Here is a 144179-nt window from a genome sequence, read left to right as displayed (position 1 = left end):
ATTATAATAAAATATTGGTTCTGGACTTTCCAGAACTTGACATGTGATAATGATCCATCACAATATTCACAAGAACGGTAGCAAATTAGATGTTTTGAAACATAATGTCTTTTCATTTTTTTTGGTGATTCATTTGTTTAGTGTAATCTACTGGGATGGTAGTCGTACTTGAGGAAATTGTAAAGAATAGTTGACATTTAGGGAAATACACTTATTGGCTTTCTTGTTGCTAATGGGATGAGAAGATTAATGCCCACCAGTGGCGGGCCGCTTGATTCTGAAGGCCTAAGGGCAGATTTCGTGGACCCTGGCAACACATCATGGCTGAAATATGATTGGATAAAAGCTCTAACATAAAGGCCAGCCCCCCAAATCTCGATCTGAGGCTGGAAGCAGCGCAACCAAGAGGAAAGCTATGAAATGAAGAGAGTAGACTATGGGGAATAATTTAATACATATTTGTGGAAAAATATATAAAAATTAAATGTATATTCTGATGATGTTTAGGCCAGCAGAGAAGGCCTTACTGGCCCTGACGGCCCGCCACTGGTGCCCACGCTGTACAGTAAATGGTAATGGTAACAAAATCCCCTGTCAGCACCTCTAAAGCTCTCTAATTAACACATTGTATCTTATTTGTTTAATATGTACAATTAAAGTGTAAAATAACTATTTTAAAGAGGACAATATGTATTCATCCAAAGGTAGGGTGCAGCATAACAACTGCAATTCCTGGCACTCAAGTGAATGGTCAAAAAAACAAAAAGCAATTAACGAATAGTCACCTACAAATTCCGTTCCAAATACTTTGATAGTGTCGGGGGCCCCCTGGCATTTACCTACAAAATGTCAAAGAGACACGTACCAACCAGGAAGAGACAAAAAGACCAAAACAACTACAAATAGATCCTAAACATCTTTAAAAAGACACAAAAAACAACTACAGAAAGGGTCAAAACAAACAGACACAAAAAATTACTACAAAAAGACAAAAACAATTACAAAGTTAGAAAAAACAAGCACAAAAAGACACAAAACAACAACAAAAAGAGGCTAAACAGCTATAAAGTCTGTAAGTCTTGCTCCTATGTAGGAGAGATAACCATGTCCGTGCCCAGCGGCCCATTGACTCATAATCTGCATCTGCTAACAGTACGTCTTTGTAATATATTAGCAGTGAACTGGCACTGGGGAAATGGACATAACCAAGTCTTAAAGTGACTAGAAATGGGCGATGATGTGAATGCTGTTAACCTTTATGTGGTCGCAGTTTAAAACTGCGATACAGTGATGCACTCCAAGGTGTCCTGAGAAATGCAGAGTCCAGTATAGATGGATACTGTAAACACATGCACAGATCTTTACACTACTGTGATGCATAATAACAAAAAGCAGAAGGAGCCACATCAAAGTACTGAGCTCCACCTCTTTATCCTCACGTTCCTCTCGCCTGCTATCAAACAATGACCCTTTACCAGCACCCATTATTCAGACTCACCCGCTCTTCCAAAACAGGTCATCGTAGTTCTTCAACTTGACAATCTCCTGCTGGCCTGGCTTATCCACATCCCCATTCCTTTCTCCTTCCCTTGCTCCTAGAAGAAAAGAGACAGAGGCGAGGGGATTTGCCTCACGCTAGGTACCTGTTTTATGTGAAGCATATGAGAGAAGAGAGAAGAAAGGAAAGAGGTTTTTTGGTGAGGCTTGGCAAAGAGAGCCAGGAGCCCACTTGAGGAGCAGTGGGTCTTAGGGCTGGATGATTTGTTTGGAGAAGCCCTCTCCAGCCAAAAGGAGGATTAGCTGCACACAGGTTCCCATGGAACCAAGGCGAGGTGGGGGGGGGGGGGGCTTTAAGAGGTTACCACATGACTGCACATGCATGCATGCACGTAGACAATCATTTACCAAAACATGTACATAACAGACAAACAGCAACACACACATACAAGAACATGCACCTGTACACTACAGTAGGTGGGCCGAGTGATGGGTGCTTCACACAACCAAGGGACATGGTTGGTTTTTTTTCATGTATGGCAAAGCCAAGGTATAAAAAAGATCCTCTCAATACTTTTATATAAAATACTAAGTGTTTCAAAATGAGTACAAACGGTGGACCTTTAACTTAAGACATTTTTACATGTCACAGTCTGAAAAGAGATGTAAATAATAAAATGAAAGATGGCTTTTGGTATTGTGCATGCTGCCTCATTGAGACACTTGAACAGAGCCAGCAGTAATGTTATTAGTAATGCCTTTGCTTTTCCAAAATGTTCCATTTTACTATTCTTTTCTCCATATAACTTACACTTTGTACCCAGCATGAACCACTTCTACAGTACTACAAGATGAGCCGCATCAAAAACTACTTAAAGATTAATTTATTGGTTTCTGTGCGACACAACTTGTTCATAGTGTAAACTCTCTCTTTTAAAAGGAAACACCTAGCTACAACTAATGCAGTCTAATACATTAATACAACAGTCCTGCAGTAAATCCTCCTTTCATGTTGAAACTGTTTTAAGAGATGTGTTGATTCAAATGTATTGTCATTTTCAAGGATGTAGTTTGTGGTGCTGTTGAATTGTATTGTGTTGTACATGCGTTTCTATTATTTTGTCCTGCTCATTAATATAAAAGACGGTAGGTTAAATAGTTGTGTAATGCAACTGAGTTCAAGGCATTAAAATAACCTCTGCTGAATGGCCATGGCTCCTGTCTACATGTCACAGCACGTTCACAGCGAGAGGATGAAGAAGACACTGATGCTGCATGAGATGTGGCTGCTGCCATCTGCTGGACCAGCCAAAGAATTGTATTTTGGTTGAGAGGGAACGGCCCCGAAGGAGAGCGCTCACCATGAGTTGAAGTTCACTATCTCTCACGACTTTATCACTTAACACAATAAATGACATTCTTTGCTGGAATGTATCATATAAGTAGAGATTTCTTAATATGTCAGAACTGTTTTCCTTGATCACAACTTGTATTGACTGCACATGTTGTAGCAGCATTGGCTGACATGCCTCTCTTTGGTCCCTGATCATGTGTCATATTTTCCAATTCATGTTTGACTGTAAGATGTAGTAACTGTAGTTTTGTTTCAAATCACAACGTTAGCCACATGTTTAAAACTGATGTTTGAAACTGGATGGAAGGGTGTAGTATAGGTCGAGGAAGAACACATCAAATATTGAAGGGGATCCAAATCATGGAGCGGATGCACACTTCTTACTGATTAAGGTAAATTCTGTCTTCTTCCATAAACCTCCACATCTTAGTGACGGATAATATATGAGTGAAGACTAAGATGGGACTTGTGTCACACACAAAGCCTCATATTCATATGAGACTGTATTAATGTTGCTTGCCTGTCCTATGCTGGGGGACCCCCATGATGATATCGCCATTGAAACAGCTGCCATGACTACTGCCCCTCCCGCCTTCCACTCACCCAGTTGCTGTGGCTGTCCACAGCAACCTGGGAAATCTATGGTCCCTTTCATGTCCCAGTATCACCCCAGTGGAGGATTGAACAACTGGTAGCACTACTGTCAACACTTCCCTGAGCATGCCACGGTACAGCTCAGCTTAGCCTTGTGGCAAACATAGCACAGATTAGCATGCCAGCAGTTCTCTTCCCAAACATCTCTGACAGCATTAGCACATGCTAAGTCAAGGGCGTACGTGAGAGCCAGCTGTCAAGTGGAGGGAATTCCTAGGGCTTCACTCAAGGTCGCTCCCACCATTCAAAGTAACGGTGCTCTGTCATGGCTCCCACGCTAGGTGTTAACTCGGTATCGCTAACAGTTTAGCTTGGATGTCCTGGCATGTTTGAAAGAGGGTCTTAACTGGTGCTTTACTGTCATACGGCAGGGCTACAGTGTGTGATCGTCACCTGTCACACTACACGGAGTGTCTTATGAGGAGGTCACAGGGAAGGCAACGGGGAGAGGAATATCCAAACTATACAGGACCTATTAGTTCATAAAAAAGGTTGACACAAATGTCAAAGTTTTAAACACTACTTCAGGGTAGTGTTGATAATGTCAGTATAATCAGACCTGATAGGATAAACAGTTCCAGAGTTTTAGGTGTGGATCAGGGAAATATCATCTTACATGCGGATACATGAATAATAACTTTTAAGGGAATGTGCAGGGCTTTAAATACTTAATGAATGAAGCAATCAATGACCCAAATCATTGCCCACGTACATATTTACGTCTCGAGTAGGAATAAACAGGCTTGTGGCCTCAGACAGGGTAGGGAAGGGGAAAAGTATCGATACATTGGTTTTTGTCTTTTTCGAGAATATGTTGATATATATATACATGTACAAATGTAATTAATAACCCTTGTAACCTTGTAATAAGAAAAATATGAACTATCTTGAGCCTCATCCTTCAATCAATCAATTAGTCAGTGAAGATCACAACACTTCATAAGTTATCAAATATATCACATGCCTGTATTTAGGGGGAAATGTGTATAAAATTATGCAGCCATATTGATTTTTGCATATACATCTTATATCAATGTGTGTATGGGGCTGTAGTTAAGACCAACTTAGACCATAATGGGCAATAATGTCTTTCAAATGCTAATCCTCTGCTCTCCTGTACTCCATGTGCACACAACTGGGAGAACAGCTCCTTTTGGTTAATGCAGACAAAATCATAGATAACAGAATAGTTGTAATAAAGGTATGAATATCAAATGTAGAGAAGTTAAAAGTAGATTACTGTCCCATAATACTGACTCATGTGTGTTACTCATCACACCCAAGACCAAGTGCAAGTCTTCCTAAAAGTGTTATCCAGACCAAGACCGTACTAAAGTCGTACAGCCCTGTGTGTATATCTTTATTTATAAAACGGACATGTCAACTCAAGCAATCTGATTGGTTCTTAGCCGTGGTATAATGAGCGTATATCACGGGTAGAATTGTAGTTACTTTTCACGCCAAGTCAGTATCCCTCCGCGTCTGAGAAAAAGCTACACCGTTACAGCTGTTAAATTACGTCCGTTAGTTCATTGATTAAGTACAATTACACACCTAGTACAACCTTACAGAATTGGCACACTGTTCTAAATAAGTCACCACGCGTGTTGATTTACATACCGTCTTGCTTCCATTTTAATTAAATCCGCGGTGTGTGTGTGTGTATTCGCTCAGAACAAAGGCGCTGTTTCGCGGGCTTCCGGGAGGGCCGTAAGTGAAGTTACCGTAATGAATCAATATATGCTGTAAAGCGCAGAGTCTCAGCTTTCAGAAACCGTTGAAATCTTTTCGATTGCGCAAACTATGACATAATTACGGTAATCCAAAACTTTGCTTGCAATCGCCGACACATTCGGTGTTAAAGGGAAACAAATTTACAAAACTTTACTCTGGAGGAGTGGATTGATCAGTGCCTATCTCCAGAGAAGAAAGACGACATGCAGAGCTACATGAAGAGCAGGTAGACCAAATAATCGATCAACGTTGTCTGTCTAATATGTTCACTAGCTGTTAGTGTTGTTGCATAGCAACCACCTCGCACTATGTTTTGTGCAGAATGCAACGGAGGGACTATTTTATTTTGAACATCATTATTTAATAATAAAAACTATTTAAATTGGAGTGTGTATTTTTCTTTCATATTGCCACACTTGGTAACCGTTTTATAAAAGCAATAGCTCATTTCAGACCGTGATATATGCTCATTATATCACAGTTAAGGGGGCCGAACCACGCCCCTTAACTGTGATATAATGAGCATATACCACGGCCTGTCGTGAGCTATTGCTTAAGTATATGATAACATCATTGTGGGAGATTAAAGCTGCTTAAGGGGGGAAGGAGAAAACTGCAAAACCGCACGTTACAGGGTTAAGATATCATTTGGAACTAAGGTTGCGTGAGAGTGTACTGACATACACATGTACAGGTGCACTCATGCTTCCACGTGAGCATACAATACACGCAAAGTCACACATGAAGATTAACGGCTTGTTCTCACTTTTTTCTAAATCCTAATCATTTCCTCTTTACTTTTGTTTTAGCTGCCGATATGAGGATGAGAACGATCCTACCATGAACTAAATCACAATGACAGCTATTTAAATGGTTAAGTTCTGTATTCTCTATGGTGACATTTATCATTCTGCATGCGAGTGGCAACACAGAGCTTGTGCAGTGAGCAGGGCCTGAATAGAGTAGGTTGGCTTTAGACAAATTCAACAATTCATGCTGATTTTAATTACAGCCAACAGGGCCGGGCATGCAACATTAAAGGCAACAAACACACAGGGCTGCGTTTCAGAAAAGTCGTCCTCTCTCTATTTTCCTCCTATGTCACTCTTTCTAGTCCTCCCACCCTCGGTTGCCCCCTCCTTCACTTTAATCCAGTGGTGGAATTTCACTCGACAAGTGATCAAAGACCAGTCGCACGATGCCAGGTGCGGCTGCAGCTTCATTCGTTGACAACCACCTAGCAATTTCCCCCCCTTCCTTTTCTCTTCTGTGAAAAAAGAGGAAACCTAAACAAAGCTGGGCGAACTGCTGTGTGTGTTTGAGTCTGTGAAAAACAGTTTCTTTCCCCACCTCCATTATTTTTTAAGACTTTACTCTTTTTTTTCAGAAGGATGTTTTTTCCTTCTTTTTGACACTGATCTGTGTTACCTAGTCTCCCGTCCCCCTCAGCGCACTGTGTGGTGGCCGGTTTGAGGAGTTCTGTGACAGTAAATTACGGCACTCTTGAGACAGACGACCAGCAGGAGTTGTGGAACAGAGAGAGGATGCACGGCAGGGATTAGGCTTTATTAAGACTCAGGCACCACGGATGGGCACAACAACACAGCGTGCGGGTGTATGTGAGTGGATAAGTGAAGGATACGGCACAAAGTATCTTTCTCAACCTATAGGTGGTCCCCCATTGAAGTAAGATACACATCAGCTCTAATAGGTATCTTATGTCTAAAAGTGTCGCTGTACTTGCTTAGAGAATGTCACCACAATATACTTTTATAGATATAGATATATATGTTACCTTAAACAGACACCTCGGTGCACAACACATCATTCACTTCAAAACAGGCTGACCACACTACAGAAGAATGTACACAAGTAGATATCTTTCTGAGAGAACACAGAATAAAAGGAGTGGAAATAAAAAAGTAGTGATATTGCTATATTTCAGATGGAGTTTAGGATGCTCATTACAGTTATGAACTAGAAGGGCACTTCTACCAAGGCCATGCCCTTTTGCGCAATGTTACCGAAAGTACAGGTTCCTCATTGGCCCATGTTACACATTCTCCACCAAGTTTCATGAAAATCGGTTTTTACTAGTTTTTCTGCAATCCTGCCGACAGACAGACAAACAAACTGAAACAAAAAAACATACATCCTTTTGGTATGGTAAGGTCATTATGCCGTATTCATGTCATATGGATGGGAAAGATTCCCATGTTAACGACTTCTTGCTTTAGTGCTCACGTCATCAAGAAGATTGTATGATTACTGAGTTGATCGTCTGAAGATTCAAATACTGTAACAATATAACACCAACACAGTGAAATATATTTTACTGATGTGAGGCCACATTTGTTTTGTTTTCAGGCACTTGCGTATTACTAAAAGTAAGGCTTTCTGCAAACAGTGTGTGTGTGTGTGTGTGAGTGAGCCAACTTTGCATATATCTTCATATTAAACTTGTGTTTTGTTCATGTGTGTTGGTGGATTCGGGGGGGGGGGTTACTGACAGGTGAGAAAGCAATTGAAGCGCGCTCGGCCTCCAGCTGTCGTCACCCCCTCCCAAGCACAAGGGTCTCCCCCCCCCCCTCCATCACTCTTATTCCTTAACTATCCTCCTCATCTAACCAGAGCTGTGTCCCGCTGGAGGTTTTATACGAGTCTAAACGCACTCATACCGTATACACAGGGTGCAGAATTATTATTCTTTTCCATTTCTAGTACATGTTAAAACTTTACCAGACATTCAATAGATTACCATAGATTACCATCGGTTGGCTGGTGGTATTTTACCAGCAGCTGGTAAATGAGACACATTTTGTGCCTCTCAAATACACACAAATCCCCGGGCTTGAAAGAGCTCAATAAGTCAAAAGAGTAACTAAAAGGAAATGTGATGTGATTAGGAAGTCTTTCACACCCTCTATTCCAGAGTGCTGGAAGTGACTGCCTTTATTCAAGCAGCTGATGAAACATAACGTCTGGAAGACAAAGTGTTTGTGACCATCCATACTGTCTTTTGTGTAAATAAGTGCCGACCAGGAAGACTTTGTGAGGCTGATGTTGGTCCGCAACAATTCGGTTGCAATTTTGCAGTGACACTTTTATGTCAACATCCAAGTCACTATGATTAATAGGAAGCTCAAGGTAGCACATTTTATGGATAAAGTGCTTTATTGACAATCCTCACAGAAGTAACTCTGCAATCAACCATCTTGACTTGTCTGAAAGCGTGAGCGCTTGTAAATAGTGTTCACTAACATCTTCCACATTGCTACCTTCCATTTGTGTGTACCTCCAACCACTATCCCTAATAGTTAAAGATCATGAATTTAAACCTGTTTTAGAATTTGCCTTAACTTTTTTCATTTATCGTCCCTAAACAATTCGATTCTACAAAACTTAAAAAATATCTGCACATAGCAAATGTCTGTTGAAGGTTAGGGAAAGATCATGGTCATGGTGAAGAAAGTGTGCTGAAGGTATGGCAAGATGGAAAACTAGAAGGGCCCTCAGAGAGCACAGACCTCCGCCAAGGCCTTTACCATAAGTGAAAAATAATGTGAGTATCCGCCCCATGATCTGCCACGCAAGTCTCATCCAATATGAACGCACGTAAATCCTACAGCTTACCGGACTGATGCGGGTTTACCACAACACAGACATTGATCCTCACATTGACCTCGTTTTTTTAAATACCTTCTCTGTGACTGACAATTTAATAGAGACCATCGATGCCGTTAGACACAGGAAACACACTCATTTGGTTCTGCAAAACGGTTAAAAGAAACTCCAAAAATGATTTAAAATGCTGTTTGACCCAAGAGTTGAGAGCAGTTAAAGGGGACATGTGACACAAATGAAAGAAAAGGTTAAAACAGCCAGTTTAAAGTGAGAGGAAGGACTGCACAAGTTGTTGTCCTTTGGAAATCGCTTGTTTTCCCCTCTTTTGAAGAATTTGTTATGAGAGTAAATCTGACAGAAAATTACCTTACTAAAAGAATATAACTCCAACACGTTGAGCGACTGAAACAGTGATGATCACATTAAAGAAAATCAAGCAAAAAATATTCAGCCGCTTCCTTTCAAGCTGATACGAAAATGAATGTTGCGAAAAAGAAAAAAGGGGCCAAAGAAGTCTTTTCTGGCTGTTAAATTGGATGTGCATATGACAAATTTCAAAGGCTGTCAAAAAGAAAAAAAAGAAAGGGGGAGAAGAAGAAAGGGTTGAAAAAAATACATTTACATCATAAATGCACAGGTTCCCTTTTCTATAGGCCTCTTCAAAACTCTGTCAGGCTTTTAATGGTAGCCAAGTTCAAAGTGCCACCAGACTCCCACTGCTTCCAGAGATATAAGTAGAACAGTGTGTGTGTGTGTGTGTGCGTGTGCGTGTGCGTGTGCGTGTGTGTGTGTGTTTGTGTGTGCGTGTGCGTGTGTGTGTGTGTGTGACTGCATCTGAATGTGGCAACACACACACACACACACACACACACACAGTAGCATGTGAACTACTACCTTTCTCCTTCTGTCCTAGATCCTCACACCAAACCCCCCTTTTGCTGCTTATGCTATTGTGTGTGTTTGTACATGTATCTGACTGAAGGGTGTATACGGAGAGCTGATAGCAGGCACTTCTTCCTACTAGTTCCCCTCCTCTACCTCTGTGACACTCTTCTTTCAACCCCCCTCTTCCCCCTCCTGATCCACTCTGTACCGCTTTCTCCGGTTCCATCCACTTTTTTTCTTTAAGTGATTTATCCGCTTCTGCTTCTCTTCCGCTTCTCTCCCTCCTTCCTCCCAGTTTGTCCTGGACCGTTGGCGAGGGATTGCTCGAAAATGGTGTCTTGGGGAACGCTGCAACATTCTGAAAGCTCTCCGGATCCCCGTACCAGCCGGCACTAGCCAACCAGCCATGCCCCACGGTGATATCCCTGCATCAAAGCCACAAATCTTCCCCTTTTTCTTTGCCTCCCTCCCCTTTCTCTGTCTCTTTTTCCACGGTGGCACTTCCAGCGGCTCCAAATGTTTAAACTTCATAGATCAGCCTCATTACGGAGCCTCAAAGCCTTCCATCGATTCTAACGGCACTCATTTGAATTTTTAATCACATGTATGTACGAGTGCTGCGCTCAGCAACTATCCGATGCAAGCGAGCACATACACACCCTCGCGCTCTCATCTCCGCTCCTTCAGCTCTTTCAAAGTGCTCTGCCTCTGAAGTTTTAGGAGTTCAAACTTCCACTTAGGAAAAGTCTCAGCTAATATTGCTCCGACGGGTTTAAATTTGAAATGATAAGCGCGGGCGAACAGTTCAGACTCCATTGTGAGCACAGGGGCATTTCTTGTGGGCGACAGAGGGCTTGACTTAAGTTAACAGTAGCATTTGATTGCCTAGCCAAGGTGTTACTTTAGCGTTACTGTTCTCTTTGATGTCAAATATGTAGTTTGAGCGTAGAAAATATTATATATAAAATATAAACTTATACATCACTCAAGCCCCTTGGTGGATATAGTGTAGCTATGTAGGGCCTACTCACGCTCAGTTACCATGTGCATACAAAGTCTTGGCTAAGCTACAGAGAGACTTTGTCACTCAAGCAATAACAGGGAGAGGGAGAAAGAATCCTTTAGATCTTCCTGCAAGAAGTACACCTTTGAATCTGAATTTCCTTGCAGAAAAAAGTGCTTTGAAAATCTAATGCATAAACATTATCTTCTTTCCCCCACCCTTCTACATCTTGCTCCCTCCATTCCCTCCCTTCACCTAAAGCGCACAAGCTTCAGAGCGACTTTGGAAGAACTTCCCTTTTTTAGAGTCCTCAGTAACTTAAATAAGAGGCGGTCGGGGATTTGGATATTGTTATGTCTCATCAAAGGCAGAGATCCTTAGCTATCCTCCCTTGCCTGTTCTATTGCTGTCTGTCAACGCCCAGTCTTCAAGAAAGATGCTTCTCCTCAACACTGATGTACTGTAATTTGATATATCCCCCGCTTCCATCTCCCCTACTCTGGGGTTTTTTGAAAAATCTTTGTTAGGGCACAAGCTAACTCAGGGGAGTGCAGGCGAAGATGTTAGCACCGGTTCACTCAGTTAGTTATCCTATCTTACAGCATAATAAAACACTGTTACCAATGTAAAAGGTTGCTCTTGGTTACTTTACCTGCAGCCTATTCTCCTTTTTTCATAAAAACACAAGAACAGCACTTTTTAAAGCTGGAATTCAACGTTTTCTACACGTGATTTAAAGAGTTCAAGACCAAATCTTCTCCAAAATCATTGAATTCCGTGCTTGCAGAAGTGGGTGTGACAGCCTCAGCCAGCAGAGAGGAGAAAGCAGGCAGAAAGGGGACTGCTCAGGCCACGTGGATCACATATCTCCACCAGCAAGAAAGAAGTACAGCATGTTATTTGAAAATACAATTCAACCTGGTCAAAAGGTATTTCTTGTCTTTGCAATCGACGGCCACTTGTGGCTTTTTACCTTCATGCAGCGGGCAGCAGAGAGTGTTTGCCTTCCTGCTCTTGTCAGTGTTTGCTTTACTGCTTCTCGCAGTCCAGAGCGTCAGCAGAGCGCCGAAGTTCATCATAATTACCGGCCTCATGGCAGCACACAAATCAAACAGGGATTCCATTTATTGGAACCCATGCAGGGTCTCAATCTCATTGGCTTATAGGCACTGAGTTTGTTATCCCCACTCCACTCCCCCCCTCACATGCTCTTTTTCTCCTTTCCACAAAACCGCTCGGACCCCCCTCCACCCCCCCCCCCATTCCCAATTCTCCCTTTGCACCTGCTGCTGTGAACAGCAGGATCCCAGTGTGTGTTTCTGTTCATCTCTCTCTTTTCTCCCTACTCTCCCCACTCTATCCCTCCATCCCTTTCTTTCATGTGTGCTCTGCTGTCAAGCCCAGCTGGATCAGGCCTGCCAGTCTAGTCACATGCAGTCTTTGTTGGTGTGGAAACAAGCATCGCTAAACTACTGATGGCAAACTGGCAAAACTTGTATCTTTTGCGACGCCTTTTATGTTTATGTAGGACATTAGCATTTCTGTTAAAATGATATTGAAAGGGTGCATAGTGACATAGTTTAATGTCTTAGTTTCTTTCATTGTGTTACAGTTACAGTAGTATCCTCACTTTATGGTGGCATGGTTTTTATCAAGAAGAAATCTGATCTTGTTTAGCCTCGCTCTTCCTGGGAAGTACCACACAGGTCTGAACATCTGGGCGTTATCCTTTATCCAGACCTCCAGAGCCACATCATTAACAGAACAACTGCCATTTTTATCTTAAAAATATATTCAGAGGACCTCGCTGGTCCGCCTAGAAAGACTGTAGGTCGACTTCAGCTAATACAATTTAGCTATATATATATATATATATATATATATATATATATAAATATAAATATATAAACTATTTTATAATTGTAATCCATTACATTTCAAAGGAATTATGTGACTTTTCACTCTGCTACATCAATCTGACAGCTGTAAGACAAAGACTGTCCTCAACAAGAGGAACAACAGCATCAGACATATAAACAAGTGTCAGACGGGAGTCTGGGCGAGGTTCCTCATCATGTTACAGATGTCTATGAGCTGGGAGCAGTTCCACTAAAGAGACATTCCTATTACTACACAAAATACAACAAAATACAGCAGAGTTGAGTCCACTTTGAAAGAACTTTGTTTGGAAGCCACTGGTCTAAAATATATATGACAGTATATAAAGTAATCAAAACCTGCTCCACCTCAACCAACTCAACATAAAGCTGATTCAACATTAATGCATCAGTACAAGTACTTTGCTGCTAATACTTCTTTACTTTAGCAGGATTTTTAAATGCAGGACTTCCTTTGCATGAATGTATAGAAACCTTTTCTTAAGTACGGCGCTGGTGGACGAAGTTTTCAAATGTTCCACTTAAACAGCAACACAACAGTTACAAGTAAAAGTCCTGCATTCAAAGTACAAAAGTATTAGTATCAAATATACTTAATGTACAAAAGGTGAAAGTACTCGTTCTGCACAACTGTATTATATTATTGAATTATACATATTGATGCATTAATGTTGCAGCTGGTAAAGCAGGAACTTTGCCTGACAGGAGTCAGCTGCCTCTTTAACACACAGGTCTGTTTATGTTCCCCCACTTCATTCAGGAGCAGCATGCCCATTGATACACACATATCTGTGAAACACACACACACACACACACACACACACACACACAGACAAACAATCCTCCTTCAAATTCCAACTTCTTCCTAATTCTTCTCAAAACATCTGCGACTTTCTTGATGTTTCATTTACATGCACAGAAAAAAAGAGAAAAACATCAAAGATGAACACTTCAACAATCAGCCATCACTCAATTAGCGCTCGACAATTTCTCTCTCATGCACTCCAGAAGGAACGCGTGGAGGGTGTTGAAGAGGAGCGGGCAAAGTCTTTGAAAAAAATCATACTTTTCCCTTTATCACTTCATCTCGTAGCAAAACAATTTCTTCCTATTATCCTCCCAGCAGGGGGTCCACTGTCCTGTAAAGGTGTACCGTAATGCTTGATAGGCAGAGAGGAGCAGACTCTTTCATTCTCTGCACCTTGTACCCCGGATACATTAAAAAGAATCAAAGACGACATTTACATACCATTTGCGTTTCATGTTTGAGGAGTTGAGACAGAAACAGCGCTCATCCAGTGTGAAAGTAGGGATGCTTTGACTTTATGAACTTTTGCCGAAAAAGAGACAGGGGGGAGGGATGATTGGAGGATGGAGGGAGATGAGGAGCGAAATTACTCTCAAAGTTTTTCTTTTGTCATCTTGTCACCACTTCTCCTCCTTCTTATCCAACTTTAACGTGAACATGTCATAAATTAGTGACAAAAGCCTTTGAATGAGATTCCTCTTTCTTCTGTAATCGTTGTCTGTAATCCTTCAGCGCTAAACACTCTTCATGTCTGGAGTACTTCATATACTTGACATGCCACAAGACACATTTCCTGACTAATGTATGAGAAGATCTTAAAGAGAACGGGACCCCCACAAAATGAGATCAACATGCAGAATGTATCACTTTTCTCAGTTGGTGAACATCTCTCTCTCACCTTTACGTCACCTCTGTCTGTCCTGGTGTAAAACATGACCACTTTCTATCAATAACCCTGTAGCAACCATTAATGTAATAACTGCCAAAACTGTAATCATTTGTTTCCTAATATAATAAATGTTGATAATGTAATACATTACCTACAATGTAATAACATTTCTGAACAATTTTCTTGAAAAAGTTATATAAATTCAATTAAAGATGTTTCATGAAAATAAATGTGTCCTTTGTATTCTAGGAAAAAACATCTTGAAAGAGGTAAAGGGTTTTATTTTTAATTATTGTCTAACACTTGATAATGAATTAAACTTAAACATAGTCATATACTAAGTATATTATTACATTACCAAATCCATTCATTACGTGATTTCTTTTTTACACAATAAAATAATTGTGTAATAACCAGTCAATAATACAGTAACTTATTACATTATTTGACAAAAGTTATTACGTTATTGTTTCAAGAATGATATTATATTATAGGTAAGTTATCACCTTTTAGACTTTTTGAAAATAATGGAAAACATCTCAGTTGATACATTATTGGCTGCTCATAAAACACTTTCTAGGAGTCCATGTGATCAAATACACAAATGCATTGGAACTCCTCTTACAGCGGCAGGTGTCCAAGTCTACTCGTAGGTCATGAGTCGTCTGTTGTGATACGATCCCTGCTCCGTGCTGCGATGCTCCCCAGTGGTCTTGGTGTTATTTTAAAGGCTGTCATTCATGAGCTGGTGCTTTACATTCTCCATACGTAGCGTGGCGTTATGTTTACGTCCCTCCAGCTGTTTGTGGATGGACGTTCAACATCAGACTGTTGCACAGGAGTTCCCTTCAGTCCTACATTTACCCTATACAAATACAACATATGAATAGGTGGCGCTGCAATGTCTCTTTAAACTTTCACTGGATAAATGTGGGATGTGTTTCTTAAGATTTAAATGAGGGTGTAATGCAGGACAAACTGTACAGATTCAAAGAAATAGGAGATTATAGAGATTGTTCTTTTGAAACAGCAGCACAGTCAGAAAGCCTTTCTCACTGCAGATATTTTGACTTGTCATAGCATGAAACTAAAAATGTCACTGAAAAGTGAAACTAAATGGAACGCTATCATAATTCATTTGAATAATTGCACCTGTGCTTCTTCCGTGACTAGTCAAAATGTCAGTAGGCCTATAATTCTGCAGTGGAAGAAAATGGAATGAAAACAATGGCTGCCTGGATAATAGCAAAAACGCTTCAAAACACATGTGTGTGTGTGTGTGTGTGTTTTTCCACCAAATGCTCTCGTTTCCTCCCTCATTCCAAACCTGTGCTTGTTAGATTCTCCTAACATTTCCCTTTCAGCCACCCCAACCTTGAGGTGTTTCCTGCCTCTGAATAGTTGAATATAAGTTATTACATTTTATTTCATAGTGACAGATTTCATTTAAGTTAGGCTTGATAATGAAGCAATCTATCTGTCCCACTGTCATTCAACATATCATTAGCCCTGATCCTAATAAGCAAAATTAGCTATCATGCTTACTTGCAGAATGTGAAATTGCACCTGCTGTGCATCCACAGTAACCTTGACTCCTCTGTCCTCAGACATTAGTTTCATTCACCATTTAGCTCACTTTGAGACTCTAACCCTCCACCCTCTGTTTCCTCAGTCCCCCCACTCCTCCTGGTATTTAGCCCCTCTGTCTCTCCCTCCACGTTCCTCTCTCCTTCCCTCCTTCCCTCCCTCTCTCCACGTTCCTGCACCTTTTTATCTCTCCCTCCCCTCCCTCCCTCCATCTCTTCGTCGGCCCCCTCAGGTTTAATGAAGTCTGCTCTTGTGTAATCTTCCTGCGATCGGGCCCTCTCACCTCCCCTCTCTGACTCAGGTGTGTCCTCCAACAGAGAGCCATTGTTCTCCAGATCCTCCGCTGAAGCCTGCCTGGCACAAGCACACACCTGCAACCAACAATGATACCTTTATTCACCTTACACACACATGAGCACACACACACGTGAACTCTCACACGACACGCCGACACACAGGAACAAACATCTGAATACAGAGGGTCTGAAATCACCTCTCGTTATCTCCGGTGGAGGAATGAAAAAAAGAAAAAGTAACACGGTGGGGGAGGAAAAGAAGGGAGTTAGGGGAGGAAAATAGCACAGATAACATGTCCAAGTTGTTTGCTGGTGTCATATGTGATTACAACGGACAGAGGATCAGCTGGGTTGGTGCACAGAGGGGGAGCAGTGGTGCACTCTGGTACAACAAGCTATTACACCGCTGGCGACGCACGGTTAATGTTTACTACGTATCTGTGACAGAGACATAACTCTATTTGCATTCCCTGGCTCATGGTTTGGCTTTATGTGCTCTCAGGCGATGCGTCTCAAAAATCAAAGGCGATCTCCGCTGCACAAAAGCAAGAAAGGGGGATTTCCAATACACCTGCTGCAGTTTATGTTCAGGGAAATGGCCAACTAATCCTCTTTTTCCTCTGTCTACCACTGAAACCTGAAGTCAATGTGTACCTGAGGGCAGTAAAGGTGATGGGACAATGACAACAGGGGCAGAAGGGAGAAAAAAAGAGGAGACAGAATTAAGAATGGGAATTGATAAGATTTTATCAATTTCGATTCCATTTTCCATTCCTCTTATCGATCCGATTCTTTATCGATTAGGATGATATGTAAAGTGTGGATGGAAAAAATAGTACATACAGGGAAGGCTATTTATTATCAACTAAAGCGTGTAGGCTATTAGTACAAAAACACAATTCAAACCATATTTTATTAAATTAGGCTATATGCTTTGATTAACAAAATTCTTGGCATTAGTAGTTTTAACTATGTATTATAAGCTGCTTCGATCTAATTTAAGGAAGTTTAACAGGTCATAATTCCCTCTCTATTATCTATTTTATATTACTGTGAAAACATCTCCTTCAAACAACTGTAGGCTATTTATTCAAGTTTCTCACCAATTGTGAACACATCATAATAATGTTAGAATTTACCTTCACCCAATACTCAATTTTACAGAATAGAGCTTGAACGCATTATAATGTAACTCAATGCAAAATTTGTCAGCTGATAGCTAGTTATTTAGAAAAGCAGGACTGTGCTGCCCAAAGGTTGTACAGTTAACAGCTAGTAGTAAACAGTTAAAAGTTAACAGTTAACAGCTAAAAGCTAACAGCTAACAGTTAACAGTTAACATCTAACAGCTAACAGCTAACAGCTAACAGCTAACAGTTAACTAGCTCTCCTCATACTGATTTCAACACATCGGCATGAGGTAAATCCCCTTAGGTTTATCTGTGCCACGCCTTTGAACATTTGTATCTCTCCGCCATGGCGCCGGTCCCAAACAAACCATAGTCTACGTCACTCTGCATTCGCAACTGTCAGAAAACATCGATTAGAGGAATCGATAGTCACGGAGGCATGTGATTCCAAGGAATAAGACAACTTGGAATCGGTTCTAGATTCCCATCCCTAGACAGAATGAAGGAAAAAACAAAGAAGGAGGGGGGAATGAACAAGGAAGAGGAGCCATGTCAAGATAAAGGGAAAAATAAGGGGTAACAGAAGAAGAGAGCGGAGAGCAAAGGAAGGGTCTCTTGTTGCTGAGATGTCACATCGGCATCACCTGTTAGCGGGTGCAGGCCTGCAGGCAGGTTTTTCAAGGTCTCAGATATCAGCAAATGTGTGTGTGCATGTGTGCGAGAGAAACATGGAGTCAGCTTTCGGTGTGATAGGATTTCACCCCATCGTGTACAGTAAACACACCGTCTCGCCTGAGGATGACAGGCAGACACCAGGTAGAGTCTCTCCACCCATCCCTTAGGTTAGATGGTGAGTGTGTGGGGTGTATTTTTCATTTCATAGCTGCACTGATCGTCACATCTACAATAACGGACTTGAAGGCAGCGGGTGTGTGGCACAGTGTAACTACTGTACATAGGAGTGTTATCGTTTTCTGCACGAGGGAGCGACTGGGGTTAAATTAGGAGATCCGCTTTTTCACTTCAAACTCAAAAGAAGTTCACAACCTCATATTTCCAGTTCCAGCTCTTTGCCTGAACCCCAATTTGTGGTAGGAACACTGTAAAGTTGTGAAGTATTTTGAGAATAATCTAAGTGGGTTATGTGCCTCTCTGACGTTGGAACATGGGGGAAAGGGGTGGGATATGAGTGAAGAGGAGGGGTATGGGTGGGGGGAGGGAGGGTATAGGAGTCCTTTTGTAATTTTACATGTGACAGGAGCGAAGCGAGGGATGGAAATAGAACAATGGAAGAAATGCTGAGCTTCTGAGGAGGCCCTCAAAGACTTCCAACTCAGAGGCTGATAAAAGCCCTTCTACTTCATATCCCGGCACCCCCTCTTCTGTCTCTCAGACACACACATACACACACACACACACACACATCCATACACACAGCTCTCTGAAGAGAATATCTTCAAGCTTTGTGCGCGTGCAGCTGAGCGACAGATCGCCAGGGTGTGACAACGATGATGGTTTCAAGCTGAGGAGACGTCTTGAAACAGAGTCACGGCAGTGTCACATCCTGATCGTGGTGTGATGAAAGTAGAGTAAACATGGTAAACATGCCAGGAAATTTTGGTCAAAACTCTGAAAGTGTGCAATACAATAGGAGGATGCGAGTGTCTGAAAAGTGAAACAGTCTCTATCCACAGTTGGGTTGACAGTGGACTAACTGCACACTGTCTCTAAGGCGCAGCTTGTGGGTGAGTGGGAGTGGGATTCCTTTGGAATGTAATGTTATGTCAAACAAAAAAAATCTGTAATTGATTAAACTGGTAAATTTAAAAAACTTGACTATTCTTTTTCTATATATCTATAGCAAAGAAGAAGAAAAACTGAAGACATTTTTACTTTTTCAGAAATCTCATATGATTTTGTACTTAAATGCAAACATGTAATACTTGGAAAACAAAATCAAGAAAAACATTTTTTATAAACCAAATAAGGGTTACGTGGTAAGCAGTGTTCATTTCATTATTGAAAGCTATCACTAAATATTGCCGTCTTTCCATGACAAAGACAAGGGGATGACGAGACGGCATCAATGTGTGACAATATCAAGATACGATATTGTTGTTAAAAAAATGTAAACTTTATGAAGATCTCCATTGATTTACGTTGACAAAAAAGGAGAAAAAATATTATATGTTCAGCAGTTCTGTTTCCTGTGTTGCACGCGCCATATCAGGACTACAGGCAGTAACCTACTTACTGAAGCTAAAGTTAACATTAAAAAACAAGACTTGGGAGAAAGAAACGAGGGGACAATTTTTGCTTGACTAGATTGACTGAAATGTTTAATATAATCTAATGTCACCAGTTGTATTGACTAAATCTAGATACAAATAGTTAGACCAGACTAAAATCCTTCCATAGACACAACGCGTTACATTAACGCATGTTTTACTTTATCGCACATCTTTGTGACCTTCCTCATACTCCGCACTGTGAACCTTTGCACATTTCTCTGACAATTTTGCACATTTCTGCGAAATACGACCACTTTTAAATCATAGCTCTCCCTGTTTTAATTCAGATATAATGTACATATTTTGTTCACTGTAATTTGTCATATCCTTATTGTATTTCCCTTTAATGTATATTTATGTTTATTGTAAACATTCTTTTTTTTTTTACTAATAGTTTTGTCTTTTTTTCTTATTTTCGATATTGGCTGTTATTTTCCATTTTAATTTCTCTGTCTTGTGTTCATGTATGCAACATTATACACCAAAGCAAATTCCTAGAATGTGAAATTACTAGGCAATTAATCAAATTCTGATTCTGATCAGTTTTCTTCGCCTATATAAAATTATAAAATTAAAATACCAAGACTTTTAGTTAATTAAAACTTAACTCATAATAAACAGGAGGAAGTTGACTAAATATGATCAAATACATTTGACACAGGAATAAAAATAAGAATAAATCAAATAAATATCTGACAAAATGACCACTTTAGTGATTTTTGTTTTTATTCCAAAAAAGGGCTCGATGAAAGATTTTTATTTTTATTTTTATAATATTTATATATATATGGTTTGTTTTTGGTTTTTTTTGGGGGGGCTTTTCTTAGGACCAACATAATACTGTTTTGTTGGATTGAAGTGCATTTGTTACCTTGAGCACAGCTTACATTTGGGAAACCCCTTTAATGCAACAGCCAGCTAAAAGTTGTGCAGAGTTTTGATATTTTAACATTTAATATTGTATCTGTTTAGCCCTGTAGTCTGTCCGAGGTTCATCAAAATGAATGTTGAAATGAATGCCTTTTTTATTTTGTTTCTTAATTAATTTCTCTATTTCCAAATCATGTACAGCACAGTACTGTATTTACCAGAAAGTTACTTAAAATATTACTTTACTAATTTCTCAACAACTACTTGTTACGTGCCTTTAAATAACTCAAGAAATCACACCCTCTGAAATATAAAACAAGTTATTGAATTTAAACAATGAACCAATGTAACTTATTGAAGATGAATCTTTCAATTATCTCTACACCTGACAGAACTGCTCAGCTGGGCTTCACCATCGGCCCCTAATGGGCGCACAAGGTCAGCAACAAAGGATTAGGAGAGTCCTGTCAGTGAAGCTGCAGAACTCACACAGCCTCCACCTGTGATGAGAACCCAAGAGTGGCTAGCTAGAGACCTATGAAGACAAAACATGCAAATAAGACCATTAAGGATTTACCGGGAGGAGCATTTATTCTGTTTTAGCAGAGGCTATCCGTTTCTCCAACATAATATGATCATCAGACTCAACAAAAGATTTTCACAGAGGCTCCCTTTTGTCTGAAAACGCCTGAAAGTGCGATAGTGTGATGTGTTTCATGTGTCTGGTGCCTGCGAGTGTATTTAGAGCCTACACTTCATGCTGTTGCTGAAGAACTTTCTCCCTTAATATCTTTCTTGGTTCCCTCCTTCTGAACCATGTTGAGAGAGGGAAGCTAATTAGAGTTGCGCAGCTTTGAAAGTTGAGGAGTAGGGGGGATAGTTAGCTGGCGGACTCATGGCGGCTCCCTGTGACATGATTGATTTGGACTGTCACAGCGCTCAGCTGGGTGTCATTGCATGGCGACAAATAAAGGATTACACCGTCTCACGGTAACGCCCCCCCGCCAACGCCGCCACCATTGTTCGTCCCACATCAAAGCACAAAGGGAGGAACATTAGCATTTTTAATCAGAGGCGAGGCTGGCTGCTGTGCAGGCACCCAGCGCTGGGTTGTCACTTTAATCTCTGGGCGCCCCCACTTCTCCCTTTAAAATGATCCCACCCAAAACACTGGGCGCACACAGACCATCACTACACACACATTTAGACAAAACACACACATTCAGTCATATAAAGGGGCATGCCGGAGGTTACAGTGTGACCCGGTGGTGGAAAATTAACGAGACCCATCTACAGTCAGACTTCAATTAGCACTTGAGAGTTTGCCCTCATTTCACTAGACAAAAGTCTGCGCTTTTTTCTAAAGCTTTTTTTTTCAGCTCAGCAAACGAGGGCCAGCAGAGGGGCCAGAATGCAATTGTCCTCCTCGGCCTTGTGTATGGCTTCCCTTGGAACATGCAGATGGATAATTAGGGCTATACTCCTGGTGAGAGGATAAAGATGATGCTAATTCCATTCATAAAGGGGTCTTCCGCTAATTACACACGGAGTTGCTCTCTCTACTGAGTGAACAATTGCACAGCTGAGTGGTTAAGGTTAAAGGGAACAGCGTTCATGTTTGGAATCAAACGAGATTATCTCTGATTGGTGTGTCCCTTCAGCCCTCTCAGGAATAATTTACCTAATAACGTACCTGAACTGCCTCTTTCTTTTTGAGTCATCCTGAAAGGGAAAAAAATAGGTAAAAGCCTCTGTTGACAATTTAGATGTTCAGGCAAAATATCCTTTTTTTCCAAACCTAGATTTCAGCAAAATATCACAAAGTGAAGGATTTATTTTTTAATTTGGTGCAAATGAAATGGCTCACAGCTTCTCTTTTGTCAGTGTGTGGGCCTAAATAACGAGTGACTCATTAATGAGGAGTTGGAAGAATGAAAGAGACTAAAAACAGAGCAAAAGAGAGATTGGAGACAAAAGAGAAACTAAGGAGAGAAATGTTCTGAGGCAGTTTGAACAACCATTCTCTTTCTGTGGTTTTACATGTTTAATCCATTACAGTGATTACAAATCATGTACAGTGTGCATTAATGACGACAAGTTTCCTGGACATATCGGGGGTTTGTAGACTGATTTCATACCAACTAGGGGCATCAATCCATCCATTTCACTACGGTGTGAAAATGCAATGCAAAGACAGCTTTCTTAATATAAGTAACATTAAGATAAGTGATGTGTCACATGCTATTGCTGTGTGGTAAGTAAATGTTAATTGCAAAATGTAATGGTTATAGAATAATAACACCATCTGCCTTTAGATTGGTTCCCGATCTGCTGTCAGGATGAATTTTGATGGCTAACATTTTCCCTTTCACAATAAAAGCCTTAGACATACTGTATATTGCCTACCAAAGAGCATTTCGCCCACTACTCAACAACATAGCTACAGTAGCTATCCCCTGGTAGCGGAACTACATTACAGTTAATTTAGCTGACACTTTTGTCCAAAGCAACTTACAATAAGTGCAAACAATCATGAGGATACAACTCCGAGCAACAAGAATCTTGCAAGTACATTAGCTTCAAATAGGTGAAATCCTTTAAGTGCAGAACAATAGCTTCAAATAAGCCAAACCAATATAGGTGCACCATACAAAGAACAGTTTTTTTATTTTTGTTATTCATTCGCCGAGGTGCAGTCGAAACAGGTGAGTTTTCAGTCTGCGACGGAGCTACCAGAGTAATGTTAACTGTGGAAACTACCCGGAAAAAGAGCCTCATTGACAGAGGAGACGAGGTAGGTGAAGAAGGAGAGTTAAAATAAAACTTTTCTTTCTACTGAGCTAGTTCAGTAAAAAAGAACTGCTACTTATTAATACTACTGGGTGTTTTACTCTGCTGCAATCAGAGCACTGAGATCTGGGTTTCTCGTTCTTTGAGATTCTTACGGTTGTTTCTTGCTTTGGATAGTAGCCAGGCTGCTAGCGGTAGTCATGTTAACTATGATGTTGTAGCTCAGTCTCCTTGCTTATATGAAAATGAACGGACAGAAAATAGACTATCATCGTCTCCGTTGTGCAGTTTATATGGAAACAAATAATAGCACTATAATGCTATAACGGAAAGTTATCCAATCCTGCTTTAAGTACATTTAGCTCATGATAATTAATCCTACATATGTTTAGTCTATTTAAATAAAGTGTTTACTGATAATTCTTCTTCCACCACTCCAGGACATCAACCCTTATTATTAAAGAAAACAATACACATATAAATAAATGAGTACGTAAATGAATAAATGAATACATACAACATGGCTACTGTGTGCCAAAATATAGAGACTTCTAAATAAATATATACATCATAGAAAACAAAATGTACTATATGAAAATAATATGGTCACTATAAAGTTGAAACTCACTACACTGCATGATTGGATAGAACTCCCTGTAGGTGTATTACAGTACTGTATTTAATTGATACCATAGAAATGCCCAGAGGTACAGTAAGGTCACTATAATGAACTATTCAGTGCCACAGACTCATTACAAACTCCCTTAAGAAATACTGTAGTTATAGGTTATAAATAAAATGGCACAAAGTACAGTAAGGTCATATTACATTTACTGAGTGTAATATAATATACAAAGGATTACAAAACCGTGCACACAGATTTACACATCAAGATTTATTTCCACCATGTGACCCCAGAGGGGCTCCGTTCGACTGCAAACACTACTTCAAAACTCTTCTTGGTGATGCATTCAAGGACACTCTGACACTCTCCAAAAATTGCTAGTCTGCTAGTACAAGCAATGCATTTATGAGTGATGTTGTCACAAAATCAAAGACAAACAATAAGCAAACATGGAAGCTATCAAAAGTATTTGATCGTTTATTGCCGTATGAAGGTTGCTGTTTGGCAGCTGACTCTCAAATCTTGTCCTTGAAGGCACTGACAAAGAAAATATTCAAAATAGTCCCAGTTTGCAACTGCATTACACAGTATAACAAACAAAGAACATACATGAAATGATCCTTGTATCCAACCTTCATTTAACCAGCTCTCTTAAGATATATCATCTCCTTCAAATGAGAGACTTGGCCACATAAAGTAGGTAACCCACGACACATGGTCAACTTTCAACAACACATTTAGCACAATAACATAGGACCTGGAAGGAATGAAATCAATTATATTCTGGTTTATTTCAAATAATTCACCATGAAAGATTTTTTTTGAATGTGTTGTTTGATTGCGTGATACAAAGGCAGCATTTCCAAATGAAGTTTATCTTTTAGTTTATTCCCAGGGTGCATAAAATAAAAAGGCAGTTTTGCTAAATTCTAAACACACTCTGGGGACGGAGAAGATTATCCATCTGGATCATCTGGACCTGTTAAAAACATGCATGGTTCCTTGGTAAACTGAGAGTGACTACCTATCGCAAGTTTTAAATGCCAGGGACTTTATACCTCAGAACAAGGAACAGAAACCAGTGGCTGCCTGGAAGGAAGGAAGTCTTTGTTTGAAAATTATTATCACTCGTGTAAAATGTGCGATTTGCAGTGGATGGGGGTAAAATGCGCAAATAAATCATATTTAAGATCACACATTAACCAGCAAGCTAATACTTCTATCCGCACAAAGTCATATGTAAAGAGCATGCGGTAACCTCCGGTGCTGAAAAATGAAGCCAAAAACTACATTGAATGGCGACTAAATCTCTATAGACCCCGATGTTAAAATGTCCAACTGAGCGGAAATAAACAGGCGTACAGCCTGGCTCTGCTCTCTATAGCTAATTTCCCTACACTAACTGTATTTTTAATACATTTTTATATAACCCTTTAAGTTATATTAAGGCTTAAAGATATGCATAATTAGGGGCATGGTTACATTGAGTGAGTGAATGGTGGCTGCCCTAACAAGTCGCCAGCTGTCTGATCCACCTCTTTGCCCATTTTTGGATTAGCCGGAATATAGGCAGAGTCGGCACTTCCAAGATGGCGACGGTCGGAGATGTCTACATTGAGCTTCACAACAGCTCACCTGTGGGTAATGCTAGGAGACTACCTCCATGTAAAGTCTATGGTAAAGACTGACAAACACCAATCAGGTGGGCTATTGCCCCGCGACTGCTTACCTTGTGTTTGCAGTTTTACATATGGCCTAAGTTATTGATGTATTGCTACTTAATGACCTACAGTGTCAACCTTCCTTTGGGAACATATCATTCCTGACAAATCACCACATTGGCTCATCACAACACTTGCAAGAGAGGCAAAAATTAAGATCCGAAAACAATAAAAGCAAAGGAGTTTAGTGGGGCGGCTGGAAGAAAAAAGGCCTAATCTGCATGATCATCACTATGGCACGCGCTAGTGATCAAATACGGAGGGGGCTAAATAATAGATCACAATGGGGCTGTCACTGCCTTTTGTTTTGATGTGTGCACTGTGATGAGGCAGAGAATGTGCCTTGCAGTTTAACTTACAGACTACTGTTCATCTACAGTAGTGTGGCACATTTGCCCTGTCACCCACCGCACATGACTCGATTTGGGAAGAGAAAGAAGCGGGATAAGAGAGAGCTGTCACACGGAGAGACGATATGATTGATACTAAAATTAGATAGTGATAACATTTTCTGGAGAGAGACTGAATGAAAGTGAACACACTGAGGCAAAGGTTGTCTCACCCCACCGCAACTGGTAAGACGACTTTGAAACATTTGAAACAGTGACTATGATTTACGCGGAAATGAAAGAGACAAAAATACAGGAGGGAGCAAACGGGTGCTGATTACAATGTTGAGGAAGAAAGAGAGAAGAGGGGAGGGAAGGAAACAAACTCGAGTCATCATCGCTAATCGTGTTATCATACTTTGATGTGTCAGTGGCGTACACAATGTATTTCTATCATTTATGACTTTAAGTGAACACATAATGGCAGAGGATTACATTTGTCAGTGGGGTGGGGGCTTTGAAAGAGATATGCTAATTTAGCCAAGGAGCAAAAGAACAACATCAAATATGTACCAGTGAATAGCCAAGGGACTTTCAAGTCTTAATATCCTTCAGAAGTACTTTATCTTTGCGCCACAACCTGCATTTACAGCACAAACAGGAAAAGAGCCAGTTGTAGCTTCAAAGCAACGCTGGTCCATGAGTTTAATTCCAGATCAGGTTTAATAAAGGTTATCAGCTGGACCGCTAATGAAACAAAGGCGAGTGCACATATGCAAACGTTGTTAGCATGTTTCGCACCGCCCCCTCTCTCTCTTTCTCTTTTCCTCTCTCCTTCTTTCATGGTTGACGTTTGATTTTGTATTTTTTTTTTTTTTGCCAGCATTTTAAGTTCTGCATCAAAGTGACTGGAAACAATACCGACCCGCCTGACTCTGACTCTCTTCTCGCTCTCCCGCAGTCAGCGTTTGGAATCATAGCAGGGTGGTGCTTGTTTGATAGCTTGATAGTCATTTGTTTTGATCTGTGTCTCCTTTGTCTCTGTTTGGGTCTGAAACAATAAAAGATTAGAACCCTACACTGAGGGTGCAAGCGCGAAAAAGAACAAATGCTTTCTTTGTTGTTTTTCTTTATAGTTTTTTTGCCACAAATCTTGCAATCTTTTTTCGCCTCCAAGTGACTTGCTGTGCTCTTAAAGTCCCCTAAAAAGCCTCTCTCTGAGGCTTGTTACGAGCAGGAGCAATAATGATTTGGAGCTCTTGCATTACCAAAAAGGTTGCCTCACAAACTTTCTAGCACATACTGACAACAGGCAAAATCGGTTCCTGTGGTTCAGTGACGGTATCCCAATTATGAATCCATGAACACAGAGAGAAGAGATGCACGATGTGAGCATCACAGTGAGGAGAGTGGTAATCGAATAGGGACCATATTAAAGATCTTTTTCTCCTTCTTCACCATCAAACATCAAGGCAAGAAACAAAGAAGAACAGGAAGAGAGAAAGTGCAGTCTACCAGTAGAGGCCTTGACTGAAGATGAAAGCTTTCTAGGAATCAAAGAAGCCCCATCACTCATTATACCTTGGTGGGATGCCTCAATCCCCATTCGCCACAGTCACAGCGCAGGATGCCACAAGAGGTGGACAGAGGATTCAAAGTGAAGGTCAAAACTTATCTCAATTCTTTCTTAGAATGACAGTCGTCAAACACATCTCAAATATTTTGTATTTCCAGGTTAAAATACCGGGAATTCAAGCTTCACTGGAATAGGAATCGTCAAAATGGGAATTACAATGTCCTAAAGTGAAAAACACATTTGGTCTATAAACAACACAGCCGAGACTGGTGTCTGCCGCAAGGCTGAGGCAGCATCTTCCCCTCATATGAAAGAATTCAGACACAGATATATCTGTCTCTTTACTCAGAAAGCCCAAAGATAAGGCTGTACAGGAAAGACAGAGAGCTACAGTGAAGGGACCAGGAGTTATGGCAGGGTTGGCAGGGAGGTCAGCGATTTTAATAAGCAGGACTCACAATCTGATAAGGATTTGACTCCACATTGACACACTTTGTCTCTCCGGCAATGTGAGGCTCGTCCCGGGCAGTCACCTACCCTGCCTCATTTCCTCCCATCATGCCTTTTCCTCCTTACCCACCTCCCCTCCCTGTCCCCTCCCATCCCTCTGTTGTTTCGTTTTATCTCTGTGAAAAATAATGAAAGCAAGCACTTGCAACCGCGTCTCCATTGATGTTCGAATACACAACCAGCAGATTCAAAAACACATTCTGGGATCAAAGTAAAAAGGGGAGGGAGGGGGTCTTCTTCTTTCCAATGAAATTATGAGCGCAGGAGTCTGGGGTGCAGAGCTCATTTGCTAAGACTGTGAGGCAAATAGTCGTTAAAGAATGGCCTATAAGTAGGCATTAAATGGAAATGCCTGCGATTCCTGTGGATTAGCATAAGAACCTTTTCTTGCCAGGCCAGCTAATAATATTCATTTAAAATAAATACATGGGAAACGAATCTGTTTGAAAAGCGGGGCGATTGCACATATTTACTGAAGGGGCCGTCGAAATGAAAGAATGGAGATTCACGGACTGCTCGGAGGGATGTGGACTTGCGAATCGTCAGTTCTTTGAAGTTCCAGAGACTAGAAAATTAAAGTCTTTACAAAAAATTAGAGGAGGAGAAAGGTTTTATAAATCAGTAGACTCGCGAGGGAACACAAGGCTGAAGATGTCAAGTACTTATAGTAATGGTAAATGAATTTGTTAATGTTGTTTATCATTATCGTGTCACACAGCACATGGTAACCGTTGCTCTTTTACCTATGGCAGCAGTAACTTGCTGTTTCTATGAGGAACTCAACTGTCCTACGAGTTTTCTGTCGCTGATTGTAACGCTACCAAGAGATGTGAAAGTTTTATTTTGTTAGCAAAGTCTTAAATCTGTTACATGAAAAATTAAGTTCTCAGTAGTCCAAACACATCAGGCCTCTTTTGATTATAGGTTCTCTGTTTCCTGTAAGTTCGTAGGCCAAGCCAATTAAAATGACCCCCCTAAAAACAAACACACCCGCATATACACACTTCCACAGGGCCTTGTTTAGATACCCTGTGTCAGCAAATGTGTCAATGTGTGTCCTATGTGCACCGGCTTCTAATGATGCTGGCCCATCATGATGGCCCAGTCAGACACTGACAGCCAAGCGCTAAAGTGGAGGAACTCCAGCCGTTTCTATAGCTACTGTGGAGTTCAAAGGCGGCCATCTTTTTCTGGGCATAACAAGAGAAGAAAGAGGCCATCACAGAGCAAGAGACCAAAGACGACCTCCAGGGTTACACGTCAAGCCTAGCCCCCTCGACGCACGGACCCTTGCAGCCCCCCTTACCCCATGGTGTGAAGGCATGGTCCCAGGATCTGTGGCTGGACTGTCAGAAGCCTCAGACGAGGTCAACAGAGCCAGGTAAAGATTCTCCTATCACTATTATATTAGCCCACTTTCTTAAAGTCAAGGCTTTGAAGTGACACCAAAGTCTGTTGCAAGTATCTCTCATCTTATGTCCTTTTTTCTAAAACACTGCAGTGTCGACATTTCAAGCATCTTTCAGCGTTTAATGTTGAGCCTTTGATTTTTTTTAAGACACTAATTTTAACATCTTCAAGGGAGAAGTGAAGTCTCTGCATTTGGGTTCTTTTGTCTGCTGTCTTCTGCCCTTTCTCTCTCTTTATGATATGAAAAGATCTTAAAAGGAGAACTTGTTCAAAGGCGAATCTCCATCAAAAGTAATGCAGAATGTGCTTTTTGGTGACATTTTTGCTACTTGGCCATTTTAACATGATGCCTGTCATCCTAGGGCTACTTCTTCTGCTCTCAAAAAGAGATTTTACAAAGCACATAGACATACAAAGACTGCGTTTCAAGAGGCAAACAAACGCAGATTGGGAAACCTTTGATATATTTTCATACGAAGTTGAACAGCAACCAACACAGACTAAGGCCAAAAAATGTGTTGTGAAATTTGGGGTATTCAGCTTTGAGTGTTGAGGCATCCGCCACACATCTGGTAGAGAAATCATCTCAGTGTCTGCAGGGTGAAACTGAAGATATAAGGATTTAGAAACGTTGGGATAGAGGAGTTAATGTTGAAATAGGGAAAAGTACATCAAACTTTCATAGTGTTTCCATCACTTTATCCCATTACAATGTGAAGACTGGATACTTCTAAAATTTCAGATTTGTTTCTCATTAGGCCATAACTAACCTGTGTCTATTACAATAGACACATGTCATAAGAGTCTTTGGTAACTGTAATGATTCCTTCTGTCCATGTGAGCTGTAAAAAGATTCTTCCTTATGCATCTATAATGTAAAGGTGTGTTCAGACATTGCATTTAGCACATTTTAGATGTGGCATAATAACATATAAAGACAATGGAAGGATGTCAACAGGTATAAATCAGTCTGAGATCAGTCAGAACTGACACAGACCCATTTGTAACTAGCTAGCTACAGCTAACAGGTGTACAGTTAATTAACACAAATAAAGACTGCACAAGCTGTCCGGCAGTCACATTTATGCAAACTAGGCAAAAATTAGCTTAGCTTTGTGTCTAAACATGAGGGACACAATTCAGTCTTCATTATGCAAAAACTCAATAAAAAGTTCAGCCAAGGCTAATATGATGCTCCAGGAGTCAGAGCAAGGCTGTGCTCAGACCGAATTAAGCTCTGCATGGAAAAATGCAGCCTCTTCAATGGATTGAATGAGACCAGTCCAGTGATGCAGGCGGAATGCCAAGGCAGAGATCTCTGGCAAAAAAAGCATGGTGATCCTACAAAGACGTTAAACCTGGCTCATGTTAAACCATGTCAGAATCAGAATCACAATCAGAAATCCTTTATTTGTCCCACAACGGGGACATTTACATTGTTACAGTAAAGAGCAAGAGAGTAAAGTGGCTGGTACACAGTTGAATATAATAAAATACAGTAACAGTAATATAAGTACAGTCATTGGAAATAAATGTGTAGGAGTGAATATTGCACATGACAGTGGTAATTGCAAAAGTTATAAAAAGTGAATATTGCACAAGGCATTGATAATTGCACACAGTGTTAGAATAGACTTTTCTCGGTGTGGTGGTTTCCTATGTGCAACATCGTCTGGCAAGACACTGCGGTGACCAATCAAATATGTGCAAATGCGCTATATTTCTACTGTTTGCTTCAAGATCTATGCAGCGAAACACAATACAATTGCCAACATGATCATTTTCCAGAGTTGTACAATTCTGTCTCATATTTATTTTCAACTGCTGTGCAGCGTTCTGGCATTTAATAACCTTCAAACTCTGAATAATTTCTAAAAGGCAAATCATAACTTTGGGTATCTTCCTGAGTTATCGCCTTTTAAGTACAAGAATCTCTCTCTGTCTTTACATTACCCTTCCAATGAGGTTATGTTTTCGGTTCGGTTTGTTTGTCTGTCTGTTTGTCAGCAGGATTACAGAAACACAACTGACCCTATTTTCATGACACTTGGTGAAAGGGGGAAGCATGGGCCAAGGAAGAACCCATTACATTTTGGAACAAATCACAGGGCGCATACACAAAATATTTCTCTCTTAACATTTGCATTTGGCCTTGCCGGAGGTCTGTGCTCTCCGAGTGCCCTATCTAGTATTTCTTTGATGACGGATTATTCCTGGTACTATTTTTTTTTACACTCGAGATTATGAAGATATCCGCTGGATTTGTCCAAGTTCGACTGCTGAGGCCATATATTAGCTTCGGCAGTACTTTAGAAAGCAGTTAGAATAGAACAAGGACTGTGAATTTTCTTCCATTCTTTACAGTGTAGAAAATAATCGTTTTCGATAGCGACCAATAACTCTTTTAACATACGCACATCATGTGAGTGTTGTATTACCACACATTTGAGCAAATCTAAACCTTTCCTTTATATCTTGTTTGCCATCCTCTCTTGGCTAAACCTCCACAAACACTCTGTAACAGGTGTGATGCAGCTTTAATGATAATCTTGTCCCTTTACTATCTTCCCTTCACCTCTTTGCTTCTTTTATGCACTCTTTTCCAGCCAAGGATACCAGTTTGTATCTATGTATGGAATCATCAAACAAAAGTGAGCTTCACATCACATCAGGTAAAGAAGGCATGCCCGGGCACTTCTAACAGCCTCCCAAAGATGCCTGTTTCAAGTCCTCACAAGAAGGCTGCCTCTCATTGAAGTTCAAATGGATAGCTCTTGGGCACAAGCTTTCCAGGGGGGAGGGAGGGAAGCTTGCTCACCTCTGTACCAAACTCACACATCCTACCAGGGAGCTACGTGAGGGGGGAAAAACTAAAAGTGCAGCTCATGGGCAAAGCAACTGATTCCTTCTTTTCTGTCTCTCAAGTAGCCCACCATCCCCTTTTATCACCCAACCGCCCCTCATCGCCCCCATCCCCTCAAGCCACTATTGCAATGTCAACAAAACTGGGGCTGGGAATGTGGCCATCTGATGAAAGTCAGCTTGCTCAATGGGATCCTCACATGAAAAGAAAAGCGCCTCAACACAGATTTCTGTATCTATCATTACGAGCCCCATCTACAGTGAAAATTAACTAATCGTCTAGTTATTGGTGCCTTGTTATCCACTGAATGCCCCAGCTGAGTGGTCTTTCACCATGAGGACCTACTATTGAATAAAGACAATTAAACTACAAAGGGCTCGATTACAACTCTGCCACTTTGATGAGGGGACAATAATTCCACCAATACCAATCCTTATGAGTTCCTCAGGGTTAAATATTTGGGGGGAAACAGTGTTAAGCTGTATCAAATTAAGTCAGAAGGGGGGAAGTTCATTTAATAGCTTGGAACTCCCAATCTCAGACTAAATATCTTTTCCCATGAGCCTTTTTCCTGCCGTGCCCCTCCTCCTTGCCTGCAGTGAGGCCTAATTTTCCTGTTTTCACCGAGAAGATTTCACGGTTCACAAGATCAAAAGCTTGCATAAGCTCTGCGTTTGTTTACATCAGCCGACACCCAGGCAAATATAATAATGTTGACTATCTTTCTCTTTTTCTTTCTCTTGCCTGGATTGCATTCGTCCGCCATCACATATGATCTCCCACCTCCACTCACTGCACATTATCTGCTTATTTCCTCCTTCCTACGCTGCCAGGTGCATAGAAGGATCATTCCTGAACCTTACTTGGTCAATATTTATGAAGTGATTTCAAATAGTTTGCAGCTAAGCTAACGCTAAAACTTAGATCCTCTGAAACTGCGTCTCAATCTGTCTTCATCTGTCTCTACGTGGTGCATTTCCACACAGCCCAAATGAGGTCCTTTGACATTTGAAATGTGTGACAAGAAGGACAAAAACAACCACCAAATCAAAACATGAATAAATATTCTGTTTGCTTTTTCACAGTCCCATTTTGACAAACCACAGGCCATCCTTCCTGAAAGATGTCTGTGACTCATTTAGTGCTCAACTGTCTCTTTGATGTTTGGCTGAGTTTTGACATGTCTTTATAGTTCTATTGTTTTATCATTTTCCACTGATTGGAGTCCCTTAAACAATAAAAATGTAATGTCATGCGAGCAAACATCTTCACAGTAAAGATTTGGAGTTTTAGTGGAAGGTTGTGCAGAGGCCACACGTACCAAGTGTGTTGCTTTTGTGAGTAATGTGTTTTAATGCAAGCCAATTGAAAGAAATGAAGTTGCAGAGAAAATTGTGTCAGGCCACCACAGTTGCCAAATTTTATTGTGGAAACGCAACAAATACGAACAATCAAAGAGCAATACGCAATATGCTTACGCAGCCTCCTGCTCGGAAATGACTGAAAATACCAAGTATGGTAAGTGTGCAAATCACATTTTATAGGCCTTGCGACATTTCATTTGTTTCTAAGCCAATATGTTAGTCACAAAATGTTTGCTTCAAAATTCAATATAAAAAATGTAAATAACATAATGAAAATGAAATTGCTCTTTGACATGAATTCTAACACAATCAAACCAATTAAAGGGATTGAGGAGTGTCGTTGAGGTTACATATCATCAGTGGGAAGTAACAAAAAACTGTTGGTATCACATCTGTTCCACATCAGATACGTTCATCTGTCATCATTCACTGTGGTTCTTTCTCCCGGCTAGCATCCCTCCTGTTCCACTTGCTTTGTATTTAGCATTACCAGATGCCGAAAACCAAATATTCATACACAAACTCTAGTCAGTCAAGGGCACATTTCACAAAAGTGATTTGCAAATTGTGGAACCTTTTTCCGTTTGGGCCCCAGGCTGGTTCCAAATCAGCTCCATACCATTTCACTAATAGAGAAGAAACAAAAATAAATGAATATAACATGTCGATACTATTGTACCTTTAGAGGTATTTAGAACTATTGATAGTACGTTGTACAGAGGACTTATTCTATAATGTTTGTAGTATGTATTGCTAATCAGCACTGACCCATTAATGCGACACCAGCAACACCTGGCACATTAATAGATACCAGAAACAGATCATTTGTTGAAACAGCGTTTTGTTCAGATTTTCAAATAAATCTTTACAATAACTTCAAACACTGATACATTTCAGAATAAAAAACAATACCTTTTTAATGTTGCGTAGAGACAAAGCCATACTGCCACATCAGTGAAAGGCTGTCCTTTATTTCAGTACAATGCAAAAGTTGTACGAGACCAATATCGGCTTATGCTTCATTTCAATACGTGAAAATACATGCATATTAAAATGCAAGTGTGCCAGCTTTTTTCAACAGTCTTTACTGACATTACCAACAAGGACAGGTACAACATGTTGAGCCAAGACCAATCTCGGAACCCATCGTCTATCAGTCTGATGACGATTTATCCTCTGGGGGCTACGGCCAATATTTCAGGGGTTTCGGTAGAGCCAGCGGATATCCCGATAACGGATATCTGGGCTAAGACTTCCTCTTACGTGCACCGGTAATGGTTTGTAGTCTGATTAGCAACTTACTTAGACGCAAGGACGGAGTTGGAGTTAAGAGATGTCTATGGCTAGTCTCTTTTAAAGATATCTGCAGATGAATGCAGATGATAAAGGGAATAAAAAGCTTTGCGCCGCCCAAGACAATTGTGATTGGTTTAAAGAAATACAAACAACCTAAAGCGTAATTATTATTATTTGTGATGGGTTCAGAAAGACTTCTCTCCAATGCTGGCACAGCGCTAAATCAAAGTGTGAGGATAGTTCTGGCTAAGCGAGACTAAGCCAGGGCAAACCAATCATTTCCCCAGAGTGCAAGTGAGAAAACACTTTTTTTGCAGCAGTCGAACAATGACACAACTCTGTGTTACTTAATCTACGCGCAACTTAGATAACTGAAAACCTTTCAGACATGAAAACATCTGCAGTAAAATTATTTGGTGTCAATCCCTGAGAAACAAGAACAAGTGTTTTGTTTTGACCTTGTGATTTGTGCTTTGATGTTTAAAAGTCACACTGGGAAAAATCAATGGAAGGAGATAGGGGTATTGATTTTGATACAATAACAAGAAAAACATCCACAAGAGAGGTTACATTTTAAATCTTGAAACCTAAAACATTAGCCAAAGTACAGCAGATGAAGTACAGTAGGTGAAGGGAAAGTGGCTACACCCAAACAAGTAAATCACACAACCTTCAAACTGCTGTTGCATCACAAGATAGCACCTGGAATTACTGATTGGTGGTATTTTACAGTGTAAGAGTATCGAAGGGTGTAGTTCCTGTATAAAACCGGGCCAACAGGTCCAATAAATTTACACAAAACATTTATCTCCCACAATCTGTGGACATTACGAGGATCTCAGACGATAATACTTCCCACAGTGTATGTAAAATCTGGTTTTGAGCAGATTACAAGCCAAAGGTGCGCAAAGGAGAATGGAATGCCCCCCCAACTCCCACTCTCACCCCTACAAGGCAATTGGACAACCAGCGACTCATGTGGGTAAGGGTTGGCACACCTCAGAGACAGAAGAGGAAGAAGGGGGAGCAAAGTACCTGGTTCTGGTTCTCATGAAGGCTTTATAATGGCGAGAGCAGTGCCAGCAGTTGAGGTGCCCAAGGCGTACAGAGTGAAAGAGTTACAGCAGGGGAGTGTGCACCATTGAGCCTCTGCCAGAGAGAGAAACAGAGAATGTGAAAAGAGGGAGAGTTTGAATTACTTTTTAACAAGCAAAGATTTTCACAAAATTTTCAATTAAACCATGTGAATGTCCTTCTGAAGGCCAGAACTACAGCGTTTCTGCTTCAAACGAGAGAAACGGGTTCTTGTTTCCATGTACTGTATATGTGTGTACCTGTGTACATTGTATTGTTTGTTTATGTAAATATCTTATTTCAAGTAAAAGCCTAACCACTGCCTGGGGAGGAGTCAAATTTAAAGATGATTACAAGAACGCATTTCCCTCCACTCATGGCAGGAAACAAACAGTCCGACTCTGAATTTAACTCAACAAACAAGAACCATATGCTTGTCTTTCCTCTCCCGTCATCCCCTTCCACCACTCTCTTTTCCATGAGAAACATGTAAATACAAAGACCCAGAAACACATGTGGTTAGTCATAAAGCTGCAAATGTAATCCCCCCTCCCTCGTTTTTCTTCTTCTCTCTGTTCCGCCCCCACCCTCGACCTCCTAACCCGAGAAACAAACCCACAAGAAGGAGGGAGAGAGGGAGAAAAACTAAGGAACAGGAAAACAACAAAAAACAAGAACAAAGAATGTTGGAGGGGATCACAGTATTGGGAAACTGACTTAATTGCCTGTGTGTGAAAAGCAAAGGAGAAGAGGGACAAGCTGGCGACAGGGAGCCCGTAGAAGTGAAAAAAAGATAGAGCTGCTGTGGGCTCCTGCAGACTGCAAAGCCATTTCCTCACAATGGTGGCCTCTTGTCGTGCCAGGGGGGCATGTTGGCCCATCAGTAAGTGGCATGTGAGATGAAGAACACAAACAAAGAGTGACAGTGCCACTACAGTCCTCATTAAGAGACGGCTTAATTATGCAGTTGTTCATTAGCTTGTTTGGAGACGGACAGAGTACCTCGGAGGCTGCCATTTTGCGCCCGCAACTTTCTACCTTCTCATCCAGCTTAGTTCCTTCCCATCATCAAGGCCGATTAGCCTAATCGTTTGTGCTTCAGGGGTAGTTATCTTCTTGGGTGTTAGATGAAAATGGCTTGCAGCTGGGTTGTGTACAGCTCAATCTCTAACAGGTGCTGGGCTCTGTGGGTAAAGAGTAAACAATGGCGGCTAAGCCCCGAGCTTTGCCAAGCAGAGCGCCTACGATGGGAAACAGTCAGGCTTGAGGGCTCACACACCCACAATCCAGGTGGTTTTCTGAGGTTCATTTAGGCATGTGTAAACTCTTGCTGTGGTTTAACTTGTTTTGGATGTGGAAAACCTGTGAAAAAAATAAAAGGAAGGTTTAGATCATTTTAGTCAATAAATGATGATCTGGTTTCCATCTTAGATGCAAGACAAAACACATGAGATACAAAATGGATTATGGAATCATTAAATAAGACATATGACATACTGGGCCTCGTGTAGGAAGTGATAAACACACTAATTTACTCTTAGTTTTGTTCATATCTACAATGTGTTAATATTTTGTTAATACCCTTTGAGTCACCACATTTTCTTATTTTTATTTTTATTCTCTCAGGTAGGAGAACATTTTGGTAGTGATCAAGAGCACTCTTACCAAGATAAGATTAAAACAATATTGTTTTCACAGTCAACAAGTTTTACATTTGAGGAACCTAAAAAATCTAAAGAATATCATATCATATACATGTATATTATTATATGTTTTAGAGTAATTATTAGCATTGGATTATTACATTTGTGGGCTAAAGAAATGCTATTGGCCCATTGATCAACTCTAATAACACCTGGAGGATGATATTGTGTGCGTTCAGCTTCTAAATGACTTACATATTGCTCGTTGATGCTTTTAGATTTTCCTGTAACGGCACTGCAAAAAAATCACGTTTACTTTGTTCAAGTTTATATAACAATATATGTGATAATCTCGCTTTCACTACTTCTTCTTACAGCCTTTTTTTGGTGGCATCTCTCCAATACCTGCCCTTATATGGAGACTATGTTAATAATAAACAATAGGCCACACACCTCCAATGGATGATAAAGTGGGGTTCATCATTCACCTTGGTAAGAGTTAAGAACGTCTGGTGCATCTGGAGTTGACTTCTCTTATTTTCTTATCTTAACAGAAAATTAAGAGACAATATAAGATAAATTTAAGAGAATGTTGCTGCATGAAGCCCGATGTATGTAAAGCAGATTTTTTATGTATCATTATATTCAGCAAGTTGATGAAAATCCTCTGTTCCCCCTTTGCCTGTCCTCTTCATAGAACTCCAGTTCCACGAGTCACATGACTGCGTCACATGACAGAGGCTAGTTATTATCCCTGTGGTGCCTGGGAGGCCTCCAAACCCAGAGTGGCCTCACCACATTTCCCACAGCCGTCTGGGGAATGGACTGCGGACCTGAAGGTATGTGTGAGGCACAACACTGAGGCACTATGGCTGTCTTAAGATAAAAGCACAGAGAAATTCCCCAGTTTCTAAAAAAGAGCTCAGTTCAATATTGTCTGTGGCAGCCACACCCAAGTAAGACACCACGTATAGATGACAATGTCTGGACACTGCTGCCGGTTCTTTGTGGTTCATGTTGGGGTTTTGGAACATAGACTGGTTATTTTAATCGACTTGAGCTGTAATTTGCGACATGTATTGTGTACATTCAAATGTAACTTTATCAACGCTATATATACTTCACTTTACAAACTGTTTACACCTCTGTGAATATATATGTATTACTTGTCATTACGTAGATACATTTATTACATTCCTGCTTGCATATTAGTTTATCTTCTTCCTGTTTTATACATGTTCAATGAGCATTGTTGGAGGGAGCCTGACATTCCAGATGTTCATTGCCAACAACTGATTCTCTGTAATAACAATAACAAAAGAACTTCAAAGCTAAATGTGTACTCGACATCTTATCGACAGGTGCTGGTCCTCTTAAGTAAACCCAACCCGGACGGGATCGTTTGCTCCACCAGAAGCTGAAGGTGTACATGTGCACAGTGAGAGCAAGTACTGAAACAATTTCATCTTGCACTTTTTCAATTTGGGCAATTTGAGTCGAGCTAAACTGAAGTAATAATATGACAATATTAACCCTAAATCACAGATTGGACAGCCAGACAAAGCCAAACAAAAACAAAGAACTCAATAAAACTATTCTAGCATCAACAATAATTTTCATGGCTGAATGAGAATTGTGCTCTAATCCCAGTTCTCTTAAATTAGCTTGTGCACTACTGACAGTAAATAAATGTTTTTAAAAAAGAACTGCTTATACCATTCGTAACCAAAAAGGCAACCAAAATTGCAGAAGCGGCCTTTATCTGTCCCAAATTTTAGTTTTCCCACTTGTCTATGCCACCAACTCATGACTGGACTTCCAGCGCTTCAGTGTGGTGCTGGTTTATTGGTCTCATCTGTCCCAGATATAACTTCATGACAGGAGTATGTTTAGCTTCAAAGCCTTTTCTGACCCCAAACTCCAAACCAGTTCTCTGTTTGCATACCAAGCTGCCCGCAATGTAATGTGGGCCAACGTGTTAACAAGACTCAAGGTTGCCATATCTTGACACATTAACATACTTTGTGTGTACAACGGCCCGAAGGGAGTTTGGCTCGAGCATTCATGTGAAAAACCACAAAGCCTTAATCATTGTATTTTTAGAAATGCCACTCCCAATATTCAGAATCGCACAAGAAAAGACAGGAGTCTGATGGATTCAGAATACACCACACACCCTCCAGACTCAGGCCACAGGCGAAGCCTTTCGAGGGACTGCATTCCGTTAGGTCACTGAGGAATTTGGACCAAGTTGCTTGCCACGACAAACTCGTGATATCGGATCATTTGGCCGTTCTGAAGTTCTAAACAATGGCGGTCTGAGCAGTGGTCGGCATAGACCAACTTTGGGCCGCATGGCATAATTCTATCTCTATTCCTCCTCTTGAGATCTGAGAAAGATACCGTCCTGCGGTGTTTACTGACGAAAGAACACTGCTAAATGGAGCTGTGGTTCACCGATCTGTAAATATGGGCCTTGCCAGCCAAATTGTTCCCCTTGTTGACAGTGGTTTGGGCCCTCTTTCTTGCCCAAAAAACACAGGCTTCTCTTGGGGGTGGTTTGAGACCTGACAGGGGGTAGTTAGACAAAATAGATAATGCCTATCCACTGCTGACACTGAGTTGTCAGAGGTAGAGATAACGGATCAAATAAATGAGCAAAAGTCTTCCAAAATGAGTCCTCCTAAATCAGACCAGAGAGGTCCAGAAAGCTGCCATATGCTTTTTCTCCTCTGAGTTCGTGTGGACAGTAAATTTTTGATTACTGTAGACATAGAGCTACTATCCATAAGATAATCAGCGTTATCCTCAGATCCGGAGTTCCATACTTAGGCCACGTGATGACAACTGAGACACGTCCATCTGTTGATGAAGAACGTCAGATGTGTTCAAAGCTACAGAACAGGGTGCTAAGTAGGCTATTTTCAAATTGCTCATCGTTTGTTGTTTTCTGGTTGTCTTTGAGCAGCGTTTCATTTTTTAGTTGGTGATTATTTTTCTGAACAAGAATTTGCAACAAAATATTTAGTGATCACCACAGACTGACAGTTTAGAGCAGGTAGAGCAGATTATAAAGATCTGGCATTTCCATCGTGCTGATATCTCCTCAAGTATATATCGAATTTGCAGTAGCATAATTGATAATCATTCAATACCCAGGTGTCATTTGGCTATCAATTTACAATGCTTACATCCTGAAAAATAGTTTCCCATCACATGTAAGGGTTGTTATTGACAGTGAAGACAAAGTCAGTTATCTAGTGCATATAATCTTGCAATGACAGGGTATTTCTTTCCAGGTAAAGTCAGTAAAATTAGCATGTTCTCAAAAGATATGCATGCTAAATCAAGGTTATGTTAAATGTAGATATTCCCTCCAGATAACAGATACCCCCACAACACCCTTACACCCACATACACATCACCCTCACAGCAGAATGACAGAGAAACAAGATAGTTCAGGAGTGCTGGGAAGATAAGTAAAGATGACAACACGAGAGAAGGGGGAGACAGGCAGCCAGACTTAAGGGAGGGAGAGAGAGAGAGAGAGAGAGAGAGAGAGAGAGAGAGAGAGAGAGAGAGAGAGAGAGAGAGAGGGGGGATCAAGGTGGTTTTGGATGAGTTTCAGAGGTAAGCTGCAGTTAAAGCCTCTAGCTTGGACTGTTCACACGCAAATGCCAAGCCTCACCACACACACTGTGAAACACGAGACAACACTCAGGTGTTTGGTGACAGGAGAGAGGACAGCATCTACTGTTTGGGGTTCGTTTCAAGAATGCAAATGTTGTATCATGTGCAGTATCCTTCCATCCTGTGGAGGAAGTACTATCATATTGCATTTTTTTTGTCATTTCCATCTAGTTGACACTGAAACCACAAACTAACTTCTGTGCTTGTTAACGGATGATTTCCACTCCATAAAGCCTGTGAGTTGTCTGTGGTGGAAAAATGTTATTATAATGAACATAATGTTTAGGTGTATCAAGAGATATGGTTAATATGTTTAGGTTAAAATGTTTATTTATCATTAAGTAAAATTGTGTGTATTGAAATGAATACAAAAATGAATGAAAAATACAAAATTTAGTTGAAGGTTGGATTTTAAAAAGAGCATTGACAGCACAATTCGTACTGTAGTGCTGTCGTGGGACTTTTCTTCATCATTTTTCTCTTCACTTTTTAAAACATGAGGCATTTTCGAAACTGTCATCAATGCAAGAGGATCTGTACCGTAGACTGCAACAGGAAATATAGTAACCATTGGATGCATGGAGAGATTAATGTCCAGGTGGAATGTTGTTTAAACTGATCTTTTCTGAATATTTTGTTGAAAATGTATATAAACAGATGACCCTTAAAGCTGCTAAATCAATATGTTTACAATAACAATGGATCAAATAAATTGTGAAATGGGATTACTCGTAATGATTAACCCCCATAGAATTATCCCGCAGCTTACCCTCAGCTCTTTGGAGCATTGCACCATCTTTCAGCTCATCATTTTGGTTTTCCAGCCCACAACTTTACTTTACTCTCACAGCTCTCATCACACTCGTTTCCATTTGCTCTTTTCATTGGAACATTCAGATGAATCAACTGTACAGCTTCAAACAGCAGACAGGCATCTTACCACTCACCAACTACCTGGGGAAAGTGGAGTATTTAGCAGCTAACAAAGCAGAAATTTCCCTCAGGAATTGGTGGAGACCTAAACAGAGGTTAAAGGAGAGTAAATATTGAATAAAAATCTATTTGCTTTTAGGTGTACTACTCCTCACAAACCGTCTTCATAGGAATTGGAGTTATTGTAGCTCTATCTCACGTTTGTGCCATTGGAATAAGCATTATGGATGCTATGAGTAAAATCGAGCCTGGACTATGCTTATTTTTTGACAAAGGCCAATATTTTTGGGTTCCAGTGTAGCCAGCCGATACGCGGGACAAGACTTCCTCTTCCGTGCACCGGTCAGTGTTTACAGTATGATTAGTAACATGAGGTGTGAGAGTGGAGTTGGAGTTGAGAGACAACGTCTACGACCGGATTGTTTCACAAATAAACCAGTTTACACTCTGTAAATATATATACTCTGTTTACATTTTTTAGCTAATAAAAAGCTCAATTTCAGCTGATGCGTCACGTCTCTTTTGCTCTCCACACCGACTGTTTACCTGCAACAAAAGGAAACCAGAAAGCTTCCGATACCAAAATCTTGTCTTGCCTTCCAAACTATCTGTTTGTAGAGATTAGTATGCAGCGTAACCTCAATGGGCCTCTATCCAATATTTGGATCAAAAGAAGTTCTGATTCTGCTCAATGCTTCCTCAGAAGATTCCCCGCACGTTAAGTGTTGCAGTCAGTACAACCTGATGTGTTGTTCTTTGATGTACTTGTGACTTCAGATGAGTTAACATGCATTGATTGGAATCTTCTAGTCTTTTAACCTAAATGTTTAACATGGCGATAGCCTCGTAATCACTGCCAGCCTCCAATCAGGCCATTTGACCCATCTCTTCTCTGTTACTCGCCCTTCAGTCATTACAGGAAATGAAAGTGAACAATCCAACTGGCTTCTCTTGCTCTCACTTTCTTTCTCTCTGTTGTTCAACCCCTCTATCTGGCACTGGGTGCCAATGTTTATGCATTTACTGAGATTGCTGGCGGGATTGTCAGAGAAAAAGGAGGGTTTATTTTTTTTTTCTTTTCTCTCTTTCTTTTTTTTCTGTGCAATCTCTTGCCTTCAGAAACCATTAATGCCCATTCAACATCAACATCAAGGCACAGCTTTGATGTCTATTCTGGCAACAGACCTCTTTCTTTCTGTGCTGCCTGCTGCTCTCTCTCTGTCTCTCTCCTTCTCTCTATCCCCTTTATCCCTTCCTCTTCCCTTCGCTCACTCTTTACGGTTACTGTACAATCAAATAATTAAACGGATTGCCGACAAAATGATTTTACCTGGCAATTAAATATGCAAAGCGAGTCGGCATGCGGTGTATGAGAAGGCGATTAAAAAGGGGCCCACTGCAAATCTACAAAGGCTTCATCCGCACAATAGGCAGCAGCCCCTGCCTGCCTCACACACTAGCTTAGCCTGGGGAGCGACTGGTGCCTCTTTATACCAGTCTCACACAGCCATGTTTACAATAGCCCCAACCATGCTATGCCAATTACCACAATGCATGGAGAAATGAATGCCACTGTTTGGAGAAAAGACAGGGATGAAGGCAGTGGCGTCTGGGACATATGGGGTGTATGGGGGAAGAAAGGCGTACGCTACCAATGAAATCAAAGTTATACCAAATAAATGTTCGCCATTGATGAAAAGACACTGTGAAAGAATCGTGTGCTTGAAATTAAAATGTAAGTTTGAGGAGTCAAAAGTCATGTTTCCGTGAAAGCAGGAACTTCAGAACCTGTGTATAACCTGTATTGCACTTCAACAAAGGACTGGAATGCCACAGAAAGGCTGAGAGAAGATAGTGGGGGGGGCAGGAGAAGCCCGAGCTCCTGATGTGCAAGAGAGGGAATGCGACAGTCAATGTCCATCTATCAACGCTTCGGTGGGGAAAAATGCAAGCAATTTTCCTGGATAGGTTTCCCTTCAAAGCCGGAGCCCCAAGAGGCTGTAAAAATAGAGTTGGGGAGGGTGGGGGGAGAAGGGTGGAGGGTTACACCTGCCCCGTTCCAGACAGTTCAACAGAAACTAGCTGGTTCAGCCTGATTAAACCCTCCTCATTGTGGAGTTAAAAGCATGCAGGAATTGATTTTAAGGTTTGGGCAGTATGTAATGCATTGATCATGTGTTGAAGTTGCACCGCACTGTGCCTTTGATGAAAAGAGTCTGGGAAATGAATCTGCTATTTGTGCTGTTAGAAATACAAACTGTTCAGGGATGGCTGCAGTAAAAAAAAATCTTTTTTAAGGCGAAAAAGTATGTGCTTTAAGAAAGAGAAACACCTACAGTATCTCATAGATGTGACAAGCTTTGGCGGCTTGTCTGTTTTTTTGCCATATTGCCAGGAACAGCTACCAGGGGAGACAGAAATGAGAAAATCATTTTGTGGGAAGTGAAAGCTTGTCAGTAATGACTGTTGTTATCTTTGTTACGTGGCTACCTCTGCTTTTTGCCAATTGCAAGTCTCTTTTTTATGTCAACAGTTTGAATTGGGCTATAAAGTGAGTGAGTCTGCACGCAGCAGACAGCACGCGTTCCCCACCACTGAATTATTTCCCCCTGCTGCTGAAATAAAGCCAGATAATTGAGGCAAACATGGCAAGGCCCTCTGATAGGGGATGCAGGGTGCTTCATTAATGTTTGTGTTGACTGTCAGAGGGTAGCGCTGGTCCTCATTGCTCTTTAATAGGACCAATTAGCCCATGCCCCCATTTCCATGCTTAATGTCTCCCATTTAAGTGCTGAATATAGAACGCACACATTTAACCACTGAGGGGCTGTAACGCATCACAAGGTCTCAGGCTTTTAGTGGTTTCTGTGTACGCAGTGAATTAACAGATTACATTCATGGCATTAAACTTCAATTATTTTTTCCTAACCGAGACGTGGTTTTCAGGTTTTCTGTCCAGCTGGTTGTGGGACTCCTGACTGTATGATGCGACTGACTTTTATTAATCATTTGGTTCAATGAAGAGTCACCTCTCCGCCTTCAATGTGCACTGTGATGTGATCACAGCGCTACGCTACTGTACCTCTTTAATGGTGACGACTGTAACATTTCATGTTCTTCATTACTGAGAAAGACATGAAGGTTATACAGAAGGCAGGTTACTGTCAAGGATAATTATCGCAAGTGTTTAACAACAGGTTCCACAGACCTGTCGTTTTCAGTACATTTTACTATAGCACTGTGTGGAGTGTACTTTCCACTGTTCAGTATTCTTATCATTGAGTTTAATTGTTACATTTATAATTGAACAGCTGATACTGATGTTTCTCAATAGAGGACAAGAACAGGTGGTTAAACTGCCTGATCTGTCTCATCTCTTCCGTAAGAGGTTCCAGATATTTTACCTCTAGATCTTCTGTATTGAGAATTTGAGCTCCTACCCTCCGGACGGAGAGTTAGACGTCCAAAGGTCTAACAGACTGAATATTTCTCAGGCCACCAAACTATAAGAGCTAACATATACTTGTTCCTTAAAGTGGACAAAACACTCTTGTTACCTCTAAATAAGTGTCAGAAATATAATATTCTCTTACTAATGCTGGGAGGTATGAACTGGCAGTAATATGAACAACACATCATGATGACACGACAAGTGCAGTGAAAGCGAGTAACATCTTATTCTGGACACTCGTGAAAGAAGCAAAACCAGACACAGCAGCTTTCATTTGAAAAATATAAAACTTTAATAAAGGCTACATCTCTCAATAATTACAATAATTATAGGTCCATGTAAATCTTTAAATGAAACTCTTTATATAATGTATAATTTACAGTTTAGATAGAATGAAACAAAACAAAAGGCCGTGGTGTAAAAACAAACAAAACAACATGATTACAGGATATTATTAAAAGCATAAAAATATCTTTTCAACATAAAACCCTTCTGAAAACCAAGGGATATATATTAAAACCCTGAAACAGGGTAGCACATGGTATGGCATCCATGTAGGCACAGGTGCTGTACTCATAAAACACCAGCGATACTGTGTGTGTGTTGTTTATGTGTGTGTGTGTGTGTGTGCATCACATGTGTCAGTATCCATACTTCAGAATGCATAATTACAATGTATACAGGAGCTCTGCTATATACGATGTTACTGTAACAACATTCAAAGGATATCCGAGCCATAATTCTTCACTTTTTTTCTTTTTCTGTTTTTTTGACACGATAGCTAACTTCCTCGAGAAGTCGCTCTAAGTGACCCGAACTTGTTAGCGCAAGTTATTTTGGTGTGCGGGCTGTAAACACTGCCATTATTAGATGGTACAGCTTGTGCTCCAGGTCTCCTCTCTGTGTGTTTCTGCAACTGTGTTCACCCCCCCCACCCCTCGTGCAATGCCTGATTTACAAACAAAGGCACAACAAAAAAGATTGAGCTCTGTCGCCGGACTGAGACAAAGAGAGGGAGGGGGAGAACGAGGGAGAGGAAATACTAGTGAGACAAACTTAACATTACAAACTATCAGCAGCATATAAGACTGGGATTGACCATTAGAATGGAAGAGCGAGTGCGCCTCGGAACAAGACCACTGCTAAGGTTGTTAGTTTGGATCAGACGGGGCGACAAGGCTATGGGAGGTGCTAGGCTAGTGTCACATCCTTTGTGTAAAGTAAAAACAGACAAAAACAAACACTAAACAATATCACCACAGTATTCTCCCAACATTCAAAGCAGCTTGCCCATTGGCTGGAAATAGGGAGGGGGAGGGACACAGGTTTAAGAAGACTTAGGAACGGGAAAAAGAGTGGGTTTCTTTTCAATAAATACTTAATAAAAACTTTCAACTCATGACAAAAAGCATCTCTATATATGATACATGTATATATACATATATGCATGTATGTATATGCACATGTACAGACGTTTTAGTATCAATGTTGGAGTGTTGAGAGCAGGTTGGTGGCTCTGCGTCATCAGTGCCTGCTAGTCCGTCGCACTCGGCGGGGAAAGGCGGCGTGAACATCAGTCTCTCATCACATCACAACAAAACAGTCATCTACATCTTCAGTGGTTATATTCAAGAGGCGGGGTCTCCCCCCCACTGGCCTCCAATCATCATCATCATGTTGTTTTTTAAATTCGTATCATTCCCTTGTGTTTCTAAGGCTGATTGGTTGATAAAGTCAGGGAGGGGCGGAACCTCCTCTGGGTTCGGCATACTTCATTGGCTCGTCTTCCTTCAATCACTCCTCTTGTGCTGGATATATTAACTCTGTTTAGCTTAATATTAAGAAATAGAAAAAAAAAACAAAAAAAAAGGAGTCCAGAGTATTTTTGTTAATTACAAAGAGTCTCTTGCTCAAGTTTCTTTTAGGGACAGTTTAGCTTTTGGTTGGGCAGGGGAAGGGCATTGGTTGGTTGGCAACAAAGTGGCTTTTAGTCCATCCTCTCCACCTTGCCCAGGATCTTGCCCTCATACATGGGCAACATGCCGGCATCCTCCCACACCTCCTCGAACACGGCACCACACTCAAACTCATCGCTTGCTTTCTTGAAGTAGTACCTGAGGAGGAAAAACAAAGAGAGGTCCGTGATTAGAAAACGTTGAGCGTGGGTGTATGTGAAAAAAATGAGAAATTGAACTCAAACTGACAAGAGTGGCAGCAGGAGTGCATCTGATACATTTCATGGCGTTTTAAAACCGCTTTGAGGCACCTACACGACTACTTCCATATACATGCTCGCGCACAACTCCCTTTAGTCCAAATCAAACACAAACACACACACTCTGGGAGCCAGAAATGGATCCTGCTCAAAACAACTTAGTCATAGCCTTCAATGCCATCCCTGCATACTTCAAAGGCAGAGCCTGACTCCACATCACACCACTGCACAAACAGAGCTGAACCCTCCGTTTAAACACTCCCTGTGATAATTCAAGCTGCTAGAAACAGCCTGTTTTTTACGTGTGTGTGTGTGTGTGTGTGTGTGTGTGTGTGTGTCTGTCCATGTGTGCTCATCTCCTCATCCACTGCTGGCCATTCTACAGATGCCTATCTGTCCTGCAAGGTCTTATTAAAGTTGAAGGGTTAATTAGGGCTGTCTTAAGCCCCCCCCACCTCTGTCTCTCTTCAGCAGCCCCCCCCTCTCCCTCTCTCTCTCTGTCTCCATGGCTTCTAATTGGGCTGGCTGTCAAATGAAGGGCGTTTCTGTCACACAGGTTGGCATTTCAGGTGCCTGAGAGTCTGCATGTGGCTACAAGAGCAGACTTCGCTGCTTGCACATAAACATACCCTATGTTTCTCTCTTACACACACTTGCCATCACAGACACACACACACTTTGGGCAGCTTTCTGATCACCAGCGGAGAACAGAGGGAACAGAGGGAGCGGGAAGGGAAGAAAGCAGGGGGAAGCGGAGCGCAGGCCTTCCCTGGCTCGGTGAGTGGGTGTGATAGGTTGGACGTGGGCCGAGCCTGAGGGGCTTTACCGCGACCGCTCAGACTCCTGGAGGTCACAGGTCACTTAGCTAGCCCACTCTTCTTCTTCTCTCAAGCAGAGATAACTCCCAGGGTTAGCATGGTCCCAGTGACTGTGAAGTCTCCTGGAGCTCCTAATGATTTCTCCTCTTTACTTTCAACCCAGCAAAAGATCAGCGGGAGGGGATTTAATGATAAGCTTTGTAATGGAAAAATGCCTCATTTTGCCCATGTGTGCTTGCGTTCAGAATACAAAAAAGAAGAAAAAAGGGATTAAAAAAAGCTGTTTTATGAGCAATTGCTCAGCTTAAGAGTCATTCAAACAACACATGTAAGGAGGGGCGTACAAAAACATACACATGCTATTTTATTTGCCTGTTGATTGTAATTACGCACAAATAAAGGCAGAAGGTGACGTAGCAATCTGCAAGACTTTTTACTCAATTGTGGAGCGATGTGACAGAGGGATCACCCTTCTGTCACAGTTTTGTTTAAAGATTTGTCACTTCAGCAAGGTTTTTCTGGGTTGTCTAAGCTTTGCTGGGCGGGATTTAGCCTTTTCATCTTCATTATTAGAAACCAAATAAATGCATTACCCTTCTCAGTTCAATCGGCTGGATTCTCTTGCTACATTTTTACTCACAAATAGTTCAAAGTCATCACTTTGTTTTGGAGAGTGAGACAGAGAGACAGAAGGAGTCTTTTCTATTGGAACATGTTTTATGTGGCAGGATATTTCTCTCTTCGCAACATCTGGCACCAATATCGTCTGGCAGAGACGCGGCGTACTGTTCTCCACTGTACCGCTGCCATGTCCAAATTAACCAACTCCACACATTCTGCTGCCATTGAAGCCAGAATCTTCATCCCCACCTCCCCCCTTCTCATTCGCTGGCTGAAGAGTTATGGGATAGCAGGGGTGCAGTGACTTGTTTGCAGGCCTTCTCTCTTGCCTAACAAGCAGATGTGGCTGCAACATCATGTTGATGTCATGGGCATGCAGGCCTTTCTGTGGCGTACAACCTACGCAGTACTGGAACTTGATAAACAACTTCCGGATTTAAATGTCTTCAAACTGACATTATTTTTTAAATAACTTGATAGGTCCTTACATTGTTGGAATCCCCCCCCCCATCATCTGACATTGACAGAGAATTTTTGCTATCAGTCATTTAAAAAAGAGGATGCTTACGGCATTTGATTTTAATGCCTGATGCAATAGTGTGGAGGAGGAATTTGAAGGCCTCGCAATGGTCTTTGTGCAAAAAATAAAATGGCCCAGTCTTCAAAGCCATATTTATTAAGGCTGCCTTACCATGGAAATCAGTACCAGATGTGGGAAAGAAATTCGCCCTAGAACCCCCCTCACTCCCCCCTCTCTCTGTAAGCTCTGAATACAGTGGATCAGCCCAGTTTCTTTTCAACTATCCGCCTCCATTATTTCACACTCCCACTCAGAAGACAAGCATATACAAGTACAATAACAAATGCACATACAGACACAGATAGCTAACCCTACAAACTCCATCTATCCGAGTATGTGAAGTGATTGGTGTGCTGTTGTCAGTGGTTCGTAATTACCGGTAGTTGCCTTTCTTGCTAAGCTGTTCCTTAAAGTGTCCCAGGGTGAGGCAGTGGGTCTTCATCATGCTGCGATAAGGGATCTCCTCACCACAGAAGAAGTAGGTGACCACGAGCTCCTTAGACCTGAAAAGGCAAAAATGAAAATTGGTTTTAAACGGCTGCACTTGTAGGAGTCAGATTGTTGAATGTAGACAAAGAATCTTTAAAGTTTAATTAATTAAGGAAGCCAACAGACAGCTGGCTCACCCAAGGGTCAACCAATTAAAACTAAAAGAGGCCTCACAGTCAGGTGGCTGTAGCTTAAAATCAAACACCTAACCCATTCAACAACCAGGAGCTACCAGGGGCTACTTAACACGTCTTTGTTGGGCTCCAGTGTGTGTGTGTGTGTGTGTGTGTGTGTGTTGGGAGACGGGTGGGTAGTTAGGATTGCGTATTAAAGCATGTTTAATCTTAAATGATTAAAAAGCGAGAGAAGAGGAGTTCAAAGACATAGCTATGCTGACTCACAACATCTCTCTTTGAAGGGGAGAGTGAGAAAATCTGCAAGGACGAGGATGAAAACACAAGCTGGGAGAAAGAGGGAACGCTGAAAAAAATAGTCTAAGGGTAAGAGTAATGAAATCTGAATAAAATGAAAACTAGAAATCATTTGAGAAACAAATTAGGAGAGTTGAGCTGCAGAAACAAAGACAGGATCGTGATCGTGATAAAAGAAGAGACACGTACTCGTCTGCTTGGAGTCCAGGGCTGGCAAGCGGGCTGCCTCCAGCTGCTGGATGGCTCCTGTCTCTCTGAAGGATGCTGGCTGCTGTTGAATGCCTGTTAAAATCACAGAAATCAATGATCACATCAATATGAAGGTAAACCACTGGACACCATTTACAGTGTATTATAATGTAGTCAATGAAATCTGAAAGATAGGGAATATGTATTCACATATTTTTTACGTGTTTTAAGTTTGTCTTACCTTTGTTTCGGTGGCTTGGAGACCTCTTCTAGTCTGCGGCAGGCCTCCTCGAGCTGTGCCAGGGTGTTGGGCGGGGGCAGGGGTGGCATGGCCGGGTCCTGGATAAACGGGTGGCCAGGGTGGTGACCACGGAGGTGAGCCCCGCTGCCAATGCCGCCGCCGCCCCAAGAGGAGTGAGTCCGACTGGGCAGAGTCTTGGAGTCGAGCAGGTTGGGCTTCTTTAGGCCTTGAGTGCTGTTGGGATAAACAATTGTCACTATACAACATGAGCTGGGAACTCGAGACACAAGTGTTTAGAGAGTCAAGACTAAAGACTTCTTATTAAACTGACACTTGATTTGATGGACAGATCTGTAATTCCAAACATTCTAAACAATCATGCAAAAGTGCCACTTTAAATTGTGTGTTTACCAGAGATGTGATTATTTTCTATGAAATAAGTCATTCAGCATGAAAAAAAAAAGACTAAATCTTAGTGGACTAATCGACTAAGAGGCAGAAGCCCTGCTAGTGTTGTGTAGTGCAAATGACGGATTCATGACTGAAACTGACCTGTGTGGCTTATGCTTGCCCTGCCTCTCACTTTCTAGGATCCACTGCCAAACATTCTGAGAGCGGTCGGTGGCATCTAGGGGAAGGCGCGGGGAAGACACGCCCTCATCGGTGGCCTTGATCGGCCGTTTGGACAAAGTGCTGCAGCGACTGGAGGAAAAAGAAGAGGCAAGTTAGGACCAGCGACACAGCAGCTTTTAAAATGTAAGGTACTAACAGCTAATGTACATTGCTGACTGACAACTAGTTTCAGCACAGCTCCGAAATTACACTCACGCAGGGGTGAAGTCGGAATAATTGGCGCCCCCTGGAGGGCAGAGGCACTGCACGCGCTGAGCCGCCTCGGCCTCTATCTCCTCCTTGGTCTTGGGCCCAGCGTGGTGATGGTGAATGTAGTGGTGGTGGATGTGCTTTGTGGATTGCCTGCCTGTCATCAGAACCTTGGCGGGCCCAGGATAGGCACCAAAGAAGGGTCCGTGGCCAGAGGACACCAGAGCATCTGTCCGATCTGGGGAGCGTGAGCGCGGCGAGTGCCGAACCACACCTGGTGACTGGCAGCCGGGTGTCTTCAGCACACGGGATAAATGCTCGTCCAGGATAGCCTGGGGGTCTTCGTCGCACTGGCTGCCAGACGGGAGCAGAGGGTGATTGAGGGAGGTGGTGATGGTGGGGTCACCGCTCTCCTCCCTTTCCTCCTCCTGGACAGGCAAAGAAAAGAATAAAAAGTTAACACAATTGACAAAACGGTCATACCACAGTCACATGTGGGAAAGGCAGCAAGCACAGGAATTTATGTCTCAACTTACACTAACTTATATCTATCGTCCTCTGAAGTCAGTGAGAGCAAACGCCTGGATAACTTGATTTGAGTTTCCTTTTTGCCGCACTGTTATCTTCGCTAACAGGCTTTGGGTGCGCTTCATCTATAATGCAGAGTGTGCCTGTGCTTCACAAAGAGACTGGCACTACACATACTCAGCAAACGTGCCACTGGAGAGTAGCTAAGTGCTAACTATTTGAAGGAGCTTCAAGTGTGTCTAGAAACATAAGTTTGAAAGTTCCCCCAGATGAAGTAGTAGAGGACAGAAAGGAAAATGGAAGAAGTAGCTAAACCAAGACAGACTCTCAAATCCCTTGGTTTTTTCCCTGTTCTTCGACATGCTAAAGCTGGCATAAAAGCTTTTGTAGTGCCTTGGTCCCGAGTTAACTTGGATACAAGTTAGAATTTCCAAGTGGCAGCCATGCTTAATGTGGGTGGAAGTGTCAGAACAGGTTTGTGTGCATCCGTACCTCCTGGATCTGCTGCAGCCTCTCCTCCAATGAACTCATGGTGTCCTGCTCTCGCTTCAGCTTCTCCAGCCGGGATATGAGCTGTGCCGCAAAGGCTGACGGCTCAACAGGGGTCATCTCCTTAGGCAGCCGATGCGTCCTCTGCAGGGTAAACAACACAGGGGGGAAGGACACTTTAGTGTGTGTGGGTGTAACTGCGTACTGTTTTTGACGGATGCAATATGTTGCATTAATCCACTGTCCTATCTTGTTCCAAAAAGCCTGCTACTATTCCAAAAGGCCTAATCCAGATGCCCTTGCCCTGGAGCTAACCTGAACCTTCTCCACCACCCATCCCTCCCCATATCTTCTCATGCCCAGTGCCCTTGGCAGTGCCAGGCTGCTGGGTGAGGGGGAGAGAAGGGGGTAGCGATGGCGGGGTAGCAGTTGGTCTCGCTCGGAGGGGAGGCCCCCTGCCTGCACCCTCTGTAGCCCGACCAAGCCATCAGCTAGGCAGCCTCTGAAGTCAGCACACTTCAAAGGGCCCTTGTCAAACATCAAACGCACACTAGGGGTGGGAGGGACACGCAGCTTTAAATCTCCGAATAAAAGCCAGATATCGACAGAGAAGAGAGAGTGAAGAGAGGAGAGGGGAAGAAAAGAGGGAGAGGGGGACAAAATTAACAGCATGAAAAAAGAGGAAGAGGATTGAGATGTGCGTTAGTGAAGTGGCAACGGTGGCAAAGAGAGAGAGCGGGACAGAGGAGGGAAAAGAGGGAGGGAAAGGATAGAGGAGTCAAATACTGGGAAGATCTGAGGGGAAGTAGTAATTTATTTCCCGGCTGCATGCAGGGCAGCTCAGAGGTACTCTAGTCACATTATCCTCCTTTTTCTTTAACTATATGCACCGGATTCTCTCTCTCCCTTTCTTACTTTTTTGTTATTTGGCACACTGGCTTTCTTGATTTTGACTCTTTTTTTGTTGTTCCTCTCATCTCTTTGTAGACACGATGAAGGGAAGAAGAAGAAAGGCAAGCAGAGCTGCTGGCAAAGGAGCGCCAGCCCTGCACGGGGCCCCCGCTGCCTGAGGCTGGTGCATCATGGGAGACAGAGCCATCTCCAAATCAGGAGGGAGACATTAAAGGAGTGCAAGTGGGAAAGGAAGAGAGAGAGAGAGAGAAAAGACAGAGAGGAAGAGAGAAAAAAGGCCGAATAGACAACACTGTCGATTGTATGCTCTCAACACACTTCCACATACACATACCTGTGTTTGGATACGAAGACAAAAGAATTTCACATTTCTTTTCTTGCCTCAGACAAAGCCACCCCCTAACCTGTCTCAATCCATTTTGACCCAGTTCCTTAAACCTTCAACAACTTCAGCAGGTCAACAAAATCTCAAATTCAAAGCACATACAGCGTATGACCCAAATACTAACGGGACCAGATATCAGGGTGGGAGTAGAGTAATCTTAATGTTGAATTTAATAATTTCCATTAACACTGTTGCAATGTCTATTACCTATACTATAACCACAGCTATGATTAATCCATAGAACATATAAAGCTATGGCGCTTTGTGACATACTACAGCTACTGAGACGGAATACAAAGATGACAACACAAGTTTATATTTACAGCGCTACATATGCTACTGGGAAAGATGGGGGTTGAGGCTTGAAACAGCAGAAGAAGAAGTGAAGTGGTATGCAAATCCTGCCTTTCATTTACCCTGACTTTTATATGAAAATGAGCCGGGAATGAAATATAGTATTCTGTCACAACATGAGCTCTGGAAAAAATAAAATAAAATAAAGCACAACTCCTCGAGGGAATCAGGACCCAGTTGTCTGTCAGCGTATAAAAGTTTGAGTTTAGCAGATTACAAAAAAGGAAACACTGAGACAGGAAGTTGAATTTAAGGAAGTAGGACTTACAGGAAAGTGGGGTAGCGTTATCTGGCCATTGATCTTGACACTGCGATGTATCTCTCGCTGGAGTTGCTTCTTAGTGCCCAGCTTATATGGAGGGATTCCATCTCTGTAAAAAACAATGATATTTACATTAGGTAAAAATAATACATCCAAAGATCACTTAAATTACTCTTATTTACAACGGATGTTATCTTTCATCATTTACTGCAACTCATCATGCAGGTCACAATACCTCCATAATGACTGTCAGTGCATTAGCGCCATTAGCCAATCTTTGTGGAGAAAGAGCCCTTAGGAGGCAGTTCATCATTGAAGTGACCGACACAACACCACCCACTAGGCACATTACAGCTAAATCAAAAGGCCGGGAGCCCTTGAAGCCAAGGCAACAAAAACACACATAACAAAACACACCAGGACAATGGTAGAGATATGCTAAACATCCCACTGTGGGCTTCAAAAGAAAGCCCCACCGATAAGATGACATCAGTCCTTGTCAACTTATGCAGCGGTTGTTTAAAAAGCAGACGAATTAGCGCCAAACTCAGTAGCTGGTTAGAGTTTGAAACTACAACAAGCTAGCAAACGCTGCTTAAGTGTTGCTGGCTTTGTAACTCTGATATATTAATATGAAAATAGAGCCATAGCTAGGAATACCAGTAGTCTCCGGACAATAAAGCATTTATTCAGGGATTCTTATTCTCCATTTGTCATTCTGTGTCTGCTAGCATTTCCAGTCAGCTGCCACTTAAGCTGGGCCAATTATCTTGGCCGTTTTGGCTGCTCAGAAGTGTCTGACCTAGCCCAAACGCTACTTTTTCTGCTGCCTCTTTGAAATCTCACACTCATGCACATATGCACCCGCTGCCATCTTCGTTTGGCAAGCGCTGTGCTGTGAGCCTCTGATCTCAGCAACATCAAAAGGCTGGTTTGTAAGATAAGGTAATGTTTGAAGTTGGTGCAGCAGCATTCCCCAGCGTCCAAGTAAATCCATAAATAAGATATAAGCAAAAAGAGAAAAAAAAATCCCCCCATCCCTTCTTCAACCCCCCTTCTCAAATCCTCCTCTTCTTGTTCTTTTTCTGGGAAATGAGATTCAAATTCGCAGTGTGCCTTTTAACCACAGTAAAAGGACACACTAATCAAATTGTTCCCTCGAATGAGAGAAGAAGAAGCTGCATTTTTATTCAAATCAGTTAGGGGTGCAGAGAGCTGGGGACAAGGACAGGAGAGATCACTGTGTCAAAGACCTTGGTAAGAACTATTAAAAGAATATGACTTTGACACATGACGCTGTTCAACAATGAATCTATCTTTTCTTCTTTATTCTCCTAAACAAGTTCTGTAAGTCACATTTCAGAGTGACATTGTCAAGAAGAATCCGATAATGCAAGCTTCTTGTAAGTGGGGCCTACTACCAAAAATCAATGGTTCACAAACTGTACCCTTGAGACTACAAGCCATCATCCCTCAAGGCGCAGGAAGAAACACAGGAAACTCTTCCAAAGTAAAACTCAACAGCCCAGAGGAACTTGTGCGCTAACAAGAACCCCAAACTTAGAGGCAAAACACAATTCGCTCACAAAGCTTGCAACTTCCCTGTCACTATGTTTTTATCAATCCAAACTGTCTCCACCCCGGGGAACCATGTGACGGCTGGGTGCTTTGTCCAGGTCGGAGAAGAGAAAACAGCCATGGACTCTTTCATGGTTTCATGGGCCCTTACTTTATGGGGATCTCCTATTCAGTTGTGCAAGTCATTTTCAAAGCAGCCAGCCACCCTCTTATCCCCCTAAGCTCCCCTCACCTAACAATAGGCTGAAAGCGATTCAGTTAAGCCCTTTATACTCTATGCACTTTATTTTCTCACTCCCTTGCACTTTGAGCCTAACCATTCCTGCTATTGGCTCTGGAGGGTGGAGGAGAGAAACTGTGGAGGAGGGTTGGGAGGGTGAGGTGATTTTTTGGGGGTGCCCCAGTCTGGCCAGGGGGAGTTCCTCATGCCTTGTCCCAAGGTCTAGAAATGAGTAACCCCTGTGAAAGCCTCACAGACACATGATCTCAGCACGCCGCAGAGGCCAGTGGCAGGAAACCGACCCACCATGTGAGTAAGCCTCCTTTCATTTGGTGCCAACATTTTTCAATGAGTTTGTCTTGAGGCCCGAATGGCCATTTCCCTCCCCCCTCTCCTCCAGCTCTTCAAAGGGAAAAAGCGATTAGATAATATGAAAAAAAACAAGTCTGTTGTGGCAGAAGGGTGGGTGGGATGGATACATTTCAACTTTGAGGAAAATGAGGCAACGCCCCCACCCACATCAAGACGTTCTCATTTTTTTCACCCTTCTCTCCAGCCTGCAACGCATCAGAATAAACTTCAAAAGGTCCTCAGACATAATGACTTTCCCAGAGTTATCTCCCTGGAGGCCACAGTAACAACTACACATTAATAGAATTACCTGGAGTCAATCATAGAGGATAATTAAAATACATTACAGACCATTATTTTTGCAACAGTTCAGTCCCCTGGCCTCAAGAAAAACTGAGTATGTTGGACTACAAGGCCAAATATTTTTCTTCACACCCCTTGACTTTTTCCTGGAAAGGTGCTGACTGAACCCTGACCCGGCCACGTTAAGATACAATGGAAACAATACAATTCAGCACTGCTAGCCAGGGTCAACTGAATGGAAATGAGAATTTTGAAGATGCTACTGGGTTGAAATCAAACTGGCCAATCATCTTTTAGATTTGAATAAAAACTAAAACCACTTACACACTACTGTCCGTCATGGACATTGAATCATCTGTCGTAGCATCACTGGAGATCTCGCTGTCGTTGGCACTGGTGGCAGGAGCAAAAATGTAGCCGGAGTTGACAAAGTAGGGACTGGCAGGGTCTCCTCGACGATGGGACCTGTAAGAGATATTTACAATGTTTTAATGGAATGTCCCTTTAAGTTGTGACAGTGGAGAGATATGACAGCTGGGTAAAGTTTACTTGCTCTGAGTTTCTTTCTGTAAGTAATTTTATCAAATTTAAAAAGCAAATGTGACAGCTTGAAGTTTGTTTTGCTGACATTTTCTTTAGAATTTCTGTAATTAGAATCACTGTCTCTAAACTTTGAGGGCAGAGGAATGTGACAACAATATTATAGAGATGGAGGTATGGGTTCTCTTTCATGTCCCTCCTCCATAACACACAGGGGTTGTGTTTGGGGGGGGGGGGTTAAGGGTGATGGTTGGAGTGAGTGAAGTGAGCAGCCTTTCTGTGTCTGAATGAACAACAGCATTTCCATTCTTTTTCTCTCTTGTGCTATCTCCACACCCTTTTGTTTGGGCCAGGCCCATACTCCTGCACTTTTCCACTCTAAAACTCCACTCTCTCTTTCCTTGGAGTGTTTTCTCCTCCATGCTCTCCCACTTCTATCTCTCCCTCTCTCTATCATCCAGTCTGGGGCCCCTCCTTTACCCATTCTCCCCTGCTTTCCTTTCTAAAGTCTCTCTCTCTGTCTTTCTACTCTCTCCTGCTGTGTTGCATTCCTGTTTCAGTAGTGAAGGGGGTGGACAAGGAAGAGGGAGGGAAGAAGAGGAAGGGGGAACTTGAGCTTTATAGAGGGAGGGAGAGAGAGAAAGGGGGAAGGAGGGCCCCTTTCTTTATGAGAATGCCTTCTGCCGGGAGTGCTGAGAGGAGAACCCCAGCATGACTAAAGCCGTAGGCCCCAAGCACAAACCTGACCTTTGGAAGGTCCGCGCAAAGAGTCAGGTATTTAGCACAGCTGGGCTCTCTGCACCCCCCGCTCTCTTTCTCCATCTCTTTTCTTTCTTTCATGATCCCCCCCTTCCTGTCTTCCCCCCTTCCCCTCCCCGTGTCTCTCCCTGTCTCTGTCTAAAGCATGCTTAGTCTCTGTCAGACAGATTTTTTTTATTAAAAGAGAGATAAAAGTGCTGGATAGAGAAGAAAGAGGAAGGAAAACACTGAGATCTATGGCAAAGTGGGATTGGTGGTTGAAGCTGCGGAACTGAGCTGAGGATGTTTTGTTGTTGTGTGTTTCTATCACTTTGGAGTTGAGTATTGGAGGTTTCTCAAAAAAGAGGGGAAAAAAGGAATTTGTGCAGTGGCAAAATTAGTTCCACATGTTTGAGATGGAAATTGGTTGACCTAAAGAGATGGTGAGGGGCAGGGGGAAAGCGCGGGTGACGGAAGGGAGAAAGAGGGGGCTCTCTCCCTCACAATTTTCTTTTAGTGAAAAACAAGAATGCAGTGGATCACACCAGGAAACCAGGAGATGCCCACATGTCAACAAACCTTGTGCTTATTGGTTCCTAACTCAACATGGGCCCTTTCAAGCAAATGAGTAACTGTGCTATGATGTTATCTGACATCTGCTTGCATGAAGGATACAATCCTCAAGGGGGTGTTTAAGTTGAGTTATTAGACTTAATCTATTCTGTTTTTTACACTGTTGTGGGAAACCAATTTTAATCTCTAGTCTCACTAAATGTTTAGTTAACCTGAGAAGGAAAGTATGGATTATCTATAAACTGCACTTCTCTACCAAACAAAGTATGAAGACATTGTCCAACCTCTAAGTAACAATTGCCTCCAGATGTGAGGACAAAGTATTTGAGTGAAAACTTTTTAAGCGCCCTTTGATGCACGCTCATGCATAAAATCCAGCTTTTGAAAATGGTCCTGGCTTGAGAAGATTTCAGCTGTTGGACAACGTGTGGGACGAGCTCTTAAGATAAAAGCCCAAATGCTTTCCACAAACAGTTCTGCTTTCATCTCTGACCAAGAGAACAATATCTCCACTTGGCATAACACTGACGATAAAGTTCTCTTAACTCTGTATTGGCATTTCTTTGGGTTAAGGAGAGACAGTATACAATAACTACATGGCTTAGATAGTAGGGAAAAAAGAGAAAATATAGCAACTTTACAATAGCAGTATACTGTTTCATGTAGCTGTAACAGACATGAGGCTTGGTGTCTGAATTTGTGCCTGAACAGGAGGAAGGGTTTCAAAGCACAGGAAACTTGGGCAAGCCAGCAGAGGGCTGCCTGCAAGACACCATTTACTTAAAAGGAAGGCTCAGATCCATTGATGTTTTGTACCCACCCCACCCCTCCAACCCCTTGACTAACTGCAAGGCAGGAGGGCACAAATATACAGGCATGTTCCTCTGAGACTCTTTGATCAAGTGCCTTTATCTCTCTCATAGGCATTTGTGAAATAACTGCCAACTGCCACATATTCACTGTAGTTTAACTAATGACAGAATTGTGATCACAAGGAAAGTAAGCAATACTAAAAATGCACTAAGATGCAATAACACAGACATGAAAGCTCTGGGTCAGCACTGCTCTTACCTGCAACTATTCTCCAGCACTTCAGCTGCTGTCCGGATGGTAGCAGTAGCCCTCAGGGTTTTCGCAGACAGTCCAACCACAGACCCTAACGTTTTTGCCTTCAGATCATTACAACTCCACTCCTCTTCCTCCATGAGAGGAGGAAGGTATCCGCACATCAGCTTGAGGCTGCCAAGACTGCCATGGTTCATGTATGCCGCGTTTTCACAGCCCGTGCGCACGTATTCGAGGTATATGTCAGAGGTCAAAAACATCTGGTATGCATTCTCTTCCATGTTGGACTGAATTTCAGTCTGTGCCTGGTCAAACATGGCAGAGTCTATTTGTTGTTTCTTAATACTATCCTTTATGAAGGTCTTGGTGGCGGGTTTCAGCTGCTTGGAGACAATGCTGTTGTTCTCAATGTATCGCTTGAAAATAACTTTGGCAACTCGCAACGTTTTGGTATCCTTTAAGTCCATTTGCCTGAAGCCGTTGCAGGCGAACCAAAAGTCCAAAGTGTCCACGCAATTCTCCCGCTCCAAAAAGGTCCTAAAAAGGTGAGCGCCGTCTTGGTCACCCAGGAGAAAATGCAGAGACTTTGTCCACCGGACTAGGGGTGAGTCCGGGGACGCGCTGCCCTCTGGCTCCCCGAGTCCATCCTCGTTCCTCCGCGGTGTGGAGCCGGGAGGCGCGGCGGCGGGAGTATCTTTAACCTTGCTCTGGGCTCTCATTTTGGCAGATCTGCCGGGGTTGTAGCATGACGCCTCTCCCTCCTCCCCCGGTACCGGAGGACGAGGAGCATCTTCTCGGAAGCTACTGCTGATGTGCTCCGTAAGCGCCCTGCTCATGGCTCCAGCTCCGGTTGCCGTGTGAGAGTGCCGTCGTGCCTCCACTGAGCTCCAGCCTAATCCTCCTCACTCTCTAAAAGCAGCGGGGGAGCTTCTCAGCTTCTCTTCACTCTGAAACACAAAGTATTGATCTAATCAAAGCCAGATCCTGCTGAACTTCAAAGAAAGACATCAAGTAAACAGTCCCTTTCAAAAACCCTCGCCGGGTTCACAGAGAAAGGAAATATGAAAGGCTCTTTCGTTTCATTTATCTATTTATAATCTAAATGAGAGATCAACTGCAGCCTACATTCTCAACGTGCATTGATCTGTCACATCAAAACACATTTTACAAGAGTAATAATCTCACACAGCCTCACTCTTCACCAAAACCGTATTCTCACAACTGTGGCTTACACGTGTTTTCCTAACGAGTCCATGTCACAGGCTTCAACTCCAATTAATTCCCAATCTGTTTCGGACGACCGTACCATACCCCTGTCTGCATCTCTCTCTCTCACACACACACACACACACACACACACACACACACACACACGTTGCCACTCGGATCCCATACTTCTCCTCACGATCCCAGAAATGTACAGACGAGTATAAATGCATCTGAACCGCACCACAATGACCTTAAACGTTGTAATGTACGAGGGGTAAAAAGCCCCGCGGGAAAAGCTATTCGCTCATGCGTAAATGTAAGCGATCAATCGCCTTAATATCTGCCTAAGAAGGCTATTACAGGACATTATTAAAGCCATAGCCTCGGTAACGTGTCTGAACTACCAACACGACAGAAAGACTCGATATATTTGAAGTAATACCTCATTCAGAAGCTGAATAATGGTACCGGAGCCTCAGCGCCAAATCTAGAGATACTTCTTACCTTAAACGATGCGCAGCTAAAACGACATAAACTGTGTGGTTGGCTGTTACAAATGCTACTTAATATTTCAAACAGTCTCAACAGGCAGTGCAACTCTACAGCATAATATAACCGATTGTAAAATCCAATGGATGAAGGCGGAATTAACGTGCGTAAAACAACATACCATCGCAGAGCAGATCCAACCAGAGTAAAAACCCGTTAAAAAGTTGAACTATTACTCCATTTACAGTAGAGCCTCATACAGTCCAAAATTCTCCAGCAGTAATCCAGCACAAAAAGCGACGACGGACTATTTAAAGCCTGTGCCGTGCCACATGTGTCCTATCTCGCTGCAAAACAAGCGCTGTAGTTTGATGTACCCTGTCCCATTCAACAACTGACCTCAGAGTAGGCAGGCTCAGTCTCTATGTAGATCACTGGGGGTGTCAAAATCTGGAGGAGGTAAAAGAGGAGGTGGAGGGGGGCTCCGATAGAAGAATACATCCCACTTTTTCCCAGCTAGAAGACGCACCACCAGACAAATATTCGGCTTTTTATCTGGGCTACACATACACTCACACGCACACACACACACACACACACACACACACACACACACACATAAGCTTCTTATCTATCTCACCGTATTTCTCGCCCACAAACAAGAAACATAGCCCGCATTTCTCAACTTCAAAGCTCAGCAGCAGCACATCAAAGCGGCGAAGAGAGGGGGCCTGTGGAACAGCTTTCCTACAACTTACCATCCATGTACCCGAGTAGCCTCCCTTTTCGAAAACGTTAAAGTAAAGTAGTCCAACAACAGGCTGTGCCTACAACCGCTTCGGCGTTGTTCTCTGTCCTGTAATGTCCTATCACATTGGACAATTGTAATGAAGCTGCGAATAAAGCAGAGCAACGTCTTGCCCTCGACTTTTCTCCCCAGGTAGTGTTTCAAGAAGTCATGGCAGGCGGTAGAAATCCTCCGGGCTGTTTCTAAACCAACTGGGCTGAAGGTTTAACTGTGGACTTCAAAGTAACGAACCGCTGGCCTGGTCCCGGAAGATACGTAAAAACCCAGCGTCTCATCTTCGCAGCAAATAATGAAATAAGCTAAATAAAATCAACTAGAATAAAGATAAAGGAATGGAAAAGACTACACACTTCATCACATTTGCGGTGCAATAGTTTCTCGTTAGCGAACCCATGCATTTAGACGTTCATTAACGTTTAATAAACTTTTCTAGACAGGGAAAGATTTTACATGTATGCCAGGACCTTATCAAAGACAGGCAATCTCGAGCCAAGTCCCCGAGGCTTTGGAGCGTCAGAAGTAAGTGATCTACCGCGCCAATAGCATTATTCTTACAGTCCGTCTGTTACTACACAAAGTTTCAACAGAAACACAAAGCAAACAAAAGCGATACTTTAGTAGCCTGTGGCCTCTTTAAGTGACGTGAGGGAGTTTAGTGTGTTGACCTAGCGGAGGAGAAGACATTATGAGAGTGTTTACAACACAAGAACAGTTCATTGTGCTACATATGTATCTCCTGTTGTACAGCAAGATATTTATTTCTAATTTCTACATTGGTATATAGGGAGTTTGGGCGCATTATCTTTATGTAATCCCAGTAATATTCCCTGTTAATTACAGAATTACCAGAGTAAGGGGAGTGACAGTAAAGAATGTGTGGTTAAATACAATGTTACAATGTCCACATTGATTTCCAACGTGTTATTTAAGTTATAGCATTGATTTCATAATCCTTTAGAGTGTAACTGTCAAATAATTTACATATTAGTCACAGGATTTTAGCCACAAAGATGTCAACCTAACACACTTGCCAGTTCCACATTCAGGGAAAATGGCACAGCATGACATTTTGATTGAAATTGGACAGAGAGCAAAGGCAAGAGCTGTTTTTTCGTCTTTTAATTCACATGACTTCCCTAATGTCATTGTGACAGAATCTTAAAGAGTGGGTTAGACAGTGATCCAATCCCATGGTACTTCAAAGGCTATATTGTCCCTTTGATGTCGAAAATCAACTTTAAAGGAGAATATAATTATATAAATCAGACAATTCAAATTCACAAAACTCTCATGATGGTACAGGACAAGGAAACTAATGAAATCCCACTTCTCGGAGTTCCTCAAGTCGTGATTAATTCATGTTGAGTTATACATAGAGAAATAAGCATGCTATGTAGCAGTTCCCATGTTGATTTATAGTTGTGTCAGCATCATTTTCCATTTGTCCAAATCTTTACACTCGGCCACATGGTTTAGGGGGACATGTAATCTCATCCAGCATGAATTGGCACTGTTGATTGCCGAGTAAAAATATTCATTGCCCATAGACCCTCATTATTTTCAGTGTAGACGGTCAATACTTACTCACGACATCCCACAACCAACGTTTACATTTTTGTAATGTTAACATACTCTTACAAATATGCACAAAAGTGAGCCTTCCTTATTTTCTTGGTAAAACACAGGACTTTAGTTGATTACATTGACATCCTGCCAACCACTTCCTGAATGCTGTGAGCTTTTCTGATGATTGCGTCCAGCTCATTTTAAATGTAATCTTTTACGAAACTTTCACAGCAAGGTGTTATCACAAAGCCGCATGATTGCACGGTCTCTTCCGCTGTCTGCCTGTCTCTGTTTGCATGCTCATGTATGTGTGTTACAGTGTGAATATGAAGAGGTCATTCATAGCCGCTGTTTATGCTGGAGGGCTGTGTAAAACAAACATTGCTGCCACAAACTCAAACAATCCAGCACCCAAAAAGCACAAAAAGCTTCCAACAGTTTGCAATTGGAAGTGCCCGCTTTCTGGGAGATGGAACACAAAATCACAAAATGGGTCAGCAGCGTTGGCATCGCGTTGTTCAAGGGGCACTTGGCTGATCAGCGAGGACCAAATTAAAGCCATGAAATGTGTAGCCATACTGTTATCTGTGCAATAATTCATTTAAAGTCAGCTTTGAAAGGAGAATTGAGATATAGAGGGGTTATAAAATGAAATTTTTGAAGTGGAAGACAATCTTAAAAGTGGGATATTTCACATTTGGGATAAGATGTTATCTTCACTCAAATTAAATTAGGCCGCACATATCACTGCAAGAGAAAAAAAAGGAGTCCACAGACAGTTATATTTTTGCTGACAGGCAGGAAGCTTCGTTCATGCTTTGCTCAGTCTGCTTTTAATGACATGTAAAGATCAGGCTACTCAACTATTCAGGATGTGTTTATTTTTAATGCATTTATACAAACAAAACTGCTGTGATCACCAAAATCAGCTAAACTACAAGTTGCTGTCCTTTTTAATTCATTTGTAAAGTGTCATGAGACGCTAAACCCATGAGACCACACCTGTTGACCCTTGAATGCCCACTCTTGTGTTTAGCAGTGACAAAAGAGAGAGGGTGCTGTAAAGTAGCCACACGAAGCCCCTTTTTGATGTTGACCCCATCCTGACCCCTTTGTTGGGGCCCTAACCATTTCACAGGAAGATCCAAACGCTTTAAAAGCACAATACAGAACGAGAGTGCCGCCACTGACTTGCTAGAAGCCCCAATAAAACAGGGTGACCTGGAGGCTAATTGAGAGCTTGTGGTTAGGAAGAAATTAAAGGCATCTGGTGTATCACCGCAGATTGGAAATGAAGCTCCTCTTTAATTAGAGCCTGCATACAAGGCACAGAGAAAGTATGCATTTCACCACTGTCAGTTCAGGTGTCACAACAGGATACATGGAAAAAGACAGATGACTTTAATTATAGTATGTAGGATTGGTTAGTTAGAATTTTATTTGTTATGTGAACACCGTAGACGTTTTTCATGGTGTATTATTAGCAGTGTTGGGGAGTAACTAGTCACATCTACTGGAGTTACGTAATTAAATAACAAAATAAATGTAATTGTTATCAGTTACAGAGACAAAATATGTAATTCTAATTTATTTACATATTTTTTACTAATCAAAATGTTGATGATTGCAAAGGGGTTTCGTTCAAATATATTTGTTTCAGTAAAAAACTGTTATGTATTGTATGTATATGTATGTATTCAGTTGCTCTGTTCATCTTAATTTGAGTTAAATCTAAAGGACTGAGGTTAAACTTTATGTTTTTAGAACTTTTCTGTTTAAAGAAATTGTTACAAACAATTACAAAGTAATCAAATGTAAGAAGTAACTTTACTTTGATGAAGTAATTAAAATATTTATATTACGTATTACATTTTGAACAAGTTAACAAGTAATGTAACCTATTACATTTATAAAGTAACCTTCCCAACACTGATCATAGTTGCATCAGTTTAAAATTGGGCCTTTTTGTCGGTTTTTCATAATAACTTTTGGATTTGCATCATGTCACAGCCCAAATGTTCCCACAATGTCAACAATAAATTCTGTACAACCTGTTTTATTCCTCCGCTCAAAGCCTACACTTGTGCTAAAATAGCTGAGAAGAACAGAGGAAAGGGTGGCTAATTGCAAATAACCCAATATTTTGGAGTTCAAAGGCTGTAGTGGGTTTGAGTGATAATTTTGGCTGAAGCATCACCATAAACACTAATAAAATTAAGTGCGTCGGAGGGAGGAGGGGGCGTGGCCAGGCGTCCCTTTGAACAGACCCTGTGATCAGTTCCCCCTCTCAATTAGCGTATTGTCCACTTGTCCTTTCAGCTGGGAGGGAGGGGGCAGTCTCCCCCCAAGCTTCCCTTTGAAGTGATTATCCCTTTATCTCAAGCCTGAGCGAGGAATATCTTGGGGGACAATGGCAAATTAAAGCCCATATGGAGAGAAGCGTGAATGTCTGTTTGTAGGCTCAGAGAGAAATAGAAAAAAAGAGAAATAGAGTAATAAATAGAGTTGGGAGAGAGAGGGAGGAAAAGAGGGGCAAATATCATCTTTCTGTTTGCATGAGCTGAAGGGTGAGTGGTAGATGTCAACACTCATTCAAAAAAGTAATTTAGGGCTTGTGCCTGAGTTGACACTTGTAGCAGAGACTTTAGAAGAGCTAAAGGAAAGAAGGAGGGAGGGGGGGAGAAACACGGAGAGATAGAGGGATGAGCATAAAGAAGAGAGGAGTGCAGTTGTCAGCAGAATCAGATGGCGGTCAGGCAGACAGGCTTGAAGAAGATACAATTAAAGTGTGGAGTTAAGACGGGCTTTGAAGTTGGACATGGTACATAATACCCTTAAAGTTTGAGAAGCCAGTCATTCATCCGCTTGTTATGGCTTGTTAAGACCATTCCTTTTAAACGGCAAAATTTGATAAAATTACTTTAATTTTAACTTTGGGAAAGGTCTAAATGTCTCAAAAGTCGCAGCAATCAGGTGAGGTTTTCACCAAGGTTAAAAAAAAAAAAAAACCCGGAGTGGTCATCTTTTGAAATTTGAGTGAAGAATTTGCTAAAGAAGGTGTGGGGGTGTGGGTGAATAATTACTTTCTCTTCCCACTCTCCCTTTTTTCCCCTCACAATCCTGATTTTCGGGTGGCTTAAAAGTTTAATAATGTATAGAAACAATGCCTGTGATGCTTGGCCTAATCCGTTTTGGCTTGGCAAACCTTTGTGGTAACCGAAACTCTATCTGATGTGAGCAAATGTTTGCCAAGCCAGCATGTACAGACAGACAGGATGTGTGTGTGTCTGTCTTTCCTTGGTGTGAGATCATTTGTAAAGCTGAAAAAGAATGGAAAACCACAACTTTCTGCACTTGTTATTGGATGGACACTATACACTGTTATACACTTTTGCAGGTTTACAGACACCACCAATGTAATTTAAAGTTTTTCTGTGTTTAGTTAAAATCTCTGGGTACAGTATATAAGCTGTAGACTTGCTGCGTTCTTCCGTTGACAACTGTAGTAAAAGCCACCGAAGACCAGCCAGCTCACCTTGGTTAAAGGTTGGTAAATGTCGAAGCACCTTTATTTGTTATTAGTGGTGTAAATCGTCTGTATATATTGTTGTGTTTAAATTATTCAGTGACGGTGCTACATACGGTGAAGTTACAGTGTTGGAATCGACAGTCATTTAGGCTAGCGTAGGTTTCTTGGTATTTAAGCTTTTATTGTTTTAATTTCTGTTGTGTGACTTGAATTGTGACAACGCATGGGTTAAAGTCCCAACGGGTATGACTGTTGGCAGCCACAATTGATTTAAATAAGAAATTATGAATTATAACTATATAGTGTATCGTGTGTAACATGTGGTTAAACTCACATAGCCTAACGACAACTAATGTCAACATTCGGGCAGTAGGATTACGGAAAAGAAGGAAACGATCAAGTTACATTGTAAATACAATATGACAATCAGAACCCTTAACAAAATCAGACATTTCAAATTTCTGTATATTGACATTGAGATTCTTAGATTGTATTTTGTATTGTTATATACATAATTGTGATACTAGATTGTGTACTGACAATTATAGATACTGTGGATATAGATATCATTTTTATATTGTGCTTGTATCGTCAAATTGTTCCAATTAATGAGTTCACATCTGAAGTAAAAGCCACTGAAGACCAGACAATGCATATTTTGTTTTATTTATTACTACAGAAATAAACCTCCATCATCCTGAGTCCGATGTGAATCGTTGGTGCAACACATGCATGCAAAGAATAGCAAAACCTTTAATCACAAATGATTTATAGTGTAATGAATTTTGTTAGCACTCTACACACATTATGTAGTATTCTGTCCCCCTGCATTGAATGCTCTGTATAACTGTGTCAATTGTTCCTGAAGTAATTCCACTAAAACATTTCCATGTGTATTCATGATGTTTGCCTATTTATCATGCTCGACACATCAAGTGATTCTTCTTCTGATTGTGAAAGCGAGAGAAATGTGTGAGTGTTCACTTTGAGCACTGTTAGCCACCCTTCATGAGCATCAGACAAATGATTTAGAAAAATGCTTGATATGAAGCAACGGTCAGGCATATTAGAGGCTGAACAAAACGTGTTACAGACCAATGCTGGTTTAAACTGACAACTGCTAACTGGCCAAGGCTCAGTCAGACAGCAAATCCATGCACTGATAAGGCAAATGAAGTGGCCCTATTGATCCAATGATCCAGTGTTCAGCCAGAGTTCTGGACAAGACGGCAGCAAGAGACAACAGTGACACCATAAAACCAACAGACAGACGTGACAGAAGTTCATTGTTTGATTTACAATCTTTACAGCCATCCATTGTGATATCAACATATCCACATCCTGCATACACACTCCAGCAAAAAAGTGTAGGGGATTGCTGTGTGTACACACACAGTGTCAGATTCTGTGGCAAAAACCAAACATTCAGTGTGTGGTTGGCACTAACCCGATGGGGTTTTCATCACCTGTGTGAATTGATACACAGGATTTGTTATCATTGTAAAACGTTTTCTATCCACATGTCACCCATCTCGCCCCGAGCTTACGCCTACTGTTTTTCACACAGCATTTCACAGGGCACTACGACAAAACTCAATCATAGGATTTGATATCGATGGGAGCATAAATACCAAAGGGTGGACAAAATAATGCAAACCCCACATGAAAAGGGACCCCAACCTTGAAGTCAGAGGATCGCGATTTCAAAGGCAGCTGCACAGGCAATTTAAGTTGAATGCCAATTAGCACTATGTGTCAGCTTTGAAAGAGTGTCAGAGTGACAACTGACACTTTTATACGTGACTTTTCAAAGCAGCTATCAGTGCCAAAGCTGCAAAAGAGTGGGTCTCTGTATTATAATTGCAAATGTTAAAACAGTAAATAATTTGAGGAAAAAAGGCTGAAAGGGTCTCAAATATATTTCCATAATATAAAAAAATTAATTCCACATATAGCTCCTTTTAATTAGGGACAGTTTTCCCAAGTCTCAGTGATAGAAACTTACGGAGGTAGTACCTATTGGCAGACAATATTGTTGATATTTGACCATCGACAATGTCGCCATCTTGGTTTTTGGCTGTTGCCATCTTGGCTTTTTGCAACCAGAAATGTTACAATTAACTTTCATGAACTGGAAAAAAAAACTTGGAAAACTCTGTGCTAGCAACCTATCAATCAGAAGGTAGCCACACCCTAAAGCATAACCTGCTTTATCGTCTATTTTACTCTGAATGGGAACATCATTTACAAAATGAACATCATGCTGTATTGAGGAAAATGATCAAACTTAAAAAGTAGACCATAAACCTATTACGAAAATGTTTACTGAAGTAATAAATCAAGTGAGAAGTAGCGTAATTTCCTCATCGACTCCTATACAGTGGAGTCCTGGACCCCCTGCTAGCTATTAAAGAGAATGCAGGTTTAATGCACATCCGCATTGGTTTCACAAATCTATAAATCCCGGGATTATGTTGAGCAACAGTGTTTTTCAACATCTTATGTGAACACATGGTAATTATCGTTAAAATTGCAGTTCTGTGACAGAACGCTAACGCCCACATGAATACTAAACTTGCAACATGCCATTCACCAATCCAACATGCACAGCATTACTTTCCACCTATGTACATAAAAGGCATGACCCTGTCTCCTGAATTGACACTAAACATGGCAGTGGATAACAATTGTGCAAGGGAATTCCCAGGGATACTTGCTGAAACACCAAAACTACAAAGAAGTATTTTCTGTATTTTCTGCTTTCCGTGCAATGCCATGGCTGATGAAGCAGGAAACATAGGCATGAGTAATACAATTAAATACAACTTCCAATTCCAAGTCCCTTTGAGTTCAGCAAAGTTCTTCGGTATATGAAAAGAAAATATAGAAAATATTTAGTGTATCAGAGCTCAGAAATGTAGAAACATGAGTGTCTGATTATCACACATACAGATGCAAATTGCATCAGTGAAACAAGAGGGAACAAATATTCTTGTCATAAAAATCAGCTAAAATTATAGCTGTCAACTGGATGTTTTGGCATATGAGATGATTACCTGCCAATCATGTGTGGTGATGGTGGGTTGCGTTTATTCATCCAGATGTTACAGTACGTGCCTGGCTCGCTCTGCTCCACCAGTTTCTAATTGATTAGATTTGTGAACGGCTTGCCTTTTGATTGTTTGAAACATAGTTTGTTAACATAAATCATGCTTATTCGTACACATACACTCTTTCTCAATTTCTCCCGATGCTCTGCTGTGTGTCTGTGTGTAGGCTTATATGCATGGAAGTAGCATATGGATGTGGTGAGTGTTTGCAGTGTTTCACTATGTATAGTCTGAAGTGTTAGCAGATTGCTTGAATTTGGCAAGGGAGTTAACTAGTACTTATGCAGACGCTCATGGTTTTGATGTGAGTCATACACTTCTAAGGCTGTGCCTCGACTCTGACAGTTCCCAAAAGTATCTCATACTAAATCAGAAACTGCAATTACAATGCAAATTAGCCTTAAAGTTAAATATTAAATTGTGATTTTCATTTTGTGCAAGATTTTTAATTAAAACATTTTGTATAAACTCTTAGCAAGGAGCTATCAGTTACCATGTTACCAGGTTCATGGTTTTTAATTTGCACATAGTTTGGGACTTTTTGATACGTAGGTTTTTTGTAAGGAAGACTAAGAGATAACAATGTTGGAAAAGCAAAGCAAAGTACTTTTTAATTAAGCTCCTTTTACACATGCACTGCACCCCTGAAATTATCTAGCGAACGCAAATGTCTAAATCATTGGAACCAGAATCAAAAGGACTTTAAAAGGACATAAAACAGATGTCGTCCTGCCAGCTCCCTCGTACTAAGTCCATGTAATGTCTGATTGAGTCCATAGAATAGATCCATGGTAAAGAAGATGGGTCATTTACACAAAAACACCAACGAAAATGTCTAACTGGAGGGAAGACGAGATTCAGGAACTCCTGTCTGTAGAAGCTGACACCGACATTGTAAGAAAAATTCGACAACAGGCAAAAGTGTACTACATGTGTGAAAGAGAAACTCCGGACTATGTGCAGACCTTATTCCGCGGATATTGTCTGAAGTTCATATGAGAAAATGGCTTCAGAATCACACACTCAAGCCTCAAGGTTAAGATTGAGAAAATACAGATGAGAAAAATCATTTACCTTTGGCAAACATTGTGTGTCAGGACTGTATATGCAAAGTTAATGTTAACCTGAAACTATAGGCAGTGCCACCGGTTCTAGAAAGGGTGTGCATTCTTATGCTACTGTACTGGTGAAGTGTATGCCCACACATGGATATAACTTCTGTTTGCTTCTATGAAGTTCTAAACATATATGTGTGTGTTCTTGAGATTATGATATTGTTTAAAGATGAAGAGTTAAACCCACCAACTGTGAATAAAGGAAGTCCCGGATACAGCAAAGAGAGCAATCAGCCAGGACCTCTACTCTGGCCAGCTGCATATTGTTCGTTTATTCCCGAGAGAGTTTCTAAATCCATAACTAAAACTAAGATAAAAGTGTTTTGACCCTATTGTGGGATGTTTCCCAGTGTCATGCAGCTACTCAGCAGGTGTGCACAGGGAGGGTGAGTTTCAAAACACACTGCACAGCAGATAGGCAAAGAGAAACATCAACAAAGCACTGCATGCTATGCACCTCACTAACTGCTCTGACAGCCGACAGGGAAAACATTCCCACAGAGAGAAAAAAAGATGGAGAGAAAGAGAAGGGAGATGTAAAGTGAAAGACAAAAAGAGAAGTGAGGGGATGAGGGGTCAAAGAAGAGAGAGGAAGACAAAGAAAGACAATAAAGATGGAAGAGAGAGAGAAGAAATATATCTACTTCTTTTATTCATGTAGTATTTCTTGTCGATATGCTTTAACATCGCTGAATCTAGGATCACAATTTACATGTCATACCAGAAACAAGGCCATTGAAACTCAAGGTTTCGAAAGACGGGAACAGCAGAGAAAGGGAGGAGAAATGCAGGCATAGACACAAAGATACAATCTTGGAACAATAATGGAAACACCTGTACCATCTATCGTTATCAGGTATAGCAGCTGCACGACAAATCTTTCATTTGCGCAGCCTATGTGTTCAGTTTCTGCACATCCTGTGTCAGAGGTGCTGAATTAAAACAATTTGGCAACTTTGGATGTCGTAGTTTGTGCTTTTCATTTGGATTGCATTGTACCGTAAATGCACTCATTAATACCTGTTGCTTGGTCGGCCAACAGAGACACAGATGCACAACGCTTCTAATGTGATCAGATTAAATGGCTGATATCAGTTGTCATCGGGAGCATAGATTTAAAGTTATATGGCCCTACTCTACCTCCAAATCGGCTCAGTAGGCCGTTATCATCTTTTGGTAAGTTGGATCACAGCAGGGAGTTTCAAAATTGTTAGGCGGTGACCTATATGGCTTTAGTAATTATGACAGGAGCAAAGGAGGAAGTCAGGTGACGTAGCATAAAGAGCGACAAAGTCCGCATTAGTAAGAGGTTGCGGGTGGATGAATGGGTCAAACAAACACCGGAGTCTCTCCCAGCAGGCCGCTGTTCATGTCCTGTGTGAAACCAAAAGTCAACAGTTGACTTTCTTACATAACTAAACTTAAGTAGCAAACATGCTTATTTGAATTCATACAATGATATTTAAACCTAACCAAGAAGTTTTGTTTCAGTTCACAACGTTACCCACGTTTAAAAATACGACTGTTCACAACGTTAGTGCAGTTTGCCCCTTCCGAAGCATTATAATGGTAGTGATAACAACTGATAATGGCCATTTATAACAAATGGCTTGCTTGCCATTTGGAAAACAAAAATAAATCCATCCACTGTTCATCACACCAACACTTTCCTTTTCTACTGCCATCAGCCAGTAATGCCTCGTCCAGTCCAAAATTGGGAAGTCCTAACAGTAGGGCAGGAGAATAACAGAGACTGTGGGAGTGAAAAGGTCAACAGAGTTCACCAGCCCTCCCATTAATGAGTAGCAGCACCTTGGAGTGGAGCAGAGAGAAAGGCCGCCAATCATTGCTGCTCCTCCAGCGCTGCTGAAATGTGTCAACAAAGCAGTGTGAGAGGAAGCATGCTCCACTGTTTGCCCTCCCACACTTGAAGATCATGGGATAGGTGGAAGAAAAGATAAAGGGTGTAGAAGGAGAGGGTTGCCCAAATTCAGGAGACACCCTCACCCTTCCACCAACCCTCCCCCTCCTCCTCCCTTTTAGAATAAAATCCAGTGCCATAAAATGTAAGAGCGGGCAAACAGCTCCTCCCCAGCTTGTCGGGGAGTTTGTTTTAAAGTGGAAATGAGGCTGATGGCGCACTTGGCGATTAGCCCCGCGGCTAACATGAAAGGAGAGGAAAAGACAGCTGCTAATTTTCTCCTTTGACCTTTGGCTCCCGCTGGTATTTCATACAAGCGCTGATTTATGGAGGAGCCTAACAGCTCACTGCTACTGGAGGGATTACCGTAAGAGAAAGAGGGAGGGAAGAGAAAAAGAAGCTGACCCCTAGGACTCACAGTATCTCAATTAATTAATTTCATCTTTTTGTTTCTATCGCTGTCCTTTTTACTTCATATGTCCTTCTCCTCTTACCCATATCTCTTTGTCGGTTTTCCTTTGTTTCTCTGTCTGTCTGCCTTGCTGGATTTTCAACTCTTTATCTATTTCCATCTTTTTTTGTAGTCTGTTTCTGCCTGCATTCATCCAGCCCACCGTTCCACCCATGCTTTTTCTATATACCCACTTTAAAATAAGCACTTACAGGTATATGTATGAGACTCTTTGCAGTGTCACACTCAGTATCATTACAAACTATCTTGTTTTAAAACAAACCCAGACATCCTGACGCCCTGTGGTCAAACATAATAAAGAAGACACCTTTCTCTGAGCAGTAGATCTTTCTCCTTCACCGTACAGAGGCAGTTGTGAATACGGATACATGTTGTGTCCCAGCACTTTAACTGCAGAAAGATCCGATCAAAGTCAGTTTCATGCAAATCCCATGTATGGATGGCTCCCATGTAAGGAGGCCCCAAAATGCCTCTGGGGCAGCTAAGACCCAGGAAGTGTAGATCCGGCAGCATATTCTCTTCTTCCCCTCCTCTCTCTCTCGACTATTGCCCCCCTATTGTTCCCTATTGTTTGCCAAAGGGGGGAGAGAGGGGTGCAGGGAACAATTAAAAAAAGTAAATCACTTGAAATCCCCTTTTTAACTATTCTGCTTGGCTATATGGCTTGCAACCGTTGTTTCTATTATGATTTAGTGTTTAAAACTGCGACAGTAGAAAATAACTTTCCCTTGAAGCATAATTGAGAAAACAGTTTAGTTGTGTGGGACTGTAATTTTGTAGCAGTCATGATTAAAATGTTTCACTTGTAGCAGGTGAAAATGATCACGAGTCCTTTAGCTTTCATGGCTGATTTATCTTAAGACAACGAAAGCATTTGTTGATGCTGTGAAAGTGGATAAAGTGGCTCACGGTGCTGTCCATTTGGCCTTTTTTTGGCTGAAAGTGCCCCTCTGGAATCTAATTTTATTTTTAGTGAAATTATTATTTTGTTGCCTCTACTGCTGTTACACGTTTAAACCACAATTATTTAGTCTTGTGTCGACACTAGTAGGTAAACTTCATTTTCAGCCTTTCAGCTGTCCATACCAGTAATAACTTATCTTACATCCAAGTCTATTATTTTTCCATCAATGTATCTAAATGCTTCTGAGCACAAGCTTAACATATCTGTGTAAATGAAGTTTCAGTTTGAAGGCTGCACATTGATTACAGTGTTAGTGGGTTCCCTTGTTTTAATCCAGACACTTGCCCTAAAACATCTGCGTACGTCTCTGGAACTCAGGGCAGTTTTGCTTGTTTTAGAACGTTTCTATAAATGAGCATACACATGTGCGCCAGTCAATATTAAAATTCAATATGGATCTTAATCCCAGATCAAATATACGTTGAATCGTCATGAATATATTCAATTGTTATGTTATGTTAAATGTATAGTCTGTAGTTTCTTGGTTTAGCTGATGTTGCAAATTGAGCTGCCGTTATACAAGAAGTATCATCATCATCATCATCATCATCATCATCATCATCATCATCATCATCATCATCATCATCATAATCAACATCAACACTTGGAGCAAGACAATAGAAAATCCATATTAGTTCTGAAAACAAGATGAATTATCTTAGTTTGTTCACTTCCTTAAAGAAAATAAGACTTTAGAATTCATACATTAAAGACACAAGTAATAGCTCAAATGGAGTTTCTATGCTTGTTGGTTTATTTGTTCCATACAGAGAAATTCCTTTAACATTACCACAAACAACAAAGCTCAGTTTTCCAAGACAAAACACATCAGTAAAATAGAAAATAAATAATACCAGGAAGTAAAAGAGTCACAACAAGAGCAGCTCACCCCCAGCCAGACTCAACAACTACAACACAATTTGGAGGCAGATGTGCAGCATGTTGAATGGTTGATAGAGATTACCCAAATACTAACTCAACCGACAATTATCATGATATTCATAGTGCCTTTCGTTTTAGGGTTCGATTTGTTCATTTAAGAGAAAGCATGCAGAGTGTTGACCCCATAATCAATCAAATAAATACAATTTAAACCAATAAACGTAATACATATACATATATAAAATATATATATCAGACTAATAATAACAGACTGAATAATGAACAATCTCTCTCTCTCTCTCTCTCTCTCTCTCTCTCTCTCTCTCTCTCTCTCTCTCTCTCTCTCTCTCTTCCCACCTTCGTCAGGTCATTAGCAGAGTGATTACAGTGGGAGAGAGGGCATCCATTAAGTAAAGGCAAGTTTGTGTGTGTGCGTGTGTGTGTGTGTGTGTGTGTGTGTGTATGTGTGTGTGTGTGTGCACAAACTGTGCCTGTCTGTGATCACCATGTGAATGTGCACATGCATGTGTGTGCCTAACTGTGATCACAATGTGTGTGTATCAATCACTCCAGTGTGGGTGACGACGAGGAGCTGTTTGTCTTTCTCATAAAAGGGAAAGGGATCAAAAGGGCTGGTCTACCAGCTGGACCTTCAATCACACTGGGACAACGTGACTTTAGAGCCCTGGGCAGCTGGAGCTTTGGGGACTAATGGCGTGTGTGTTTCTGTGTGTGTGTGTGTGTGTGTGTGTGTGTGTGTGTGTGTGTGTGTGTGTGTGTGTGTGTGTGTGTGTGTGTGTGTTTGAACCCTTTTAATCATAATCCCTGCACATTTTCCATTTCCAGATTCCGCTCTTACCCTATACTTTATAGGATAATTTGGGTTTATTAAAACTTGGGTCTTATATTTGGCCACCATTTATATCAGTTATGATAACTTTGTACTTCCCAATTCACTGATATCTGGGAACAAGGCGGTATCGCTTCAACAAAGATTAATCTGCCAATTATTATCTCAATTATTGCATTTATTAATGGATCGTTTATTAAATAAAATGGAAACAATCATGAAAGAAGCTCATCAGAATTCCCCAGAGCCCAAAGTGACGTCTTTAAACTGTTTGTTTTGCACAAAGGTGAAATGTAACGAAGTACATTTACTCAAGTACTGTACTTAAGTACAATTGGTTGTCTGGCATCAGAAGGTCGGGGATTTGATCCCTGACCCAGCAGCATAAACTGTATGTCAGTGTGTCTTTGGACAAGCTACTGAACCCCACCTTGTATGGCAAGTTTTGGTATTTTTACTCGAAAATTGGGGCAAATGATTACTTGACTATCAAAATAGTTGCAGATACATTTTCTTAAATTAGTTTAAATCGATTAATTGATGCAGCTCTAGGTCAAAGTTGAACTAAGAAGTCTTTCTGTAAGCTATGATGGATGATGACAAAGGCCGGTTTGATAATCATTTTAAAGTTGATCCTGTTTTCTTTCTTCCAAATAAGTTTGGCCAAGTTTGTTAAAAGTTACAATCGTTTGAGATTGTTGACATGTTATCATGTCCCCAGATCCCAGCACTGAGCTCTGTGAAACCAATATAAAAATTATGACCAGAAGTATGAAAATGAGACCAAAATTGAAAAAGAAACTGGAATAATGCATTCATTTGATTCTGTAAGATATTTGAAGTTAGTGGCTTGACAGCAGGACTACCACACTAATATGGAATTATTCCTCACAGTGTAATCACAGCATCCCAGGTTCATGTCTGGCTAAGGACCTTTGATGCATATCATCCACCATCTCTCTCCCCTAAATTCCTGTCACTTCTCTACAGTATGATATCGAATACATGCAAAATAAATAGTTAAAAAATACTTGACACAAAAAAGAATGACGACATTCATTCACATACCATAAACAAGCGTTTCAGGGTGATCATATTTCAGATGGATTGTGTGAAAGCTTGAATGACTGAAGCCGACGTTAGACAATAAACATGTAACTTACCCATTGCTGCTTGTAAACTCTATGCTAATGATGTTTCCTCCAGTACATTAGCCACCACCTGTAAGAAACAAACAAAACAGTTGTTATTTACAAGTAAACCAAAAATGTATTACAAATCCTGTTATGTTTTATGACTTTGAGCAAGCTGGGTCATCTACAGGTTATTCCCACAGCAGCCGTGTTGCCATAAACATATTTTAATGCACGTATCGCAATAAAAAAGCTGTATGGAAACGATTTGATAAAGTTGATAAAACGTAATCAATTGCAGGAAAAGTTTTTACACTTGCGTGAGGTGGTTTTTGCCTTTGTCAAAAAAGAGTTGATGCTTTGGATGGGAAATGGGAACGCCTTTGCAAAATAAATTAGAATTCCCGTGCAATAGAATCATTGCATTAAATTGACTTTATCCCCGGACAGCATGAAACATGACTAATACTAGCTGACAATTGAAACATATTCCTGAAGAGCCCTCTCTATCCTTCTCTCATAGATGGGTGGCTGAGGAGACCTGTTTTATTGCCGCTTCGCAACCTCTACTTCTTCTACTCTATTTAATGGAAGATTACAGCCATGTGTTAAGCGTTGCCTATACTGCCAACTTCTGTCGAAACGAAACTTCGCCAGGTTTATTCGCTCCAAGCCAGGGAATAAACTTGCAATTTTTTGCGTGCAAAATTTCAAAAGTTTGCTTGAAACTGGCTTGACAATTGACTGAAACACGACTACCGAAGCTCATTTGTTGCTGGCTGTAACCCAGTAAGCTGTGGGATAATCTGTGAAATGGCACACACTTGTGTGTTTAAAATAAATACTAGCTGCATGTTGTCAAATGAACAGGAATGCACAAGCTACTGAAACCAGAGTTCAGCAGCTACACAGACGAGGTGAGAGCTCAACATTCTTGCCAAGACATTCCACAGACATAACTTATCATATTTCCTCTCAAATCCCCTCCGAGCTCCAAAGTTCCAAAATGTCACCCTACTTGATTTTCTGCCGGATATGAATCACCTCTCTGCTTCACAAAGGAGAGAGGATTTCACTTGCGCGTGTGTGAGCACATGCATGTGCACATATGGGAGTGTATGAATGTATGTATTTGTGTGTGCATTCCTTGAAGCAGCAAGATGAAAGCTGCAGGAGAGGCATGACTGCAGAGTTTTAAGATCTTGACACGCCTGTTGTACCTGTCGTGTTAACAGTTTTTGTCTCGGAGCCTTGTCCGGACTGTCCCTTGTTCTAAGAATATCAATTTAGGCTCTGAGATTTACTTAATTGGTGATAAACTGTGATTAAAAAAAGCAACTGCAACAAATACTTAAACAATGGAATCAGTATATATGCTGTATCTCTGGTGTTTGCTTTGACTTGTGTAGTTATTTGGTAAAAGAGTTCTCTGTACTGCTAGTACACAAGTGTTCTCCAGGGGCTGAACTCTTAGTACTGACAGACACGATCTGTACGGGTAATTTGATTGGTTCAATATGTGTGTACACTAAACATAGTAGTTCATTATATATATTGGAATTCCAATGGCCAAACAGGCTGAAGGGCTGACGTTCTTAGCGGATGATCAGTACAGATATGTTTACACTGTATCCAACCAACCAACTAGTCAATATGTTCAAAAGAGAATCACAATTCATAACCTATTAAATTGGAGTCTTTGCATCCAATAAGCCTACTACCATACACTTAGACAGCACCGCAGCAGAGCGAGGTAGAGTCCCGTTTTTATTGGAAGTCAGATCTCTATGATTTTATTTGGATTACACAATGGTTATGATTGGATACAGGTCCAACATGTTAGACACCATAGGCTTAGACATTATCACCAACGTTCTAAGACCGTAATACTGATTTACACGTTATTACTTTATAACCATAACATCTGAAAGTGGGGGGACAAAAGTCTCCCTATATTCCGGCGCAAGTGGTTCGGTCCCATCTGTGACTTGAGCACAGGGCTTTGATGTGCTCCAGTTAGTAACACTCCTCAGTTGACTGATTTTGGAGTCACTTGGAAAAATGTTTACTTCAAATATCTGTTTCAACAGACATGCTAATAAGTAAAGTAGGTTCACGGAGAGAAGCGACAAAGGTAAAAAACAACAAATCTTTGAGACATCTGTGTACTGAAGGTAATATAACCTGTTGAGGATACAAGGAGTGGGGGCATCTGTATGTGACATGACATCACCCAGTCTGTTCCCTGTCTTTTTCGAGGACTCAGTGGGTAAACAGGTTTTGAGGCAAGGTTTCAAAACCACAGATCAAAGGAGGAGGTGTGTTACAAATGAAGTGAATTACAGGAGAGGAAAGAGATAACCGGTGTGGCGACTGCACTCCTGCCAAGAACCTTTCTTATAAACTCCTTCAAAGGATGAAGAGAGGTTGATGCAACATCTAAATATGCTCTACTGGGTGTTTATGTAAGCTGCTCTGTTGTTGCCTTGTATGTCCAGTTTTAGAGATTGAAAGATTAGAATATGTACTCTGTGGAGTTAGATCGTGTTTGAAGTGAAGACTCAGACAAAGCTTTCAAAGCCTGTTGTGTAATTTAAAAAATGCATGGTCACCAAACTTAGAATAGTGAGAAGTTGGTGGAAGATTGTTGACCCTGCAGCAGTGATAGCTAAATGCATGGAAGCAGCTTAGGAATGGTTTCAGACACATTCTTTAGGCAGCCTCAAAAAAGGTTGCTTTTTTTTTAGTCCCTTTGGAATCTGAATGATATTTCAGTCAAAAGGCAGAGAGCAAAAGCCTGTGGTTGTGTGGGTGAAATTCGGATACCATCCAATGTTCAAAGCCTTGAAATACATATGCCACACAATGTTAAAGCATTCCTTTTCACAATTTACAATGCATAAACATGATGGTTTACAGAGGCCCAGGGTGATTATTTGCACAGAGGTCTAGTTTCAGCTATTTCAGGTTTTCCTCAGGCTGCCCCACGATGCCGCCCCACAAAGTGATTCTTGAAAGTGTTAAACCACAGGCCCCCCAGTCTTGGGGAACACGAAACACTGACTGTTTAGACTTCAAATGTCCAACACAGATTGTCCAGACAACACAAGCTACAAAGAGCAACTCACGCCTGTATGAAAAGAAAACAAACTTTTTGAGCATTTGTGGGCATCCCTTCGTCCATTCCTCTAATATGACAGCGTTTCAAGAGAGGTCTGCTTAAAACACAGCACATGATCATTTGTATATCAATGACTCACCCTGTGGAACCATGAATTCTTGAAGAAAACTGACCATCCAAAAACACTTCCGCATACACAGTCTCAAGCTCGCTCATGAGCGCTACTCGTCCGCGCGATTCCGAAGTGTTCGATATAGTTTTGCTGTTGTTAAACGCGGTCGCCATTTACTTCAATTCAAGGTCATTCAAGTTTATTTATATAGCACATTTCAACAACAAGGCAATTCAGAGTGCTTTACAAAAACATTAAAAGACATAGTACAAAAGAAACACATTATAAAATGATCATTTAAATACGATTTAAAACAGTGATTAAATACCCAAGATAATAGAAATAAAAACAAGCTAAAGTAGAATCAGACAGGAATAAAGTAACAGTGCAGTGCAAGATATGAATAATTCAGCCTTGATTCAAAGTGAGAGATGCAGCGGACACTGTTACAGTAATCAAGTCTACTCAAGATAAATGCATGGACAAGTTATTCTAAATCCTGCTGAGACATAAGTCCTTTAATCCTTGATATGTTCTTAAGGTGATAGTGGGCTGACTTTGTAATTCAAGACTTTTCTCCGTTGTTGGCTTCTTCGTTCACCGTGGAGACATGAGAAAGAAACTAAGGATTCAAGGTAATGCAGGTGAGTAAATGATATACAAATGGTCATTTTTGGGGTTGAAGTATTCATTTAATATATAAAGGTAAGCAGCACAGCATTATATTGTTCCTCATGAAAGAGATGAAATATAGATCGCACACTGTGTAAGTTCCAGTCTGACAAGTTGAACTTTAAAACTCGACGTTGCTCTGGGTCATGTATTCATGGCACCGCCTTTCCGCACATACAGAACATGAACTTACTGTCAGCAGCTCTGATAACACAAGAGAGAATGCGCCAATTTCTCATTTTTCAAAAGTTGTGAAAAACCTAAGCAGAGCAGCATCTCCACAAGGGCCCCACTGATGTATCTTGAAAGACTGCGACTTCTCAGTTTGCATTTGATTCGGTGTCTTTTTAGCAGCCACGCGAGAAAGCCAGTTATGGGAAAATTGCAAAAAGGAGAGACAGGACGAGCTCCTGGGCCTTCAGAAGTCTTGTCAAAAAGCCTTTCCTTTCCATGCTTTGTCCCACTGATATTCATCTTGCCAGTTGAAAAGTGAAGACGGCAAAAACTTTGGGCTTAAAAAGAACTTTTCAACTTCTAAGAGACATCTCGCAATAGGACTGAGTATTTGAAAAAAGAAAAAGCCTGAAACAGTAGGTATGGAAGGGACTTCCAGGAGAATCAGATACCGCTTTTGGAAAACGGAGTGACGATGAATATGGCATTGTCCTCTGGTGAGAAGAGGATCCAGACACGTACAGAGAGTGTTGATTCTGCAATGCTTTGTGTGCTCACATCCATAAAATCAATGTGACATATCACAATAAACATATACTTAAACTTTCTATATTTTCTCAGTCAAAGTGTCTGAGTGTGAGACAGACACAGACAGATATAATAGAAAGAGAGAGATTGTGTGTGTGTGTGGTGAATGTGTTTTTATGTATCAGCTACAACCATCAGAAACACCTTGTTAGACAGAATTCTTCTCAGAACTGTCGTCCTGCAGGGTGCTGTTAAAAGAAAAGTTTAATAAAGTTTGATCACTATTCATTTCATCTCAAAGATCAATGTGGGCCTTTCAAAATGTGCAGAGCAAAAACTTTCACTCAACATCTTTTTACCTCAACTCTACTTGTCTCTCAAAAGAAAGCTGACTTCATCACCGCACCTCGAGAGTTTGACGAAAATGAACGCTAAGCTCTTGAATCCTTTCTTTCTTTCGCTCAATGGCAAAATGAATAAATGATATTCCTCCCTTTAATCGACGCACTCAGCGATAACAAAGAGACTTTGAGACACTTTGAGGACACCTAACGATCAGAAGCATCAGGAGGTGCTCTTCGTTTTCGTTGACGGACAGGCAGATCAAAAAGCGAGCCCCTTAAACACTTCTACCCACTTTAGAATAATCTCGCTTTTCCCCTCTTTCAAGCACAAAGTGGGAAGAGAGAATAAATGTTTCATCTTTACTCTCTTCTCCGGTTTCAAAGTTATTTTGCCCGTGATAAAGCGCTCTGCATTGACGACTTCGAAGGTGCCTTGTCTCTTGAAAGAAGTGACATTTCATCTATATATAGTGTTAGAGTGTGCTTCAATTTAACTTTGTCTGGCGCACAGCGTGTCTAGCGTTGATGTGGCTGACAGCTGCTGGTTGAAAGACACGGGGAAAGTACTGAAGATTCAAATGAAGTTTTGCCATGACGACAGGGGCTTGATGTATGCTAATCAATCGATGGGGTAGAAAATATGCTTGCTGGTGGGGAGAGAAAAAAAATGTAAAAAATGTGAGTGACAGAAACTTGTCAGACAGCACTCACGGAGATATCAAAAAGTCACAAAGTTTGCGTCGCCACACAAGAGCCCAAATCGCATGTGGTATATGCTGCAAAAGGTTTGACTTGAAATGCATTGCATTTGATATAAAGGAAAAGAAATTGGGACAATTCTCCATATGGTGTGGCAGCAAGCAAGATTATTCTTTTTCTTTTTTTTACATGGGAGGGGGGCGAGCTTTGTCTCTGTGACACCTACGGTGAATTCCTGAGAAGATTCTCTGTCTAGGTCTGTCTGAGCCTCTTCCATCCTTCAAAGGACACGAGCTATAGGATGTTGAATTTACTTCACAAAAGACCCTGAACTGTCTCAGCAAGTAAAGGTATAACAGATGATCAAACAGACACATCAGATCAAATATATCAAACATCTATGTCCAATAGAACCGATTGTGAAAGATGGACACGAAATCTGCATTAAAAACATTCAGTCAAGGCTAAAAATATTCTTTTGCGACAGTTTATCAGAGATGTTTAGAAGCTTAGTATTATCGCAGCCAGATGCTTACAAGTTTACCACCATGGGGCGACTCTCCAGGCTACCTGACTTGGAGAATTTCGGTAAAAAAACCGCAACATGTGAGCTGCTGATGTTCATTTTAGCTTTCAGCTCAGCAGCCGGAGCTTTCAGAAAAAAAGAATCTACTCCAGATGTGGATCCCTGTGGAATTCCAGGAAACGCACACTATCTCCACTCATGTGTTCATCCACATCTACAGTACGCCTCATATGTGTCAAAAACAACATGTTAAGATGACTGAGAGAGCAAATTGAATCACCAGCGAGTAATGGCAAAGACACGCCACTCTTAACTTCTCTCGTTTCATCTCTTAAATGTGGATTCATCAGAGTATTTCTGGGCTATTTGGATCGTTTTAACTGCGTGTTGTTAAGCCGCTACATGTGAAGATTTAATCATGCACCTCTGTGTTAACCAAAAGAGGCCCACATCATTAAGACAAAACAAACATGGGAGTGTCATAAAAATTTAAAGCCTACAGAGGAGAGGGGGCCTTTTTTGTTGAGGTCACGGACGCTCTTCCAAACTCAATGTTAGAACAATAAATCCTCACATACTAACAATCCTGCTCATGTCTGGCTCATATTGACTCATACAGAACAGATTTGTTCATGTTGGCACACACAGACACACACAAGGAGCTATGTTATCACCAAATGTGATTAACGCTGTAAAACGATTAACATCAGGGTATTTATTCAAATCTAGACATCAAACACATTCTTTCTTCTTTTTTATCTGTACGGATCACAGAAGTTGCTGTCAGGGGAGAAAGGCGCCTTCCGATCAGCTCAGCGTCCAGCACGGTCGGGCAAACAAGGCCTGCGCTTTCAGCACGACCCTCTCGCTCTCTTTCATCATTTACAGAGGGAGCGTGCCGCGCCAGCGCCGCCCTCCGCGAGCACAAGGCCGCTCACTGTCAGACGGACAACGGACAGTAGAGCTGGAGGTGGCAGTGGACTCATTGTGAAGGATGATGTCACCAAACATGAGACCCCGACACTGCCAGACACCAAGCACAGGGTCAGCGGGTCAAGAGCGAGGGCGGACGGCGAAGTGGTAACGGCGACACAGGGCTGCAGGGTCGTGAATGGAAAGTGTGTGTGTGTGTGTGTTCATGGTGCAGCTGGAAGCTATACACACTCTTAGGAAAAATATATACAGTCAACAGAAGGAATGAAGGAGATCCAAAAGAGAGGCAAAAGCTGAACTTTGTGGGGATGACTGTGAACGAGGCAGTGAAGTGATCAACTCTCAGTTATATTATACCAATATTCTGTCTATGTGCAGCATCATAGATCACTAATCAATAACTCGAACACTTACACACATCAAGGGGAGACACTACAGGTGAATAGGGTGAACTTGATAATATATGTCACCATGACACTTCCCCAGTTGATTACTTACATTAAGGCAATTATTAAGTTTTCTGTTGAAATATGCAAATGAGGCATTATTTTATTAAACATGTGCTCATTTATTAAACAGTTCCAGGAATCTGAACAATAGATAAAGCCAAGATTTAACATTCTTGTATATTTTGTTGACATATTATTCAAAGGGCTCCACAGAGGGAATTTTGGAATCTCTTTTTATCGCTTCATAAATCAGAATATACGATCAACATCCATAATTATTTTTGCAAAAATTGATTTTTGCTCCATAAATCAGGCTCTGAATGATGAACAAACCCCTCAGTAAAAACCTTCACTATATAGACAGGAATGAAACTGGAAAGTGTGGTGTATGTAAGCGCTACTGAAGTGGAGATTTCTGCCTCAGAGTTTGAGACAAAACGCCCTTTAAAGATATGTATCGTACAATTCCATCCATTGTGCAAGACACTACAGGTGAAGAGGGTAGAGCATGGTTAACTAACAGATGTCACTATTAAACTTCCCCAGTTGATTACTTACAATAAGACAATCATTGTTTTGTGTTACAAGTTTTACAATCCACACACACAAATAGACAAAGTAAAATAAACCCCTAAATATGTATCTGTGTACGTTTTCTTTCCACTAGTTTGAAAGAAGACATGTCATGTGATGTCTTCTCCTGTCGTGTCCTTAATTTCTGTTTTCCGGCTCCAGTATGGCCTATGAGCAGTTATAACCTCGATCTATACAGTAGACAGGAGGCAGGATGAGCTCAACATGTATTTCTCCTTTTCCCAGTTAGATAACAGAATTATTTTGAGAGTTTAGTTCAATAGTTTTGAGATTTCAACACAGAGCAGAGGGGGGTAAAATGAAAGTGTCGGATATTCTTGAGGAACGCAAAAGGCATTTTAAATCAGACTATTAGGGGCCTCTCCTCAGATGCGGGCCCCCTAGTGGCACTTGATTGTACTTTAACTGTGATTCTGAGGCATCAAATCATTTATCACTTTGGATGTTTCACAGGAGTGATGATGGGAGCTTTGCTGAGGAAGAAGTTGCACACAAATAGCGACATAGTTGCTATGCTGCATAAGGTGCGTAACTACGGAGACATTGCTTGTTTGTATGTGTGGGAACATCAAAACAGTTTTAATTGTGGCTAATCCTGGACTAAGATTATTTCTAATGGGAAATCTTCAGTGGAGATGCTCCGACTCAATTTCCATCTGGGATTATTGAACTCTTTCATTCACAGGCTTATATCGCAGTGTGGATAATCAGCTTTTACTGCCTTGGCTTGCCATTAAAAAAACATGGAAATATGATATATATGGTGTAAACACACATGCTGGTGTGCACCCCCACAAGCACACACACACACACACACACACACACACACACACACACACACACACACACACATGCACTTGTTTATCTACTGTAATGTGGTGATACTGTAACCTTGCTGGATGTGAATTTGAGATGTGTTCTTTTTTTTTTTTTGCTTTTTTTTTAAGGGAACATGAGGCCTAGGACGCCCATGTAGGTCAAAAACAAATCCTGCGCCTCAAGCTGGGAAGCTAGAAACTTCTTTGAGCATCTGACGGAAAAGGAGCAGGAGCACTGAGTTTCTTCCAGGTGCTGCTTTTCACAGTGGTAATCCTGCCACGGCGTGACTGTGATTTTTACAGAAAATCTCTCCAAACAGGGCCCAGATGGTGGGAGGTAGAACCGCACACATGTACAGAAAACACATTCATTCACAGACGCACACACACACAGGACTGTATACAGACAGGCGTTCACTTATAAAGTACAAAGCACACACACACACTCAGACTAAAGGTGAGAACTGACTTGTTGCTCCTGGGTGGTCTCTGTGTAAAGATAAGGGCAGGCAGGAATAAAGCCTGTTACGCCGAGGCACAAGTTTGGGACAGTTTCGCCGTGTTCCTCTTTTATACACATGTGGAATGTCTGTGGCAGAGTAAGAGCTTTCTAAGTTTAGCTCCAATTACAGAGGACTTTCTTAATGACAATGAGTCAGGACTGAAGCTACATAAACCTCCTCCTCATCAGTTCTGTTTGTGGACGTGTTATATGTCCTAATATAGTACACACCTCTGCTTTGTAGTGCTGCTGGTCCGGCATGAAGATCCCGACAGTAGTTAGCATGTGGAGGACGCGAATATGGAGGATGTTTGAAATGAAGAGATAAAAGAGTTAATCTTCCACCGCTTCTAAACCGATTCCCTCCATAGCTCCCCTATTTATGTACAAGCAAAGAAAGAATAAAACTTGCTCTCCATCTCTCCCTTTCTGTTTCATGTGGTTACTGGAACAACAATGTACATTCTGAGTGCTAGGCCTTTGATGTTGTTGCATTCACCGAGCCGTCTTAAACCGGAGGAGAAAAGAGAGGGCGAAAAAGACGCAGGAGATATTCTGTGGTGTGCTTTCTCTTTCTCCCTCTCTCCCTCTTTCCATCTTTCTCTCTCACTGGCAAGGCATCTGACATCTCCCGGCAAAAGACAAATTCGGTTTCGCCTGTTAAGTCGTCAGTCAAAGCTGCGCGAGAGTTTTTTTTCTCTTTCTTGCTCTCTCTCTGCCTCTTTCTCTCCCTCTTTCTCTGTCTTTGCTTCATTTCCGTGGATGCGGTGTTGTGAAGGCCGCTTACACGCTTTTCAAACAATAACAGTTCACCCCCCCCCCCCCACACACACACACCGCAAGTTTCCTCTCTGCCAGAACCCTACACATGCCAGCACATCCTTTAGAGAGCCTTGAACCGACAACAAACGCTAAGCATTTTCACCGCCGAGAGAAAAGAGGGGCCCATCCGCAAGCCCCTGTGTAATTAAACTAGATCTAATACTGTTATATGTTTCTCTTAGTGAGAAGGAGCGTTTCAGGGGCCTCTTTCTCACAGCACTGAATGGCTGTTTCCAGGTCAACACAATGCCCTGCACAGAGTGGAATAAAGCTATAGGAAAGGGACAGGTTTTTAAACTTGCTCTTTCAGGCCTCAGAGAGTGAGATGTGCTCTATAGAACTGAGCTCAGAGGACCCACAACATTGCGATGATGAACTTAACCCTGTGTTTGAGCTTTAAATGGCTGAGCTTACAACCACATACACTTAAAGGGTAAGGCTGACAATGTTCTATATTTTCTTACCGTCAATAAATCCCAAAATTGACACGTAAGTTCTCAATACTTTCCAACTTCCCCAGCCTGTCTCTAGCACTCAGCCCAAAGCCCATTCCTTCCTACCTCAGACCTAAATCTTTAGAAATGGGGATCAGATATATACTTTCATTTATTAAAAAAAGGCTTAATAATTTCCTGAAAACAGCTGGGAACTGTAATTCATGGCAAATGTTATTCAAACAGAAGGAAATAAAGTATTTGTTGGGACTACTTTCAGCCACAGATTTTGTACCTGGCCTCTATTTTCTCATGTTTTTGTGACTAATGGGGGAAAACAATTGTTGAAATTGGTCCAATATTGAGTGAGAGCGCTGCAGCCGATGAACGGGATGTAAAGTAATCGGTTCGGGGCAATTCTGCACCGTCAATGTACGTCGTCTAAAAGTTCTTGTTTTTGCACCTGACAGGCTCAGATTGTTACTATAAGTGCCTGACAACATGTTGCAAAGGACCCTACAGAGAAATAAAACCTTTTGCTTTACTTTCCACTTGATCCACTCTGTTTGTTATTGTTTCTAATCAAGTCTCGCGCAAGGAGAAATCTCGTTCTGAAATGTTGCGTTGCAGCAAAATGTTAGAAATCAGCTAAATATTCACTGTCTGACAACACCGGCACTCCTTTCTCCAACTCTCACCCGTGTTTCCTCCGTTGTATTCTGGCAACACGACACAACAACAAACAGATCGGATCAAGTGAAAGGTAAAGAAAAACATTTTATTCCTTTCCATAATATTGCCAGACCCTCCTAATAACAATCTGAGCCGGTCAGCGGCAAAAACGGAATTGCCCCGAGCTATTGCGTTGCAGCCCAATACTGGACCAATTTCAAAAATGGTTGCCCCCATTAGTCACGTAGACACCAAAGATGGGCAAATAGGGTCCAGGTTGGAAAATACCGAAGTTACTCATTAAAATAAACTAGAGTTTACGTGTTCCTGCTAATGAAGGAACAAGTCAGCCCGTGCAACAATGTGGCTCATTTATGTGTTTTAATAGCTTTTGGAAAACAATGGAGCTCCACAGCACAGAGAAATAAGATATTTCAGGCTTTGGATACACAGACAACTCTTGTCAGTGTAAGATCTATTCATTGTCGGTTTTGTTTTTTCTTGGGCTTGCTTCCTCTTTTAGGTTACCAGTTTAAAACTACCCTCACAGTGAGCCAGCTCTTCTCCAGCACATACATTATCACTCCACAGTGAAAGATTCCTGTCATGATGCTAATCGTTCTTGACAGAGTTTTACCACCAGGGCCTTTTGCAACTCTCTGTTACATATAAGACAGCCTCTAGTGTCTGTAAAGCAACATCTTCCCAGTGCCTCTGTCCATTACCCTGGCAGAAACGCATCACATTTCAATCTCTCTCCGCCGCGGTTGTCCGCTAGCCATCGGTTCACCTCCACTCCGGCCTTGCTGCTTTTACTGAACACATGAGGAAGACATGAAAGAGAGACAATCAAACACGAGGCATCAGAGCTGTCACTGGTGCCTGCAGAATGCAAAGTGTTATCAGAAATACAGCTGAACCTGATCCTCTGCTGCTCTGTCCTTCCCACAGGCAAAGTTATCCTTTCAACTCGCTGTGGCTTTCAATAACACACAAACAAAAAAACAACTTCAGAGATGGCTGGGTGTTTGAATATTCAGACAACATGAGAATACTGCTAATGGTGTGATATATAAAATCTGTTCCGAGTACAGCTGCTTAGAGGAAAATAGAAGCTGATAAAATAATGTTTATGAGTGTTTTTTTTTGTACTTTAAAGCGCCCATACACTGTTACTTTCACCTATAGAAGCAGCCAAGTCATGGTAACACTTCTGACAATGGACTGAGCTGAAGTTGTTCACAGTGCAGTGGGCCTATAGCCTCTTAGAATCGCTGAACACAGTGGTACTATTGTCACAATAAAGGGGATGTGTGAGGATGTGCAGAGAGAATACCCAGAAGCCTCAAATACCCCACTGTCAGTGCAGATGAAAGGGCCCACCAAGCCAAATCACTTTATCAGCCCAAACAGCCTCTCTTATTGTGGGATGCCTCTCAGACGGTGGGTGCTGAGATGTCACACCACTAATTGAGAGTCACAACAAGGACCCTTGTTTGGCCTGCTCCACCGGTTGTGTACAGCTACTGTAATCACCACAATAATTTGGCTTCCAAACATCAAATGGTGTCGTGGAAGCTGCAGGAATTTGCATTGCACCCTTTGATCTGGGAAATTTAAACAAAGCGAGCTCTCACTCTGCGAAGGGTGTGAAGGTTACAACGTCCTGCCCTCCTTTGTCTGTCTGCCATTCCTGCCTCTGTCTGAACCATCTCTATTGTCATTATTATTTTGGCTACAAAAGCAGCAGACCTATACAAATCATCCATTAAAGACAGATATAAGCTAGGGAGGACCAACGACTTGTTTATCTGTCACACACAGATTGAGACAGACATCAGTTTTGCGACATACTGTACCAGCAACAGTCTAAAAGTCTTGGTGGTTTACATTTCACTAAGTAAGTCAGTGGGAATGAGAGGGTAGGCATAGCTGACACAACAGACTCGCTCTTCAATTTACTTACATGTGAAGAACAAAAGAGCGATGACTACAGATGATGAAACTTCAAAAACAAGTGCCAACTACTAACTGCTAAAAAACTAAAAACAAACCAGCAATTACCGCTTATCGCCATAGGTGGCGCCAAAGAGAACAACACGTAGATCTTGGAGATTGTCCCTGGGATTGGGTGGGTAAAGTAGGATTTAAACATGTTTGAAACCATTTAACAAAAGTACTAATCTAATCTACAGCCATGTTAGCGGCTTTGTGAGGCTGTATTTACAAAATGCTATTATCAGCAAGCTAACATGCTCACTGTGACAATGCTGACACACTGATGTTAAGCAGTAAGTTTAGCATGTTCACCATCTTAGTTTTGCGAGTTATCATGCTAACATTTACTAATTACAATTTCACAGCTGTAGCTGATGGGAATGACACAGTTAAGTAGGTATTAAATCATAAACCCACACACAAATTAAAACTATGACCCGATGATGACGTTGAAAAATCAGGGTGTCACCAAAGTTATTATAATTCATCTCCAGGGGGGATTTAAATGTACCTTTAATTCCAATCTATCCAATTATTGTTTTTCACAAAAAACATAAATCATGATATATTGCCTTTTTAATTATAAATATCAGCCTTTTATTAATACTGTTAATACATTTGTGAAAATAACTCAAGTGCTTTCAATCAATGTCCTTATTGTGCACGAATAAGTCCCACAGTAGACAAAGTTGCACTATCCAAATTTGTGGGACCATTAGAGCAGCATCTGGGTGGTAGCATCAGAAAGGCTGAATAACAACAACATTGTGCTGCTGTTTCAAAATCAAAGAATGCATTTATTAATCAGAGCACACACATAAGAAACTAAGCACTTAGCAAGCAGGCTAAGAAACCGAGTTCTGTCTTTCTGTCTGTCAATCTGTACACACAGCAAACAGCTTGTCATGTATCTCGGCCAATACATTTGTCTCATCAAATTCAACGATGTCAATCATTAGTCGGGGACAGCCCTGGATGGTACTAGAGGAGAAGTCAGGGAACACCAAAGCCAGTACAATACATCCTCTGGGAACCATGAATGTCTTTGCTACATTTGAAATATTGCACAGTTTAGGTGAAAACTTTAGCTCGTGGTGGCGCCAGAGGAAAAGTCATGAGATCGACAAACTCATTACCATTCATCCTCTGGGCAAGAGGAGATCTGTGCAAAGTTTAATTGGCAAACCATTAATTGATTGCTGAGATATTTCCGACTGGACCACAGTAGTGGAGTGAATGAGAGACCAGCACACCCACATCTCTAAAAAGCTATTGATCTATGAATACATTATTAACTGAGGTACATCAGATAACAAAAATAATCCGGTATGTTTGAATATTATTTTATCATTATGGTTACCTTGTTACTTCATGGCATGATACATATTTTACCCTCATTCTGAGCACAACTTCTAACTCACGCACTGAAACAACTAGCAAAATGGGCTCAAGTAATCACACACAGAGGCAGACAACACATGTTGCCTCATCTACATTCCTTATCTGCTTTCCAACCAGCTAAACCCACCGAGGAGGAACACTTGACACTGATTTCACATCATTGTCTGTGAGCGACCTCATCCTTTCCTATTTTCCCTCTGTGGTCCCCTCAGTGAGATCTGTAGGCTCACTCAGCCATGCGTACTGACGTCTAATCAACAGCAATTAACCCTGGCCTCGTTCACGGGCCGCGGAGCTCGGAGATAATGAAGACACCACAGTGTTTCTTTATTTTTTTTTACACCCTGCTTTTTTGACCCGGACGTTTCCCTCATGGCTGACTGACAATGGAATGTGATCCGCCGACTCAGGGAAAGTGTACCCTCAATATCGTTGTGGCTGCTGGGTCAGCGCAAGCAAGGCTGTGATGTAGGAAATAAGATACGGCACAAAGTGGGAGGCTGTTTGGATTTTCAGAGTGTATTTTGTGCGGTTTAAGACATTATATACATGGGAAGATAGGAGCCAGTGTCGCTGGTGTGTGACAGACCTTGTTTTGGGTGTTTTAATTCCATTTCTCATTCCTTGTTGCTGAGATAATGGAGTTCCTGGCCAATACTTCCGCTGCATCTTTGGTCTCGCTCCAATCTCACTGCAAGACCGTAGGCCGACCTAGAACACAAATAGGCACAGGACACAGCCATGTTATGCTCTTTTGTTGGAGACAAAGGTATTTTGCATAACAGAGATAGCGAGCAGATCTCAGATGGGGTTTTGTGAAACCACCTTGTAATCTTGAGCATGAAGGACGATTCAATTGTCAGTCAATCTCCCCTGTGAAAAGCCGTCAGGCTTGTTGAAGCCTTCGATGCAAAAATAGCATGGGAGATAGAGGACACCCCTGCTCTTCCCCCACAACTGACCTTTGAAGAAAAATGCCTACATCAAATGCTTTGAATTATCTATTCAAATGCCTGGAAACAATCTTTAGACAATGACACATCAATCAAATGCTCCCTGAACCGGGGATGGTTGTTTATATAAATGCTGTCCATCTGGGGGAGAGATCTCAGCAACGTTACATCTCTTTTTCTGTGGGGAGATGGCAGAAAAAAAGAAAGGAGGAAGTTCATAGAAAAACTTAAAATTGTGCTTTTTTTCCTCTCTCCTCTCCTTTTTTTTTTCTTGCTCAAATCCCAGCGTGAATGTGTCGGCGAGCTCGTGGTATGCACCCAGATGAAAAGTAGAGGCCATCCCTTTGAAATCCTCCTCAAGTCAAAATTACCATTTCATTTCAACTCCAGCCAGGAAACGGAGAGTGGGGCCACTGCTAACTGCTTTGGGCATATCGTTATTTATTGTGTGTAAACTTTGGAGGAACATTGTTGCCTGGGAAAATGTGCCGTGTGGGTGGTGGAAGTGAGCAGTTGGAGCAACCACAAAGGGCGAGATCAGGCCTATTTTCTCTGTAGGAGGAACACATAAAAGTGAAAATAATGCCCATTATTACAGAAAAACAACATCAGACTTCTTTGCTCATAATTTTCTAACAGCCAAGAAGTTACCACTGAAGCTAAACAGCCAACCAGTTGACTCTATTTAGGCAACAGCATTATCATTTCTGCTCTTTTAATTAGTGAGCTTTCTGTGTTAAGTGGGCCATTATCTGGGTTGGAACTAACTGCTTTTTCCATAATGGTCACGTTAAGTTTGTCATGTCGTTTTATTTAGTTGGCTTTATTTACCCCTACACGGCAGGGAGTGAGAATTACCTGAACTACATACAGTGAATCTACTCTCAGAAACCTTTGCTTTTCACTCTGATTAAGTCTTTCGAAAGCAACTAAAAATCTAATTATTTTCAAATCAGTATTTTTAATCTGAGCCAGAAAAAGGATCATGGACATGGCGTGATTCCAAATATTCTAATACTGTTCTCCATAGTAGCTTATTGTTCCTTGATCTTTCACATGTTCTTTAGTATGTTTAGCCGTTATGCAGACTAGTAACGATCAGATAATTAAAAAAAAAATGCTTTTATTCTACTTTGTCTGAAGCCATCCATCATGATGAGGCAGTTACAATGATACTCCATCCAATACCACTCACTCCTTGTCAGCTGCAGAGGTGGCAGTAATATGTGTTTGCTCCTTTATTGAGCACAGAGGCTGTCTTCTGCTTTGATTCATATCCGTTGAAATGGATTTTAGTAATGATAGGTTTTAACGATGCAATACAAAGACAACAAAAACAATTGTAAAATCTTCTAACTCTACTTCTGAAATCTTACAAATGACCCTTGAGCGGACACGTATGTTGGTTTGCAAAGATTAGGGAACCTTTTGGTTTCAGTATCCAAGTGTCACCTGACTTCAGGAACTCTGAGTGTCTAATATTGCTGAGGATGAGTTTCAATTGGAGATAGATAAATTGTTAAAAAACAGTGGAGAAGTGGATTATCCTGCTCAGGCTAGGAAAAGATTGAGGTTGACATTAAATCCGGGGACGAACGAATCAAGTGAAGCACGAGTGTTAAACAGTCAGTTGTTGGTCATGTGACTGACGTGACGAAACATTACACTTTTAGTTTCACACCAGACATGAACACCGACCTCCTGGGTCAGAGTCCTGTGTTTATAATATGGATTTATGCACTATTTATATTACGGCAGTCTAATAATGGGCTGGGCGGGTTTAGATTGGATTAAGTTGAAAGCCTAGTGCATCACATACAGATGCTAAAGGATGCCAATGCGGAAGAATCTTAAACCTGCGTTCTTTCTAAAGGCCAGCTGGTTCACTGGTTGCAAAAAGAAGTCTGATTGTATAGAAGTCTATGAAAAAAATGACCTTAGTTTTCACTTCATTTATTACCTCAGTAACATTTTCCTAATGAGTTTATGGCAGAGTTCTTCCATACAGCATGATGTTCATTTAATAAAATAGAAGATTAATCAGGTTATGTTTTAGGGTCTTGCTAGCCCGTGATTGACAGGTTGCTACCTCAGTGTTGTCTGGGTGTTCTCTGTGTTTTAGTCTTACAACTTTAACAACTCTTTTAAAGTTTGTTTTTAGTTCATGGAAGTTAATTGTAACAGTTTGGTCCCATAAAAATGTCTTGTTCAGCTTTTGATTGTTCTTTGCGCCACCCTCTCGTGTCACTTAAAAACAAGATGACGACGGCCAAAATGCTGAGGCTTTAAATGGGTGATGTCATATCTTTTATAGAGTCCTAGTAATGTGACAATATGAGTTTCCAGATTGAGCTGCTGTCCCATTGTGATTTTAAAAAATCAATGAATGCAGCTTTAAAGTTTGGATGATTCAGTATCACTTTATAAATGTGCAATTGCTATCCACAGACGCTTCATACCAAATGAAAACCACATTGCAGTTTGGCAGCTGGCATTGGACTGCTTTAGCATAGAGCAAGAGGTTAATGTAAAAAGAGAGAGAGAGAGACATTTGCATAATACATATGAACATTCAATTGTCCTGTTCTTTTCAGGTTATCCACAGATTAACACACAGTTTATCTGTCCATAAATGAACACACATAGAGTGTGTCAGTCAACATTAAGAAGAATATGATTCATACCATCCTTCATACTGTGAATGCTGTGTTATTCTTCACTGGTGTGATGGCAGTTATCATGTGTTTAATAGAATTAGGAGCACAAAGAGAGGGTGTGGACAGAGCCCAGTTGATTCATGACCGGGGGGGAAGCAGCAGAACTTTGTTGACCGTGTTCTCGTCTAACAAAAAAAGTACATCTAATCTTAAACATATGGCTGGAGCTGGGGATTCATGCATGACAGCATGCACAGTGTGGAAAAATACTGCTGTTGTCTTTTTTTCTCTCCTAAAACTTTCTTGTCTGCTCCTTTACATCCTGGACTTTTTCACTGGTGTCAGACATTTGGACACTACTAAAGACTTTATATAAGTTTATGATAATTTTTACTTAAATGAACATATCTAATTTTGGTCAAGTATGTTGCTGCTGCACTTTTCTGTAAACTGACTGTGATAGTAAGATTATGGAAATAAAGACTAGAAGACGAAATACAGGACTTTGTTACAGAAAGCAACACATTGCAGACTGTTGGACTGATTCTCTGAAAGACCGAGTCTGACCTCATAATGGGAAGGTCCAAACAATATGCGTGTATACTGTGTGCTCCTTTATCAATACATTGCAACTTCCCCATCTGTAATACAGGTATGGAAAAGTTCTCACTACGGTTTTTCACATCACTTGTTAGCGAATCGGAAATAGTTGGTAATGCAATAGTCCAACGATCCTGTTCTGACGCAGTAACATCATCCTGGCTGCAAACGTGTCGGTTGAAGGAGTTGAAAAGCAAGCTGGGTGTTGCATATATATTTGGACTATGAAGGCTTGTTCATTTGTTTTATCTATCCCACATTTTGTGTCCTCCACCTCAATTTATTTGTACTGGCCTCAGCGACTTCGGACTTGGCTGTAACACATATATATTTAAACAAAGGCTGTTGAGGGTAGAGGGAAGTGTTTGACTAAACTCTAGTCGGGTCTTCCCAAACATTTAAACATGGTTCTGTCCGTGGGGGCAAGATGTTTACCTCAGCTGGTTCTATTCCCACTGCACGGGCTGCCAGTCTCTCTCGGATCTGCAGTCTGGAACAACAAAGGAGAATGTGGAAAGTCAGAGACGAAGAGTGTGTGATACGTGTGCAAAGAAACAAAGACAGGACAGTTGCAAGAAGTAAACAAACCAACTGAGAGAAACACAATCGTAAGAAAAAGACAGATGGAAAACAACCTGGTCTCGTAAAAATGACGTTCCCATGCAACAAAACTGCAATGTCAATCACTTTTCGAGGGAAAAATATTTTCTCCTGGATTACGTTTGTTTATGACCCATCACAAATACATTAGTAATCATAGTCCACCATAGTTTAAGTAGTAAAGGGGTTTGACTGGATGGATGGGTGAGTAAACCAAACATGAGACGTTGACCAGCAGACCCGTGTTCATGTTCTGTGTGAAAACAAAAGTCAATGTTCACATATTTAAATTTACGTCCGTAATCCTTTATTTATGCAGGGGAACCTTTTCATTCATGATTACCTTATATAAGGTTGTTTGATTGTTTATTTTTCCACTAAAAAAGTATGTTCTGGAAGGGTTTCCAGTTTATTTTATTATTTTGATGATTATCGAGATGATACCGTAATTATTAGCCTAATGGGAACGTAAGTTTGTAGGGGACAGGGTTGTGGAAACAAAAGGGTGTCAGTTGCACAAGACTGAACCATCTGACAGGAAGCACACGCTCTGATACTTTAGCAGCTGACCTCTCGCATACAGGAGTGGGGGGTGGAGGCGACAAGGGCTCTGCAGGCCCCATCTGCATGGCTTGTCCCTGTGCAGCACCTGGCCCCACGCCAGCGCCCAACGCCCCTTTGTGATGGCCAGAGTGGCCGGTCGGGGTCTGCCTTTGATCCCGGGCCAAGTATTCATCTCAAAAGGAAGAGGAAGAGCAAAAAAAAAAAAAAAAGATAAAAAGATAAACAGAAAAAAGGGGGAGGCGGGGGTGGGGGGGTGGAGAAAAAAAAAAGTCAACCTCTGCAGCCAATTATTGGAAAAACATCAAGGTCTTTTCTGTGTATGTAAAGAGAAACGAGGGACGGGGAGGTAGAAGAAGAGATAGCCGTTTGATGGCTCGGCTCAGTGTTAGTTGGGGGATTGCAGCGAGTGGAGGCGAGGCAGACGCTGACCTGCAGGAGGTGATTACAGGTGGAGAGAGGTATTTGTCTGGCTGCTAAGACTCTTTCGTTTTGGGTGGTTTGTCCTGTGTGCCCTTTTTTATCTTGGACTCTTTCACTATCTCTCTCATACTCCCTCTCTTCCTCTTGTTGTGGCCATCCTTATCTGTGCCTTTCTTTCCGTTACCACCGCGTGCTGTTAAACTAGTTCACAAGGACAAATAAAGGTCACGTCTTTCCCTCTGTTGAGGTGTTTCTGTTTCTGTCTGTACCTTCCTCCCTCTAGGCCAAGCCACACCACACACATACACACACACACACACACACACACACACACACACACACACACACACACACACACACACACACATATATACAGGGCTGAGTAGTAACCAGATTACATCAAATAAGTAACTATAATCAACCCAGATTACAAAAAGGTGCAATATGACTATGAAGAATTACTTGATAACATTGTTGATTACGTCTTTAAAATACGGCAATTGTCTAATTATGAAACTTTTTTCCAAAGAGATTGTTGTAGAATACATACAGAGGGTCCTGAACTGTAAATGCTGAAGATATATATAATATATATATATGTATCTTATATATAATGTATATATATATATATATATATATATATATATATATATATATATATATATATATATATATATATACTGTGTATATAATATATATATATATAAAACTGTGTCACCAAAGCAGGAAGCGAGCGTGAATGACAGCCTGTACTCTGCAGAAGCATGTCAGACAAATGATGGGGATGTCATGACAACAAACACAGGAGAGGATTACAGTGTTGTCAGTAAGCAAGACACATTTTAAAGCCCGTGAAGAGCAGAAATAATCACATAAATGATGCAGGTTACACTTTCACAGTAACTCTAACTTGGCCTAACAGGCTCAAGGCTCTTTCTTTTATTCCTTTTTTTTCTTATTCAGGCAACAGTTTGGCTCTATGTGCATGTTCTTTCTCAGAAAAAATCTGTTTCACATCACTAGTCAAAGCACACTTGTTCAATATAACTATACTCTTTTACTACTGGCTCTATAGGATCAAATAACAGAGTTAAATGGCTTGTGCTGTGTAGTTTTTGTTACAGGAGAGGAGTCTCAACCTTTGAACCATTTTAGGCTGTCATCACCTCCAGCCGACACAAAGCTATGAATAGAGGAACAGCTTAAACTCTAGGATTTATAGGATCATTTTGGTTTATTACAATTTTGGTCTTATAATAATGTGTGTTGAACCCTTTTAAAGAAGGTCCCTGCACATTTCCATCTCAAAATCTTATGATTGTCCTCTTCCTTGGATCATTTCCAGTTTATTACAAGTCTTATTTTTGTAGTTTTGGTCGTCTTTTCTATTGCAAATGATGACATTGTACTGACCGAAGTAATTGCTGTGATCAGAGGAACACAGTGACAACGATCAGCCTGTAAATAGTCAGTAACAGTCAAGATATCCAGCTTATCTAATATTATCTAAACTCCAGCCTGGAAGCACATTTCCAGTAAAAGAAAAACAAGATAAGATGAAAACCTAGCCTTGTGGTATTATAATAACACATTTTCTCAAAATAATCTCTTAGTATCTCAAAATACTAACTATGTCTTTATATTTAAAATAAACTTCTCATTATTATGAGATATTAAGTAATTATTATGAGATATTAAGTCATTATTATGAGATACTAAGTCAGTATTTTGATATATTAAGTCATTATTATGAGATACTAAGTCATTATTATGAGATACTAAGTCAGTATTTTGATATACTAAGTCATTATTATGAGATACTAAGTCATTATTATGAGATACTAAGTCAGTATTTTGATATACTAAGTCATTATTATGAGATACTAAGTCAGTATTTTGATATATTAAGTCATTATTATAAGATACTAAGTCAGTATTTTGATATATTAAGTCATTATTATGAGATACTTAATCATTATTATGTGATACTAAGTCATTATTTTCAAAAATGTTTCTCATTATAATGACTTACAGGATCTTTTTTTTCATCACATTGGCTGAAATGGGCTTCCATACCACCCAGACCAATATAGTTGAGGCCAATGTGATATCAATATTTGAAATTCAAACAACTGATATTTGTTTCTGAACATAAACTCTTAATAAAGAGAAAAACATTTGATAAGGATTCTGTAAATTCAGTTATTAAAAAAATGTGACAAAATTATGTATTGAGCAGGAAAGGTGTCTGTTGATACTGACACTGTTAATAAACACATCTAATTTCTGTTTCAATTTCCTTTTTATCACAGACATATAGTACGTGGCGATACAAGCGCAAACCTCCGGGTCTGAAAAGTGAAGTGCATTATCTCTAATGGCCTGCAGGGGGCGACTCCATTGGTTGCAAAAAGAAGTCGAAAATTAACCTTCTTCTCATTTGATTTATTACCTCGGTAAACATTTTCAAGTTTATGGTCTCGCTAGTTTCAAGTCTTCTTCAACCAGCATGATATTCATTTTGTAAATGTTGCTCCCATTTAGAGTAAAACAGACGATAAAGCACCGTATGCTAAAATTACAAAAGTAAGTTGTAGTAGCTTTATCCTAAAGCGATGAGATGACTTGCAGTATGTCGTTAGAGAAAAATATAAGTGCCAACTTATTTGCACATACAGTATGCTCTGTCTCCGTATGACACACAGACACTCTACATGCTAGCAGCAGTACAGTTACTTTTATACCCAGTTTGTGGTCAGGCATTTGTTATGAAGGGTCTAAGCACTGTTCATATGCATCACTTGCCTCCTCTCCTCTGCCTTCGTCCTTGTGGACAAAGAAACAGAACAGACAATAGAACATGCATTGATCACCAAGGACGAGTTTATATCTCTCTCTCTCCCTCGGCCTCTCCCTCTCCCTCTGTCTGTCTCTGTAATTTTCCTTTCATGGCTGTTTTTCCTGCTGTCTCCCGAGACCTTCTCAGTCGACGAAAGAAAACAAAACTGAACATTAAAACGCCCCGCAGCCCTTTAAACACTTGTCATTTGTCCTTTGTACAAATCATGGCGAGAGTTGCTATAGAGACTGCTCTTTTTTTATTTCTCTGTTCTCTTTTCCACCAATTTTTGTTTCATCAAGTTAGCTGGTGAGACAGAGAGAAGACAGAGAGAGAGAGAGAGAGAACCACAGTCAATTATGAGTACGGGGGAATGATCAAAAACGAGCCGTTTAAAAATCCAATTTGCCACGGGGGTGTAAGATGAGAGATGAGTGAAGGACAGTCAATGCACTGCGGATCTCTGTGGGCATATTGACCAACATACAGCCTTTTTTTCCTAAGAGAAGACAGATGAAAGGAATGAGAGTGTGCGTCGATGTGCAGTTTAATCATGACGGATGATTATTTTCCTGTAATTAGGCTGTTTTCTTTGCAGCATGTTTTTACTTTGTTTGTAACATATATATATATATATATATATATATATATATATATATATATATATATATATATATATATCCTGTGTCATGTTTCTGCATCTTTTTCATTGTTTAAGGTGCTGTGTATGAATGCCTGTGTGAGTGTGTGTTCATTAGACTCCCAGTACCTGCGTCCAGCCATGGGCGTTTAATTCAGCGAGCAGGCAGGGGCATTATCACACACTACCATCACTAATCCCCATGGAATGAAACACCGACACTTTGATGTCTGCCAAAGAACACTGCTGTAGTATTTGGAGGCAAGGCAGCGCATCACGTACAAACCATAATTAACAATCTATAGCTGGACTAGAGCCAGGCAGAAGGGTGGAGGTGCAAGGAGGGCGGGAGGAGAGAGAGAGAGAAGAGAGAAAAGGGAGAAGGAGAGAAAGACACTGGTGGTGGAGAGCCAGAGGCAGGATGGTGCAGCTTTAAAGGATGAGCTATATGTGTGTGTGTGTGTGTGTGTGTGTGTGTGTGTGTGTGTGTGTGTGTGTGTGTGTGTGTGTGTGTGTGTGTGTGTGTGTGTATAAAACACATATAAAATATAAATGTATATGGGGGTTGAGGTCATTAATGGAATGTAACGTAATGTAAGTACATCTACTCAAGTACTATACTTAAGTACAATTTTGAGGTACTTGTACTTAAAGGAATACTTCACCCTCAAAATGACTATTTGTATAAAAATGAATCACCCCATGTTACCTTGAGTTCTCTAAGAAAACAGTTTTTCTCTCATGCCTCTGTTGTAAACCAAAAATCCATCTAACAAAAGCAAAACTATATCAAAACATCCTTTAACAAACTCGCGCAGTATAATCCAAGTCTCATTATCCCGTCGTAAGCCTTACTATTTAAAACACTTCCGAATGCTTGGGCAGGCATGCATCTCATCCGTGTGAGTACTGTTTATGCAGAAGTGATTTAAATAGTATGGTTTTAAAATGCATGTGTTTGTGAGCGTACGACCGGATGAATGAGACTTGGATTATACTGCACGAGTTGTGTGACAGTTTGTAAGGCATGCGAAACAAAATCAAAGTTTTCTTAAAGAATTCAAGGTAACACAGGGTGAGTTATTGATATAACTGGGGGTTAAGTGTTCCTTTAAGTAGTTACATGTTATGCTGCTTCTATGCCACTACATTTTAGAAGCCAATATTGTGCATTTTACGCCTCTACATTTATTTGCCAACATTAGATACTAGTTACTTTGCAGATTCAGATTATATATTATGTATTAAGTAGCTACAATATAACATTAGTGATGCTTACACATGAATGCATCACTTTGTCACATCGTCCACCAGTCAGAGGGTCAGTGGTTCGATTCCCGGCCCCTGTGGTTAACATGTACTGAAGCCCAAATTGCTAGCACCAAATGAGCAGCACCATGAATGTGCGGTGCCCTCTGACTCGGCATGAATGTGTGTGAATGGATGAATGCTGACATTTACTTAAGTAACATTTTGAATGCAGGACTTTTACTTGTAACTGTGGTATTGCTGCTTTACTTCAGTAAAATATCTGAGTACTTCTTCCACCACTGGTTGAGGGAGCGTGAAGATAAGTTTATTCAGTGATCAATGTTGGACCCACACCCACACATGCTGCCCCAGTGACAACCTGCCGGGATCTCAAAGAACTCAGGACGGTGAAGTAAGTACTGGGCAACAAAATGATGCCGAGCGGCCGGTGGGTACAACACAAACTCCTGGACTTTTTGTACTTGACAACGAAGCAGAATGAAAAATTCAGGACCACCAACACCAACTGCTGCTGAGAAAAGTCCCTCAAACACACACACACACAAAGCAAGATTCCTCATGCCACCTACTCATATTCTTGTGAGAAAATGATATCACGGTGTGCCAGTTTTCATCCCAAGACGTGCGAGTACGCAAGCGTGTGTGTGTGTGTCTGCGTGTTGCACAGACTATAATACATACACCTCGTGTAAGAGGATAAAACACCAAAAAACCAAAGACTTTCATCAAAGCAAGTGAGAGAGGATGTCAGAGATTTTTTCTAAAGATGAAAGCAAGGGATATTCTCTCATTTCGGCTCATCTCTCCCTCTCTCTCTTTTAAAATCCTTGAAGTATCATCCATGTTTCTACGACAAAGAAAGAGAGAGAGAGAGAGAGGGGGGGGGGGGGGGGGTTAATGTTATTTACATCCCACGCTGTGTTATGTGGTCTGTCACTTCTCATTTTCTCCCAGGGCTGTCCAACTGGAAGACTTCAGTCAACTCTCTCCAAGCCTGTATTTGCTGAGGTAATTACAAAGTGACAGCTTTAAATCCTCTGCCACACACACACACACACACATACACACACACACACACACACACATACACACACACACACACACACACACACACACACACACACACACACACACATACACACACACACACACACACACACGCACACGCAAAATATGGGAATATGGGAATATGGCTCTGTGGCATTTCAGATTCTGAGCTCAGTTAGGTAAAACCTGGGACGTGCATCTCTTGTTTGTAATCAACAGCTACATAACTGCATAGAAGATATCTAGTGCACTCAGCAGATTCCAAAAAAAGTATACAATGATTAATAATCCTGATCATTTTATAGCTTGGAGATGGAATGAGTATGAGATCAATGAGAGGCATTTTTGTTGGCTATCTGTAATTCCCCATAAAACACATGTGGGATGCAAACACACAAACACGTCCACCTCCCATATTCACTTAGAGGTGATTGTAAGAACATCTTTGATCTTTTTTTTTCTTTCTTCTTCAAGGAGATGCATTGCCTTTACACATAATCCATGACAGGCATAATGTGATTTGGTAGTATCTCTAAATGGCAGGGAAAACCAGCTGACAGAAATTAATAAGTTACCACGGCAATAAAGGAACCGGAGGAGGAGGGGTTGTGAGGAGATGGTGGAGGTGGTGGGCTAACCTGGCAGCAAAACACACAGCTCATTAAATTATCTTTTGGGGCATATCGTCATGGTAAAAGTTGCATGCACGCGGAGCTCAACCTGCCCTATCTGCAGCTGCACACCACGCTGGATTGTCGTCTCCACTTTGGATCATTACTTAAATATAAACGGAGGATGGTAGGAGTCACAGGCTCGATGTTATGAACAAGCTGGAGACCAGTGGGGACCTCTGGGCCTCCTCTCACTTCAGCCTAAATCTACACAAAGGGGGCAACTTTGACCAATTGCAAACTGTCTTGACAGAGTTTACCAGAAGTCTAAACAGGGACAGCCCATTATTCCGACGGGCAATTATTCTGAACCCCAATAGTACAAAAGATTTCCCGTTTGTCCAACCCAAAGACAAACACCCATTGTTCCGATGGGCCATTGCTCCAGAAATACCCACACTCTCCCTGCAACAAGCAGAAGAACATAACATGCAGAATGACGTCATCGGACCTTCCCTGTCGCAATATTTTTGTTCCTACTATGGTGAAAGCATGACCCACCCCACTCTGCCTCTGATTGGCTAGTACTCGTTGCCTTTGTTGGTTGGGTTGGTTCAGTTTAGGAATGAAGAATGAGATTGGTTAGGTGTAGCCTTTAGATTTAGGGTAAGATTATCAGTGTAAGCCAATCAGAGGCAGAGTAAGACGGGTCATGATTTTGTCATGCTATAGTAGGAAAAAGAAAATTGCGTCAGGGCAGGTCCGATGACGTCATTCTGCATAATAATTAGCCATGTTTTTCTGTTACAGGAAGAGCAATGGGCCATCGGAACAATGGGTGTTTGTTTTTGGGACAACAGGCTGGCGGACAAATGTGCTTTTGGCAAAATGGGATATTTTTGGAATAATGGGAACAATGGCATCGCACCGTATAAACTGCTCTTCAATAGAGTTTGTCAGTCATCGGACAGGAGTGGAGTTGTGACAAAAATGTTTACATGGATTAACTGTTTTAACTTACTGTCCAGCAACCAACTGAGGGCGCAAGTAGTCTCTACATCACCGAACTTCCAGCACCACCCATTTCACAAGGATGCATGAATGAATTTTGGTGTGCCAATTTCTATACTGCCTGGGCACTAAATCCAGACGTAGTTCACCTAAAAATGATAATATGAGTGTTTTTTTCTGCATCATATCCGAGAGTTTGTCTGAGATTGATTCCAGTCAAACTGTGGTACAGTATGTGTGCTGTCACAAAGTAATACATACTCCCACTGGAATCATCTTGTAGATGATGAGAAGAGAATGGCCTTCAAGCCTGACTTGATTTCATATTAGACGGTATATGTCACTGCTTTGTTGACCGTTGGGATAAGTACACTCCACTGGTCATGCTCATGTGGCTCCACCCACCCCTACATTGTTCTCCATTTTCCCTGTGTAGCCCTTCATCGTTTCCACAGCTGCACTTTGATGTGAAAAGTATTAAGTAAATGCCCCACGTATCGGAACAACAGTAAACAAGTGTGAAAGCAGAACAGCGTGGTTACAAGGTAGGGGGCCAGTTGAGCTGGACACACCAGGGCTCAACAGACACAAGGGTGCACGTGTGTGAATGTGTAGGCACGTTCACACACGTGCACCCTTTATCTGCATAAATATGAATGTGTGTGCATGTAGGTAAACAGCAATGTGGGATGCATGAATCTTCTGCAAGTAACAACATCTGGATTTGATTTGCAGTCTGATATGTATAGTAGACACATAAATAAAGCAAACCAAACTTTATCTAATTTTAAGAAAAATATGTGGATCTGGAGCATTGCACAAATGTTAGTTTGCAAAGTGGCAGATAAGGGAAAGGATTTTCAAGGTGGCACAGTTGTTCATGTCCAGTGGGGAGAAGTGGGCCAGATGTGGCTTTATGGGTTGCTGTTGGCTTGGTGTGTAAGAGCATGAAAGACAGACAGACAGAGAGAGAGGGATGGAAAGCAGAAAGAGAGAGTGTGAGGGAGCGAGGCATGTCATGCTCGCCAAAACACTCAGCAAGAATCTGATTTATTTGGCAACTGCAAGATGGTGGTCTGAGTACAAGAGGCCACCTACACCAGTGTCTGACCTCTGACCCGCTTCGACTTCTGAACTCAGCTGTCCTTGCTAAATCTACACCCAGACAAGAGGGATGAGCTGTTATTGGGGAGAACACACACAGGCAAACATACCCACAAACACACAAAGACACACATGCTTGCATTTAGGCCAGGGCACACACACGTACAGGTGTGTGTGCAACACATGGACATCGTCAGATGTGGTGTGAAAAGACTTCACGTGATGGAGAAGGAAGAGAAGTAAAAGGGTAGAGGAGAGGACATGCCAAGGAGCCAATTTGACTTTTACATTGTTTCTATGGTTTTAAAGCTCTTGTAAACTGTGTTTAAGTATTTCTCTATAACATTAGATATTCATGAACAAATGAACAAAAATGAAAGTTAAAGTGGATATTTATTAGCTTAACATTTAATCAGGAGTGTGTGTGTGTGTGTGTGGTTTGTTCAGATTTGACGGAAAATGCACAAACCGCTGTCAGATTTTGATTCAAATGTTGCTAAACTCTGACTACAAAAAAAGTTTTTGATGTCACCTTTTGCAAGATTTTCCAAACTTTTAACTCTGTGAACAGCAAAGTCAAACAGAAATATGGAAATCTGTCGTGAAATAACAAACACTAAAATTGTGCATTCTTGTCGGATCCCATAAGAAGCTGATTGAGAAAATAGGTTTTCAGGATCCTTTAAAAGATTACTTTACCCAAATTACCAAAATTCTTTTTGATAAACTCAAAATTCAACCGCGCAGACAGTTCTGCTTTTGAGACATCTTTCGCTAAGATTCATGCATCCTCTACAAAGTTGAATGATTGATAATAATTATAGATGATAGCAATGACATTTTTCAGTTAAAAACTATAAAAGAGCATTTAGTAGATCTCAGCCCGGTGTGTCTCCCTGTCACCTCCAAAAAAGAAGATTTAAAGCTCACGAAATCTGCAGATGTTCCGATTCATAATGAGAACAAACCTTTCTATGGATGTCAGTTTTTGAGGCACGACAAAACATGCAAAGTCTTGTTTTTAGACTAGCCGATTGCCGGAAAGGCCTTTTGTTACTGACGGGTTAAGACGAGTGAGGAGTCATAAAACATTTGATAAAATTTTGGAAATCACTGCAACCAAATCCTACAGAGTATACAGTCATATATTTACACAACAAATATTAGACTAATGGTCCAGTAGTATGCAAGATTAGCGTCGGACACACACACACACACACACACACACACACACACACACACACACACACACACACACACACACAAAGCAGATGAGCCCCCCAAGATTTACGACTGGCGGACATAGAAAGTCATAATTTTACTCTGGATTTTTCACAGTATACTTCAGACAATATCTCCTCAGTGAAATGTTTCTCCTCACCGTCAGGAGTATAAAGATAAGTTGTTGTGAATTTTTTCAATTGTAAATTTACAAAGTGACACCTAAAACAACATTGCATTCATCTCCATTATATTGAGGTTCAGGCAGAAATCTTAAAGTTTGAATTCTCAAAACCTGGACAAATAAAACCAGAAATATCTGTAAGGCTAGAAACCACCAGAAGTTACTGAGAAAATATGTAAAGATTGTAATTTTGGGGTAAATCCTCTTTCATGTGTTTTAGGCCCTGTCCTCCTACTTTTATCCTCCATCCCTCATTCTCCCCTTTCCCCATACAGATGGTGTCTGGGCTGTGACCTTGGACACACACACACACGCACATGCACACGCACACACACACACACGCACACCCATCTGCTTGCACTTAGACTGTCGTAATTCTCGTTCTCTCTCCCTCAATGTTTCCCTCTCTCTCTGTCTCTGTCTCTGTCTCTGTCTCTCTCTCTGTCTCTGTCTCTCTCTCTCTCTCTCTCTCTCTCTCTCTCTCTCTCTCTCTCTCTCTCTCTCTCCAGTTCTCGTCTCTTCCTCCCTTTGTCGTCCTTATTGTTGTTTCCATGCCTTTGAAACTTAAAAATATCCCACCCCGATTGTGTTCTGTACATTTGGTTACCATGGTGATTGCCATGTAGAGCAAGCAAAAGGAGTGTGTGTGTGTGTGGTGTGTGTTTGTGTGTGTGTGTGTGTGTATGCATGTGTAATGTGTGTTTGTGTGCCAGTAGCATTGCTATCAGCCAAGCACAGAGTCTAAAGCTATTTTCTAAGGAAACAACAACTAAAAGAGAAACACCCACCACCCCCTTACTTTGGTTTTTCTTCCCCTATTTTCTTTTCTTCTTCTCATCTTTCTCATTCTCCATCTTTTTTTTTCTGGCCATCCTCACTCTCCTTCATCCCTATCTTTCTCTACTGCCCCATTCAGTTCTCTCTCTCCATCTCTCGCTCTTCCATCTTCCAGGCCCTCCCTCTCTGCGGCAGCCTTCAAACGCCCTCCATCGCCCTACTGCACCCCATGGCAACAGCTGAGAGAGTGAGCGAGGAGGAGAGAGACGGCGGGAGATTGACAGGAGGTTTCTTGTGGGAGTTGTACTGTATTTGGTTGTGATACTGAGTGAATTCTCAGACTCATCTGGCATGCACATTGCAGCCCACTGACGACAGCAGCATCACAACATCAAAGTGTCGGCTTATACCTCCTCACTACCAGTGGCCCGAGAAACTGACACACACAACATTGTGGAACTGGTTTTAATGAGAGGTACCCCTCTGCATGTGTGTGGCTGTCATCCCTGCTCGATTGTTGGGCCTTCTCTGTGTTTATTTGTGTGCTGGTGTGTTTGTGATAAATGAGGATTCATATTTTATGTTTTGATGACGTCTCTCCTTGAAATATGCACATGTGTAACTTTTTGGCAGTGCGTTTCCACACATGCCTCAGTAAATGTGTACACACGCTTGGTGATGGACAGATATTTCAATGTGTGTGTATTCTTGTGTGTCATCAAATTAGATTCATATTATTCCACCATATGTTGTTCCCTCCTGTTTTGTGTACATGTAATTATGCTCATGTGAAGTTCTCTGTGTGTTTGTGTATGTTTAAAGCCATGCAAGAGTTCATTCCCGCTGATCAAGGGAGCAATGGGCTCTTTTAATCTCGGGGTGGTCCCCATGTGCATCCACCACCCTGGGCTGATCAAGGGCAGTGCAGAAAGGGAGGAGCAGCCAAAAAGGCCTGGTGGGTCTGTTCATCGGACTGAGTCAGCTTGCAGCAAAAGTGGATCTCAGCAGCCTATTACACTTAGGCAGGGATTACTGAAACCACAGAATGATATTGATTGATGTATTTCTTCCTGCTTTCAGTCTGTTAGGTGATAATATACACCCTCAGGGAGATATTTGAGACGGATAACAAAGTGCTGAAACAGAGAGGGGGAGAAGGGCATCTGCAAAAATACAGAATCTGATGTCACTTCACTTTGGTCAAATGCCTTTGTCGACACCTTGCTCGGGTGTTAAAGGGTAATTCTGGTTTATTACAACATGGGTTTTGTAATAATTAGATCATTTAAGTGATAATTCCCCCATTCGCCTTCATTTTCTTTTCCATATAAGTTTGACTGATGTGGTTTGATTCAAATCTGTGTGACTGTTTATGTTTCTCACTCAAAACAGCAGCTTGTTGCTAGTGGAAACAAGGTTGATGTGAGCGGTGGAGACTGAACCAGAACAGTAAAGTTGCGAGCTGTAAAACTAAAACAATGAGCTTCGAGCGACGTCTTTCATAATAAACGTTACTTTTGTCACTGTTAATATAAATATATCTGTAGCGCTGGTTATCAATCTAGATTGTTTTGGTGTAAGTGTTGGAGGTATCGGCCGTAGAGATGTCTGCCTTCTCTTCAATATAATGGAACTAGATGGCGCATGTCTCTTTACATAAATCATGGCCCGGTTTCTCAAATGAATCCACAGACCTTGTTGTGAGCAGTTTCATGTAGGAACAATTTTCTTTCTAACAAACGACATCCTCCTGAGCATGAGCCTCTCGTCCAAGAGAAGATGCACACTTCCTTCTGCATGGTGATACAGTTGGCGGTGTAGTTCGGTAGAAAATGAATATTTCATGAAATGGTCTGGGGATTATCTTGAGTTACCGGGTCATGATTTATGGAAGGGGAAATTATTGAGTTATTCAAATGTATTTTTTTGACGCTTTTAGCACCACAAGCCGAGCACCATCTAGTTCCATTATATTAGAGAGAAAGCAGACATCTCTACAGCTGATCTCTCCAACACTCACCAACTCACACCAAAACAATCTACATTGATAAATAGCTCTACGGGTAAGAGGAAAAATATATTGTTTTGATTTTGGGGTGAACTGTCCCTTTAAGAGAAAAGGACGGACAAGGTGAGAAATAGAAAATGTGGCTGTGCTATTTTCGTGTACATAAAGATAGAAAACCAGGTACCCAACTGTAGAGGGCTAGAAGGGATGATGGAGCTGTGTGTAGTAAGTCCCAGATTGCAAGTCACATTTAAGACAGTGGATGGGGAGTGTATTCCGATAAGCTTCTTCCAGGAAGTCCTGTGTTTCCGTGGTTGGTAATTACCTCTCCTGGAGACTGACCAGGGTGAGAAATAAATCTAGACGTGTGTGCACTGTAGGGATGATGGCTTTAGCTCATGGTAAAGGTGACACACACACATGGACACACAGATAAAGATACACTCAATTACACATAGAAACACTATTCCTCAATCTACCTAGCGACAAGCAGCAAAACAGGGATTTGAGACAGGAGCTTTCTCTGATAAACTCCTGTTGGCAAGTCCTGCAGCCAAATAAAGTCTCCCGCCTGCGTGTACATGTGCCCACAGCAGATGTAATGTATCTTCATCCTCTGCTTCTCTAATACTTGTCGCACTGTTCAGCCACTGAGCTTTTGGGTCTGATCACTTCTGATACTGCCTCTCTCTCCTCCACCTTCCCAATCCCTTCAAACAAACTTGTTTTAATGAAAATACATTCCTGGGTTTGGCGGATTTAGCGGATTTTCCTCCCACTCTCATCTCTCCTTTTCTGTCCAGGATTTTCTTGTGGAAGGGGGGGGGGCGGGGGAGTGCTGAAGCTCTAGCAGCATTTTAAAAAGTGCTGACGCCACAGTGCTGAGCATTTCTGTGTGCATTCAAGAAATGAGGAATGCATCTCCAACCGGCTTATAGAGAGGCAGAAAGAGTGGTAGAGGTAGGGAGTGGAGAGGTAGGTCGAAAGGATGGGGGAGAGAAAGAAAAATAGAAGGTGACAGTGGGACAAATAAGTAAGGAATACTCCAAGTCATGCACTGTAGTGCACCTTGTTAGACTGACCATAAGCAAGGAGGCAGAAGATCAAGCAAAGCCGCAATATGTACACTGTATCACAAACAGGAGGTCACAGTTGACTGCATCAAGGCCTGCTGCCATGCTTACTCTACTCCCCACTTTGACAAAGAGCAGCCTTATATAGCCTCCAAAGTTAGGTCGTACCAAAAACAGGGGTGCTACAGCCAGAGTGTTTCCGACAGAACAGTTAAAGACAGATCAAATAATAATAAACATGAACTCTACATATTCAACATGAATTCAACAATATAAATATACTTATTATGTAAAAACTACTATAAAGCTACAAAAATGACTATACAAACATTTACCAGCCCCCACTTCATCCTGCTCAGTGGAACCCTCCTGGAACGATAACAAGGTGTTTCCAAAGTGACTCTTTTAGCAGCGGTCCATGGATGTTGGAGACCGGAGAGAACAGTTAAGTGTCTGATTCATTATGCGGTTATTACATCTGTACATTAGCGTTAGCCTATCATTTTAGCCACAGAAAGATCGCTGCGTTCGCTACTCAAACCATGTATTTATTCTCTCACAGGGGGCACAGCCAATCCAACAGACTGGTGTGGAGAACACCCATCCAATCAAATATGTCTCCAGACATAAACCATCCAATAAAGTTTTAAACCAAACGTGCTTGTGTCCTTCTTAAACACATAAATATAAGTGTCTGTGCATAACATGAACAATACACAATCGTGTAAAAACTGTATATGGGTTGTCAATTCTGAGCTACACAAACGTAACGGAGACCGAGATCAGACGGCGACTGAGGTGGCAGGTCATTTTAAAGAATATATTGGAGAAAAACTGGCTTTAACCGACAGGTTTCATAAAACTTAACAAACAGGGGTTTGTTTATGAAGCGGGCTTTAACCAAGATTTTGCCAAAAGAATGTGGACTCACAGAGACGTCTGTGTTTTATACGTTAAAAGGTCAAAGAAGAGGTCGACGCTGTAAACGTAAATAATGTATAGCAAAAGGAGTAAACCAGTTGAAGGGCCACAGGGGCCCATTGTTGATCTCATACTTTCAAAATATGGCTCTGATAGTTTAAAACATTTACAAGAATGGTGTGCCAATATTATTTTATACTATTTTAATTCTGCTATTTTTATAATGGTACTTCAGACTTATTTACATCAACACTGTGATTATTGTACTGTAAATGCTCTTACTCTGTCCTTGTACTAATTGTTATGTTTTTGATGTGAAGCACTTTGGGCTGCAATTCTTGTATGAAAGGTGCTATACAAATAAAGCTTATTATTATTATTATTATTATTATTATTATTATTATTATTATTATTATTATTATTATTATTATTATTATTATTATTATTATTATTATTACCTCTGCCGAGGAGGGTTATGTTTTGGGTTAGGGTTGTCTGTTTGTCAGCAGGATTACAGACAAAGTAAAGGCTCATGAAACTTGATGCAAGCGTGAAGCATGAGACAAGCAAGAACCCCTTTTTCACTTTCATTAACATTTTGAGATAGGACAAAGCCTCAGCGAAGATCTGCTCTCTCCCAGTGTCCTTCTAGTATTGTCATGAATTATGAGTTGTTCCAACAAGGCCAAGAAAAAAGGCTCAGTAGAAAGACAGAGTTTGTGAAATTCCTATTTGGTGGGTCATGCAAATATATCATAATTATCAAAAGCATAATAGAAGTGACATATGGTGACAAAATGGTGGGGGCCGGATAAAACCACAGACATTGCCATACCACAATAATCCGCAGCAGATGATGCCTGACACACACATGTGCTCCATGAGGACAGTGGCTTTGATGGCCACACAGCCATGATCATTACTTCCTGCACACTGATTTACCGTGCATGCATCTGTGATGCATTTATAATTACTGATATCACGGACTGTGAGTGAACCCTTCCCTAAATATGCCTTAAAACCTTGTGAATGCACCTAGTGGGTATTTTGATTTGAATGCAGAAACATCACATCATATGCCAACTGGCAATGATAAACCTTCTGGTTTGGTAATCTGAGGAGTGACAGCAGCTATGGAAACAGTGACACGTCAGGCCAAACCACAGCTCTCTAACAGTCCCTCACCCTCTAACACAGCATCCATCTATTCATCCATCCGTGCACGCATCGGCACTGGCCAAATCCTCAAAGCCTCATTCGCAGGAAACGACATGTTTAAGTGTTGACCTCCTACACAGCTGTGAACAGTGTTGGAATCCCTTTCCGAGAATCGTTGAGGTAAGCCTGACAGGCCAGAGGTCTGTTAGCAACCACTGGCATGAGGATAAGACGGGGGAGCCATCACTGATGAAACGCACTAATTGAAAGCAAAAGGTTCATAAAAATGGGAATACTGTGGAGTCGATATTACAAATCACATTTAAATGAAAACATGGACAGAAAAACATGAGCAATTGGAGTTAAACAAACAAAAAAAATACTTTGAAGAGACACATGCTTAAAAGAGGCACCCACTTCATACAAGCCAAAAAAGGAATCCAAGCACAAACTTACAATGAGTCTATGGGAGCTTTGTGATTGAACAAATGGGAAAGGGGAGGACACTGAACATCACTCGGTGTCTCTCACTGTTGACTGTGGTCCATAGGTTCTGCTGAGAGAGCGAAGAGTCCTCTTCTCCCGCCGTCCCTTGTCATCCTTCAACGTCCTTGACTCTCCACTTCAGGCAGCTCTCTGCCCCTTGGGAGGCCCGGGCACTGCCAGCTGAGCTGCCTTGTCGACAGCTCTCTCCCATGGCTGGCCTCCGACGCCTCGCTTTGTACTGGAACAGACAGGAAGAACACCCCTGAAGATAAGCATGGGAACATTTCATCACAGGGAGCACAGGGGACATCGGTGGTCACAGACAGGTAGATATATTCTATTATTCACAGCCCAGCAAGGGCGTCAGATCTCCCTGGCAATCGCTACAGAGGATGGTGTCAGAGGTGACATCAAAAAGACAAGGGCTCGGTGACAGCCGCCGACTACGCCACCGCCGAGGTAATTCCCAGGTGCCCCGGCAAGGGTCCCTACTCTGGAAGCAGCAGCGGGATCAGGAAAGGTCACCTACAACACAGGTCAAAGCTTTGATCCAATCAGAGGGAAATCCAGCAGGTAAGGGCTTTTATGAGCGAGGGATAGAATGAAATCGTTGGCTGTCATTTTTTTTTCCAGAGGCAAAACATGGAGTCAAAGGGAAGCAGGCAGCAGCCCCATCATTATTTAATACACAGTTTGCTAAAACTTAGTGTGGAAACAAAAAAAGGACCTATTATAACCGTTATTATTGAACTGCATATTTTATGAGGCTCCTCCCGATTAGAAAGTCAATTGGCGGTTATGTATTCATGCAGGCAGTGAAAAGGCACAGAGACAGTGACCCTCAAGCTTGACCTTGCACGCTTTGAACTTTTTCTTCTCAGCCCCCCTTCCTGTCTCTCTCTTTCTGCGTGCACTTGGTCCCCAGGAAGATATGCTTTGGTTCAGGCCGTCCAGCTGCATAAGTAAACCACATTACATTTTAGGAATGTAAATAGCAGAAAGTGCTTTTGTGAAAAGTTCATTGGATGCTCCCGGCTGGACCACATAATTATTTAGAGAGCATATTTAAATACCTCTTACGATTATGGAGGAATGCACGCAATTTTCCCTTTCAATGTCCCAACCGGTCATTTGGTCTGGAGATAGGAGGTCACAAAGACAAAGTGGGAAACTATAGAAATGCTGCGCGCCATGGCAATGAACTGCGGTGAGGGAGGTGATCTGTTCAAGAGTTCTCACTGCTCTTTGGACCCAAAACAAGAGCCAGTGTCTACTACTGGAGTATTATCAGGCAGGAGAAACGGACTACATGGAATGACATTACCTAATTGGGATACAAAACAATTACAGGAAAAAAACAAGTAATCAGATTACCAATACCTTTTGTAAACATGGGGATTATTAGCAGGAGAACAAGTTTAAAATACATTAAAAAAAGGAACAATATACTACCATCCACATGTGCACACATTACAACACTTTACGACACAAGTCTCAAACAACGGCCTCTAACGTTACTGAGAGAAATGTTTTCACTGTTTGAAAATGTCACCATTATTTTTGTTTGTCGCAACATAGTTTCATTTAAATTAATTTATATGGATACTGCTGGTGCTCCTAGTTAAAATCCGGCAACATTAGAAATGCCAAAGGAATCTTGTCCTTGGATGATGATGACAGCATCTCACAGCTGGAAGGCATAACCTGCACTGTACTACAATGTTGTTCCCCTTTTCTGCTTTACACACTAGATAATGGCGACATTGTAGCAATTTCCTTTTCTAACAGGTAAAAAGTAAATGTATTGGAACACATTTTTAAAGGAACCCTCCCCATCCCTGAGTATGATAAACATCCACAGACCGAGGGCTCCAGACTGACACAGCTGCAGACATGCAATGATATCATTGCAATTGAATACCATTCGTCAGGCTTTAAAGACACAATTTGTCAGGAGTGTCAGCAGAATGCAGCGTCATCCCCCTCGTTGGCTAAACAGACACGTTAAGCTGGAAAAAATACTTGTCATACCCGATTCCTGCCAAGATAACTCTGATGCATGCACGATTTGCTGAGCTGTTTATATTTTCGCAAAAGATCAAGTGGAGGCTATACTTTGCACTGCACACACCACAGCTGCCATGTGTAGAAACATGGCTGAGCTCAGATCGGCTGCCATCGCCTATCACTTCCTCCTCTCTGCGAACTTCACACACAGACAGGCCTGACTTCCTGTCTGTCTGGAAGATTGCCTGTCTCAGGGGGGAAGGGGACATGTCTCTGGAATGACAGAACTGCTCTGTGCGTGTATGTGTGTGTGTGTGTGTGTGTGTGTGTGTGTGTGTGTGTGTGTGTGTGTGTGTGTGTGTGTGTATGTGTGTGTGTGTGTGTGTGTGTATTTGTCTATCTACAGTGAAATATGCAATGGTCCTGCTTTGCCAAACACAATCACTTTCAAACATTGAGCTAAATCTCTTCTCACGTCCTTCTCATGTCCTCTACCATATATTCTGTTGTTATGCAGACAAACAAAGGTATATACTCTGAATCCCCCCCACCACCATGATCAAATGCAACAACACTGACAACCAAACATCTCCTCAGCTCACACACAACATCCCCAAAGGTAGGCTGATATATGAGTAAATGTGTGGATAGCTGTGATCTCTTTTTCTGTCAAACATCAGTGTCTTCTCCCAAGACAAGAGATTGGTGACAAGACACAAAAACACACTCAAACAATAAACGGTGTTCTTGAGGAGGTGATTGAAGAATGATAATTAATGATGAGCATGCAGCAGGACAAAGATGCTCTCTAAAGACTAGCCTGCTGTCCCCCAAGGGACAGAACGGGGCTTCAATTAACTGACAGGCGGGCGTATTAGAATTTCTATCATGAGCCTTGGTGGGCTAGTGAGATGCAGGACTACAATGCTTTGAAAAGCAGTGGTTTCCCCATCAAACACGTCCTCTAGGTCCATTGATCTGCTGGGTGGTATGTGTCCTTGGAGATACGTGTCTTCTTCCTCAAAGCTCTTTGTTGCCAGTACCTCATTTTCCTGCTCTGAGTTTTAGTGCAGCAGCAACAGCAGAATCAGCTGCATTCATTCTCACACAACAGAAAGAGCACATCCACATCATGTGACGCCAGCTCATGAATACAGGTGATGTGACCATCTCAGGACTGAACATACTACTTGTATGAATTTTTTAATGCACATACTAATGCAAAATCTCATTTGAATAAGCTGCATTCAAATACAACTGCAGTTTTCAATATGTCCTGGCCAGGTAGATAGTCCTGTGCTAATACCACCAACCTAGTCTGGTTCCAGACCCCTTATTGCCGCCCACAGCTCTGACTTGTTTAGCAACTCATTGAGGTCTGTTGTTTTTGTTACTGGTTGTAGAAACAATCAACCAATCAGAACGTTGTATAAGGGATTAAGAATGGGGAGGTCATCTTTTGTCATAGCATGCTAGCTGCATAGCTACATCCTTGAAGAATTGCCAAATAACACTTGGTTACACTTTCTATGAAGACCACATCTATATATGAGGCTATTCATATTAAATTATACCCTAATGCCTTTATAATGCTTCATGACTACACATATAAACACAAATAATGCACTAAATCAACAGTCATAACACATTATAGATGTGAATTAAAATGATTTGTAAGTGTCTTATGGATGCTTTGGTTTAGCTATAAACTAGAGGTTGACTGATGTGGCTTATAGTACATCATGACCAATACTCACCTATACACACCTCAACAATCAACTGTAATTAGGACTCATAGTATGCTGTAATAGTCAATACAAGTTATCATTGCATGTATTCAGTAAAGTGGAGTACATATTGATCTATAATAATGCTTGCTTCATTATGACGTTTCATTGTTGGTGGTAAGTAAAGAGTAATACATTTTCATGCATTTAAAAGAATCTGCATCATAAGTGATTGTTAAGCATATATGCATTACATAATCTACTTATTTATCTGATCTTTGTGAATGAAGTTAACTGCAGCTTTTATATTGACTGAAAATAAAGTCCATAAGACGGATACGTCACTCTCTGCTGCAGAAAGAAATGGCGATTCAGTCTCATTATCAGGCCCCCACAAACCCTGCTTTCACACCAAAAGCAGCATGTGATTCACATTGCACAAAGCAAGGCCAATATTTGGAAGGGGCATTCAATTCACACATGAAGCTCAGTTTACTCGTCACGAGGACTAGCCTACTACTCAGCTTGTAGAAACAATTGAATAATATCTTCTGTTGCTCTAGAAAAACCTTTACAAAGTCTGACAAAATAACCCGGGAGGGTCTAATAAAAGAAACCATTGTGTTGCATTATAAGAAATGCAATGTTTCTGGGGCTTGACCCGTTCTAGGTGCTCAACTCCAAAATATCTCAGCTTCTGCTGTTTCAACTTAGACCGTTCTTTTTTAAATCTTTCTCTTTCTCCCAAAGGTATCTAAGTGTGATATTAATAACACCTGCAATACTGACTCTCTCTGTAATGGATAGTTTAGCTGTGCTTCACAAGGTTTTGCAGCCCAAGTTCAACTAAATTAGTCATTGACCCCAAATATGATGCCATTCATGACTCGCATCCAACGTCATTCCAGTATTGATAAAAGGTGAAAGTTATGAAGGCGCCAATTTCACTCAAGAGTCAAAGTCATTTTTGTGGGTCTTTCAATTTCCAGAGTTATGTAACCCCATTCTACTTGGGAAGAAAATCTCAGGAATGGCAAAACAAAATATGAAGGACGACCGAGATATCACATCACACAATTCATTTGTGAGTGTCCGTAGCATAGTTAGCTGCTTGATAGGATGACCAATGAGGAACTCATACCTGCTTACGTATTTGATGTAAAACTGATGTTAGACATGTCGGAATCAACTGTAAAGTATCAGGAGCTTATGGCCAAGTGGCCTCCATGCCTCTGCCAGAAACCCCCCACATGACCACTGACGTCAGCAGGCGTTCTCACCAGCCGACTCCCCCTTGAACTGCTGGGTCAGTTTCCTGTTAGACCTTGACACAATATGCATGAATGCTCCATCTCGCTGCGTTGCCTCCCTGTGAAGTGGTGTTCAGGTTACATTCCTCCCAGCTAAAGCCCTCGGCCCTCCCCAGTCATAGTAGATCTGTAAACTGTTTACACTTCACTTCCCACACCTGGAAGAGGGCCAAGACAAACCTGGAACCAGGCCCACAAGAAGGAACCAACAGATAGGCCCTTAGATTTCAGCAGGAGAGGAGGGATTGTGTCTTGGGCTGGAGTGTGTACTAGGAGTATTGACTCACCCCCAGCACCAACACCACCCCACTCTCCTTTTCTCTCTCCTAAAGAGAGTGTTGTAGAGGAAGTTTGATCTGGAAACAGATACATGTGTTCAAGAGTCTGCTGGCCCACAAACTAAGATGCAGTGTGCTCTCATCCAATACATATCTCCTCAAGTCTTCTCATAACACTATTAACTATGTTCTGATGTACAGTGACTAAACAAAGGTTTATATGTGGACGCTTCATTCATGCTTACTTTATTTATGTGGATGCTTATGGTTTACATTTGTAAATGATGGTTATTTTACTCTCCCGTCTCTCTTTCTGCATGTGATAAAACCTTCCTTGAAATCACAGTAGCAAATCCAGCAGTGACGCACAAGTGTTCGGGCGTACATCACGCTTTTAGTCCCAGTGAGGATATCACAGCTAACTTGTGCTTAAACCACACACCACTTCGGCCACGTCCATTTTCATGCACCTCATGTAAATGAAAGTCCAATCCCTGACATATTCTGCAAGTGTGATGTAAGTCTAGGACAGGCAGAAATCATCTGTTCCCCTGGTGCTCACAGCGAAGCTCTATGAACCAGGAAAACAAGCAACTGAAATAATGAGGGAGGACCTGCTGTATACTTTACGATAAAAAAAAATGAATCACTTAGTACAAAGGCAAGGGAATTCAGAGAGTCATATACAGATATGCACTGTAGGCAAACACAAAAATAGAAACCAGATTATGGAAAGATACTATGCAAAAGTGTGCCATGTGAATACCAATTATTTTGTTTGATGATTTCATTTACTACTGAAATTATGGAAGAGAGATATATGCACTAAATGTGCTGAGGGAGAGCGTGGAAAATTAGAGCAAGACCTACATTTTGTAGTTTGAGCCCTTGAGTGAGAGGAGGGGATACATCCAAATGTAGTGGACTGTCTCAAAGCCAGGCTACATAATACAACAGAAATAGAAAAATATGTCAAGCACATTTACAGTACAAGCCTGGCCCAGCCTATTAATTGCCCCTGTGTCCAATTTGTAATTGACAGTGGCAAGGAAAGGCATTTTCTAAGACTGGAATTAGGGGAGGATGAGAGAGGGAGACATAGAGTGACAGAGAGAGAGAGAGTAAGCCCATTGCCCCAAACTAGCATGTCCTGCAGTGACATGTATATTGAATACCAATCAGAGGCATAGGGCTTGCCAGCCCCAGCGCAGCACTCATTTCCAATGCACAAACTGTAGCTCAATCAGTAGGGCCCTGGCGGATAACAAGGGATCGCTTGCCTGGCTCTCTGAATATTAGCTAATGCCACATTTGCAAGTCTTCAAGAGCAAAGAGAGAGTGGGTGAGTGGGGGGAGGGCAAAGAGAGAGATGAGGGCGATACGCAGGGATGAAGAAACAGAGAAGGGGAAGATAAAGATAGAAATAGATAGCAAGAGGAGGAGAGAAACGTAAAAAAAAAACTGTGCTCTGTTTGGGACTGTAGAGAAAAAAAAGAGATTATTTTGTGCAATAAAATAAAAAAAGCTGTGAATGGCTTTGTAGTGCACAAGTGATGGAAGTGATGCCTGGATGGGGATTATGGTCTTTTCATCATAAAGCCCCATCTGGTATACTAGCAAGACCACGTCTGTCCAGGCCCCTCGCCCTTTAAAGTGGCGGCTTGGGTTACACATCAATCCAGTCCAATTGCAGCTGTGCCTGGAAAAAAATAAGGCAGAGCATTCTACACATACATGGTGAAGCACAAGCTAACATGCACACACACTCACAGAAAGAAATGCTCATCAATTACAAAAATCTGTGTACACATGCAAATAGACAGATGGATGAATGGAGAGGCAGACTGAAGGACAGACAGACAGGCAGAGATATGTCTCACACACACACACACACACACACACACACACACACACACACACACGTACACACACACAAACCAAGTCCCACAGAAACAATGGTAAAACACAAAAAGCACAGCTCTGTTTTTGAAGCATGTCTATTTCAAACTTGAAAGAGCCAACCATAAATAAAACCAATGGGCAGCAATGCGAGATAAATGAATAGCAGATCGTTCACCAAACCCCTCCTCATCTTTTGACTAAACCACTTGTCCGGTGTCTGACAGATGTTCCAGCTATGGAATCTGATGTGTGCATGCCCATGTGTGTGTTACTATGAGTCTGTGTGCTTGCATTGACTGGCAGGACATTATCATTTGTCATTTGCTTGTACTCTTTCTGTGGATATCCATCATGGCCGCTTACATACATAAACCTGTCATAGGCTCAGATTATATAAGAACCAGATTTGCCTTTAGTACAGTGGCTGCATGTGCAACACATAAGCCGTTTTCTCATATTCCGGAGAACCAGGTCTGCACATTGTCCGGAGTTTCCCTCACAGGCATCACACAACAGGAGATTGTCCGTCTCAGAAGGTTCTCACTTACATAATAATAGTCCGTTTGGTTTAGGCGAGGGGCGGTGCCTGGGTAGAGCCTGGTGTAGGCACATCGTAATTTGGTCAATTGACTCTATTTCTGAATAAGCGAACACAATTCACACATGGGCTCATTCGGACATTACACGGACTAGAGACACGATTGGGACCTTTGCGTTCTCACACACGTACATCATTCCAGAGTTCCAGATGGTACAGAAATGGTGCAGTGAGATATGCTGCACTACATCATAGGACTGCAGAGATATAGTTTAGTATCCACCATCAAGGGACCTAATTAATATACATACACATACAGTATGTTCAGTCTTATATCAACTGAATATTTACCAATTCAATTTGCACTATGCTACATGTACCAACAGATTCCTTTAGACTGCTACTACATAAAATCTTTCATGTGTTTTGGGAATCTGTGAATTGGAACCATTAAATCTTCAAACACTTAGCATATTTAAAAACAATTAGTATGATTAATACAATGTAGAGAGCTGAAAACTACAGTATTATTAAAACTGTTTCACATCTTAATTCCAGACAATAACCAAGATGGATTTAAATCACGCTACACCACCAAATCCTCTTTTTTACACACTAATTCTTTAAAGGAGCTGAGATTTAACCTAATGGGTCACATTTCTCCTGCAGATGTACAATTACTCTTTTCTGAAACAGACATTTGCCTTTTAGGCATAAATGATATTAGATGTCACATTTTAAGTTGAAGGACATGATTCACTTTCTCAGTATACTAGACCTTTAATTCTCCTGTCTAAATTGGCTAGGGGAGGACGGTTCTTCATCTTTAGACCGTGTCGTCCTCACATTGGGCCTGATCGCTGGAAGAAAGGCTCACACTCATTATCTCCTGATCTGCCTATTCATAGTCGTTCCTAGACCAATAGGAAATGAACAAAGAGGATAATATTATAACTGGATAAAGATAAATGGAACTTAATTTCACTGGAATTTAAACAAGCTTTTGATTCGTTTGAAAAAAAGAAACGATGATAAGAAATATAATTTGATTTGTTTGGCCTTAAAGGTAGTTTGGGCTCTCCTTTGACCATTCTAGATGAAGAAATTAGTGTAGCTTCTTCTTCAGTGCCTTCAAAATAATGAACAATGGAGAAGCAGAGAGAGACTGAGATAGGGAGGGGGGGTAACGTTATGACTCTATTGAAAATTGTGCTGTTAACAAATTGGTGGGTCTCAGCTGTTTCCCGAGTTTTTAGCCTCCAGGTGCATTTGTCTGCCTGTTTGTCTGTCTCCAGCTTCATTGTAGTGCTTCTTTCAATGCCGGACTTTCAGATGTATCCGAACAGCCCAAATGACAATGCTGCCGGCAAGAGAGAGGTAGTTGACGGGTGAGGAGTGAATAAAAGAAGCCCAAATCACCACTCCCCCCGCCTCCTCCCCTTTCCCCTCCTCCCCTGTCAGCTGGTCTGGACAGCCCCGAGGAGATCAAACCTGTTTGTAATCCCGCTCTTCCTCTTCATGTCTGTGTGTTTACAACCTGACCACATTGCTGCTGTACACTCTCTCACAGCTCTGTCTGTGGTCCACGTCTCTCTCTATTAAATCAGACGTAGGAAGGTGGGGAAGAAATGGGATGTATTCATTGTCCTTGGCTGACAGCTTCTGAGAGAGACAGTTTCACAGTGCTAGTTTCTCTGCACTGCACTGACAGGTGATGGGCAATTAATTTGCACCAAGTGCTCCCCCCCATCTTCACATGGTCATAATAGACAATTCCAGCCTGGGGTCTGAGTGAACGCTGAAGTGTCTGCTGTATGACTGTCATCAGATGGTTTGTTCTTGTTCTGGTTCCTTCTTGGGAGAAACGCAGGCTAACTGTTAGGAATGACATTTTCCTCGGGAGCAGTCTCGGGCCTTGTTTCTTTTTCGTCCATGTCCATGTCCAGGTTCTTTTCAAATGCAGTAATTTTGCGGAAGGGGACCCCAGTCATAGATCACAGGATCTGGATCTATGGGTTGGTGGGCAAACGGCCTTTGGGGCGAAACCCTGGAACTTCTTCAATGAAAACCGCATGGCTTTTAATGGGCAACCTCTGGGTGGTCCAATCAACCTCAAGATGACATTTAGTGACACATGTGTCTTTGGCGATTGATTGCACACATGAAACATCAGCTTAATATCCCTCTTTCTTAGCATGTTTCAAATCGTGATATATCTGGATGACATCAGTAGTTGATTACTTGATTCCATGAATAAATTCCAAGCAGGATGTGTTTGGTTTCCCAAGGGCTTTTGTGGTTTCTTTGACATCTTCATCCTGCCAGCTTTTACAGCACATTGGACCTTTAGAAAAAGGGACTTGTAAAGACAAAAACAAGAATCTAATAAACAATAAGACATTTGTGAGTAAGCAATAATCCTGCATGTAAACATGTCTTTGATTCTTTCCTCACAACACATCATTCATGTTCAAACCACACCATTCACAGTGAACACAATGCTCTTAAGATCTTCCCAAGCCTCAAGGTCAGAAAGTAAACAGGATGGTGCAGAGCTCACCACATCTGACCCAAAATGTTACTAATCTGCATCACAAGAACAGCAATCATCGCACTTCAGCGGTTTTCCTGCTACAAACCATTTCACTCTGCAACAATCTGACATCATCGTCCGCAGACTCTCCACAACATTTGTGGTGTGTAGTTTCAAAGGAATGAGAAAAAATCCTGTCGCTCCAACGAGGAAGTGACCGTGAATAAGCAACCTTTCACTGGGTTAGCTGGTTTTACATGTGAATTACATTCAAATATTATATCCACTCCAATTGAGATGCTCTAATGCATGAAGTGAGGCTCTTTATGGGAGATAAGCATGGACGAACATACACATACATAATTCATATAGGCTACAGTGATTTAAGAACAATAAAAACAAGATTGTCAAAACTCTGGTATACATGTCTATAACTTTATAAAAATCTATTTTGAGTATGTGTCCATGTTTATTCACAATGTTACTATGAGCAGTTGATCCCACTATGGCTGGCATTAGCTTGAATTGTAGTTGACTTGGGGTTGCATGAAGGTTAAACAAGTAGAGCATGTTTTTCTCTGTGCTTTGGGCAGCACTGATTTCTATCGCAAAGGACATAATAGTCGAGCAATCAGCTAGCAGGGATCAACTGCTTTTGGCATCTTTGCCTAAATCCAGTTTCCTGTTATTAGGCTGAAACATACAGTATCTGCTCAGGCCAAATGGCTTGAATATCTCACATCAAACTGGTTGCCAAACCATAGAATTATTTCATGTAAAGTGGAAGTATGTTTACTTGGTTGGGTTGGAAAATGCTGAGTTAATGGAAAGAATTACAGCCTTTCTTCTGACTTGGTATCACTGTGACTGGACTCCACAACTCTGAATTCACTGTTTGACCTTTAATATTAAATCAGAAATGGTGGCTTTTGCAACTAACTGACAATTACCATGTAATATGGCCTACTATTGTGCCATAAAATACTTAAAATCTATTATGCGTCTCATGCTTTATCCCATTGTTAGTAGCTGAAATATGCATACAAAACAACCAACATTGTGCTCACTGTCAGTGAGGCCCACACATCCAATACCAATAATCTGTGATCTAAACTAACCAAACAAGGTAAAGTAAACAGGTATGAGACAATAACATAGGCAATATTTGCAGTCCTCCCAGTAGGAAATATAGTTTTACATTATCAATGCATCTGATCTTTAAAATAACATTAACTACTGGTTCACCAGTCTTTTGACCAACACAATGACCCCAAAGCTATCCCGCTGGGCTTATTGTCTCACTGTGAAGCCGTCATTTGCAAAAATGTCAAACTAAAGAAAACATTTAAAAAAGAAAAACATGCTGATATCCAGCCAGGAGCTAATAAAAGTGGTTTTGCCATGCTGACAACTTACATTTAATTCTCAAATTGGAAGAGTCAAACACAACCTCTATTGGGGGTCAGTCTGTCAAATGGCGTCCCACAGAGACCCCATGATAGAGGGACTGGAGCTGAGCAAGGGAGGGGTAAGAAGAGGTTTGGTGATCAAATAAACTGCTAAAATAAATAAATGCTAATCATGATCATCTTATGAACAGACCAACATTTGGAAAAAAATAGAATGAATCAATTGTAGACAGCTACAATTTGATTAGTTGAAATAATACGCTTAAGAGGGCGATGACCATAATGGCTACCTGCAGTGCCTGGGAAAAAAAAAACAGAGCGCGCCCCCACCAAGCCCTCCATCTTTCATAGAGCGACAAACAGCCTCAGCTTCTCCTTTGGTCGGCCAGCAGCAAAATGAAAAGAAAATCCTCCCTTGGGTTTGAAATGAAAGGCCTGAATCAAACTAACACCGGGAGAGTTTTTCGTTCACTTTGCTACCTGCAGTTTCTGCATATTAGCACTCGTACTCCTGGTCCACATCCCACAGTGAAATGAATACAAAATCACATTAAAGTTAATGCTACATGACATTTCCCCCCTTTTCATATCATTCTCCTTGCTTTTTGTTGTGGTACTTGCGGCTGTTGCACATTTGTTAAAACCACCTGCAGGAGTGATTTGCCAATTTGGTAAAGTGCACCTGATGCTGTCCGATAGCTACGACCAACATCCCGAGACACCATATAAGCCAAATGAATGGCAATGTTCAATAACTGCATGCTAACAGCGTAAATAAACAATTTGTTAATACTTTGTATTGATAGCAGCAAAGAATCGCGGCTCTAACAGCTTCAGACATGATGGAGACCCCCTACCTGGCAGCCCCTGTATCCACGACCCCCGCTGTTTGTGTATTGTCGAACCATGGCAGCCCATTGACAGCCTCCCCCGGATTGCCAATTTCCCGTTGGTGGTCCAGGGTTTCGCCTGTCCTTTCTCAGCATTGTGCAACTGGAATAGGTGCGTCCTCCCCTGTTCACGCTGCGGTTGTAGCTCCACGATCTGATTGGACAGCGCTGAGCGAGACTTCATCAGGAGAACATCCCTGTCGTCATGACAACTTGCCAATATCCCAACAGGGGTGTGTTTGTGGGAGGGTGGGGTTGCGAGAAGGTTGCTTTCTTGCCTCGAACTGGAACATGACAGCGATTCATTTTACATCATCGTTACCTCACTGTTTGCTTCCCCCTTGTCAGTCGTAGCGGGCTAAGCTAATCTGTCCAGTTTGCGATCTCGGAGAATGTATGGGCCACTCCGCCACGATCTGTGAGTCTTCAACCAGCTGTCCCATCAGGGTTTCTCCGCCCAATGTCTCGCACCACAGGATGCCAAATCAGCTTAAAACGATAGTCATAATCATTATTCCGTCACATGAGATTCAGGATAGCAATAGAAAATACAAAGACGGGACTTCTAACTATAACAAAAAAAAGTTTGCTCTTCAAATGTCTTAAGCCAATGCTGCATATTATCATGCTCCACACAAAAACAGGTTATTACAAAGGGGACTTCAGTTTCTTTGAAACCATGGCAACTTGAGAGAAACTTTTGAGAAATACAATTTACTTTGTATCCTTAAATGTCCTTTGTCGTTGTAACCGATCAATTCTCACCCACCTCCTTCCCATGAAAATCTGAGGACAATTTATGCTTGACTAAAAAGACTATTGTACCAGTTTATCATTCTGCTAACTCAGCATACACTTCAGTTCAAAGGGAGAAAACCAAATCCCATCGAATCAGGCTGGAACAGAGCAAAAGAGATCAACAAAAGACAGAAAGAAGAGAGAAAAGAGGGGGAAAGTGAGAGGAAAGTATAAGCAAGGCATTATCTTGTTGTCAGCCATGCTATCAGCAGCACAAACAGATGAGTGTTTGGTGGGTGAGACACCTGCTGTGCTGCTAGCCTGCTAGCACGCAATTAGCACAGAGCAGGCAGTTGGTTCCCAGGGTTCTTTCCCAGTTACCTCCTGCCGAGCTGGAGATGTTGACCTTGGCCACTGCTGGAGCTCTCCTCCCCTGCTAGGAGTGAATGGCGGGCCAGGACGGAGGGCCCAGCCTCCACACTCCTTTGATTGTTAATCCCCCAAACATTGTGCACCACCCGGCACCCTACCTGGCCTTCTAGCCTGAGGCGGCTTGGTGGTGGCCATTGAAAGCAGGTGATGAATGGGGTATAGCTGCTGGAAGCCAGGCTCCCTGGGTAGCAGATGAGCTCAGCAGGCCCACAAAGCTGCTTAAAACAGTCCAGTATTTTTTTTTTGGTGGATTTCAGAAGAAAAAGGATGCCCTCGCTTAGTCCTTGTTATTTTAAGTTTTGATGAGAGGATGGCGTTTTCCAGAAATAGCCATATTAAATGCATAATGGGTATTCACAAGGCGTAAACATCTCCCACAAGGAGAGGGCTGACTGTGCTACGAGATACCCATAACATGCAAAACTATTACATGGACGCTCGAATATGGAAAAAGAGAAGCTGACAACTGAAAAAAAAAATCATAATACTGCTGCTAACCAGAGGAGCCGGCAAAAATTGATCGAGCGTGGTTTGGGACCTCTTAAAGTGATAGCAACCTTCTTTTTTAAACCACCGCCCAGCATGGGTTAGAGCTTGAGTGTGTTCCCGTGTAAACGTAGTGATAGTGTGTCACTCCTTTGCCTTTTTATTCTGTGTGTAAAGTCACTGGTTGCACTTTGACCATTGCGATGGTAACTATGGCAGGATATAATCTACGGAAACTCTAAATGACAGAGATGAAAAAGCAATTTCCCATGAAAACTTTTCTGAAATCCTACTCAGGACAGACAAAAACTAGATATTGTATAGAATTTACCATGACAAACAAAAGGCACCAATACAATTAAACTTTTCACAGGGCAATGGCGGTAACACTCGATTCTGCCAATTCACATTTGCACATGACATGACATGGGCAGCGGCAAAAAAATGAAAGAAAGAAGAACGATACCACAGAGTGAAAAAATGAAAACACAAACCTTCTCATTGTAATGTCAGGAGCATGTTCAGCAGTGACTGCTGGATGCCAGACTCTTAAGGGGACCGGAGCTGAATTCAATGCCTCTTGTCAGGAGAGCTTGATGTGATTATCGCCCCCTGCTAGGGCCGGGATAGTGAAGTTGTCTGGCGCTGGCAAAGACGCTCAAACAGCACTGCGGGATGCCATCTCGCTGTCCTCACTCCAGGAACATTGCTCCGGACGCAACGGGGGGTGGGAGGGATCCACCATCTTCACTAAAGAGTCTGTGTGTACTTGTGGCTGTGTGTATGCATGTGTGCATGTGTGAATTCACGTTGTGTTGACATTATTGTTCTGCAGTTTCTCACTTGTTTTTACGGCTGATGCTCTTGAGGCAATTGTTGGTGTTGAGACAAGATGGGCCCCATTGCTGCCCCAAAGTCTCATGTTCAAGGTGAAGTTTCTGCTGACTGGACACTTATTGGCTTATTACTTTTTAATGTATTATGCTTCAGTGTGTGGAGTAATTTTAAGGTAGTCCCTAGCGTGTGTACACATTTGTGTTTGCCTGTGAGTGAATAAAAATCATTGTTTGGTCCGCCTAAGGAATATTCCCCTCCCCCTTCTATCCACTGAGGAGTCCGTTGCTACCGGCTCATATCGACAGACCGTCTGCTGACTATTGATCTATGAATTTGTACAATATCTTTTTCAGTAGTGGGATTATGATGTGTCTGTTTAATGTTTTCCATCTAGTGTGTGTCTCTTTTTAGATGCTTCTGTAACAACCAGTCAAATACAACAGAGTGCAACTAAACAGCCATTTTGTACTGAAAACTCAAGGCTTTTCCATACTATGCAGTTTTTCTTGCACTGCTACATAAATTAATACACCACACTAGGCTTAAAGCTATAGAACAATTACATTTGACTTCAAAATGATGAGTGCAAAATGTAAACGAAGCATAAATAAAACAGAGAGTGATAAAGGCCTAAGGATAATGAAACTCTCTCCTAAGGACATGATATCACATGCACAAAGGAACACATCAAAAGACAAATCATACCACGGTCTGTTCTGCATGTGACACAGTGACATACATATCTGACTGGTGATGCATTTCTATTGGTTTGACCACCCAGGCATGAGATCAAGACAGCAGTTCCTTTTGGGTTATCAGGGCATTTCGGCAGATTTCCCCACATTGTAGCTCCCAGCCCCCCTTTGCTTTCTGTGCTGTCCCCCTGGAGGCAAAGGGGGCAAAATAAGACTTCAAAGCAACTCCAAAATAGTCCTGACACAAACTCATTTCCTCATGTTACATGAAGGGGGCTGGCAGGCTCGCTAGACTGCTCAGACTCTGGTATGTCTCAGCCTCACTCTGCGCTACCTCATAACAAGCGGTGGTGACGGGATGCCATTTTGACAGAGCGATTATGGACAGTCTGACAGAGACTTAAAAGGAGCCAGATGGGGGGAGTATTTACAAGGGCCTATCTGTGGGTCATGCTGGGCACAGATGAGATGAGGAAATGGGAGCTCATTTAAGGGGATGCTATTAGCAGTGAAGGACCACAAATGACTGCAGCTTGGAACTATATTAAGATGAAGCAGGGGAGGGTGGGATAGCCTGCACATTCAGCTGTTAAAACTTGTTCTTGATGTATTTCCTACAAAACGTGTTAGGTAGTGTTTGTACTAAAAACCTAGGTTAAAGGGTCAGTTTACAAAAAATGTTTTTTTCCGCTCTGCAGCTTTTGTTTTATGGAAACAATTTTTGAGATATCTGCTGCTACACCAATACTAACTGTGTCTCCTACAAACTTACGTTCCGATACAACTATGCACAATACAACTGCATTTTGAATGACCTTTTGAGGAAAATATATGTTATGTAAGTTATGTTTAGGCAACAAAACTATTTGGTTAGATAAAATGACTATGTTTGTTATGTTATTTCAGCTATTCAGTCAATGTTGACTTTTGGTTTCTCACGGGACACAAACACTAGTCTCCTGGGTGAAAGAACCTACAGCAGAGATGAGCAGCGGGCTACAGAGATCTGGTAAACTCTCTTTTTTCTAACTACACAACTCCAGATTTCATTTTCATACCTGTAATCTTAAACCCCATCCGACACAAGTGACATCACTTGAGGCAATTTGTCAGATTTCACACAGCTCCTTCTTTAGCCACAAAAGGCTTTTAAATAAGTAATATCTTCTAACCTTGACGATTATCTGGATACTTTCAGATTTTGAAGATCTCAAAACCTCAGCAGATACAACAGAAACTATCTCCGTGGCTCCATGGAGTGCATTGTGATAGTGACAATAAAGTTTGTAGAAAAAGAGCCAATGTGAAACATATGTTCTCAAGTGCCTGTCTATGAATTCAGAACATTCAGAAATGTGATTGATATTGAACAAGATATTTGTATTTTTACATCTTACATTTCACATGTGTACTATCTGAAAATGCATGTCCCTACATCATGTGAATGTAAGGGCGGGTCCACACCTAAAGGTCCAGTTCCTGAATCAAACCAATGAGAGGATGGTACATTGTTTAAATTTGAAAGAAAAGTAGTTCATTTTTTCCATTTACAGGCTGGCTAGTAAGCTAGCTAGCTCGCTAATTCAACCATGTTCTCATGCTACACTGGTTACAGAAAATAAGCCGGACTGCAGGCTGGTGGTCAGCGGCAACACTGGGTCTTAACGGTCTGAGGACGGACTGCTAGCTGATTATTGTCTAATTTGTGGTCTGATAAACAGTAAGTTCATTAAATTTAGTGGTAACAAAAGGTGCAACTACCAAACAATTCACCAAAACAGGAGAGAAAAAAGAAATTATCCAATGAAATTACACATAAGTTGTAGGCTTCTTGTGATTGCACCAGAACTTAAGCGCTCCGGAGTTCACTTTACAGCAGACCGAGCACCCTTCATTTGGTCGGCACCAGAGTTCTAGTCCGGCGTTCACACCATCCAAACCAACCGCACCCAGAGGTTAAACGCGGAACTGAGTTCAGATTGGACAGTTCAACACCTCACCCTTTTTGTCCAATTCCAATGTTCAGTGCCAATGTAATGGTTACACTTCCTTTATGTTGCAGAAAGTACGGCAGGTTTGTGAAGCTCAACGTGGTGAATGTGTTTGCAGCACAGCAGATTTTAGTGCAAGAGATCAGAGTTTGCGTCCCGTCACAAACGTTTGAGTTAATATTTACATTTGAATTAACCTTCACCAAGTGTTTTAACCTCAGCCATGGCTTGTTTGCCATAACCATGATTCTCCAACCTGATTCATGCCGTAGTTGCCTTTACATAGATCACAGAAAGCAAGAATACAAATGTTTATATAAACATTGTCATTAAACATATACCGGGGTTTTGTAGAATCATCCAATACTTTATTGAAATTATTTTCTGGCATTACGGAAAGTGAGCTGAGTTACAAACTGAACAAAGAGCCATTACACACTTGATATTTTTATATATATTATATATAATTTATTCTGTTCATTTACATTTTTAATATACATTATATGTGGTTGTGTGTGTGTGTGTGTGTGTGTGTGTGCGTATGCGTGTACACATGGCCCAAAAAGCTGCCCAGATTTACATGACCTGAACTTAACTTGGCATTCAATCATGAATTTGACACACTCATTACTAAAAAAAAATAAACTGGCTTCAGATCAGAAGTATAATTTGAAAGACCTTTTCCTATCAAAGCGACTTCTTCATTTAAAAGTCTATTAATTCTTATTATTCTCACCAAGTCTGAGCAGCTGTAGCAGACTAACAGTGCAATGAGGGAGAAGTAATATTCTGTCAGACGTGCTGTATTTGATGGTTAGGAAGGAATCCACAGATGCCAACTTCCCTATTTTGCCACAGGTATGGAGCTGTTTCTAGAGACTCCCTCCTGCTGCTGCGCTCTGATGTGATTGGTTAATGTATGTTAACCAGTGCGAGTGGGACTGCTGTATTGTATACATGTCGACAGGCACTGAAATAATGCTTCGGATAGGATTTTAATAAGAAGTTTTTCCTTCAAAAGAAACCATTACCCCCCGAACAATAGAACTGCCTTCTGCATATATTACACAGAGTCATCGCCATGATATATTTCAATCATAGAGTAAAATGAGGTAAGATTATTAATCAAGATAAGGTGATACTAATATTAGATAAATCCAGGATGTAATATAGCTCATGTAATGAAATGAACCTGGGCAATGCATAAGATAATAATTGGTACGAGCGCTCAATCTGCTCAGAAAATTGACAGCGTCACATTAGCATGAGCGCCACCTCCAGCACTACCTCCTACACTTAAACACAGCCTGACCCGTGCATACACATGCCTGAGTTAGATGGGGAAAAAATGCACATTAAGGGAGTTATGATTCATAAATCAAGAGTTCCGGAAATAATGATTGATGAATAAATGAATGTGGAGAAGTTGATCTATCTCGCAAATTGCAGCTGGGCAGATTCTCTACATCACTCCTCACTAAATATAGATTCTATGAAAGCTATTGACTTTTTTATTGCTTGAGGATACATTGATTTTTCTCTTTGATTGTGTTTTCCACAGACGCAGGAAGAGGAAGAGCGGCTTCAAACTGATGCGCGGATAGCACAGACGTTTCCACAAAGAAAGGATCCAAAAACAGATACCTGGCAGGACAGAGCAGCCAAGGACACGCGGTGGTGGAGCGCTGCAGAGTTAGAGCGGTGACACAAACCTGTTGAGCGACTCTTCCTCCCTCCTGCTCAGCTGCTGTGGGGAGGACACTTGTTTCTCGTGCAGAAGGGTTTTGATCTTTTTGCATCGGCATCCGCTTCCTCCATCTACAAAGGCCATGAAAGAGAATGAGTAATTCATCTATCTGTGTGCATGTGAGTGTGAGTTTGTGTGTGTGTGTGTGTGTGTGTGTGTTTGTGTTAGGCTTGACCTATTTCTGCTGCATTGACATGAGGTTGGCATTTCAGCCTCACAAGTAAAACTGCAGACACAGTTGCATGAGCAGCTTGTTTTCCACATGTTGAAAGAGCTAATGTTAGTCATTTGAAAACACTAAATATTTGAGTGAGCGTGCATGTCACATCTAGATAGGCCCGCTTCTCTAGCTATCAGCAGTCCTGTGACACACAAACACAGTGGATTATTGCTGTAAATACTGTATTCGTGATATGAATTATTCGTAGCGATGTATCATCATTTAGCAGCATTGCACTGTTTTCATTTACGTATTTTTAAAATCTTTTTTATATTTTCAGTTTTCACAACTCAAGAGAAAAGACAATGTACATACGTTTAAAAAAAGAAAGAGAATAAATAACACATGCAACATTAGTACAGGAATAGAGGGTGAATGGTCTATTTCAAACTATTTCAAAACGGGTTCCAGTTTCCTCTAAATTGCCCAAATATCCCAAGCACTTTTCTGTGTTTCAGGTCCAACGAGTGTAGCTTTTCCAGTGGAGGAATCTCATTGAACCATTTTATAAAACAAGGAGAATGTGCTGTTTTTCAGTCTAAGAGTTCCTTGTCACGTCACAATAGGCAGAGAATGTGAAGAACAGATGTTACCCTTATGATTTGTTCACATTGGCTTTAAAGACCCCACTGCTGTGTGTTAAATCAACTTTTATTTATTTTTGTCTGATCCTATTAAAAGGGTTAGGGTAGAAACATATTGAAGTAGTAACCCTTGAATTCATAAACTTGGACGTATTGTACATTTAATAATGGTGACAAAATGCAGAAACGAACATAAAGCATTATTATTATACTAAATAAGGAAATGTATGTTATATGGGCTATGCATAAAGGAAAAACAGTATTGTTTCCTTCATAGTGGCGTTCCTTACGTTTGGGATCGATTAGACCCCATGATTCGGATCTGCAAAATGTATTGGGTTCTTTCTTGGCCCATTCTTCACCCTTCCACCAAGTTCCATGAAAGTCGGGCCAGTCAGTTTTTCCATAATCCTGCTGGTAAACAGACAAATAAACCAACAAACATAACCGGAAACATAACCTTCTTAGCGGATGTAACTAGACTTATGTGAGGTCTGGGGGACATCAGAAACATGTCATCGATGTTTGTTTGCAAACTTTTTTCAATTATTGTTTTCATCAGGGCTACCTTAGAAAACCAAATCAAATGAGAAAGTAGGTTTTCTATATTTAGTTTTGTAATAGTGGAGTCCAACTAGCGTTATTAACAACTGCATCACAATTATGACAGAAGTCATGATTAATAATAGGCGGGAAGTACCTTAACTGGTGTTTTGGCGATCCCAGTCTTACATACACACATGTAGCCGGCTCCTCTCCTTGAGAAGAGGAAAGAGGAAGCCTCTATCAAAGCTTTGATATGGGACTGGAGACTGAGGGGAGTTCAAAGGGCATATCAAGGAAGAGAGAAACAGAGGGAATGAGCGAGAGATGGGAGGGGGAGGGGGGGGGGTGACATGGGAAGACTCACACCAGGCTTCCCCAGGGGGTAGCAAGGAGACTCTTAATAAGGACATGAGCTAATGAGGTCCAGGGACATTGGATACACACAAATGTCTCCGTAACAGCTTTTCTCTGTACTGCTGGTATTCTTATTCCCCCGTCAAGAGCGAAACAATGCGTTCTACAAAGTATTATCAATAGCAGGTTCTGGACTTGATATAAAGACCTCTAATAGGAAAAGCAGGGCCATGTGAGGAGTAACGTTGTTTTTTACCGTAGCGCAGTTTCCTTCATAGCACAATGTTATTCACAACAGGATGCTTTTTGAAATAATTATGCAGGGATGTTTGCAATTTCATCTGGACATACAAAAACAATCTCTCTTTGCAACCAGATGGAACATATCATTTCAGAAAGCTTGAGGATGGAATATTCACTGTCCCACTTTGTTTTGGTAGTTATTGTTGCAGTATATGATCGGGAAATGATTTGGGAAGTTTGAGACATCAGTGGGATTTTCTTTCCTTTTTGCACAGCTGAAAGGTTTGGCTCTGATTGCACGCTAGACCATCAGCTTTAGTATTTTAAATACAAAAGATGGAAAATGATTTGACGAATGCATTATTTCCTCCTTATCGTTCTGAAAAAGCCCACGGGGAAAAGGTGTGGTGTGAGAGCCAACATTCCTACATGTAGCCCTCATTGAGCCGAGTGTAGAGGGAACGACTGGTTTAGATTCATGGCCATTCCCAACCTCGGCTCAATTGGTGCATTTGAAAAGACCTTGTGATAGAAACAGCATGCCGCAGGAAATTGAGTACAGCTGCATCTGTGTTGTTTGTTCCAGTATTATGGGTCTTTTTTTCTTATTTTCTCTTCTGCATTTTCACACTTTTTGTTTTTTTCAGCAAATGAGGTAGAAGAATTAATACTTCTTTACCATCATGATCCAAGGTTCTCTGCATATACTGTAAATCCAGGGATGTTTCAATGCATCTGATTGGATGGCGTCATCGGCCCTCCCCCACCCCCCCACATTCAGTCCTCTGTGGGATTTTTGCAGAATGTCTTCATCAGCCATTACAGGGAAAACCAGGAATTTTGCAATCAGAGCCTTTGGAAGTGGATGTCAGACTCACAGTCAATCAGTGGAGCCTCAGTTTGATCTTTGGAGCAGTCTGAGACAGCTTCAGTGTGACTAACACTGCTGACACATTTCCTCGTTGCCCCCATTATATCTCAACCAAACCGCTGGAAGTCGACTTGTTTATGTCAACTTTCACAAGTGGAACTTCTTTCCGTATCTATATATCCTTCTAATGCTCTTTTTAACTGGAAACAGATGATGTTTGTAGAATGACGTGAAGTAAAAAGAAAAATGCAAAAAAGACACTTGGATATGTTACCAAGACATGAAACCTCCAGCACACACACACACACACACACACACACACACACACACACACACACACACACACACACACCGAGAACTTACTTGTTAGTGAAGTAGAAGATGTTTTATGTCCACTGGTTGAACTTTTAAAATAGAAAAACATTTTCATATTCATGGATCTTTCAATGAGACAAAAAGAGAAAATGTGCTTCACTGAACTTTTTTGTGAACCATTTCAGTCACAAATTATTCTTCAGAATTGCAATGTCTTAATGTTTTATGTCTTAAAACATGTCTGGAGGGAAACTTTAAGTTGAATTGGTATCTTTCTGTTGTACACTTACAGTAAGTGGTGCAGGTTCAGTCTCAGGACAAACATAAACATTTCCCAAATCTTTAGGAATCTATGTAAAAATAATTCCTCCAGAATAACTCCATCAGAAGTTAGCATGAAGAATATATTCATAATTAAATATGTATGATTGTTCTTTATATATATGTAGAAGAAGAACAAAGAAACAAGTATTTGTTATGTACAGTTTTATACAGAGTTTTATCATCAAAGTGTATAAACATCAGAGGTCTCCATGAATAGTTTGAACAGTAAATACCAGCAGGACATTGAGGGTAAATATATCTTAGCTTTGAACCTTGATGTGTCATTAGTCCATGAAAGGACAGAAGTGGTTTTGGTGTGAGAGGTCATGATGTTAAAAAGGACCTCTCTGTGTCCGTCTGAACTCTCACAGTTAAGGTCCGAAACTTCTTCCTTCCCACCTGCTGCAGCCCGTCAGCTCCCTAACTGCCGAGCACACACACCTGCTGCATGTGGTTTCACTGCTGCTCCTACCTGCTGAGTGAACAGCTGCCCACACTGCCGGTAAACTCACTCACTTCCCATCAACACTGCTACCTAACGTCAGCCCTGTGACTACGGGTGTCATCACAGCAAGCGTGTCTGGAGGAGTGTTTGTTTTTTTGTTTAGTCAGTTGGAACAGTACAGTTGAAAGTCAGGTAAGCACCAAACGATCTCACCACTACTACTTAAAAATGCGGGTCGTGGTCAGTTGGTTCAGCGGTGTAGCTTTGCAGGTTGAAGATTAACTTTTGTTTCTGTTTACAAAGCATACTAAAGGAAACAACCACACTGACCCACACTGCCAACCCATTCTCACTCCACGTACACCTCTATTGTCAGTTTTGGACGGGCAGGGCTGCCTCTAGTGGCCGTAGTAGTTATGACAGGAGTAAAGGAGTAAGTCAAGCGACTATAATGGGCGAGAAAGTCCATGTTGGGAGGATGTTGGGGCGGATGAAAAAAACCCACAGGACTTTCACCCAGGACATCGCTGTTCGTATCCCAAGTGAAACCAAAACTAAACATTGACTCATTTTAAGTTACATAATTAATGTTCTTAACTTACGTAACTTAGTTGCGCCACATACGTAAGGTAGTTAACGTACTTACTTAACTTAAATAACAAACGTACTAATCCAAACCATGACTGTTTCCTAAACTTAGTAGTTTTGTTGCCTAAACCAAAGTAGTAGCGTAACTTATACAATTAACGTCACGTACCACGTGCTGTCCAGTACCCAGTTTTGTAAAAAAGCGACGGCAAGGAGTCCTGACCAAGTGCCCGTATGTGACAAGTGATAACGTGTTGATATTTCGACAGTCCCTAACATCAACCGTGTCACTGGAAACTGAACGGCTTAAATGGGAATGAGAAGGTGCCATTTCTTCATTCTTTCCTCTAAAAGACAACAGCCTGCGTTTAATGATTGCCTCCTTAGCCCCACTATCAGAACAGTAATGAAGGGTTTACTGTGGTAAATATGGTAAGTTCAGTTCGAACACTTCCTGCAGCTGTTTCCATCCGCAACTTTTAAGTTTTATTGTGAAACACCCACAGTAAGTGTTGCCTTTAACACTAAAGTTGGCGACCCATTTTAACTCCTGGTCCAGTAAAAGGGTACATCTGGTTGTTTTAGCACTTTTTGTGGGTTGATCAGATTGAACATTGCAAAGCAAAGAGAAGATGCAGCCACAACTACATTGCTACATTGGTTCTAACTACTAATGTTCAAAAGTTTTGGTTAGGGTGCTATAGTGGTGTACACACTTCAACTTTAACCAACTAACTGTTGAGTTCAATTCCCAAATTGTGAAAAAGTTTTATGCTCTAAGAGATTCCATCGTTTTTAGTACAAGTCATGGGCAGTCAGTGAAACTATGTTTACATGCACAATAATATTGCACTATTATTCAGAATATGAACACATTTGTCATGTTAACAGCATATTTGTATATCCTGAATTAAGCTGTGTTATGTTATATATAGTATAATGTTATTATGCCTGTATTATTCAGGTTTGAGGAGCACTCTTTGTATATTCTATTCAACACCTGTGTACGATCAGCTCTGTGCGTTGTACACAAACCAAGACTATTCTCGTGCGTAGCCGTAAAAACAACAGCTTGAAGAACAGTTTTGCAAAACAGAAAGGGGACAATGATGGTACACCATGGGATCAACATAATGGCAGTTGAAATAGGAGGGAAATGTAAATTATTTGAAGGGCGTAGCTTTGGGATGTATAATCCAAGTATGCACAACTGCATGGAAACTAGGATTATTAGTGGAATATTCATTTTCATTAGGAATATAGTCTTTTTCGTAGGAAAGAAAAAAACAGAATATTTTCTGCACGTACATGAAGATGTTAAGAGCTCTGTAGAGATGAGGGGAATTGTTGAGTTGGGTGAATATTCTCTGTGGCTTTGTCACTGCGAGAAACTCCATTGACATTACACAAAGTCATTTCTTTCCAAATGTTGAAATGAAGTTAGATTTTGTGGAGCTTTAACCTCAACTTGTTCTCAACAGCTGTGAGATTTTTATGTGTAGCACAGATGAAAATGTCTAATTTGAGCTATATGGCTCATTCTTTTATTTGTGGCAAACCCACTTAAATTGAAACCACAATACAGTCTGTGTTCATTTCACAAAATGTTCTAACAGTTTGTTACAATAGAAGATGGGCACTGACTTCTGATAGAGGTCTGTTTTGTTATTCAGAAACCGTGGTAGAACAAAATGAACTGGAGGCAAGACATCGTCTCTGCTAATGCTTATATGCAAAGATTTAATCAGTTTTCCTCAACTGGTATAAACTCCAGAGATGGTGATGGCACATCAGAAAAGAGGTTATCAGAGTCCTGTCTATTAATCTTAAATTGCTTGTAATTCGGTCATTTGAACATAACAAACTGCTGACTGGAGCATATATCACATAAACACAGTGACCCAGCCTGTACTTAGTCGTTTCTGAAGTTCACGAGCCTGTGATGAACCCGTTCACCTCCGTCACATATTGCAATCAGATGGACTCCATATGACAGGATGTTTCAATATATTTTATTTTTATTATATTGTTGTCTACATACAAACAGATACACGCAAAAAACAACAACCAGAAAACACATCAAAACTGCCACAGCCACTCCAGATGGTGATTGTGTTTTCAGAAAATACTGTACATCCGTCACAGAGGGAGCTTGCTGTCAGCATTCAAGTGCATCGTGGCTTTTCCTGAGTGTCATTTTAGCTTTGACGCCTCAGTTTCTGTTGTCACGGTTGAAGTCTTTCCATACTGACACCTGTCAAATTCACTGCTGTATATACAACATGTCTGCAGTGGAGAAATGTTACTGTGTCTCTTGCTTCTGAGCTTCTTCCTATGTATGAGAAAATATATGAATTCAACCTCCATATAACATTAGCAGTGTCTGAAGAGCACATATGATTAAACGTGACTAATTAAGACAAATGATGAATCTTCACACAGCTCTCCAATTCTTCCCCTTCACGTTCAAATCACAAGATATATGGAATACATGTACTGAAAACAGAATCTATAGGAAAGCTTGACTCTACAAAAATACAAACAAACAAAAAAGCCTCGGACATATAACCACCAATCAGATCATTTCAACTGAATGTCACATGGGGTATAGTTTGTTTGTGTGCAGCCGGAGAACGTGACGGACAGGACTTCAATTATGGGAGGACATACAAAGTACAAAAAAAAACATTAGGTTGCAATTTGCAAAAACACACATTTGTCACACATTGTCAGAATTACAACCCAGAAGATAAATCATGCAACAGCAAGATCAGAGTTGGGTTTGTCTGTGTCCCGTGTACAGTATGGGAATGCACTCAGTTAGAAGTTAGTTAGATACACCTAGATAAAACAAATGCAGTCCTCCTTCATGAAGGTTTTAATGTTCAGTTCTTGTTGTTTTCTTGTCTTAGAGCTGTTCAACCTCACGTCATTCATTTGGTAGGCTGTAGTTTGTGGTGCAATTTAATTGTATTCTGTTATGCAGATCGTTGATATAAATCTAAAACAAAAACAGAACATAATAACTTTATTGAAGGTCACAATTTAGTACAACATTAGTTTTTGATATATTTACCCAATGAACTGATTCATGTTTCCCGTTGTGTAATAAATGAAACCACAAAAACAATCAAATACAACAAATGTGAGGAGCGAGTCGCTTGCCATTGAAACTTCTTCCAGTGAAGAGTGGCCTCACATAGCTACAGTTTGCATAGTGTTCCCAGCGCTGCCCGTCACACACAAACATAACGTTCATTGGTATTTCTTGTTGTGGTTGGATGCATTTTTCAGCAGATGATCTCAGCACTGAGTACAGGGTGTCGATAATCCCAAAACAAATCAATTTAGTGAGAAGAATCATGATGCGGAAGAAGCACAACCTCAATAAAACTCAATTTAAGGGCTGTTTTCCGTCAGAAAGGATCTCACAGGAAACATGTTGGAAAGTGAGTCGTGGTTGTGGTTTGGGATTTGTTGATATTCATTCAATATTATCATTAAAAGGATAGTAATCATCGTGTTTGGACGGACGCCCAAGGCCGATCATTCCGTATTACACAAGACAAATAAAGTATTGGTTTGGTAAGTAGAAGACAGAAGAGACTGTAAATTCTCATTCCAATGATCCATGGCTTTTTCATTTATAGGGAGTTTCATAGTGCAGCAAAGGAAAGAGCACCCTCAACCTTTCAATTACAGCCCATAATCATAACTCAGGGCCACGGCAGCTCTGTCCTCCTATATTTGGCCCTGGTTTCTATTTATCCTAATGCTACACAAAACAAACATCTCATGAGCGTATTGATGTGTGCAAACATGTAAACAGATGGACTGAATCCTATGAAACATTATATATAGCTCCTTCTCATCTTCAGTGACATTGTCACAAAGAAGAGTTGCCATGCCACTTCTCAAATGTGGCCCCTCCAGGGGCAGACGCCTCTCTCTTTTAAGTCTTCCTTAATGTTTTTAATGCACTGCGGAACAGTAGAAAGCAACAATAACAGGAAATACTGCAGAGAGCGGGAGACAGAAAGAAAGACCATCTTTCAAGACCTTTCCTCGTCATCCTTTTTTTCTTTGTAATTTTGGTTTCTCTCATGTTTGACATCAAAGATGTTGAAATTGTTTTCCCCGATGTTGTGTACTCTGTAATTATTAATCTGCCTTGCAAGACGACTGCCTTTGGGGCAAAGTCAGACACAAAAGGCCCCTCTCTGGATCTCTGATGTGGAGCAACACACAAGGAAGAAAGGAGTGAAAAAGAAAGAGGGAGAAGAAAAGAATGTGCAACGCTGCCACCAAACTAAAAGTGTGAACTTTCAGACAATAGTTGTAAACTTTGAAAGACAGAGAAAGAAAACCGAAAAGCACAAAGTGAGACAGAGAGAAAGAGAAGGTGGGGCAAGGCTTTAAAAGTGCAGTGTTGTTATGACAGTGCCAGGTGACGGAATAGTGACTAGATGCAGTAATGAGGTACTCATTTCTTCCAGGCTCACTCAGCGTCTTTACAACTTGAACTGATTAGTCACCATTCACAGAACTTCAGCCTGTGGATTGTGTGAATGTGACAGCTTTACACTAAAAGACGGTAGCAGCTTTACACTGTTATATTTCACTGTTTCTACACATGATAATGCCAAGCAGCTCCACACACAGTCTGTTGCTGGAGAC

General features: G+C 41.3%; 1 protein-coding gene across 5 annotated transcripts; it reads right to left on the bottom strand.

Annotated features, from left to right (window-relative positions):
- Positions 1–46139: 46139 nt before the first annotated feature.
- On the bottom strand, positions 46140–94046 carry LOC115013452 (axin-2-like). Of its 5 annotated transcripts, XM_029439794.1 has the most exons (12): positions 93936–94046; positions 78578–78635; positions 60506–61446; positions 57908–58048; positions 55138–55240; positions 53222–53362; positions 52208–52629; positions 51932–52081; positions 51380–51613; positions 51139–51231; positions 50407–50532; positions 46140–47909 (listed from the first exon to the last, which is right to left on the bottom strand). In XM_029439794.1, exons 3-12 carry the CDS (start codon positions 61333–61335, stop codon positions 47783–47785), a joined length of 2367 nt encoding a protein of 788 aa, XP_029295654.1. In that variant the 5' UTR covers positions 61336–61446; positions 78578–78635; positions 93936–94046; the 3' UTR covers positions 46140–47782. The 5 variants fall into 5 exon arrangements, with proteins under 5 accessions (XP_029295654.1, XP_029295637.1, XP_029295670.1 ...); XM_029439777.1 differs by lacking the exons at positions 78578–78635; positions 93936–94046 and adding an exon at positions 62956–63186; XM_029439810.1 differs by lacking the exons at positions 78578–78635; positions 93936–94046 and adding an exon at positions 62597–62669.
- Positions 94047–144179: the final 50133 nt, after the last annotated feature.

Source organism: Cottoperca gobio, chromosome 1 (genome assembly GCF_900634415.1).
Source record: "Cottoperca gobio chromosome 1, fCotGob3.1, whole genome shotgun sequence".
NCBI classification, from domain to species: domain Eukaryota; kingdom Metazoa; phylum Chordata; class Actinopteri; order Perciformes; family Bovichtidae; genus Cottoperca; species Cottoperca gobio.
The sequence above is the reverse complement of the archived record's forward strand: the minus strand, read 5'-3'. Positions and strand labels throughout refer to the sequence as shown.

Coding starts and splice junctions, on each gene's coding strand:
- LOC115013452 (XM_029439794.1), bottom strand. CDS start 61,335: ATGAGCAGGGCGCTTACGGAGCACATCAGCAGTAGCTTCCGAGAAGAT. Junction 58,049..60,505: donor GTGCTGGAGAATAGTTGCAG/GTAAGAGCAGTG, acceptor TATCTCTTACAG/GTCCCATCGTCGAGGAGACC. Junction 55,241..57,907: donor TCCATGACGGACAGTAGTGT/GTAAGTGGTTTT, acceptor TGTTTTTTACAG/AGATGGAATCCCTCCATATA.